This window comes from Triticum urartu, chromosome 3A (assembly GCF_056163025.1).
Source record: "Triticum urartu cultivar PI428250 chromosome 3A, HENAU_Tu73, whole genome shotgun sequence".
NCBI classification, from domain to species: domain Eukaryota; kingdom Viridiplantae; phylum Streptophyta; class Magnoliopsida; order Poales; family Poaceae; genus Triticum; species Triticum urartu.
In genome coordinates this window covers 138,874,555-139,018,733 of record NC_141875.1, presented here as the reverse complement: position 1 = coordinate 139,018,733, position 144,179 = coordinate 138,874,555, and positions in this window count along the sequence as shown.

Here is a 144,179-nt window from a genome sequence, read left to right as displayed (position 1 = left end):
TGTGAGACTATATTCTCCTTTTTGTCTTCTCCACAACCACCATTCTATTCCACCTATAGTGCTATATCCATGGCTCACACTCATGTATTGCGTGAAGATTGAAAAAGTTTTGAGAATGTCAAAAGTATGAAACAATTGCTTGGCTTGTCATCGGGGTTGTGCATGATTTAAATACTTTGTGTGGTGAAGATAGAGCATAGCCAGACTATATGATTTTGTAGGGATAACTTTCTTTGGCCATGTTATTTTGAATCTTTCGGATATGAATATTCATACCATAATTGAGAAGAATTACATTAAAATTATGCCAAGTAGCATTCCACATCAAAAATTCTGTTTTTATCATTTACCTACTCGAGGAAGAGTAGGAATTAAGCTTGGGGATGCTTGATACGTCTCCAACGTATCTATAATTTTTGATTGCTCCATACCATATTCTCTACTGTTTTGGACATTATTGGGCTTTACTATCCACTTTTATATTATTTTTGGGACTAACCTATTAACTAGAGGCCCAGCCCAGAATTGCCGTTTTTTGCCTATTTTAGGGTTTCGAAGAGAAGGAATATCAAACGGAGTCCAAACGGAATGAAACCTTCGGGAACGTGATTTTCTTACCGAACATGATCCAGGAGACTTGGACCCTACATCAAGAAACAAAGGAGGAGGCCACGAGGTAGGGGGCGCGCCTACCCTCGAGCTGCGCCCTCCACCCTCCTGGGACCCCTGTTGCTCCACTGACGTACTCCTTCCTCCTATATATAACTACGTACCCCCAAACGATCAGAGACGGAGCCAAAACCCTAATTCCACCACCGTAACTTCCTGTATCCATGAGATCCCATCTTGGGGCCTGTTCCGAAGCTCCGCCGGAGGGGGCATCCATCACGGAGGGCTTCTACATCAACACCATAGCCTCTCCGATGAAGTGTGAGTAGTTTACCTCAGACCTTCGGGTCCATAGTTATTAGCTAGATGGCTTCTTCTCTCTTTTTGGATCTCAATACACTACAAAAAAATACACTTCCGTGATGATACGTGTTTGTCACAGTAGGTCACATTTTCTGTCATGCATGTACATCCATGACGATTTTATGACAGAATCAAGATAGTCATACCTGTGCTGTCGTAGAAGTGTTCCATGACATTACCAAAATTATCATCACGGAAGTGTTCCACTTCCATGACGATAAATCACGCGTCACAGAATTGCTTTCGTGAAGGGTGACCGACACGTGGCATCCACCATAACGGAACGCCGTTAAGCTATCGGGTCGGGTTTTGGATCCGATAACCCGTTAACAGCCCCGACCAATGGGGATTTTCCACGTGTAAAATCATGATTGGCTGGAGCAAACATGTGTCGGCTCATCGCTGGGACAGATGTCATCCACTCATTGGACAGAAGGCGCCTATGATACGTCTACACGTGGCACGGCCCAACAGAGGCCCATTCCTGTGAAAAGGCCGGCCCGTTTGACTTGGTCAAAAGGTGGCGGTCTGGCCCATGGAAAGCCTGTTAACGGCATGTTCGCATATACCCCATTTACAACCCGCTAACCCAAGGCCCGTCACGCCCTATTCGAATTAGGCCTAGTAGCATTATCTGGGCCATCCAATATGATTCCAGCCCGTTTTCACTTCTGGCCCATGTATAGCCCATGACGTCTTTCGGCCCATATGAGGCCCTATGTAACTCTTGGCCTATTAACGGCCCGTGGTGAAACTGGCCCGTAATGAATAGTGTATCACTTTACACCCATTAGCGGCCCGTGGTGAAACTGGCCCGTAAAGAACAGTGTGTCACTTTATAACCTTTAATGGCCCGTTATTCCGTTGGGCCGTTTCCAGCCCAGGTTATCTTTCGGCCCTCTCGGAGCCCATTTATTCTTGGGCTATTTTCCAGCATTCGTTTACTTACAGCTCGTTATTGTCATGTTCTGCTTGTGGGCCAAATTCAGCCCGTGGTTACAGTCGGCCCATTTGTGGTCCGTTAATACGTTGGGCCGTTTTCACAGCGTCATCAAATACGGCCTATTAACGATGGCCCATTATGGTCGGCCCATGAACGGATGATTCCAACTCTAGCCCGTTTACGGCCAGAATGCGGTCTGTTTGGCCCATGTTTGGCCAATCGATCATACGGCCCGTATAAGGCCCATTGATGATACGGCTCGTAGAAGGCCCATTGTGTCTACGGCCCGTAGAAGGCCCACTGTTTCTACGGCCCATAGAAGGCCCACTGTTTATAAAGCCCATAGAAGGCCCACTGTTTCTATGGCCCGTAGGAGGCCCAATGTCACTACAGTAAATATTAGCCCATGGTTATTGTGGCCTAGTTTTAAAAAATAGGTTATTGCAGCCACTAGCAAACAGCAGAAAAAGAACTGCACTGACTACAAGAAAACAAATAAACAAGACAACAAAGAAATAAATAAGCAAGCAACTTACACCAGGCTATCACGGCTATTACACATATTACATCCACTGGGCATCAGAGTTCGCCACCAGTGCAAATATAGGGAACACATCAGCATATAAACACCGCAACAAAACAAGTCCAGAACTGAAACCACTTCAGAAGAATTCAAGAAACAATATCCTGGGTACCCATAATGCTGGCAAGATGCTTAGCAAGCTTATTAACTTTCTCTTGTTTGGCGCTTAAGTCCTCCAGCGCTTGCTGTTGCACCAGAAAGTATGCATCTGAATTCTGCAGGGACTTCCTCAGTCCTTCGACTTCCTGTCGCATAACATCTGATCGATATCTTTCAACTTGAAGTTGAGACTCAAGAAGCCGAACTGATTCAGGCAACGAGATCGAAGAGCTGGTGCCAGCAGTGGTAGCCAGTAACTCGAACACTACATCAAGATAGGACTTTGGGGTTGTCTCAGTGTCTTCAATATAGTTTTCATCAGCTTTCTTGGAGATCAACAGGGATGTCTCACTATCTTGAACCTTATCTGCATTACTTCCTTTACCATTGCATAACAGGGTACTCTTATCCAATATTTTATCCGCGTTCTAAAAGAGAAACAAACAAACACATCTCAGGTTTACAATGTAGTATATGAAACTCATTTTGGAAAACCAGTTCAGTAGTAAGGTGGACAGGATAACAGCATGAAACAAACATATATCTATTTAGTACGGTCACTGTATGGTCTATATCATTCTAGTTTTTGTTGCCAAATCAAGATAGATACAGTTCGAATCATATCTATTTAAGACAAAGCAGCATAGACAGAATATAAGTGTGGGAAACTACACAACAATAACAACACTTGTAATGTGCATGGCATGAGAACATAACTGTTTATTCAATTGAAACTGAAATCAACATAGAACATGTTACAACAGCAAACAACCAAACACATTGAAGAAACAAGTTTAAAACATACCTGTTGCGCCATTGGAGTTTCAATTGCATCCTTCAAATTTGAAATTAGTTGGTATCAGTAAATATAGTGATGCAAGAGCAAAGTAGTATGAACCATAGCTACGGAACCTGACCAGAGAACAATTCTTCTTCCGCTTTAAGCGTTGACTTCGGGTTCGGAGTGGTGGTCCTCGTGATTTGGGCACTGCAGTTGCCTTACTAACTGCTCGTGTTTGGGTGCTCTGTGGTGGAGACGGTGCTGTGTCAACGGGAACTGGGTGTCTATCAGCTGGGGTTGGGGTTAGAATGGATGTAGCTGGTTCTCTGTCCAACTGGGTAGGGGTACAATCTGCATGAGTGTGGGTTATGTGTGGTGGGGCTGGTTCTTGGGCAAGTACAACCGTGGTTCTATCTGCATCGACAGGTAGCACGATCTTTTCTGAAGACCATGTTTTTACTCCTACAGATACTGCCATCACTCCCTCCAATTGAAATGGCTGATAAAAAAGAAAAGTAATTGAATGTACAGACATTGTAAGATAGACAGGTGCAATGGATAGTAGGGAAGAAAACAGGGCATGAAATAACTCACATTTATGTTGTCTAAGCAAACAGAATAGCAGGACATAATTTCACATATATGATGGCTAATTAAACAGGATAGCATGACACAATTTCACATGTATGATGGCTAACTAAACATGATAGAATGACATACTTCAAAATATGATGACTATGTAAACATGATGACATGATATAACTATACGATGTGTCTATTAAAGTGGTTGGCATGCTATAAATCACAAACATGTCGTCGATGGAAACATGATGGCATGATATAATTCACGGATAGAATGAGATAATTTAAAATATGATGACTATGTAAAAAGGATGAGATGATATAACTATATTATGTCTTTAGAAAATGGGTTGGCATGCCATAATTCAGATACATGCTGTCTATGTAAACATCATGGCATGACATAATTCAAATATATGATTTATATACTAAGGAAGTGAGCAGAGGGCAATCGCATATATGATGTGTCAACTAAGGAGATGGCATTCAATATTGTGTATATGATGTAAAAACTAAGCATTGCAATACAACCTATGCATTATATGAGTAATATAACCCTGCCAAGTTTGAGCATAAACCTCAGGGGGATAATAGGACTGGTCATCTGCCTCTGAATCCTCCTCTGAAGAGCTATCTATAACCAGCAAGATATATGCTTCAGCAGGTAGCATTGTCTGCTCTGAAGACCGTGTTTTCACTCCATATTGCTCCATCACCAATTCAAATGGCTGATGCATAGGAAGAGCAGTTAAATATACAAACATTGTCGACAAAAGCAATGAGAAATACAAAAAAGGACAGCATCATATAATTCACATATATGACGCTTGCCTAAACAACATGGCATTGCATAATTCACATACATAATGCCTTGCAACAAGATAACATTGCATAATTCACATATATAATGTCTTGCAACAAGATGGCATTGTATAATTCACATATATGGTAATTAGACACTAAACAGGTGGCATTCACACAAAGCATGTCTAAACTAAGAAAATGACATAGCAATGCAAGATACCATACGCATGATATGATCAACATAACCCTGCCAAGTTAGGGCATGCACCTCGGGGGGGATATGACTGGTCATCTGTCTCTGAATCCTCCTCTGAGGAGCTATCGGTAACCAGCAAGACATGCGCTTCGTCAGATAGAATTGTCTGCTCTAAAGACCTTGTTTCCACTACAGAATTTTCCATGACCATGTCGAATGGCTGATGCACAGGAAGAGTAATTGAATGTACTAAAATTGTTGACAAATTTAACACATAATAAAAAAATGATGGCATGATATAATTCACATATAAGATGACTGGCTAACCAGGGTGGCATTGCAAAATTCACATATATAATGCCTGGCTAGACAAGATGGCATTGCATGATTCACATATACGATAAATAAACTAAACAGATGACATTGACACAAAGCATGTCTAAACTAAGAAGATGACATCTTTAATGTATACAGTAAGCAATGCAAGGCACCATATGCATGATATTACCAACATCAGCATGCCAAGTTAGAGCGAAGACCACATGGGGTAAACAGGAGTGGTGTTCTCCTTTTGAATCCCCCTCAGAACAGTTATCTTCCTCTTGATTACGATCCGAAATGGGTGGTGGGGGGCTGCCTTTGCGCCCACCATGGAATGACGTCTGCATGAAATTTTATTGCCACGCAAGGCTCGTCTCTTTTGCTCTACATGATCAGTTCCATTGTGTACAATAACTGGCATGCATAGGAATAAAACATAGTGAGATTATGTAAGGAGTGCATGCACAAATCCAGAGTGATGGTAGCAAACTATGGATAGATCCAAAACCAATGATAGCAGGCAGATAATATCTTTAGTTAAAAAATACAAATAATGGCTCCTTTAATGTTTGTTCGCACCCAACATGAAACTCATAGTACACACCAGAGATTAAGCAGATAGTAGATAGATAGTACTGATTGCTGCCCGAATATGTACCCCACAACCATTTAAAAACTCAAGTTTCAGCATTAGTTTGGACCTGACTCAGAGTCTAATAGGTGAACACAATTATAATGTAGCATGTCATCATATTAAGCGACGCATAATGTAAGCAGACACGGAAAAGTGCGACCTCTCTTGCGGACCCGTGTAGTCCTCAAGGTCATCTGCTCAGTTGATGATGGTAATGCAGTTGTCGTGGCTGCCGGCGGCAGGGAAGAAGATCTGAGGCGGCGAAAGACATTCTGGAGAGCGGATCCCTGCTGTGGTGAACCCTTCCATTGTTGGAGCAGCTGAGCTAGGGTGGAACACAGCGCCGCAAGAGCAGGACAAACCACATAAGGTTTTCTTTGACAAATATCTGTAAAAGAAGTAATTAAGTAACGGCTTGTTTGAATTTGAGGATTCTAACAATGCCGGGATAGGAAATAGATAGGAATAGGATAGGAATGCACGTGCAAAATTGAGAATTTAAAAACACAGGATTTCTGCCAAACTGGGTGTTCGATTCACAACAATTGGAAGATCACAGGATGCAAAAAAGCATGGTGAGATTAAGTCAAACCACAAGAAAATGTACGGTTATAATGCTAGTATGCTACTATCTCTTAGTCTTGTGCTTGATGAATAGGAATATGAAAAGGAGGAGAAGTGGAAATTAGAATTCCTACTGTTTTTCTTTCAAGGAGACACTAAAGGAACAAATCCTACAGTTTTCCTTTGCTCCATTCCTTTGCACCAAATTCATGAAAAGTAGTACCATAGGAAACTTTCCTATTCCGATGTTTTTCATTCTGTTTTCCTTTCAAGCACTAGCGATTCTAGTAGGTAGGCTTGAGAAAGGAAAATCCTACACTAAAAAAAATTTTTTGTGCTACATCTATTACTTTGGACCCAAGCCACTGCCATACTAGCTCAACTCCCAGGCCCATCGACAAATGCACAGCTCAAACGCGCAGAGATAAAATAATGATGGCGTTCAAGAGAGTCCATCACGGATAGCTAAGTTGCCTGGTACCTCACTGCTTGTCATATAGTAGGATAAAATAATTGTATTTCCCGTTACTACGAGTGCTCAGTGGACAATATATATAACATGTAGAGTAAAAAAGAGATGCAACAAGTGTACAACCTCTTTTGGCGAAGCCATGTCGATCTCAGCGTGATTAGGTTGGCCGGTGAGGATGCTTCGGCTGACTTGGCTGTCGGAGGAGGGGAACAAGATCTTAGGCGTCTGGAGATGGCGCCCGAGGTACTGCTCCGCTGTGATGAAGGGTTTCGCCATTGGAGCAGCTCCGGTGAGTTGTATGACGCCAAGGCTGAAGCAGGACAAGAGAGACAACGAACAACGTTAACCAGAGTGGAATTCTAATAGCATCTCCAATACATGACGTAAAATACATAACCACAAAGTGCTAGATGTAAAATACATCAGCCGCTCATCTCTGAACTTAACTGTCGAAACTGAATTTAACTGTCGAAACTAAACTTAACTGTCGAAACGGAACTTAACTATCGAAACTGAATTTTGCTGTCGAAACTGAATTTTCTGTCGAAACTGAACGCACTAGCAAGGTGAGGCTACACGTCGGTCGACTGACTTTTTCATCTCTGGTCAGTCGATTTTGCAGCCGTTGGATACGAAATCAAGGGCCTACAGTTCATCTTCAACCTCCACCCCCCTGAGCCGCGAGCCACCACCGGCCAAACTACAGCCCCCCGCCGCCACGGCCGGCGGTGCGCCGCCCCGCCCGCCCCGAAAACACTCCCCACCACCGGTCCGCCGCCGCCCCGGCCATCCATCTAGCCCCCCCCCCCCCCCCGTGCCGAGCTTTTTCTCCGGCGATCCCCACGCCACCGCCCCGCCACCGCCGGCGACCACCGCCCCCATTCTGAACCCTAAGATAGATAGGTAAGTACCTCTCCGGCGAGCCCCCCTCCCCGCTGCAGCTGGTTCTACCTTCACCCCTGCGAGCCCCCCACCCCCTGAAAATCGACTGACCCAAAAGTCGATTCAGTCGACTAAAGTGTAGCTAAATCGGAGCAGCATCGCAAGCAAGAGCAAGAGCGAGAGCAGCAGCGTGAGCAAGAGCAATAGAAAGAGCAGACCAGGCAGGGGACCGAGAGCAAGAGCAGAGCAGCAGCGCGAGCGAGAGCTAAAGCAGCAGCAGCTCCTACTGATGTGGATGTTGCCGCTGAGGGAGCGACGTCGTGTAGGAAGTGGCCGGCGACGCCGCTGTGGATGGAGCCGCGCCGTGACGGCTCGGAACCGAGCGCCGGCAGCACCGTGAGATCGAATCAAGAAGAAAATGCGGTGCTTAGTGTACAACCTCTTTGGTGGTGCCGATTAGGCCGCAGCTTCATGCGAGGAAACGGTGATGATGATGCTCTTCCGGTGGTGCAGGTGAAGACGGCGGTGTGGGAATGGAGGTGGCGCGAAAGACGAGGGGAACATCGGGGCAGCTACTTGGAGGTGGAGGATGGGGTGGCTGAACCGGCGGGACAATGAGATCGACGACGGATCCTCATCCGGTACGGTGGACGAGGGACGTCGAGGTGTTGTTGTGGACGACGTCGTCGGGGCAGAGGCTCCGGCTACAGGGTGTGGGGTTTTGCGGCCTCGGTGTACGAATAGGTGGGTGGATGGGATGGCAGTGGGGAACCATGGCTTAGAGACGTGCTTGTCCGAAATGTGGGGTAAGTTATGAAAGTACCCCCACCGATTTGAGGCGGTTCCTTCTGTTCAGGGGTACCACGGGCATTTCGCGTGTCGGGATTTCACAGGAGGTGGGAGTTTTCGCACGCGTTGTAATTTCAGAATAGCAAGGCGCAGGTTGAGATGGAGGGAGTTGTCAAAGCACAATGAGACAAAGATATATCTTAAATATTTCGGGCTAACAAGGCGCGGCTTGAAGAGGCGGGAGTTTCGCAGCACGATAGACAGAGACGCTAGCTTGAATTTTAGGCATAACAAGGCGCGGCTTGAAATTTCGGAAGAACAAGCTTAAAGTGTACCAAAAAAGACAATTTGCACCTCAACACGCACAACACACACACAAACACCATTTAGACTAGAGTAAGGTACACGTGCATTGCACACATGAGATTTGGCAACCAAATTATGAATAAATACCACATTATAGCATGCAAGCTTTGATTCATATATGCATGATGTAGATGTTCGTTTAATTCTTATAATTCATTTCATTCAAAATCATATAGTTTTTATAAGAAAGCTAATCTATTTTAAGATTCATGGAATTGTGCGTCGTAAGACATAAAGTAAACACAAATAATGGCAAATCATGTAGAAAAACATTTGGGCAGTTCTGATACGGAAGATTCTAGAACAAATAAGAAGTGCTTGTGTTTTGATGTTTGTGCATTATGCTTAAGTTCAATCATGGAGTCTTCTAGATTATACATGTGGTGAAATCTGGTGGAATCTAGATGATATCCAACGGCCAGTAGTGCTCAAATTTGCCATCTTTGGACCATCGGATTCGCCTCATCCAACGACCATCTTTCAATGTTAAAGTTACCCACACACAATATAAAAAATGTAAAATATAATATATATATATAGGGGTATAGATATAGATATGTGATGCGAAAGCTGCCCATCATCTCCAATTAGAATAGTGTGTCCATGCACGGATGCGACGTGGCCAAATGATGTCTGCCATCGGTATCTCAAATTCAAATCAGTCTGACCTTGTTCAATGTGTATACATTACAAAATGCTCGTTTCCAAACCACACCGCGCAGATCTCCGTTATATTCATGCATGCATGGGTTTCAAACATCAGGATCTCTTATTCAAATATTTGAATTCAACTTTATGTTGATTATGACCTCACCTATTCTTTTACACCCACATAGTAGTCTTCTCTTTATAATTGTACCACTAACTTTCCCTCGTGCATGCATGCACACACACTACCAGTCGGCATTATCCATCGCACGCATGCAATCTTTTTCTTCAGGTCGGTCTCCCATGAAGGCACACACCCACACACATCCCCCTCTCCATCATATCGGGCATTCTTTATCTCTCACGCGTGCATGCGCAACGATCGATGTTCCTCTATGTATGTGTGTATATAGCTAGGTCTTTCATAGTTTTCCACACAAACCGATCAATCGATATATCCAGTGAGGTCTCACCCTCTTTCCCACGTCCACATCGATCAATCTATTCCTTTCTAAGGGCCCTGCCCCCCTCCCCCCTAACATCACTATATATCGAGGCTAATATGAATGTGATCATTAGACAATTGCTGCTAAAAATGGTTTAAGTTCATGAATTGACCCTCCTCATAAAGGATTAGCGATGCTTGGCCCCCTAGCTCATTTATTTTTCATGGCTCCGCCACTACGCGCAACAGCGCACGTGTTCGCCCCCTCTCTCTAAATATCGATCTCGCAGTTGTGCATTCCTTCATAATCTCCCTCCTCTTGGCCCCTCGCACCATCTTCTAGCCCCCCACCGGATTTTGCCACATGTACAACCTACCAGACTCCATGGTTGAACTTAAGCATAATGCACAAACCTCAAAACAACAGTGGTTCTCTTTTGTTCTAGAATCTTCCGTATCATAACTGCCAAACTTTTTTTCTAGTTGAATTGCCATTGTTTGTTTTTACTTTATGCTTTACAACGCACAAGTCCATGAATCATAAAATAGATTAAGGGCTTCTTTGATTCAAAGGATTCTCAAAGGAATTTTGGAGGATTCTAATCATTAGGAATTTTTCCTATCTTGGTTGTTTGATTCGTATGATTGTAAACAATAGGAATTTTTCCATATGATTCATTTGCACTAGATTTCATAGGAAACATCCCATCCACTCAAACCTCTTTGAAAGAATTCTGCCTTTTCTCTATGCACAATCAAACACACGTACAATCCTGTAGGATTCAAGACGACATTCCACTATAATCCCATGTTTCTCCTATTCCCGCGTTCTTAGCTTTTTTATAAAAACTAATTGATTTTGAATGAGATGAACTATAAGAATTAAACGAAGGGCTACATCAGGCATATATGACTCAGAGCTTACATGCTATAGTGTGGTATTTATTCAAAATTTGGTTGCAAAATCTGATGTGTGCAATGCACGTGTACCTTACTAGTACTTCGAGTATGTGCAAAACACGTAAATTAGAATACCAATGGCACGCTACATAGTGTCTCTCTTACAGTTCATGAAGCCAGGTGGCACATGTGGAGGCGTTGTCGCGACCTCCTTGCGTGGATTGATCATAGTGACATGCTGCTGGTTCCAGAAGAATGTACTCGTCCTCCCTGAGCCATACTGGCGGCACATGCACAAAGCGAAGATGTGCACGCACGCCACGCACGCACTCATTCCCTCGCACGCACACGCGGGTACACGGGCGGACGCCATTTTGTACCAAGATCCATCCCATGTGATAATTTGACGTGTGTAAAGTCGTTCACTTCATTGATGGTCAATTAATACAGTGCATGAAAATTGAGTGGACGTGAGGGCGGAAGAAAGACATTATTACTCCACTGCGCGCATGCGAGTAGTTAAATTGTGGGTTGCTAGTAGTACTTCCATTGGTCTCCTTCATATTTTGTGCCAATTTTTGGCAGTAACATAATATTTACGCATTTGAGCAGTGTAGTACTTGAAATTTATGTTCCGCTAAACTCATCGGGAGCCGTTTCGGGCCTCGAAACCAAAACCATCAATTAATCTTTACCTTGTTCCCATCACATTCGAAAGCCTGCTCACACCTACAAGTACGTACCAAACTTGAATGTGTTCCCACTATGCAGGTATTAGTACTAGTGCTAGTACTCAGGTTATAAAAAAGGGGAACTACCTAACCAAAAATTACTCTACCTTTCCTCCTCATAAGTGCTTCTTCTTCGTCCATCGTTGCCATGGCCGGTGAGCAGACACTACAAGAAATATGTCAACTTATGACCTTCTGTCAGTGACCCTCGAAGAATTGGTCATAAATTTATGACCATTTTAGACCAATTGGTCAAAAGCTGTTCAGGGGGCTTCAAACCCTAAACCATTCCGACCATTTTGGTCAGAAAGGTCATAATTTCCTTACACAAAATGGTCACAAAGCAAACAGTGCTAGTCCGCTACCTTATTTCTAGTTGTTAATGACCAATATAGATGGTAATACCTTGTAGATTGTGGTGGGTTGTGATGACTAGGCGCCATCTCATCAGTTTTGCCTATGTGTCATGTCCATGTGGCAGTTTTTGTCCTAGGTTGTGAAGCAACCAATATTTCTATCATTCCCAAAATTCCCAAAAAAATCTCATAAATTCTTTGGGTCATATCTTCATCAAATATGTAAAAATCCTTCCTTGCCTAGTTCAAAACTAATTCAACAATATTCATTTTCCTATTATGTTCACAACAACACTTTATGAAGGAAGTGCTATTTATATATTCTTGATTGCCCTACGAATTTTTGGGCACTCTTTCCTATCCAAATCATTACCGCATGACAAAATTCAGCTCCATTTGCCTAGCAAATCTTCCTTGGCAAATTTCCAAAGTTTTTGTCCACCTAGAAGCATTGTGAAGGAAGTACCTCTTTTATATCTCTAAATGACATGAAATTTATACAGTTTCTTCATATGCCCAAATTATCACCCTCCTCCAAATTGCAGGTCAGTCAAATCATCTATGTGAGCCCAGGTTCAATTTATATTTTATGGCCAAATTGGCACGTTGCAAAGCAAGTGTTATATAGACCCCTCCTATTACCCTCAAACTTTTCGGGCACTCTTACATACCCAAGTCATTGCCACATGATAATATTCAGCTCAATTTTCCTAGTAAATCTTTCTCGGGAAATTTCCAAAGTTTCAACCTCGAGAGAAGCTTTGTGAAGTAAGTACTAGCTAGGCTTACCAAAATGATCTGAAAATTGACCAGCGCATGACCATACCTAAGTAACTTACCTACACCAATTTTGAGCTCATTTCATTCATCCAATCTCTCTCACTAGTTTTCCCAAGTTTCTGTCCATAGAAGAGCATTGTGAAGGAAGTACTACTTTGGCATGTCCAAATGGTATCAATTTTCTACAATGCTTTCCTATGCCCAAATAACCATCCTCCAAAAAATTTCAGCTCAATCCATTCATTATTTTGAGCCCAGCTTCAACATTCATATTTTTGTCCAACGTGGTACTTTGCAAAGCAAGTACCACCAAGGATCCTCCTTTTGAGCTAAAAATTTGTGAAGACATTCTCCTTAGTAGATGATCATCCTCAACCAAAACTCACGCCCATTCGCCATGTGCATTTCCCGTACCGCTAATCAAACACTTGGCTGCTAATTCATGTTTGAGCATCGATCGGTCTTCCCGTGAGAATCTTATGTTGTAATTTTCTTCCTAGCACCAACCTGGGGAGTGCCCAACCCACTAGACATGCCTAAGCCACCCAGAACACATGGCAACATTACGGTCACGCGGTGACCACGCGACGGGCATGCGAGTTTATGCGCTCTAGAGTTGAGGCCCTCGGCCACCGCCCAAACCTCGACGTATCGCCACCAAACCATGTATTTATGATTAAATAGGTCCTCATGTAACTATAAATGATTTTTGGAAAAAATAAATAGCAAACTATGAGGCAGCTGCAGTTCAAATTTGACCCGCTTCCAGCTGAATCGGCGGAAATTTGTCTTTTTCATGAGAGGTGGATCAAAATTTTTTACACCGAACCATTTTGTCAATTTTGCATTAAATATGGCCTAGTATTTTATAAAAATGATTCGGTCCAATTTTGCAACAATTATTTGGTAGTTCCTTCACAAAAAAACCTCCTTTCGGGCACTCGAAAAATGGAAAATGGTTTTTTCGTCCAACGAAAATGAAAACTTCCTTAGGCAACATTGTTTGACATTCCATTATGCACCCTTGTGCACAATATGAGATCATTTGAACAAACTATGCCATAAATGTGGCCACAAGATTGATCATTTGGCTTGAAAGCTATTGATCTCCACACATGATAGCTCGTTTCTGAGAACACTTTTTTAAAATAATTGCCATATTACAAGTTTGTTATTTTTCCTAGGAACTTGGCCACATATGATGACACAATGCGAAGGTTTCCCAATTTTTTAATTTTTTTTAATTTTTTATACCCGTTTCAAAATGCGGTCAAAACGGCGGGAATGACCGTTCCTAGCTAGTGGTTGAATCTTGGAATTTTTTTGGTGTTTCTCTGATTAAATAGATACTTATGTACCTAGAAATTATTTTTGAAAAAAATAAATAGCAAACTATGAGGCAGCTGCAGTTCAAATTTGACCCACTTCCAGCTGAATCGGCGGAAATTTGCCTTTTTCACGAGAGGTGGATCAAAATTTTTTACACCCAACCATTTTGTCAATTGTGCATTAAATATGTCCTAGTATTTTATAAAAATGATTCGGTCCAATTTTGCAACAATTATTTGGTACTTCCTTCACAAAAAAACCTCCTTTCAGGCACTCGAAAAATGGAAAATGGTTTTTTCGTCCAACGAAAATGAAAATTTCCTTAGGCAACATTGTTTGCCATTCCAATATGCACCCTTGTGCACAATATGAGATCATTTGAACAAACTATGCCATGAATGTGGCCATAAGATTGATCATTTGGCTTGAAAGCCATTGATCTCCACACATGATAGCTCGTTTCTGAGAACACTTTTTTAAAATGTTGCCATATTACCAGTTTGTTATTTTTCCTAGGAACTTGGCCACATATGATGACACAATGCGAAGGTTCCCCAATTTTTTGATTTTTTTTTAATTTTTTATACCCGTTTCAAAATGCGGTCAAAACGGCGGGAATGACCGTTCCTAGCTAGTGGTTGAATCTTGGAATTTTTTTGGTGTTTCTCTGATTAAATAGGTCCTTATGTAACTAGAAATGATTTTTGAAAAAAATAAATAGCAAACTATGAGGCAGCTGCAGTTCAAATTTGACCCGCTTCCACCTGAATCGGCGGAAATTTGTGTTTTTCACGAGAGGTGAATCAAAATTTTTTACTCCCAACCATTTTGTCAATTGTGCATTAAATATGGCCTAGTATTTTATAAAAATGATTTGGTCCAATTTTGCAGCAATTATTTGGTAGTTCCTTCACAAAAAAACCTCCTTTCGGGCACTCGAAAAATGGAAAATGGTTTTTTCGTCCAACGAAAATGAAAACTTCCTTAGGAAACATTGTTTGCCATTCCAAGATGCACCCTTTTGCACAATATGAGATCATTTGAACAAACTATGCCAAGAATGTGGCCATAAGATTGATCATTTGGCTTGAAAGCCACGAATCTTCACGCATGATAGCTTATTTCTGAGAACACTTTTTTAAAATAATTGCCGTATTGCAAGTTTGTTATTTTTCCTGGTAACTTGGCCACATATAATGACACAACGCGAAGGTTTCCCAATTTTTTGATTTTTTTTAATTTTTTATGCCCTTTTCAAAATGCGGTCAAAACGGCGGGAATGACCGTTCCTAGCTAGTGGTTGAATCTTGGAATTTTTTTGGTGTTTCTCTGATTAAATAGATACTTATGTACCTAGAAATGATTTTTTGAAAAAATAAAGAGCAAACTATGAGGCAGCTCCAGTTTAAATTTGACCCACTTCCTACTGAATCGGCTGGAATTTGTCTTTTCACCAGAGGTGGATCAAAACTTTTGACACCCAACCATTTTGTCAATTGTGAATAAAATATGGCCTAGTATTTTCGAAAAATGATTTGGTCCAATTTTGCAACAAATATATGGTAGGTCCTTCACAAAAAGAACTCATTTCGGGCACTCGGAAAATGGAAAATGAATTTTCCATGCAAAGAAAATGAAAACTCCCTTAGGCAACAATATTTGGAATTCCATGATGCGCCCTTGTGCACAATATGAGATCATTTAAACAGACCATGCCATTCCAAAATGCACCCTTGTGCAAAAAATAAGAGACACAAATAGAGAAAACACAATAACATAAGCTTGAAAAAGTATTTGATGTGCTCCATGTGCTATGATTGTGAATTATAAAATTGATGTGCTCCAAATTTGCAACATATATTTGCTAAGTTCTTTATAAAAAACATCATTTTGGACACTTGAAAAATGATTCTCTTACAAAAAAATCATATCTTAGAACACTTTTTTTAATGATATTAACATTATTCAAAGTTTGTTATTTTTACTGAAAAGTACTCCCTCCGTCCCATAATATAAGAATGTTTTTGACACTACACTAGTGTTAAAAACGTTCTTATATTATGAGACGGAGGGAGTAGGTCACACTTGGTGACATAATGCGAAGGTTTTTTTATTTCTATATTTTTTTAAATTTCTTAGGTGGTCAAATAGCAGACATGATTCAGAATCTTGTTTTCAATCGATTACGACCAATTTAAATGGTCTTAACATCATCAAAGGGGATACTGTGTTCTGATTGGTCTAAAATCAGCTCACGCGGATCATGGATTAAGCACCGTCGGATGCGGCCGGATCCAACGGCAGCCCACACCCCCTCCCCCCCCCCCCCCCGTCGCTCTCACCCCCTCCCGAATCACCCCGTATCCCTCTCACCCTCTGTAACATCCCAAATTTTCAATTTGGAATGTTATACACTAGATCATATGCATATCATATTTTCTTGCATTTTGGTTGATCCTAGAAATTTCACGCAACTCAAGGACCCTCGGAGAGAGTTGGAGATTTCGTTATTTTCATATTTGAGAGTTCTCTCGAATTTTGAAAATAGGATCATTTGATTTATTTATTTTATCTTCAATAATTTTTCCGGTGTCAAAATATATGAGAGAGGGAATAATATGACTTTCCCAAATTTAGGAAAAATGAAGATATAATAAATAGATCAATTTTGCTTTCCGGTGTTTATTTGCATTTTATTTGGATAGGGAAAAATGCGCGTTTTCAAAAATTGCATTTTAGGTCCGGAGAAAAGTTCATTTTGTTCGGCTCATTTTTAGGAGTCGGGGAAAATTTACTTTAGATTTTTCGGAGTTCGTTTAGATCCCTTTTTTGTTTTTTTTTCTGCGCGAGAAAACTATTTAAAAAAAATTTTGAGTGGCGCCTTGGGCCAAAGGCCCAAGCCAAGTCACCTACCGCCGCGCTCCCAGGCGCCAGGCGCCGAGCCAGGAGCCGGTCGGCCGCCGCCGCCTCTTGCTAGGACCGAATCCTTTTAGGATTCATGGGCGCCCCCTTGTCCCCTTTTCCTTATTTCGTTTTCTTTAGTCCTACTCCGTTTATTTTCTAGATCTTTCCTACTCCTATTCTAATTCCTTGTCCTTTACCCCAAGTAAACCCCTCCCCTCCCCAATATAAATACCCAAGCACCCCCCCTCTAAACACATCAAATCAAACCACTCCTACACACCGCGCCTTGCACCGCCGCCGCGCCGCATCACACCGCGCCCTGCGTCACCGCCGCCGCGCCGCATCACACCGCGCCCTGCATCACCGCCGCCGCGCCGCCGCACCCGCGTCGCCACCCCACACCCCGCGCGCCGCCACACCCGCGCCGCCACCCCACACCCGCGCCGCCGCCGCACCTTGCCCACGCCGCCGCCCTACGCCGACGCCGCCGGAGCCCCTCACCGGAGACCTCGCCAAGGTTGCCCCGCGCTACATCTATTCTTTTTCTCGGATCGTTTTCTTCTAATCGTTCCGATTCTTTTCTTCTCTAAACCGTTCCGGTTTTCTAGATCGGTTTTTCGATCGGTTTTCTTCTCCGAAACCCTAGATCGGATTCGTTTTCTTCTCCGATTTAGTTGCCTTTGACCGTTCGCCGGACCGTTCGTCCTAACGAACGTGATCACCGGATTCTTCTAGGTTAACGAACGTCCGTTCGTTTAACCGTTCTTCTTTTTCTTTTCGTCGGATTTATTCCGCAATCGCGATCTCAGATCCGATCTTCTTTCTAGTCCTTCTTTTCGCTCGTTTATTGGAATTAGGTGATTTAAGCGCCTGGAGTTTCGTCTCGAAACCGCCGTTCCGTCTAATCAACTTGAACAAGCTTTTGTTACAGTAAAATTTTGACCTAGATTCAACTTGCTAGAACCGAGTTGTTTTCTTCCGCCGTTTGTTTTTTTCGTTCTTTCTTTGCAACCGGAGTTCTTAAGTTGAACTACCTGGTTCGATCTCTTGTTCGAGTTTTACCTTTGCATTAGATGAGTACTTATTGTATGCTTGTTGTTTGTCTGCGATAGATTACCCGGATTGCGCCGCTTGTTACTTCGAAACCCTAGGACTCGCGGATCATCAGCAAGGCAAGTAACACTTTGATCATACCTTTTCTACAACCCATGTTTTATTGCATTAGATCAATCCTCACACATTGCATGATTAGGATCTAATTAAATTGTGGGATGGGAAGTAGATGAGGTAGTACCTATTACCTGTATTATTATGAAACCTTTGGGAGTTACTTCTACGTTGCTTATTATGCCATGCTATGCTAGTAGACGTGGATTGGGTGAGTGATATCCATGACAGATGTGAGTTGATAATTTTAATGGTTTATCTAAGGTGGCAACTTAAACACACATCTGGGTGGATTGAGGCACCTGATGTCTATCAGGACTTGCCTATTTTTTTTGGACCGCCACCCAGGCTCAAAGGGATCATAAGATAATTCATGCTAGAAACTTCCGTGTGCAGCCACATGCTACTATGGGCTCTGGCATAGTTGACTAAGTTGTGCGAACTCTTACGGGGTGGACTAGCAGATGTAGGGGATGTAGGTGTACCGGTCTACCCCACATGTAAGGTGCTAGTGCTTCTGAAAGACTATGTCTCGGTCATCCGTTTCTGAAACACCATGTAGTGCGAGAAAACAAAAAGAGGCGATCGAGTCATGTGGGGAAAAGTGTGCAACCTCTGCAGAGTAACAAACTAATCATGATTAGCCGTGTCCCCGGTTATGGACAACTTGAGTATCTAGTACTTGAATATCGAGTGAATCTCAACATGTTACTTCTAATTAATGTTATTGGGTTTTAATTACTTTTAATTGGGATTGAGAATGCTGTCAACCATTCTCAATGTTTCACAACCACCATGAGAGTAAATAAAATTTATTCCTTTGCAGTAGGGAAAAATTGGCTTTACGCAAAAACTGTAACCATAGAGCTTTCCACCAGCCATATATGCATATAGTATAGCTGTTTCATTCCATTACTCTCTATGTGTTACTTTGCCAGCATATTCCATGTGCTGACCCGTTTTCGGGCTGCAACTTCTCATGTTGCAGACTTTTCAGACGACGAGTAAAGAGCTTTTAGGTCGTGGTTCTATACTCAGTGATGCCGCTGGAGTTGATGGACCCATTTATCTTCCGAGTCTTCCGCTGTTATCGATATTAGATGGCCTTCAGCCATATTTATTGTAATAAGTTCTTTTTGAGCCATCGATGTAATAAGTGTGTGATTGAAACTCTGCTATAAAACCTCGATGTACTGTGTGGTGTCAGCATTACTGATCCAGGGATGACACCGTAGCACAGTAGACGTGATCCATTCGGGTCAGGTCGCTATAGAGATGGTATCAAAGCACACGCTGACTGTAGGACACGACCACTAAGTTAAAGCCATAGATCACCCTTCTCTTCTCATTTTCTAACTCCTCATCTTTTCTACTCTTTTAAGATGACGCACGCGAAGATTAAGTACGCTCAACCGGATGAAGGCACACCATTTGGATTTCACCTGAAGGAAGTCACCAAGTACCTGAACATTGGATTACCAAGCTTCACGGGAACCTTCAACGCCACTCTGCCTGAAGAGGAGCGCTGGAAGATTCAAGCTCACGTTCCGGGAAGAACATTCACGCCAATCACGAAGCCCATAGATAGTGTTTTCAATGCACCAACCTGGAGTCTAGGAAGGAGCATGGCAGCTCATATCACCATAGGACGCATTGGAGAAGTTTATCAAGAAGACCTCAAGGACACTACCTACCAGATTTGCGGACGCCGTGATGAACAATGGGAGTTAGTCAGCACCAAGAAGGATAGATCCATTGCATCTTTCATCCAGGAGTTAAACCAGCACATTCGATGCCACGAGAACCAGATGTGCAATGATATGGTAGAGTTGAAGAATGCGAAGGCAATGATCATCGAGCTAGAAGGAGAACTAAAGTCTACACGCAAGGACTACATGGACGAGATCGTAGCTCTAGCAAGGCACAATGGCGATCTTAAGCAGGAGATTGAAGAACTCAAGAGGAAGTTAGCATCCCAGGAGGAAGACGAGTACGTCGCATGTCCGGACAACTACATCATCATCGACGACACCGATTCGGATCCAAGTGAACCCGACTTTGAATACGAAGCTGGAGTAGATATCATGGAGTCTTCCACCGGTTCAAATTTCTAGATGACCACCAGATAGTAATAGTATTCCCCCATGTAAACACATTATAGTCGAGCACTTTTGCGATAGTTAGACCGTTTGTAAGCCCTTGTTTGATTGATTGAAGTGAATTGTGTGCTTTTGCCTCATGTGCATATGGGTAGTGTTTTCCCTTTAGACCCCCTCTATTCTTAATTCTCGTCTTTTCTAAACCCTCAGATGCCTCCGAGACGTGACAATGGATTTCCACCGGAGCTCACTCAGTTGATCCAGCAACAGAATCAATTGATGCAGATGTTAGTTCAGAATCAGCAGAACAACAACCCACCACCACCACCACCTGTTGACCACTTAGCCCGTTTCCTTAGGCTGAATCCGCCGGTGTTTTCCAGTAGCACCGAGCCAATAGTAGCAGACGATTGGCTCCACAAGATAGGAAGGGAGTTGACCACTGCAGGATGCACGGATGGTGAGAAAGTGAAGTTTGCCGCACACCAGCTTGACGGACCCGCGGCAGCATGGTGGGAGAATTTCACAGCCACTTACCCAGTTGACACTGTCACATGGGATCAGTTTCAACAAGCTTTCCGCACTGCCCATGTTTCACCAGGAGCTATGGCCATAAAGAAGCGTGAGTTTCGCAACTTATGCCAAGGAGGAAGGACTGTTGGCCAGTATGTGGAAGAGCTTAGTAAGCTAGCCCGTTATGCCCCAGATGACGTTGCTACGGATGCAGCCAAGCAGGAGAAGTTTCTGGAAGGATTGAATGATGAACTAAGCATGCAGTTGATGGTAGCAAATTTCAACAACTACCAGGAGTTGGTAGATCGTGCCATCATGATTGAAGGGAAGCAACAGCAGATTGAGAACCGTAAGAGGAAGTATGGACAGGGGAAGTATAACTCTGGAGCCCAACAGAAGCCCCGTTTTACCCCTAAACCGGGATTTAAGTTTCAGCACACCCATGGAGGAGGTAGCTCGCACAACCATAATGGCCACAAGAATGGTAATGGGAATGGAGGAAGCAACGGCCAGAACCGAACAACCCCATCAACCCCAACCAAGAGAGACCTGAGTCAAGTCACCTGTTTCAAGTGTTCGAAGACCGGACATTATGCCAATGAATGTCCTGAAGGCCAGAATGGAAATGGCAATGGAAGCTCTGGGAAGAAGCCGAACCCTTTCAATAGGGGACAGGTGAACCACGTTAATGTGGAGGAGATTGAAGATCAGCCCGATGCAGTAATCGGTAAGTTTTGGTTAAGTCATTTACTGCACTCGTTCTTTTTGATACTGGTGCATCGCATTCATACATATCAAGGGGATTTGTGGAAAAGTATAGCCTGCCCACTAGGATTCTTAAAACACCTATGCTAGTAAGCTCGCCAGGAGCAGAATACATGGCCAGACAAGGATGTTTTCAAGTACCATTGAGTATAGGAAGGCATGTATTCCCAACGGATTTAATTATTCTGGAATCCCAAGGTCTGGATGTGATTCTTGGTATGGATTGGCTGTCGATGTATGGAGGAAACATCGATTGCGCCAGTAAGACAATTTTGCTTACCACACCAGAAGGAAGAAGGATCAAGTATGTATCCCGGCATGTGCCAAACAGGACACAAGTGAATTGCTTATCAGGAGTTGTGCAGGAGGAAGTACCAGTGGTAAAGGATTTTCCTGATGTATTTCCTGAGGAATTACCAGGCATGCCACCGGATAGAGACATTGAGTTTTTGATTGAGTTATTGCCAGGTACAGGCCCAATATCGAAGCGACCGTACCGGATGCCAGCGAAGGATTTGGTGGAAATTAAGAATCAGATTAAGGAGTTATTAGATAAAGGTTACATTCGCCCAAGTTCTTCACCTTGGGGATCACCCGTACTTCTAGTGGAAAAGAAGGATGGATCATTAAGGATGGTTGTAGATTATCGGGGATTGAATGAAGTAACCATCAAGAATAAGTACCCACTGCCAATGATCAACGATCTGTTTGATCGATTGCAAGGAGCTAAAGTGTTTTCCAAGATCGATTTGCGATCAGGGTACCACCAGTTGAAGATTCGAGAGCAGGACATACCTAAGACAACATTCACCACAAGATATGGACTGTATGAGTATACCGTTATGTCATTTGGATTGACTAACGCACCTGCCTATTTTATGAACCTGATGAACAAAGTGTTTATGGAGTTTTTGGATAAGTTCGTCGTAGTGTTCATTGATGACATCCTAGTTTATTCAAAGAATGAAGAGGAGCATAAGGAACATTTGCGTTTGGAGAAATTAAGGGAACATCAGTTATATGCCAAATTCAGCAAATCTGAGTTTTGGTTGAAGGAAGTTGGATTCCTCGGACACGTTATATCCGGAGAAGGTATAGCAGTTGACCCCACAAAGGTTGAGACCGTAACCGAATGGGAAGCACCAACAACAGTTGGAGAGATCCGGAGTTTTCTTGGACTCGCGGGATACTACCAGAGATTTATTGAGAATTTCTCAAAAATTGTGAAGCCTATGACGGAGTTGTTGAAGAAGGATACTAAGTTCAAATGGACTGAGGAGTGTGAGGCTAGTTTCCAGGAGTTGAAGAAACGATTGGTTACCTCACCGGTATTGATTTTGCCAGATCAGACCAAGGATTATGAAGTGTATTGCGACGCTTCACGTCGAGGACTTGGAGCAGTGCTTATGCAGGAAGGGAGAGTTGTTTCGTATGCATCACGACAACTGAAGCCTCATGAGTTGAATTATGCCACGCATGATTTGGAGTTAGCAGCCGTAGTGCATGCATTGAAGACGTGGAGACATTTCCTCATTGGAAATCATTGTGAGGTGTACACCGATCATAAGAGTTTGAAGTACATTTTCACTCAGAAGGAGTTGAACCTCCGACAGAGGAGATGGTTGGAGCTCATCAAGGATTATGACATGAGATTGCATTACCATCCCGGAAAGGCTAATGTAGTAGTTGACGCATTGAGCCGTAAGAGCCATGTCAATACGATAATGACGGGAAGTATACCCAAGGAGTTAGCAGAAAACCTTCGTGAACTAAGCTTAGAGATAGTTCCGAAAGGCTATGTAGCAGCATTGGAGATTCAATCAACATTGATGGATAAGATCAGAGAAGCTCAGAAATCTGACAAAGAGATTGCTGCTATAAAAGAGAAATTGAGCGAAGTAAAGGCAAAGGGATTTCGTGAGGATGAGCACGATACCTTATGGTTTGAGGACCGTGTTTATGTGCCCAATGACCCGGAGATCAGGAAGTTGATTTTGCAGGAGGCACATAATTCACCATATTCGATTCACCCAGGGAATACCAAGATGTATTTGGATTTGAAGGAAACATTCTGGTGGACCGGAATAAAGAAGGATATTGCAGCGTATATAGCAGTTTGTGACGTATGTCAGAGAGTAAAAGCAGAACATCAAAAGCCAGCAGGATTGTTACAACCACTGCCGATACCCGAATGGAAGTGGGATAAGATAGGCATGGATTTTATCACAGGGCTACCCAGGACAAAAGCCGGATATGACTCGATATGGGTAGTAGTTGATCGTTTGACGAAGGTAGCACATTTCATTCCAGTTAAGACCACTTACACCAGTACTAAGTTGGCAAAGATATACATGACTAGAATCGTTTGTTTGCATGGAGTTCCGAGGAGTATCGTATCAGATAGAGGAACCCAATTTACCTCAAAGTTTTGGAATCAGTTGCATGAAACTTTAGGAACCAGACTAGAGTTCAGCACAGCTTTTCACCCACAGACGGATGGACAGACCGAGAGAGTCAATCAGATTTTGGAAGATATGCTGAGAGCTTGTGCACTAGATTATGGATCTAGTTGGGACGAAAACTTACCGTATGCGGAGTTTTCTTATAACAACAGTTATCAAACCAGTTTGAAGATGGCACCTTTCGAAGCTTTATACGGAAGGAGGTGCAGGACACCGTTATCATGGAACGAAGTTGGAGACCGTCAATTCTTTGGACCAGATTTGATTAAGGAGTATGAACGGAAAGTTAAGTTGATTCGCGATAGGCTCAAGGTAGCCCAGTCCAGGCAGAAGAGCTACGCAGATTCAAAACGCAAGGAGACAGTTTACGAAAATGGAGACAGAGTTTATCTCCGAGTATCCCCACTTCGAGGAGTTAAGCGCTTTGGAGTTAAGGGAAAGTTAGCACCGCGTTTCGTTGGACCGTTTAAGATCGTGAAACGTATGGGAGAAGTCGCATATAAGTTGGAATTACCAGAAGGACTGTCAGGAGTTCATGATGTATTCCATGTTTCTCAGCTGAAGAGATGTCACGCCGAGATGGCGGAGGTACCGCTAAGAGATACAGTGCCATTAGAAGCGATTCAGTTAAAGGATGACCTAACATATGAGGAGAAGCCAGTCAAGATTCTCGATGTTGCCAGCAGAGTTACTCGCAGCAAGGTTATCAAGTTTTGAAAAGTTCAGTGGAACCACCATTCAGAGGATGAAGCCACCTGGGAGAGAGAAGAAGATTTGCTCAAAGACCACCCTCACCTATTTTCTAGCCAACCCGAATCTCGAGGGCGAGATTCATCTTAAGGGGGGTAGGTTTGTAACATCCCAAATTTTCAATTTGGAATGTTATACACTAGATCATATGCATATCATATTTTCTTGCATTTTGGTTGATCCTAGAAATTTCACGCAACTCAAGGACCCTCGGAGAGAGTTGGAGATTTCGTTATTTTCATATTTGAGAGTTCTCTCGAATTTTGAAAATAGGATCATTTGATTTATTTATTTTATCTTCAATAATTTTTCCGGTGTCAAAATATATGAGGGAATAATATGACTTTCCCAAATTTAGGAAAAATGAAGATATAATAAATAGATCAATTTTGCTTTCTGGTGTTTATTTGCATTTTATTTGGATAGGGAAAAATGCGCGTTTTCAAAAATTGCATTTTAGGTCCGGAGAAAAGTTCATTTTGTTCGGCTCATTTTTAGGAGTCGGGGAAAATTTACTTTAGATTTTTCGGAGTTCGTTTAGATCCCTTTTTTGTTTTTTTTTTCTGCACGAGAAAACTATTTAAAAAAAATTTGAGCAGCGCCTTGGGCCAAAGGCCCAAGCCAAGCCACCTACCGCCGCGCTCCCAGGCGCCAGGCGCCGAGCCAGGAGCCGGTCGGCCGCCGCCGCCTCTTGCTAGGACCGAATCCTTTTAGGATTCTAGGGCGCCCCCTTGTCCCCTTTTCCTTATTTCGTTTTCTTTAGTCCTACTCCATTTATTTTCTAGATCTTTCCTACTCCTATTCTAATTCCTTGTCCTTTACCCCAAGTAAACCCCTCCCCTCCCCAATATAAATACCCAAGCACCCCCCCCTCTAAACACATCAAATCAAAGCACTCCTACACACCGCGCCTTGCACCGCCGCCGCGCCGCATCACACCGCGCCCTGCGTCACCGCCGCCGCGCCGCATCACACCGCGCCCTGCATCACCGCCGCCGCGCCGCCGCACCCGCGCCGCCACCCCACACCCGCGCCGCCGCCGCACCTTACCCACGCCGCCGCCCTACGCCGACGCCGCCGGAGCCCCTCACCGGAGACCTCGCCAAGGTTGCCCCACGCTACATCTATTCTTTTTCTCGGATCGTTTTCTTCTAATCGTTCCGATTCTTTTCTTCTCTAAACCGTTCCGGTTTTCTAGATCGGTTTTTCGATCGGTTTTCTTCTCCGAAACCCTAGATCGGATTTGTTTTCTTCTCCGATTTAGTTGCCTTTGACCGTTCGCCGGACCGTTCGTCCTAACGAACGTGATCACCGGATTCTTCTAGGTTAACGAACGTCCGTTCGTTTAACCGTTCTTCTTTTTCTTTTCGTCGGATTTATTCCGCAATCGCGATCTCAGATCCGATCTTCTTTCTAGTCCTTCTTTTCGCTCGTTTATTGGAATCAGGTGATTTAAGCGCCTGGAGTTTCGTCTCGAAACCGCCGTTCCGTCTAATCAACTTGAACAAGCTTTTGTTACAGTAAAATTTTGACCTAGATTCAACTTGCTAGAACCGAGTTGTTTTCTTCCGTCGTTTGTTTTTTTCGTTCTTTCTTTGCAACCGGAGTTCTTAAGTTGAACTACCTGGTTCGATCTCTTGTTCGAGTTTTACCTGTGCATTAGATGGGTACTTATTGTATCCTTGTTGTTTGTCTGCGATAGATTACCCGGATTGCGCCGCTTGTTACTTCGAAACCCTAGGACTCGCGGATCATCAGCAAGGCAAGTAACACTTTGATCATACCTTTTCTACAACCCATGTTTTATTGCATTAGATCAATCCTCACACATTGCATGATTAGGATCTAATTAAATTGTGGGATGGGATGTAGATGAGGTAGTACCTATTACCTGTATTATTATGAAACCTTTGGGAGTTACTTCTACGTTGCTTATTATGCCATGCTATGCTAGTAGACGTGGATTGGGTGAGTGATATCCATGACAGATGTGAGTTGATAATTTTAATGGTTTATCTAAGGTGGCAACTTAAACACACATCTGGGTGGATTGAGGCACCTGCTGTCTATCAGGACTTGCCTGTTTTTTTTTGGACCGCCACCCAGGCTCAAAGGGATCATAAGATAATTCATGCTAGAAACTTTCGTGTGCAGCCACATGCTACTATGGGCTCTGGCATAGTTGACTAAGTTGTGCGAACTCTTACGGGGTGGACTAGCAGATGTAGGGGATGTAGGTGTACCGGTCTACCCCACATGTAAGGTGCTAGTGCTTCTGAAAGACTATGTCTCGGTCATCCGTTTCTCAAACACCATGTAGTGCGAGAAAACAAACGGAGGCGATCGAGTCATGTGGGGAAAAGTGTGCAACCTCTGTAGAGTAACAAACTAATCATGATTAGCCGTGTCCCCAGTTATGGACAACATGAGTATCTAGTACTTGAATATCGAGTGAATCTCAACATGTTACTTCTAATTAATGTTATTGGGTTTTAATTACTTTTAGATGGGATTGAGAATGCTGTCAACCATTCTCAATGTTTCACAACCACCATGATAGTAAATAAAATTTATTCCTTTGCAGTAGGGAAAAATTGGCTTTACGCAAAAACTGTAACCATAGAGCTTTCCACCAGCCATATATGCATATAGTATAGCTGTTTCATTCCATTACTCTCTATGTGTTACTTTGCCAGCATATTCCATGTGCTGACCCGTTTTCGGGCTGCAACTTCTCATGTTGCAGACTTTTCAGACGACGAGTAAAGAGCTTTTACGTCGTGGTTCTATACTCAGTGATGTCGCTGGAGTTGATGGACCCATTTATCTTCCGAGTCTTCCGCTGTTATCGATATTAGATGGCCTTCAGCCATATTTATTGTAATAAGTTCTTTTTGAGCCATCGATGTAATAAGTGTGTGATTGAAACTCTGCTATAAAACCTCGATGTACTGTGTGGTGTCAGCATTACTGATCCAGGGATGACACCGTAGCACAGTAGACGTGATCCATTCGGGTCAGGTCGCTACACCCTCGTCCACCCACGAAACCCTAGCCCCCTTCTCCCAATCGCCGCTGCCGCCTTCTCCCTCCCAGATCCAATCCAAGTCAGAGCCCCGGCCTCCATCTCCATTTCTACGCGCGTCGGCCACCTCGCTCCGGCAGAGCTCGACCCCCACCCCCAAGAGAAGCTGCTCCACCCTCTCCCGCGAGGGTCTTGAGTTTACCCCATCCCCTCCGCCGGCGAGCCTCTCTGCTGCCCGCGTGCACACAACCTCTGCCCCCTGTTGCTCTCCCTGGTGGCCCTCCTCCCTCACCCCGGCCCCCTCCTCCGCCTCGACCGGCCAGCGTGCCGCCATGACCGGCCAGCCCAAGCTCGTGTCGCCCTCTTCGTTCGCCGGATCTGGCCGCCTCTCTCTCTTCCCCTACTCTCTATTTCTCATGATTTCTCTATCTGAATCTATCTCTCTGCAGGCACCCATGAAGGCAAAGATGGATCCTCACCGACGATGAGAATGCCGGTACTACTCAGGTGGTAGCTACCACGGCTTCTTCTTCTCCAAGCTTCGGCCCCGGTCATGGCAGGGACGATCCAGTCCGTGAAGTCCCGCCAGATCTTCGACAGCCGCGGCAAACCCACCGTCGAGGTACGCCGCACGCGCCCATCCCCCGTCCATCTCCCCGATCTGTACGTTGTGGTCCGGTTCGATTAGATCTGGTAGGGCGGGCGTACGCAGCAATGGCTTGTTTTCGATCTGGTGATTCGGCCGTCGCCGGGCCCGTAGGTTTCTGACACGCTAGATTCGAGGTGTTTTGGGTGGGTGGCCCGGTAGGTTGGTAGGATGCGGATTACAGCTGCCCCTCGGCCAGTCTAGGAATTCCATGGGAGCATGCTGTATTGAAGAACGGCAAATGCCAACAGCGTATGGTTTCAGTCGCTCAAGTTTTCTTCTGCATATGATTCGTTCTCTTGCCTATCAATCGGTGACCCCAGCATTCGGTCTGGGATCTCAATGCAGAAATAGGATTGATTGCTTGCCACATTTTCCCATCATCTATATTCTAGGGAGTTGAGCATGCAAATCTGGGGTAGCTCGAATGCTTGGTATCTGGGAATATGCAAGTTCTGATTTCAGGCGAAGTTACGATTCAGTGAGCGAAATAGAAACAATCAGTTTGGCCTGAAAGTATACACTTTTCCCATCAATTTTGTCACTTCTCTTACTAGAATGTGCAGACTTTAAAGACCTGCACGATTCTTTGGATACATCCAGGCACCTGTGTATTATCTTGTTGTAATAGCAAGTTCCGTAGCTCTATCATTATGTTTAGCCTCGTACGCCTCCGCTCCGTGCTTCATGTGTCAACAGTGGATTCTACTAGTTTGATTAGGCAAACCAACCATACATTTCTTGTGTTTTCTAGTCTGCTAAATCTGCAGCTTCGAGGAACTGTCGGACGCTGCCTACTTGTCATGCATTTTGTTATTATCATCGCTCTCTCCTTTTCAACCTTAAAATTTGGTTTGGTTCCTGAGTTCCTGACTAGTGAACGCACAAAATCTTGTTTAGATCATTATTTACTGAATGTTATTGTATTATTTTTGTTGAACTAATCTTGTCTGAATCATCCCTCTTCTCTAGGTCTTTATCAAGCTTTGGAACTGAGGGCCGATATATGGATCTCACTACTTGGGAAAGGGTGTTTCCAAGGCTCCATTTGAGCGAATTTTATATTAGCGTGGATAACGAATTCCTGAGCTACAGCCTTAAGTAATTCTGTTACCTAGTTAGTGTTGGTGTAGTCTACCGTCACTCACATCTTTTGGTCTAACATATCTGCAGTCTATCTATGTTGGTATGCATGATACCTTGCTGCTCTGTTGCCCTGACATTTCTGCATGGTTGTTTTGTGCTGCTGGCTTAATTAAACAAGATAAATATGTATACTTCTTTGAGATAGAAATTCCATGCATGTTTATGAGGCACAAATTCTTTGAGATAACCATAACTGTACTAAAGTGGAAAATCATTGTCTTCTTTGTTCCAGACTATAAAAATTGATGCATGTGCCCTGTTCTAAAGTGGAAAATCATTGATAGCTTGTACTACTCATCTGTTCTAATATTTCCCTTGACTGACATGTGATGTGGTTCCCTGCCATGGATGAGCTACAACCGGATTAGCTAGGGTCAATTTCTGTTGCTGCTAATGCATATTGATCCATATGTTCTTGTTTCTGTACACATGGGCAGCTTACACCTAACTGACTGACTGACTGTTGATTTGTTCGAGCTGGTTTGTGTTGTTGGTGGTCATCTAGCTACTGATTTGGTTCTAGATGTTGTCAAACCAGAACCTCATCCAGGGGCAGCTTACACCTACGGTTTTGTTCACCTTTGATTTCAGAGATGTTGTCAAACCAGAACCTCATCCAACCATCTGGAGTAATATCTTAGCGCGGTAGTTCCATAGCTGCTGCTACTACTAGGCTAATATTCTCATTCATAAACTTCCTAAAAAATGTCTTTTACGTACCTGCTACATGTGCATTGTCTCCATTGGAATTCTGCTCTTAAACTAGGCAATCATACACGATCTACAACTTTGGGGTACCAAAATGTTTATTTTCGTAGACAATACACAATTAATCTGTAAATTAGCTGAATAAAGCATGTTCTAAGGTTTCCATAGAGTACTTGTTTGCTTCTTTGGATCTACGGTTTGAGGGCAGCCATCTATTTAGTTTGTTGTCCAGAAATATATTACAATTCATGATAAGACTTGGTGTTGCTGATGCACATAGCTACTTTCAGTACCTTGTTAACAGTGTTGAGGACAAGTTAAATCCTGTTTTGGTGTCCTGTTCTTGTAAACATTATGTAAAGCTAAAATTCTTCTGTGTCTTGCTTCCTGTGTCTTGCTCATTTGATATAAACATTATGTAGAGCTCTGTTTCTTCTTCTTTTGCTTCCTGTATGTATGTATGTGTCTGACAACGAAGTTGGTTTCTTCAGAATTGATCGAGTCTGAAGAAGTTGTTCTGAACATTTCTTGAAACAGGGCGAGGCCGGTGATGTCCATGCGGTGATGTCCCTAGGGTGGCGCCACTTTGCCCGACGCTTGCCCTGGTCACCGCAGTGGTGCTTCGGCGGCTTCCAGACCCTCCCCTGGATGTGGTGATGGTCACACCACAGCCGTGGTGTGGCTGAGCCTCTGCTACGGCTACAATGTCCCTCTAGTGAGCTCCTCCCCATTCCTTCTTCTCTGATGTAGCTCCTGCATGGCCTTGGCCATGATTTGGGTTGGACGTGGGGCTGTACTAGTTGCTGCTAGATGCTGTAACCAAGCATCAACTCCTACTGGAGCTCTCTGGTGATAAATTCATGTGGTTCTAGGGTCTGTCAGTAGCTGCCCATGTGTACTTGCTTTACATATGTGCCCCTGTGATGCTCTGGTGATATGGAGTGGCTGATATCAAAATCATGGTGGTGTTGATGCTTATCTTGCGTGTCTCTGGTGGTGGTGGTGTTGACAGCAGTTACACACCTAGCTTGTAACTAATATCATTACTGCTAATTTACCTCAAGTTAGTCTAAACATGGTTGAAATGATCGCTGCTAATTTTGATGTCTAATATCAATTTTTACCCCAAGTCCTTAAGTAATTATTTTCATTACATCAAAGTTAGCTGAGAATATTGACTAGAATATTTTATGTATGACATGATGCATGTACACATACGGTTGAGAAAATATCGAGCTACAGTGGAACAACCTGGAGTTAGAGAACTTCCAGGACAAGATCAACGAGGTGACCGGCGTTATGGTGGCTGTGTACGGCGGCGACCACAAGTTCTTCGGTGAGCTGGTAGTGTCCATATTGTGTGATATATGATGCTGCTCCGTTGTGCATCTCTCTTTTCTTGTGTGTTGCATCATTGTTTCTTGATAGAGTAAATGATTTCAGTTTTGGTCGTGTCCAATATTTACTATGTACCATGCTTAGTTTTTACTAAACTGAGGCATTGGGCATTGGAATTTAGGCATTTATGTATAATTTTAGTTTTGGATGTGTCCAATGCAAACAATGCTGTCAACTGTTAAGTTGATTTTAAAATGTCTTGTTAACTTCATTATTCTGTTATTTATTGTTAAATATGCTGTTAGATTTACTTCTATTTTGTTCCTAAACATTTTGTTCTGTAACATGCAGATGCTGGGCTTTCATGTTTCTTCGTGAGCATCAGGTCAAAGAAGTCGGAGGAAGCATAGTTCTAACATTGCTGTCAAGTGTCAAGTTTTGCATTAATGAAGCCCTTTATGCTTCTCCTATTTGTATGTGTGTATGATGTAGCAGAACCTGGCTCATGTGATTGTACACTTGTGGAGCTTGTTATCTGATTGTAAACTTGATGCTGATCACATTTGTATGTGTGTTATATGATGTAGCACTTTGATGGTTGATAATATTTGAAGTATTTCGTGTGTTTTCTCTGTGCCAATTTAAATACCAGGTATTTATTTGCGTGAAATAAAAAAATGAAGAATATTGCCCTGATGGCTAGGACCCAGTACTAGAACCTGGCAATGGGGACCCACCTGACTAGTGAACCCAATTTATAAAAAAAGAAAAAAAATGAAACTGTTGAGACAAAAAGGCCATGGGCCAAAAATAAAAAGGCTGCAATGTTGGGCTTGGTCCATGAAGCTGACAAAAAATTCACAGAAAAAATTATAAATGGGCTGAATTAATGGGCTCGGCCCATATAAACACCGAATTGGACCGGGCTGAATCTTGTGCCACGTCAGATTGCCACGCTGGATGCCTACGTGGCCTGGGGAGGTTGCTAGTGACCAAAACGCCACAGTAGACGTATTTTGGTCATAAACATTTGCGACCATTCCAGAAGAAAGGTTGCTATAGTCAGTTTACGACGCCCAGCTTTTGACCTTATGTTTTTGGTCACAAAAAGGTCATAAATGGAAATTTGTGACCTTTCAGTGACCAATAGTGGTGGTCATAAGTTGACATATTTCTTGTAGTGAGAGCTCTAGGTCGAGAACTACTCGTAACAAGGGAGCGGCAACCAAGGCTGGGGAAAAAAGAGAGGGCTCGCCGCCACGCAGAGACCTCGAAAGATCTCTCACGGGCAGGCGATGGCTCCCAGGAGCGCCCTAGCCGCGGAGGCGAACATGCCGAGCCAGAGGAGCTGGAGTCATTATCCCTCGACGACATGCCCGATCAGCTCAATAAGCACCTCAATAAGCAGAAGGAGTTCATTTAAGGCTTGATGGAGTTGCTGAAGGAGAGCCTCGACGACATGCCCGATGAGCTCAATCAGCAGGGGGAGTTGACCGCCGGCTTGGTGATGCTGCTGAAGAAGAGCATTGCCTCGGAGAAGAGGGCGACCGGCGAAATCCTGCGACTTCAGGAGGACAAGGTGAAGCTCTGTCACAAGATAGACCTGTTGAAGGAGAAGAACGCCGGCTGGAAGAAGCTGCATGAGAATAGTAGTTCCTCGATGAAGATGCTGCAGGCCCTCGTCATGGAATAGAAGGAGGAGTTGGCGAAGCTCCGCATCGAGCACCCGCTTGCTGTCAAGGTACGTAATGCGGCCGTGGAACAGATGATGAAGGATCACGTCGAGAAATCCCACGTGATGGACAGAATGAAGAAGATGGCGGAGGAGACGCGCAAGGAGATGGAGGTCGTGGAGGCGATGAAGAAGCAGTTACGACTCTGCGGTGAATTAGATCATTTGGGGTGATAATCTTCCTTCTTCTTTTGCTCTTGTGTTTCATCTTTTGCTTTGGGTGTTTCGCCGCACGTGTCACATTCTCTGCGAGGCATGAATAGAACAATGGTTTTTTTGAGGGAATGAATAGAACAATGCTAACCATGAGATGACTAGCAAATTAGATCATTTTTTATCGCCATATGGCACTGGGCAGCTGTGTTTCGTGCTCCTCCGTCGCAGTACTACTCCAGTGGAAAACTTGAGTATACCACATAGTTCTTTGCTCCTCCTCGATCAGGTCGTCAGTGCATTTATACGAGCAGTCAAATCAGAAGGCCCCGCCTTCCAACATTAATGAGCTGTCAAATCACAAAGGCACTCACCTCTCGTGAAACCAACCAAGCTAGACTGCCCCACCCTCTAGCCTTTTAAAAAATGTATACTTTTGTACAGCAGTAGTATCGATGGATTGCACCATGGAGCAAAACTTAAAATTAAAACAAGGTGGTACATAAGTGCTTGTCGCCAAATTATGCGTATAGTACTATTAAAAAGGGTAGTCACAATAATGGTGTCCAGCACAACCCACCCCTCAAATAAAACTAAGAGGCTGCTTGGATATGTTTTAGTCCCATGACTAAAAGTAGTGGGACTAAAACATGCTAGCCTCACCCATGCTTGGATCCAAATACTAAAAAGGCTAAAATCAAGTTAATGAGACTTTTTTATCCTCCAAACCCTCCAATCCAGAACTCGCATGTGTTAAAGGAGAGGAGTTAAATGAGTAGAGAGAGGACTAATCCATATTTTAGTAGGGGTACCCCTGACTAAAAAAATTTAGTCTCAAGACTAGTTTTAGCCCCTCTTTAGTCAGGGGTGCTTGGAACATTAGCCTCTTGAAGAGACTATTTTTAGTCAGACTAAAATAAGTCCCTTGGATCCAAGCACCCTCTAAGCATCCTGCAATTCTTTGACAAAACTAAGCACCCTGAAATTCTTTGACAACTAAACTGCTGGCTATATGATGTTGACCATATATTTTTTACGTATATAATGTGAAGAAACAAGTGGTAGTACTATACCAACTAAAAGATGAAATGTAAGAAATACTAGTATGTACGTACTGAAGAGTTAAAGAAACGAGAAGAAACATAACATAGTTCTGCTGGGGGCTCAGCACAACACACCCTTCAAATTAAATTAAGCACACCTGAAATTAAACTTTGCAACTATTCCGGTAGACACTGCATTAGAACCACCATGAGGAACGACACTGCCACCTTACTCGGAGTCCTTGTCCATGTCCTCGACTTCGTCCTTGTCCTTCTTCCTCTTGGCCGATACTTCTTTTCTTGAACCACACACTTGGTTGTTGCTCTTCATCCAACCCTTGTAGATATTGAAGCAAAGGTAGCCATCCATTGCAGCGTAGTGGATGTGGTCTATATCTAGTACATTCTGCTGCCATGCATGACGATGAAACGTGTATGAAGGTTTCTCCAATTTACCGTACGAAGGATGAACCATGGCTCCTGCCAGGGTCAGCATTGAAGGCTGACGAGAGGACACCAGCTGATTCTTCTGGAGGTCGAAGGTGTTGCCTACAACGAGGCCTATCCGACGCAGGACTTCTTTGTCGTTACCAAAGTCTACAGTAACGAATTTGGCTAGGTTTCTCTGGAGGAAGTCCTTAAAATCCTGACACTCAACGTCGGCATGGCATATGTGGTAGTGTAGCGACCAGACCTCAAACGGTCCAATCTCTATGCTCAGGTGTCATCCCTGGATCAGTAATGCTGACACCACACAGTACTTGAAGGATTTATAACAGAGTAGCAATCACACACTTATTACATTGAGTGCCTCAAAAGAGAACTTATTACCATAAATATGGCTTAAGGCCATCTAATAACGATAACAGCGGAAGGCTTGGAAGATATGTGAGTCCATCAACTCCAACGGCATCACTGAGTATAGAACCATGACCTAAAAGCACCTTGCTTGTCGTCTGAAAAGTCTGCAACATTAACGTTGTAGCCCGAAACGGGTCAGCACATGGAATATGCTGGCAATGTAACACATAGAGAGCAATAAAAGATATAGGCTATACTATATGCATATTTGGCTGGTGGAAAGCTCTATGGTTACAGTTTTGCGTAAAGCCAATTTTTCCCTACTACAAAGAAATAAATTTTATTTAACTATCATGGTAGTTGTTAAACATTGAGAGTGTAGACACGCTCTCAATCCCAATTAAGCATCATCATTAAAACCCAACAAAATTAATTTAGAGTAACATGATGAGATTCACATGATAATCCAGGTACAAGATACCTAAGATGTCCATAACTGGGGACACGGCTAACCATGATTAGTTTATACACTCTGCAGAGGCTTGCGCACTTTTCCCCACAAGACTCCATCTCCTCCGTTGGGAATCTCGCACTACATGGTGTTTGAGAAACGGATGACCGAGACATAGTCTTTTCAGAAGCGCTGGCACCTTACGAACGGGTAGACCGTACCAACCTACATCACCTACATCTGCTAGTCTACCACTATAAGAGTTCGCATGACTTAGTCAACTATGCTAGAGCCCATAGTAGCTTGTGGCTGCACACAGAAGTTTTTAGTATGAATAGTCTCATGATCCCTTTGAGCCTGGGTGGCGGTCCAAAAGAAAAACAGGCAATCGCTGGAATACCCAGGTGCCTCAATCCACCCAGATGTGTATTTAAGTTGCCACCTTAGATAAACCATTGATTTAACAGTCTCACATATGTCATGGATTTCACTCACCCAATCCACGTCTACTAGCATAGCATAGCATAATAAGAAAACATAGAAGTAACTCCCAAAGGTTTGATAATAACAGGTAATAGGTACTACCTCATCTACTTCCCAAACCCACAATTTAATTAGATCCTAATCATGCAATGTGTGAGGATTGATCTAATGCAATAAAACTGGGTAATAGGAAGGTATGATCAAAGTCTTACTTGCCTTGGTGATGATTCGTGAAACCTAGCGATTCGAAGTAGCAAGCGGCGCACTCCGGGTACTCTATCGCAAACAAACAAGCGTACAATAAGTACCCAACTAATGTACAGGTAAAACTCGAATAAAAGATCTAACCAGAAAGTTCAACTTAAGAACTCCGGTTGGCAAAATAATCAAACCGAACGAAACAACGAAAGACAAACGGCAAAAGAACTAAGCTTCGTTTACTAATCTGAAACTAGGGCAAAGTTTACTGAGGCAAAAACTTGTTTGAGTTGGTTAAACGGAAAGAGGGTTTCGAGACGAAACTCTAGGCGCTTGAATCGCCTGATTCCGACAAACGAGCTAAAAGTTAAACTAAAACGAACATCCGATCAGAAATCGCGATCAGAAAATCCGTGGATTTAATCCGAGAAAAAGAAATACGACGAACAGGTTAATGAACGAACGTTCGTTAACAGGAACTAAACGATGAACGCATTCGTTAAAACGAACGGATGAGCGAACGCTCCCTAAATAAATAAACCGGAGAAAAACCGATCTACTTAAAAAAACAAAAACTAGGGTTTTCAAAAAAAACTGAAACAACTTTTTTTTCTCAAAAACCGGGCAGTAGCTACCTCGGCTCGGGGCTCCAGCGGGCGGCGGGTGGTGCGAGGCGGCGGCTCCGACGCGGCAGCGGGGCGGCGCGGCGGCGGCAGGCGGCGTGCGGCGGCCTCGCTGGAGGCGTGGTGTGGGCTACAGGGGGGCGATGGCGGTCAGAAAGGGGGCGGGGAGAAGCGACTTGGGGGAGGGGTCGGCCTCGGGAGGCGGAGTCCTCCTCGGACTCGGGCGACGGCGGCGCTGGTCGGGACTCCTGTCTTGACCCGGCGAGAGGCAGCGGCGCGGGGTCTCGTTTTTTTAACAATATCGCTGCAACTAAAAAAAATTCTAGAAAAAATAAAATAAAAAAATCTAAAAAATGCCAAAACAAATTTTCTCCGTCTAAATAAAATATTAAGAACAGGATGAACATTTTCTTGGCTCTAAATGCAATTTTTGAACATGTGCAACTTTTCCTAAATTCAAAAAAATAGCAAATAAAACCAAAATAAAATCTTATTTGATTTTTTTGTTTAAACCCTCAATATTTCTTTATTTTGGGAAAGTCATTTTATTCCCTCTCTCATAATTTTTATAATAGAAATAATTGAAGATGAAATAAATAAAATCAAATGATCCTATTTTCAAAATTTGAGAAAACTCAAATATGAAAATAACGAAATCCCCAACTCTCTCCGAGGGTCCTTGAGTTGCGTAGAATTTCTAGGATCAATCAAAATGCGATGAAATATGATATGCAACTAGATCATTGATGGCACGCGTTGCCGCGCCCGTCCATTTCATCAATAGAGTGGTAGGGGTTTCAATAATATATATGGCACAACTAAACATGATACTCCCTCCAATCCAAATTAATTGACACTGATTTAAACCAGCATCGATAAACACTATCCAAATCATGAACCCCTCGAACTAAAAGAAGGTACCCAACTGATTATTGTACATGTTCATTCATTATTTATGATATTGAGTAAGCATGATTTTGATCTCCTCACAAGTTAATTAGTGGATACTTCTAAACATAGCTTTACTATGTTAGAAAAGGTAATATATATTTCATCAAAAATCATTGATAATATAAGACATAAATTTAATTCATCAAACAATCATTGATAATAATATAAATTGCAATATAAGACTAACATTTAATTAGGAAATGTATACCAAATTCTTTGTCATCTCCTTTTTAAGGTCTTGCAAGGTGAGCACAAGAAACACACAAAATATTTCAATTAAGTGTGGTGTTAGCATTGTTTACTAAATTATAAAGTCGCCCAAAACCATTCAGGTATTGAATTACACAACGATGTTTGCTGATCCCAAAGAACGAAAAAATAAAGGCCTTCCAGTCAAAATGATGCCAGCATTCAGGTTCGTGCACTTTGAATCAAAGTCAAGCTGCATAGGATGTTAAACAACATGTAAAGATGACAAGATCAAAAGCTATAATTTAAATGGAAGAAGTAAAGTGGGCGCTACACTTTATTTCCAAATTTATAACCTTCTACAAAAATGTGCCATTGGTTGTACATTTCTTCTAGGTCCATCTAATCACTCTAAGCAAAAATTCATACTACAAATTATCATATGGGAGATGCAAGGTATAAGTGACGCTGTATGGTGCAGACTTTTCTATTATGTGTCATTTTCATAGTAGAATTTTTGTAATCTACTGCCATATTTAAAGGTAAACTATCCATGCAAATACCATGATTGTTTTCTAAATGTACAGTTAATTTTCTTGCCAGGAGATGCAAGGGAAGTTTCTTCAAATCCAAGAATGCCATTCTATTTTGTGTGAGCAAAGACCAGTAATAACAGGGAAAATGTTGAGGGAAATGCACTATCGTATCAACAGAGATCATATTGTGTACCAAGTATCAACATCATTCCCATATCAATGATTCGCCTATGCACACATATTTATATATCCAATAAAAGGGTAATACCGGTCTAAGTAATCAGTCCTAGGCTCAGGTGGAGGTTGTATATAAGAGGTAACTAGATGCCAATGGTTTGGATGTGAGTCGACGTAGGTGGGGATCAATAAGATTGTTTTTCATAAGAAACTGGTAGCATGTGGAGTCCTATGACCTTAGTATATACGATCAAGACTTTTAACAAGACAGATAATGTCCCTTCCAGTCCCGGCTATCAAAGCCGGCACATTCTATGGGCAATTAAATGTCCCAAGAAAGTGGTGGGTACATTTGCTCAAGTAGATCTGGCTTGTTAAATCATCTGTTTGTTAGTATTACATATTACGATATATGTACGTGTGTGCCCAAAAAGTGTGCATGATTCTACAATTAGGAAGATGTCTTTGCCATATATTTCTTATGGTTCCTACAGAATGGTAAACAATGTGTTTTATATCTCCAGGGTCCCAGTAATATGCCAAAAAAAAGAGCGGGAGTGACTCCATTGTAATTACATTAGAACGAAAAAAACAAAAAGACATTTTCATTGTACAATACAAACAGAAAATTCATGTACACACGTGCATTATAGACTTAATGGATCAGCAAACAAACACTCCGTCTTATTGATCTTGAAAAGCACCGGCTAAAACTCCTGATCCATGCTAATGCACAAGCATGACAACTCAGATTTTTCATCTCTCATCATATACACAAATATGTACCAACAGAACATTATGTTACTTTTAACAAGATGGGTGTTTATCCGCTGACCCTGTTAATCAGCCTGTCATGTACGACAACACTGTTGATTTCTTGAACACATCGGACGAATCGGGATGGGTTCCCTTGCTTTCATCCAGGCAGCGATGAATCCAGTTGGTGGTCTATGGAGCGGGAACGACGACAACGGTGCCCTGATGCTAGAGGATCCACCGCCACTGTCCTGGTTCTCCTGTGCTGACTGCTAGCGGAATTCTGGCCAACCCTCCATCCAACAACTCGTACATATTTGTATTTTTTATATGTTTCAACCAAGAATTAATCCCAAACTTCTATATTGTCTTTATGGCATCTTGGATTGAAGGATTCACCATAATACATAGATCTATATGGGGAAAAAACCGTAAAAAAAGATGCAGGAATCTGAATAGCTGACTGAGCATTTGACAACTGAAGAATGATATGGCAAGGATGCAAGGCTCTGGGCATGTCTACATTGTCGATACTACTGTGATAAATATATATGCAACACAAGCACAAAACGCCGTGACACAAACCCATGAACCTGAGAAACTTGATTAACTAACAGAAGGACTGCCCTTACCATGCAAAACAAAGACTGCCCCTAAACAAAACAAAAAAGGGGAAATTAGCAGGTGACAGTCAGTTGGCAGTTCTCACCGAAAACAGTGCCGACGGGGTTCATGGCGGCCTGGTTCATGTTCGCGTCGCTGATCAGCCACGACATTGGTGACGGTGACGCAGGACGGACTGGTCGTTGGTCGCGATCTCCGTGGTGGCTAAGATCCCGATCCTTGGCGAGGTGGTTGCGGCTGTGGCGGATCTGGCCGCCGCCATGGTCGGCGCCTGACCTGGTCGATCTCCCTCTTCTTTTCTCTTCTCTTCTGATGAGGTAGGAGGAGAGGGTGGGAGACGAGATCGGTGGCTTTGGGAGAGAGGATAGGAGGGGCGGAGGCCGGCGGCAAGGTGGCGTGAGGGCGCGTGACGGGAGGGGTAGCATGGGTGGTAGCGGCGGCGGCGTACCTAGGTTTCTCGAGAGTAGTCGCTCGCCCTTTTCTGTCGTGTAAATTTCTTCGTGGGCTTTGTGGGGAGGCTAGGCCCAATGAACCAGAGTGCTCAGAAATTGCCACCGGAGTAGCTGCCTAGCCCACTTAGCGAGAAACGTGGAATAAAACAGTGAATCCGACGGCCAAAAACGATTAAAAGTGGCGATCTAACACTTAGAAATGTTGATGGCCTGAGAGGGCTGGGAGGGTGCTCAGTTTTAATATATCTAAATGATTGATCTAGTGTATAACATTCCAAATTGAAAATTTGGGATGTTACAAACCTACCCCCCTTAATATGAATCTCTCCCTCGAGATTCGGGTTGGCTAGAAAATAGGTGAGGGTGGTTCTTCAGCAAATCTTCCTCGCATTCCCAGGTGGCTTCATCTTCCATGTGGTGGCTCCACTGATCCCTGCAAAACTTGATAACTTTGCTGCGGGTGACTTGGCTGGCATACTCAAGAATCTTGACTGGTTTCTCCTCATAGGTCAAATCATTGTCCAACTGAATCACTTCAAGTGGCATTGTATCTCTCAGCGGTATATCAGCCATCTCTGCGTGGCACTTCTTCAACTGGGAAACATGGAACGCGTCATGAACTCCTGACAATACTTCGGGCAATTCCAACTTGTAGGCTACTTCTCCCATACGCTCCAAAACTTTGTATGGTCCTACAAAAGGTGGCGCTAATTTTCCCTTAACTCCAAAGTGCTTAACTCCTCGAAGGGGAGATACTAGAAGGTAAACTCAGTCTCCAACTTCTTAAACTGTCTCCTTGCATTTTGAATCAGCATAGCTCTTTTGTATGGACTGGGCTACCTTGAGTCTATCGCGAATCAATTTTACTTTCTGTTCAGACTCCTTAATCAGATCCGGTCCAAACAACTGACGGTCTCCAACTTCATCCCATGACAACGGGGTCCTGCACCTCCTTCCGTACAAAGCTTTGAAAGGGGCCATCTTCAAACTGGATTGATAGCTGTTGTTATAGGAGAACTCTGCGTATGGCAAATTCTCGTCCCAACTAGATTCGTAATCTAGCGCACAAGCTCCCAGCATATCCTCCAAAATCTGATTGACTCTCTCGGTCTGTCCATCTATCTGCGGATGAAAAGCTATACTGAACTCCAGCCTAGTACCCAATGTTTCGTGCAACTGATTCCAGAACTTTGAGGTAAACTAGGTTCCTCTATCTGTCACAATGCTCCTTGGAACTCCATGCAGACATACAATCCTGGTCATGTATATCTTTGCCAACTTTGCACTGGTATAGGTAGTCTTTACTGGAATGAAATGAGCTACCTTTGTCAAACGATTGACTACAACCCAAATCGAGTCATAGCCTGAACGAGTTCTGGGTAAACCCATAATAAAATCCATGTCTAACTTATCCCACTTCCATTCGGGTATCGGCAATGGCTGTAGCAATCCTGCTGGCTTCTGATGCTCTGCCTTTACTCTCTGACATACATCGCAAACTGCTACATACTCCGCAATATCCTTCTTCATTCCGGTCCACCAGAAAACATCCTTCTGATCCAGATACATCTTAGTATTTCCTGGGTGAATCGAATAGGGTGAATCATGGGCCTCTTGCAGAATTAACTTCCTGGTCTCCGAATCATTAGGCACATAAACACGGTCTTCAAACCATAAGGTATCGTGCTCATCCTCACGAAATCCTTTAGCTTTTCCTTTGCTCATTTTCTCCTTAATAGAGGCAATCTCCTTGTCAGTCTTCTGGGCTTCTCTGATCTTATCCATCAAAGTAGACTGAATCTCCAATGCGGCTACATAGCCTCTTGGAACTATTTCCAAACATAGCTCACGAAGATTTTCGGCTAACTCCCTTGGTAAATCTCCCGTCATTAAGGTGTTGACATCACTTTTACGGCTCAACGCGTCAGCTACTACATTAGCCTTTCCGGGGTGATAATGCAATCTCATGTCATAATCCTTGATGAGCTCCAACCATCTCCTTTGCCTGAGATTCAACTCCTTCTATGTGAAAATATACTTCAAACTCTTGTGATCCGTGTACACCTCAGAATGGTTTCCAATGAGAAAGTGTCTCCAAGTCTTCAATGCATGCACTACGGCTGCTAACTCCAAATCGTGCGTAGCATAATTCAACTCATGAGGCTTAAGTTCTCGTGAGGCATAGGAAACAAATCTTCCTTCCAGCATAAGCATTGCTCCAAGTCCTCGACGTGAAGCGTCGCAATACACCTCATAATCCTTGGTCTGATCTGGCAAAATCAACACTGGTGATGTAACCAAACATTTCTTCAACTCCTGGAAACTGGCCTCACATTCCTTGGTCCATATGAACTTTGTATCCTTCTTCAACAACTCTGTCATAGGTTTTGCAATCTTCGAGAAATTTTCAACGAATCTCTGGTAGTATCCTGTAAGTCCAAGAAAACTCCGGATCTCTCCAACTGTTGTTGGCGCTTCCCAATTTGTAACAGTGTCAACCTTGGTGGGATCTACTGCTATACCTTCTCCAGATATAACGTGTCCAAGGAATCCAACTTCCTTCAACCAAAACTCACATTTGCTAAACTTGGCATATAACTGATGTTCTCTGAGCTTTCCAAGTACCAAACGCAAATTCTCCTTATGCTCCTCTTCATTCTTCGAGTAAACCAGGATATCATCAATGAACACTACGACGAACTTATCCAGAAACTCCATAAACACTTTGTTCATCATGTTCATAAAATAAGCAGGTGCTATAGTCAGACCAAATGACATAACATTATACTCGTACAGCCCATACCCGGTGGTAAAAGTTGTCTTGGGTATATCCTGTTCTCGAATCTTCAACTGATGGTACCCTGATTGCAGATCGATCTTGGAAAATACCTTAGCTCCTTGCAATCGATCAAACAGATCATTGATCATCGGTAGTGGGTACTTGTTCTTGATGGTTACTTCATTCAATCCTCGATAATCAACAACCATCCTTAAAGATCCATCCTTCTTCTCCACTAGAAGTACTGGCGATCCCCAAGGTGAAGAACTTGGGCGGATATATCCCTTATCTAGTAACTCCTTGATCTGCTTCTTAATCTCCACCAAATGCTTTGCGTGCATCCTATATGGTCTCTTAGAGATTGACCTTGTGCCTGGCAAAAGTTCAATCAAAAACTCAATACCTCTATCCGGTGGCATGCCTGGCAATTCTTCTGGAAATACATCAGGGAAATCTTTCACCACTGGTACTTCCTCCTGCACAACTCCTGTTTAGCAATTTACTTGAGTCCTTTTCGGCACATGCTGGCATACATACTTGATCCTTCTCCCTTCTGGCATTGTAAGCAAAATTGACTTACTAGCGCATTCAGTATTCCCTTCATACTTCGATAACCAATCCATGCCTAATATCACATCCAATCCTTGAGATTCCAATACAATTAGATCCGAGGGAAAAACATAGTTACCAATCCTTAATGGTAACCGATCACACCATAGGTTGGCCATATATTCTGCTCCAGGCGAGGTTACTAACATGGGTGACCTAAGGGCTTGGGTTGGCAGTTTATACTTATCCACAAATCCCCTTGATATGTATGAAGGTGATGCACCAGTATCAAAAAGAATGAGTGCAGTAAATGACTTAACCAAAAACTTACCTATTACTGCATCGGGCTGGGCTTCAACTTCCTCCACATTTACGTGGTTCACCTGTCCCCTATTGAAAGGGTTCGGCTTCTTCCCAGAGCTTCCATTGCCATTTCCATTCTGGGCTTCAGGACATTCATTAGCGTAATGTCTGGTCTTCTGGCACTTGAAACAAGTGACTTGGCTCAGGTCTCTCTTGGCTGGGGTTGATGGGTTGGTGCGATTCTGGCTGTTACTTCCTCCATTCCCATTCCCATTCTTGGTGCCATTGTGATTGTGCGAGCTACCTCCTCCATGGGTATGCTGAAAATGTCCTCCCGGCCTAGAGGTAAATTGTGGCTTCTACAGAGCACAAGAAAACGGGCGGATTCAGCCTAAGAAAACGGGCTAAGTGGCGGATTTAGCCTAAGAAAACGGGCTAAGTGGTCAATAGGTGGTGGTCGTGGGTTGTTGTTGTTGTTGTTCCCCTGATTCTGATTCTGGACTAGCAACTACATCAATGTGTTCTGCTGCTGGATGAACTGGGTGAGCTCTGGTGGGAAGGTAAATCCGGGGTCACGTCTCGGAGGCATCTGAGGGTTTAGAAAATATGAGATTTAAGAATAGAGAGGGGTCTAGAGAGAAAACACTACCCATATGCATATGAGGAAAAAACAAATAATTCACTTCATTCAATCAAGCAAGGGCATACAATCGATCTAACTATCGCAAAAGTGCTCGGACTACTATATTTACATGGTGGACTACTACTAATGTTGGGGTGGTCTACTAGAAATATTCTTCGGTTCCAGACTCCATGATATCTGCTCCAGCTTCATCAACATAGTCATCATCGCTATCATATGGATCCGAGTCGGTGTCGTCGATGTTGATGTAGTATTCCGGGCGAATCTCCTTGGGTTCTTCGTCTTCTTCTACTGGTGTTGGGTCTCCCATGAATATTCCAATCTTCATGATCAGATCGTCATTCTTCTCCACTAATACTTCAATTTCTTCTTCATAATATTCACATGTAGCCTTGAGTTCTTCCTCTAGTTCCTTGATTCTTGTGCTTGCCTTCTTTAGATCTATCATGTCGGTGCACATCTGGTTCTCCTGACGTCCAATGTGCTGGTTTAACTCCTGGATAAAAGCTGCAATTGATCTATCCTTCTTGGTGATGATCATCTCGCATTGCTCATCTCGGCGTCCACAAATCTGTTAGATAGTATCCTTGAGATAATTGCGGTAAACGTCCCCAATGCGTCACATGGCGATGTGAGCTGCCATGCTCTTTCCTAGACTCCAGGTTGGTGCATCAAAAGAAAACTCTATGGGCTGAGTGACTGGCATGAACGTCCTTCCTGGAACTTGAACTTGAATCATCCAACGCTCTTCCTCGTGTAAAGTGGTGTTGTAAGTCCCAGTGAAGCTTGGTACTCCTATGTTCAGGTATCTTGTGACTTCCTTCAAATGACGTCCAAAGGGTGTATCTTCATCCGGTTGCGTGAACTTGTTCCTTGCATCCGCCATCTTAAAAGAGTAGAAAAGATGAGGAGTCAGAATGAGAAGAGTGAGTAGTGACCTAGGGATTTAGCTTAGTGGTCGTGTCCTACAGTCAGCGTGTGCTCTGATACCATCTTGTAGCGACTAGACCTCAAACGGTCCAATCTCTGTGCTCAGGTGTCATCCCTCGATCAGTAACGCTGACACCACACAGTGCTTGAAGGATTTATAACAGAGTAGCAATCACACACTTATTACATCGAGTGTCTCAAAAGAGAACTTATTACCATAAATATGGCTTAAGGCCATCTAATAACGATAAAAATGGAAGGCTTGGAAGATAAGTGAGTCCATCAACTCCAACGGCATCACTGAGTATAGAACCACGACCTAAAAGCACCTTACTCGTCGTCTGAAAAGTCTGCAACATTAATGTTGCAGCCCGGAATGGGTCAGCACATGGAATATGCTGGCAATGTAGCACATAGAGAGCAATAAAAGATATAGGCTATACTATATGCATATTTGGCTGGTGGAAAGCTCTATGGTTACAGTTTTCTGTAAAGCCAATTTTTCCCTACTACAAAGAAATAAATTTTTTTAACTATCATGGTAGATGTTAAACATTGAGAGTATAGACACGCTCTCAATCCCAATTAAGCATCATCATTAAGACCCAACAAAATTAATTTAGGGTAACATGATGAGATTCACATGATAATCCAGGTACTAGATACTCAAGATGTCCATAACCGGGGACACGACTAACCATGATTAGTTTATACACTCTGCAGAGGTTTGCGCACTTTTCCCCACAAGACTTGATCTCCTCCGTTGGGAATCTCGCACTACATGGTGTTTGAGAAACGGATGACCGAGACATAGTCTTTCAGAAGCGCTAGCACCTTACGAACGGGTAGACCGTACAAACCTACATCCCCTACAGCTGCTAGTCTACCACTATAAGAGTTAGCACAACTTAATCAACTATGCAATAGCCCATAGTAGCTTGTGGCTGCACACGGAAGTTTCCAGTATGAATAATCTCATGATCCCTTTGAGCCTGGGTGGCGGTCCAAAAGAAAAACAGGCAATCGCTGGAATACCCAGGTGCCTCAATCCACCCAGATGTGTATTTAAGTTGCCACCTTAGACAAACCATTGATTTAACAATCTCACATCTGTCATGGATTTGACTCACCCAATCCACGTCTACTAGCATAGCATAGCATAATAAGAAAACGTAGAAGTAACTCCCAAAGGTTTGATAATAACAGGTAATAGGTACTACCTCATCTACTTCCCAAACCCACAATTTAATTAGATCCTAATCATGCAATGTGTGAGGATTGATCTAATGGAATAAAACTGGGTAATAGGAAGGTATGATCAAAGTGTTACTTGCCTTGCTGATGATCCATGAAACCTAGCGATTCAAAGTAGCAAGCGGCGCACTCCGGGTACTCTATCGCAAACAAAGAAGCATACAATAAGTACTCAACTAATGCACAGGTAAAACTCGAATAAAAGATCTAACCAGAAAGTTCATCTTAATAACTCCGGTTGGCAAAAAGAATCAAACCGAACAACGAAAGACAAACGGCAAAAGAACTAAGCTTCGTTTACTAATCTGAAACTAGGGCAAAGTTTACTGAGGCAAAAACTTGTTTGAGTTGGTTAAACGTAAAGAGGGTTTCGAGACGAAACTCCAGGCGCTTGAATCTCCTGATTCCGACAAACGAGCGAAAAGTTAAACTAAAATGAACATCGGATCAGAAATCGCGATAAGAAAAACCGCGGATTTAATCCGAGAAAAAGAAATACGATGAACAGGTTAACGAACGAATGTTCGTTAACAGGAACTAAACGATGAACGCGTTCGTGAAAACGAACGGACGAGCGAACGCTCACTAAATAAATAAACCGGAGAAAATCCGATCTATTTAAAAAACGAAAACTAGGGTTTTCAAAGAAAAACCGAAACTGTTTTTTTCTCAAAAACCGGGGCGGCGGCTACCTCGGCTCGGGGCTCCGACGGGCGGCGGGTGGTGCGGAGCGGCGGGGCGGCGGTCCGACGGGGCAGTGGGGTGGCGCTGCGGCGCGGCGGCGGCGCTGGAGGCGTGGGGTGGCGGCGGTGTGGGCTGCAGGGGGGCGGCGGTTATAAAGGGGGCGGGGAGAGGCGACTTGGGGAGGGGTCGGCCTCGGGAGGCGGAGTCCTCCCCGGACTCAGGCGGCGGCGGCGCTGCTCGGGACTCCTATCCCGACCCGGCGAGAGGCGGCGGCTGGGCCGGCCTGCTCGGCTAGGCCCTTGGCCCAGTCGGGCCCGGGGTCTCGTTTTTTTAAACAATATTACTACAACTAAAAAAATCTAGAAAAAATATAATAAAAAAAATCTAAAAAATGCCAAAACTAATTTTCTCCGTCTAACTAATATTTAGAACAGGATGAACATTTTCTTGGCTCTAAATGCAATTTTTGAAAATGTGCAATTTTTCCTAAATTCAAAAAAAGCAAATAAAACCAAAATAAAATCTTATTTGATTTTTTTATTTAATCCCTCAATATTTATTTATTTTGGGAAAGTCTTTTTATTCCCTCTCTCATAATTTTTATAATAGAAATAATTGAAGATGAAATAAATAAAATCAAATGATCCTATTTTCAAAATTTGAGAAAACTCAATTATGAAAATAACGAAATCCCCAACTCTCTCCGAGGGTCCTTGAGTTGCTTAGAATTTCTAGGATCAACCAAAATGTGATGAAATATGATATGCAATGATGATCTAGTGTATAGCATTCCAAATTGAAAATTTGGGATGTTACAGGTAGACCAAGCATAAGGCATGCACGCAAACCTGGATCACGGCGAGCTTCTTCCTCTCTTCATCCTTTAGATCCTTCTCTGGTCCCAGGACTGTGGTGTACTCAATATCTAGCCCAATGACCAACTCATTATCTGAGTCTTCGAACATGCGTCTGAAGCAAGAAAGGCATCCTTTCACCGTCGCGGAAGAACGGGTGTAGATGGCGTCGAACTCATCGCCGGTGATGGTTATAACCTTGTACTCACCGCCGATTGTGGAGATTTGGGACGCCATGGATTTGGGAGGAGGTTTAGGATTAGTGGAACTACCATAATGTGAATGGACGGGACGACTAGGAGCGAACCGCCGTAGTATTGAAGGACGTGCGGGGACGAGTAGGAGCGAACTGCCAGCGTGCGAATGGCAGGGTAGTGGCTTTCCATTCTCCCATGATCACGGGGCCCCACCTGTCCAGCAGTAACTCGCTGTCAAATCACACAACCCTACGTTTGCAGCAGCCTACTCCCTCGTCTTCTCGCGTCTCAGTCGAACCGACTAGGCGGAACTGCCCCGCCGCCTACCGCGCAGGAAAATCCCCGCCCTCAACTTTTAAATAGTATACATTATACTAATTTTGTATCCATGGATTGCGCCCGCGCCATGGAGCAAAGCGTCTAGAAAACGGCGGTACACATGTACGGAGTATACAGCACGCCCTCGCGTTCGCGTCGCACCACAGACGGTCGGTCGGTCTGGCACACTGCTCTCCAAATGGAACGCGCGTCATATTGCGTTTGCACACACATGTGGGACGACAATTGAGAACCGACCATAGGCACACTCCCCGGCCCAGCAAGTCGGATGACTAAATATAAGAGGGAGACGAGCGATAGTACTAGAGAAGTGTTGTACTACGTTGGTGCCTCGACGATCCCTGCAAGACATGGAAGATCAGTTCGTCCGTGCATGTGACCAGACTCCAGCAGACACGCCTGGATTGTCTATCGTCTACATATCGTGCAGGCTGTGTTGAACATGGCTGTAGTTGTGGTGAGAAATCAAAAAAAGGTTTCTTGTCATCTCGCAAAATTAGGTGTCATGTGCTTCGGATCACTGCGAGGGTTAAACAGCGACAACTGAGTTGCGCTAGTCATTGGGGGCACATGCACGAAGAGTGACTACTTGGCTGCCATCTAGGTCAAGACGGCTATGCTAATTAGGACATCTATCGACGGACCCCTTTTCTATGAGTTTATCTTTAATTTGAGCTTTGTTCCTCGAATAGTTTGTTCGTCGGGATTCATGTTGTCTCCTTTGGGCAGTGAGGTTATGATTTCTTGTCATGTGGCATTTTTTCATGTTATATGTTATAATCCAGCACTTCAGATCAAAATGACGATAACTGCGCCTCCGGGCCACGTGCATGAGGAGGTGGTTTTGCAATGGAGACGATCAGAAGAGGGAGAGGCGAGACGGTGGTTTTGGAATGGAGATGATGGAGAGGAGAGGCGGTGGTTTTGCAATGGAGAAGATCAGAAGAGGAAGAGGTGAGACGGTGGTTTTGGAATGGAGATGATGGAGAGGAGAGGAGGTGGTTTTGCAATGGAGAAGAGGGAGAGGAGCGTGCGGCAGCGATTTAGGATTGGACGAGAGGGCCGGCGCGTTGTGACTGGATCAAAATCAAAATCAATTTACCCTTCAATTAAGAAAGCGACCCCACATTAACTAGTCTCCCTTTTATTCTGGGTCATAATTGACCATGATTTCCGCACATAAAATATATGTTATACATTGCAAAAATAATATAATTTGCAAGTACATTCAGATACGAACCAAACGATACAATTTTTGGTGACATGCATTCACATTTTGCTTGTGAAATACAGTTCGTGGTCAAATTTTGACCCAAAATACGCAGAACAACAAAAAAATACTTCCAAGACCAGCGCCGCTCTTCCGCTCTTCTCCTCTTAAACCACCGCCGCTCCTCTCCTATTCCAATCTAAATGCATCTCCGCTCCTCTCCTCTTCCATTTCAAAACCACCGCCCCTCCTCTCCTGTTCCAGTCCAAAACCAACGTCCCTCCTCTCCCGTTCTAATCCAAAACCGGCGCTACTCCTCTCGTCTTCCATTCAAAAACCACGGCCGGTGAGTGAAGGTGCTGTGGAGAAGTAGATCGATGGAGGAGTACAACCGATACGTGAGGATCGCAGACGGTGACCCTGTGATGCTAGCTAGGATGTTGGAGATACAGTCTTGGTTTGACAGCCAACTAGCAGCGACGGCGACATCCATGGCCAAATATCTGCAACAGAGTGAAAAGGCGGCGATACTCCCAGAGGGAGTCGTGCCGGATTACATAGAGCTGCTCCTCTGGGCCATGGAGCAAACAGATTCACCGAATCCGATCGTGAGGGAGCGGTGGTGGGAGTATCAATCCCAGATGGAGCATCCACCAGAGATTGAAGGATCAAGCATCTACAGGGTGCCGTTTGTGAGGGTGTCCTGCCAGAGCGAGCCGGTGGAGTCTTCGTCGACCGAACCCAACTGCAAGAGGAGAAAAGCAGTTGGCCCAACGACGCTTCCCCGCCATCGTCTCCCTCACCGTTCACATCATCTCACGGGGCGGCTGTCTGCCGCCGAGGAATAGGAGGGGGCTGCCCCCCAGCCCAATAGTCGGGCAGGTTGTGAATTGTCAGGATGAGCTTAGGGTTGTCAGTATTTGCATGTTGTGAATTGTGTTTTGTGTTGTGTATTTTGAGAGTACTTTCAGATATGAATGTCTTTTGAATTTCAGATTTGCAGTATTGAGCATATGAAGTATTTTATGAATTCTAGAGATCTATTTTTAGCACTTAAAAAATGTAGTTTCATAGGAGTATAAAAGTGTAGACAATGTGATCCTCAGAGAAGAAACTGCAAGTTTCAGTTTCAGATAAGAAACTGCAAGTTCAGTTTCGGATAAGGAACTGCAACTTTCAGAGGCAGAGCATTTATATTAACATGGCCTTTTCAAACAGGGTGAACATCATGTTGGAAGTTTTATTCATGGTCGAAAATGGAACTACCAGCCAGTTAACATCATGATGATCAACATTCATGCATAGCATATCTTCATATGATGCACAGTCAAAATGCCGACACAATGTTGAGTGTGCGAAACACAGAGAAAATGAGGGACGAAGTTTTGGCAAGCGTTGGACGTGGTTTTGGGCTGCCCCGACTAGGCTTTCATTTTTAACATGTGCAGCCCACGACCTCGGATGGGAGGTCCATAGGCCTATTTGTATTTTCTTAGGGCCGTCATGTATCAACCAGACTATGGACCTCCCATCCGAGGTTTTATTTTTGGCAGCCCAATTTATGTATTTTTTTAAGAAAATGCAGAGGTTTGTTCTATTTTTCTATATAAGTATAGGAATGCCAGGTCCAACTTATGTTTCCCTTCTAACTATATTATATATATTTAAATTATTTTATATGTTATTATATATTATTTTTATTGTCATCATGTATTTAACAGATACTTACATATGTAAGAAAACAATATCCCACATCTTATTAACTTATAAAAATAATTTCTTTACAAATAAAATCCTGGATTGTTTTGGCAAGAAAATCCTAGTGATTGTGTACAAAAGCTTGGTAAGATTTAAGGACGAATGTAATAATATCACTTATTATTTAAATATATTTATAACAAAATGCTCAACCACTTTTTATTTTTTGATAACATTGCTAGCTCAATTCAACATTATAATTAGAATCAACCCAGCAAAATCGTGTATTTCGAGAAAGTGCAAATGGCCTGTAATTTTTTAGGAAATAAAATAAATGAGCCGCATGGACGCTACATTATTTGTTCACCCAACCAGCTAATGGCTGTAATTCAAAAAAAATATCAAATTGACTGTAAATTCTACCGCGCAAAAAAAGACTGTAAATTCTGAAAAAATGGGTTGAATACGTGCCACATTTTTTGAGGCTGAAATGTGGGCCAATAGGTCGAAGCCAACGCAAGTGGTTGTCAATTTAGTCCACAAATGATTCTGACATGTTAGCCGTTGGATTTACATCCAACGACCGGCATCCATCTTCAATCTCTCATCTTCTTCCTCCAGCGCCGTCGGGACCACCTCCCGCCTCCTACTGCTAGCAACTCTGCTTCGCACGCTTCGCTATGAAGCGCTACTCCACCATTGGCTAGGCCATCCCTCCACCCCTCCACACCTCCTGTTCTTCTCCACCAACTGCCGAACCACACCGCACTAGAACCAGTTAACCCCCGTACACCTCTCCGTCTGCGACTCTACTCCCACGTCTTCCCATCTCCGGCTCGTTGCTATCCGGGGCCTCGCCGTCGTCCACCACCTTGGATGCGCTCGGCGCGGCGTGGTCAACGTGGTCAACGAATGACAACATCGGAAGTAGACTATGCGTGGAGAGGCTGATAGCTGGGTCCACGGCCGCACACAAGGAAATGCCTCCTTATTACGCGCAAAATAATGATTCCTCCACCTGACATATGGGACCCACCGGAAGGGCCTCTGTATTTCGCGAAAATAACATGCCCCCCGCTGACATGTCGGACCCACCAGCTATCTTCGCATGCAAGGAAGTGCCTCCTTATTACGCACAAAAAAAATGAATATTCCCCCTGCCAGCTAGAACCCAGCATAGTGGAGGCTGACTTGTGGGCCTACCAAGTTGGCTGGGACGGAGGGCTTTGTGAACTTATTCAATATGAACGATTCTAGCTCCTGTTACCGTACGATGTTCATCCAACGACCGTAGTGCTTCTTCAACCTCTGGTCTTCTTGCTCCAGCCGCCCAAACCAGCGTTGGTCGTGCCGCGTCCTCCTGCCTCCCGTGGCCGGCTGTGATGCCACGGAGGCCTCACCACCCCCTACTACTCCCACCGCTGGCCAGGTCATCCCTCTACTCACCCACACCCCCTGTTATTCTGCGGCGACATCAGCCTCACACCGCAGACAAACCAGTGAACCCTCGTACTCCTCTTTCCGTGGGCATCCACTGCCGCGTCTTCCCCGGCTCCGAGTCATCCCCTTCCTAGTCCTCGCCATCGTCCATCGCCGTGGTGCTCTCGGTGCGGCGTGGTCAACGTGGTCAAGGAACAACTTCCATCGGACGTGGACTGTACGTGGAGAGGCTGCCAGCTGGGTCCACGGCCGCAACAAGGAAATGCCTCCTTATTACATGCAAAATAATGATTCCTCCACCTGACAGCGGGGACCCACCTAACGGGCCACCGTATTTTGCGAAAAAATGTTTCCCCCTGACTGCTGGGACCCACCAGCTACATCTTCGCACGCAAGGAAGTGCGTTCGAGCAAAAAAGAAACGGATTCGCCCCCCTGACTGTTGGGACCCACCAGCTACATCTTCGCACGCAAGGAAGTGCGTCCGGGCAAAAAAAATGATTCGCCCCCCTGACTGCTGGGACCCACCAGCTACATCTTCGCACGCAAGGAAGTGCCTGACAGTCGGGACCCACCTGGTCGAAGCGTATGTAGCGTTGTCATTCTGGTCGCGAACGTGTACGTACATATATACTGGTGGATGTAGAGGCGCGCATGTGTCGTAGTAGAGGCGCATACGTGTCGTAGTAGAGACGCGCACGTAGCATGTACATGTACGTATAGCGGCGAGGGTGCAAGAAAGAAAATACGACCACGTATGTGTACATACGGGCGGGGTCTCGAATGCCTACTCGCGCATATGTATGGCCAAGGCTCATGTACATGGCTGGGTCGGAACAGAGATACAGCGCCGTCGTCCTGTTCATGGGGAGGCAACGGAATGCGTCGTGTTCATGGGGAGGCAATGGTACGCGTCGTGTTCATGGGGAGGCAACGGAATGCGTCATGTTCATCGGGAGGCAACGGAACGCGTGGGAGCCAACCGGCTGGGTCGGAATGGAATGCGTGGTCGTGTTCATCGGGAGGGCTTGGATGGAATAGGCGATGGAAACGAGGCCTGGCGTACCGCAGAACGGAGCAAACGGCCTTGTGTTCGACCGGCCACGTTTGAAACAGGATCCTATTCATCGGGAGGTGTCTAGCGTACCGCAAAACGGACGAAACGGACCTCCTACGGTCGAAACGGGTGTCCTGTTGATCGGGAGGGGTGTGGCGTACCGTAAAACGGACGAAACGGACCTCCTACCGTCGAAACGGGGGTCCTGTTGATCGGGAGGGGTGTGGCGTACCGCAAAATGGACGAAACGGACCTCCTACGGTCGAAACGGGGGTCCTGTTCATCGGGAGGGGTGTGGCATACAGCAAAATAGGACTCCACGGGATACTGTTGATCCCCACCGTCGACCTCCTCCAGCCTCCACGGGCTACCGTCGACCTCCTCCAGCCTCCATGGGCTCCTGTTCAACCAGTCTCCACCGCGCGCTACTCCACCGGCTACTGTTCAACCACCCCTCCACAGGCACCCCTCCACCCTCTACTGTTCATCCAGCCCTCCACACCACGGGGTCCTGTTCAACCACCCCTCCATGGGCACCCCTCCACCGTCTACTCTTCATCCAGCCCTCCACACCACGGGGTCCTGTTCATCCAAAGGCAACGCCACCGCTCACTGTTCATCCAACCACCCCCCCTCCCGCAACGCTCACTGTTCATCCAATCGATCGGCTTCAGTTAGCAGCAGTAGCGAAGGAATGCTCGATCAAGTTCAGTTAACAGCCATCGATCGATCGCTCGGGTTCAGTAACGCGTAGCCTACAGTGCAATCGCTCGGGTTCAGTTAGAGCCCAACGCCTCGCTCGGGCTCAGTTAGAGCCAACGCCTCGCACACACGTGCGTACGTGTACGAGAGAAACATGGATCGCTCGGCCCCCGACCTCCCACCGTAACCGGGAACTCCCCAAAATTTTCCTCCCCCTCGCTTCTACCACGGTTTTTTCCGTCATGTACGGCCCAAAGAATGTCATGCAGCCACATCTCCGGCCCGCCCAGGACGAAAAGCCCATTTTTTGTCATGATTTTTTGTCATAGAAGTAGGAAGCCACCACATCTATGGTGATACCAGGTTTTGTCACAATTATCGTCATAGAAGTGTCATATGTATGACAGAAATTTTTTTCGTTCGTCCCAAAAATGTCACAGATGTGTCTTTTTTTGTAGTGATACAATGTTCTCCCCGCTCTTGTGGAGATCTATTCGATATAATCTTCTTTTTGCGGTGTGTTTGTTGAGACCGATGAATTGTGGGTTTATGATCAAGATTATCTATGAACAATAGTTGAATCTTCTCTGAATTCTTTTATGTATGATTGGTTACCTTTGCAAGTCTGTTCGAATTATCAGTTTGGTTTGGCCTACTAGATTGATCTTTCTTGCAATGGGAGAAGTGCTTAGCTTTGGGTTCAATCTTGCGGTGTCCTTCCCAGTGACAGTAGGGGCAGCAAGGCACATATTGTATTGTTGCCATCGAGGATAACAAGATGGTTTTTTTATCATATTGCATGAATTTATCCCTCTACATCATGTCATCTTGTTTAAGGCGTTACTCTATTTCCATGAACTTAATACTCTAGATGCATGCTGGATAGCGGTCGATGAGTGGAGTAATAGTAGTAGATGCAGGCAGGAGTCAGTCTACTTGTCTCAGACGTGATGCCTATATACATGATCATACCTAGATATTCTCATAACTATGCTCAATTTTGTCAATTGCTCAACAGTAATTCGTTCACCCACCGTAAAATACTTATGCTCTTGAGAGAAGCCACTAGTGAAACCTATGGCCCCCGGGTCTATCTTCATCATATTAATCTTCCAATACTTAGTTATTTCCTTTGCTTTTTACTTTGCCTTTATTTTACTTTTCATCTTTATCATAAAAATACCAAAAATATTATCTTATCATATCTATCAGATCTCACTCTCGGTAAGTAACCGTGAAGGGATTGACAACCCCTTATCGCGTTGGTTGCGAGGAGTTATTTGTTTTGTGCAGGTACTAGGGACGTGCGCACAACCTCCTATTGGATTGATACATTGGTTCTCAAAAACTGAGGGAAATACTTACGCTACTTTACTGCATCATCCTTTCCTCTTCAAGGAAATCCAACGCAGTGCTCAAGAGGTAGCAAGGGGTAGCAAGGAACGTATTGTATTGTTGCCATCAAGGATAAAAAGATGGGGTTTATATCATATTGCTTGAGTTTATCCCTCTACATCATGTCATCTTGCTTAAAGCGTTACTCTTTTCTTATGAACTTAATACTCTCGATGCATGCTGGATAGAGGTCGATGTGTGGAGTAATAGTAGTAGATGCAGAATCGTTTCGGTCTACTTAACACGGACATGATGCCTATATTCATAATCATTGCATAGATATTCTCATAACTATGCGCTCTTCTATCAATTGCTCGGCAGTAATTTGTTCACCCACCGTAGTACATGCTATCATGAGAGAAGCCACTAGTGAAACCTATGGCCCCCGGTTCTCTTTCTTATTATATTGCATCTCTTTTTATTTACATCGCATCTCGTTTACTATTTTGCAATCTTTACTTTCCAATCTATACAACAAAAATATCAAAAATATTTATCTTACTATCTTTATCAGGTCTTACTTTCGCAAGTGAACATGAAGGGATTGGCAACCCCTTTATCATGTTGGTTGTGTGGTTCTTGATTGTTTGTGCAGGTACTAGGTGACTTGCATGTTATCTCCTACTAGATTTATACCTTGGTTCTCAAAAACTAAGGGAAATACTTACGCTACTTTGCTGCATCACCCTTCCTCTTCAAGGGAAAACCAACGCATGCTCATGAGGTAGAAAAAAGGATTTCTGGCACCGTTGCCGGGGAGATCTATGCTCAAGTCAAGACATACAAAGTACCCATCATAAACTCTTCTCCCTCGCATTACATTATTTGCTATTTGCCTCTCGTTTTTCTCTCCCCCACTACACCTTTGCCGTTTTATTCGCCCCTTTTTCGTTCGTCTCTTTTCACTTGCCTCTTGTGTGTCTGTGTGTTAGATCGTTTGTTTCACTGTCATGGCTAGCCCTTTCTCTCTTCCTTTGTCTCCCGATTTTGAAGTTCTTCACTTCAAACAAAGACAAGGAGAAAACTTAAAACATGCTTGGTATAGGATGATAGAACCCTACCGTAGTTGCACTATAGGGGGAGATTTTGATATTTTACTTCGTAATTTATCTAGCCTCTGTTATGATTGTGTTTTTATGTTTTAATTAGTGTTTGTGCCAAGTAAAGCCTTTAGGATCTTCTTGGGTGACTATTGTTTGATCTTGCTGATAAAAACAGAAAGTATGCGCTCACGAAAATAATTTTCATTTTTTTACCAGTGAGCTATAAAATACCAATTCCAACTGCAGTAGATCAATATACAAATTTACCTGGTCTTCCTAATATTTCGGAATTTTTGGAGTTACAGAAGTGTTCGAAACCTCCAGATTGCTACAGACTGTTCTGTTTTGACAGATTCTGTTTTTCGTATGTTGTTTGCTTATTTCGATGAATCTATGGCTAGTATCGGGGGGTATGAACCATACAGAAGTTGGAATACAGTAGGATTAAGACAAATATAAATAAAGAATGAGTTAATTAGAGTACATTAAAGTGGTGGTTTATTTTCTTATACTAACAGAGCTCATGATATTTTCTGTTGAGTTTTGTGTTGTGAAGTTTTCAAGTTTTTGGGTAAAGATTTGATGGATTTTGGAATAATGAGTGGAAAGAGCCTAAGATTTGGGATTCCCAAGGCACCCCAAGGTAAAATTCAAGGACAACCAAAAGCCTAAGCATGGGGATGCCCCGGAAAGCATCCCCTCTTTCATCTTCGTCTATCGGTAACTTTACTTGAGGCTATATTTTTATTCACCACATGATATGTGTTTTGCTTGGAGCATCTTGTATGATTTGAGTCTTTGATTTTTAGTTTACCACAATTATCCTAGCTGTACACCCCTTTTGGGAGAGATACGCATGAATCAGAATTTATTAGAATACTCTATGTGCTTCACTTATATTTTTTGAGCTAGATAATTTTTCTCTAGTGCTTCGCTTATATCTTTTTAGAGCACGGTAGTGGTTTTATTTGATAGAAATGATTGATCTTTCATGCTTCACTTATATTATTTTTCACAGCATGGTAATTTGCTTTGGTTATAAAATTAGTCCTAATATGATGGGCATTCAAGATAGGTATAATAAAAAAAATCTCATTTAGGGTGTACTGAATAGTTTAATACTTGATAATTGTTTTGAGATATAAAGATGGAAATATTAGAGTCATGCTATTTAAGTAATTGTGAAATTGAGAAATACTTGTGTTGAGGTTTGCAAGTCCCGTAGCATGCACGTATGGTAACCGTTGTGTGACAAATTTGAAGCATGAGGTGTTCTTTGAGTGCCTTCCTTATGAGTGGCGGTCGGGGACGAGCGATGGTATTTTCCTACCAATCTATCCCCCTAGGAGCATGCGAGTAGTGCTTGGTTTTGATGAATTGTAGAATTTTGCAATAAGTATGTGACTTCTTTATGACTAACATTGAGTTCATGGATTATACACACTCTCACCCTTCCACCATTGCTAGCCTATCTTGTGTCGCACAACTTTCGTCGGTACCATAAACCCATCATTTACCTTCCTCAAAACAGCCACCATACCTACCTATTATGGCATTTCCATAGCCATTCCGAGATATATTGCCATGCAACTTTCCACCGTTCCATTTATTATGACATGCTTCGTCATAGTCATATTGCTTTGCATGATCATGTAGTTGACATTGTATTTGTGCCATGGCCACCATTCATAATTTTTATACATATCACTCTTGATTCATTGCACATCCCGGTACACCGCCGGAGGCATTCACATAGAGTCATATTTTGTTCTAAGTATCGAGTTGTAATTCTTGAGTTGTAAGTAAATAAAAGTGTGATGATCTTCATTATTAGAGCATTGCCCCATGTGAGGGAAGGATGATGGAGACTATGATTCCCCCACAAGTCGGCATGAGACTCCGGACGAAAAATAAAAAAAAGGCCATAAAAAAGGAGAAGGCCCAAAAAATGAGAGAAAAAGAGAGAAGGGACAATGTTACTATCCTTTTTCAACACTTGTGCTTCAAAGTAGCACAATGATCTTCATGATAGAGAGTGTCTTATGTTGTCACTTTCATATACTAGTGGGAATTTTTCATTATAGAACTTGGCTTGTATATTCCAGTGATGGGCTTCCTCAAATTGCCCTAGGTCTTCGTGAGTAAGCAAGTTGGATGCACACCCACTTAGTTACTTTTGTTGAGCTTTCATACACTTATATCTCTAGTGCATCCGTTGGATGGCAATCCCTACGCACTCACATTGATATCTATCAATGGGCATCTCCATAGCCCATTCATACGCCTAGTTGATGTGAGATTATATTCCTCCTTTTTGTCGTCTCCACAACCACCATTCTATTCCACATATAGTTCTATGTCCATGGCTCGCGCTCATATATTGCGTGAAAGTTGAAAAAGTTTGAGAATGCTAAAGTATGAAACAGATGCTTGGCTTGTCATTGGGGTTGTGCATGATGGGAGCATTTTGTGTGACGAAAATGAAGCATGGCCAAACTATATGATTTTGTAGGGATGAGCTTTCTTTGGCTATGTTATTTTGAGAAGACATAATTTCTTGGTTAGTATGCTTGAAGTATTACTATTTTTATGTCAATATTAAACTTTTGTCTTGAATATTTTGGATCTGAACATTCATGCCACAATAAAGAAAATTACATTGAAATTATGTTAGGTAGCATTCCACATAAAAAATTCTGTTTTTACCATTTACCTACTCGCGGACGAGCAGGAATTAAGCTTGGGGATGCTTGATACATCTCGAACGTATCTATAATATTTGATTGTACCATGCTATTATATTATCTATTTTCGATGTTTAATGGGCTTTAATATGCTATTTTATATTATTTTTGGAACTAACCTATCAACCGAAGGCCCAGTGCCAGTTTCTATTTTTTGCCTATTTCAGTGTTTCGCAGAAAAGGAATATCAAATGGAATCCAAACGGAATGAAACCTTCGCGAGGATCTTTCTTGGAACAAACGCAAACCAGGAGAGTTGGAGTGGAAGTCTAGAACTCCGCGAGGCTTCCACGAGATAGGAGGGCACGCCCAAGGGGGTAGGCGCCCCAACCCTCGTGTGCCCCATGGAGCTCCACCGACGTAAATCTTTCGCCTATATATACTCTTATACCCTAAAAATATTAGGGCGAGCCACGAAAGCACTTTTCCACCACCGCAACCTTCTGTACCCGTGAGATCCCATCTGGGGCCTTTTCCGGCGATCTGCCGGAGGAGGATTCGATCACGAAGGGCTTCTACATCAACACCATAGCCTCTTTGATGATGTGTGAGTAGTTTAACACAGACCTTCAGGTCCATAGTTATTAGCTAGATGGCTTCTTCTCTCTCTTTGGTTCTCAATACAAAGTTCTCCTCGATGTTCTTGGATATCTATTCGATGTAATAATTTTTGCGGCGTGTTTGCTGAGATCCGATGAATTATGGATTTATGATCAAGTTTATCTATGAATAATATTTGGTTCTTCTCTGAATTCTTATATGCATGATTTGATATCTTTGCAAGTCTCTTCAAATTATCGGTTTAGTTTGGCCTACTAGATTGATCTTTCTTGCAATGGGAGAAGTGCTTAGCTTTGGGTTCAATCTTGCGCTGTCCTTTCCAAGTGACTATAGGGGCAGCAAGGCACCTATTGTATTGTTGCCATCGAGGATAAAAAGATGGGGTTTATATCATATTGCTTGAGTTTATCCCTCTACATCATGTCATCTTGCTTAAAGCGTTACTCTGTTCTTATGAACTTAATACTCTAGATGCATGCTGGATAGCGGTCGATGTGTGGAGTAATAGTAGTAGATGTAGAATCGTTTCGGTCTACTTAACATGGATGTGATGCCTATATTCATAATCATTGCCTAGATATTCTCATAACTATGCGCTCTTCTATCAATTGCTTGGCAGTACTTTGTTCACCCACCGTAATACATGCTATCATGAGAGAAGCCACTAGTGAAACCTATGCCCCTCGGTTCTCTTTCTTATTATATTGCATATATTTTTATTTACATCGCATCTTGTTTACTATTTGCAATCTTTACTTTCCAATCTATACAACAAAAATACCAAAAATATTTATCTTACTATCTTTATCATATCTCACTTTCGCAAGTGACCATGAAGGGATTGACAACCCCTTTATCACGTTGGTTACGAGGTTCTTGATTGTTTGTGCACGTACTAGTTGACTTGCATGTTATCTCCTACTAGATTGATACCTTGGTTTTCAAAAACTGAGGGAAATACTTACGCTACTTTGTTGCATCACCCTGTCCTCTTCAAAGGAAAACCAACGCATGCTCATGAGGTAGCAAGAAGGATTTCTGGCTCCGTTGCCGGGGAGATCTACACTCAAGTCAAGACATACCAAGTACCCATAATAAACTCTTCTCCCTCGCATTACATCATTTGCCATTTGCCTCTCATTTTCCTCTCCCCCACTTCACCTTTGCCGTTTTATTCGCCCCTTTCCCATTCGTCTCTTTTCGCTTGCCTCTTGTGTGTCCGTGTGTTAGATCGTTTGTTTCGCCGTCATAGCTAGCCCGTTCTCTCTTCCTTTATCTCTCGATTTTGAAGTTCTTCACTTCAAAGAAAGACAAGGAGAAAACTTAAAAGATGCTTGGTATAGGATGATAGAATCCTATCATAGTTGCACTATAGGGGGAGATTTCGAGATTTTACTTCGTAATTTTTATGTTGGGCTAACCATATTCCATAGACAAATCTTGGATTTTGCCGGTAAAGGGATTTTTATTGAAATTGATCCCAAATGAAATTATAGAGGGAATAGTAGGAGTACTTCCCCCACAAACGGAACTACATCTTACTCAATAAGGAATCCAAATTTTAGAGAAATTATGCGAATTGCAAAAATCTATTGAGCCTCTTAAAAGGTTGGTGGGAACCTTCACCATATGATGTAACATCCCAAATTTTCAATTTGGAATGTTATACATTAGTTCATCATGCATATCATATTTTATTTTGCTTTTTGTTTTTGATCCTAGAAAATCCTAAGCAACTCAAGGACCCACGGAGAGAGTTGGGGATTTCGTTATTTACATATTTGAGTTTTCTCAAATTATGTAAACAGGATCATTTGATTTTATTTATTTTATCATCAATTATTTCTATTACAAAAATATAAGAGAGGGAATAAAATGACTTTCCCAAAATATAGAAATATTGAGGATTTAATAAAAAAATCAAATAAGTTTTATTTCGGAGTTTTTCGGTATTTTTATTTGAATTTAGGAAAAATGCGCGTTTTTCAAAGTTGTAGTTTGGGCCCAGATAAATGTTCACTTTATCGGACTTGATTTTAGGAACCCGGCAAAATTTATTTCGTGATTTTTGGAGTCCGTTTAGTATTTCTTTTTATTTTTCGTCCGAGTGGATTTAGAAAAAAACTAGAACCGACTCCGGGCCGTAACCGGCCAGGAAACCTCTGCCCGGGGCCTTTATATAGCGCCCGAACCGGCTCGAGAGAGAGAGAGAGAGGCCCGAAGCCAGCTAACCCTAACCCTAGCTAAGCCGCCGCCGCCGCCCGCCGCCGCTGCCGGAGTGCGCGCCTTTCGAGGTTCGCCGCCGCCTCGTTTTCCATGCAGTTTTAAAAAAAATAAAAAATTCTGTTCGTCGTTTTTCTTTTTCGTCGGATTTTCCGCGGTTATCTTCTGATCGCGATTTCTGATCCAATTTTCGTTTTAATATAACTTTTCGCTCGTTTATCGGAATCAGGCGATTCAAGCGCCTGGAGTTTCGTCTCGAAACCCTCTTTCCGAATAATCAACTTAAATAAGTTTTTGCTACTGTAAAATTTTCCCTAGATCCAGATTACTAGAACGAAGTTGTTTTCTTTTGCTGTTTGATTTCTTTCGCTTCGTTCGATTTGATTCTTTTGCCAACCAGGGTTCTTAAGTTGAACTTTCTGGTTAGATCTTCTATTTGAGTTTTACCTGTGCATTAGATGAGTACTTATTGTATGCTTGATGTTTGTCTGCGATAGAATACCCGGAGTGCGCCGCCTGTTACTTCGAATCTCTAGGTTACGCGGGTCATCAACAAGGCAAGTAACACTTTGATCATACCTTTTCTACAACCCAGTTTTATTGCATTAGATCAATCCTCACACATTGCATGATTAGGATCTAATTAAATTGTGGGATGGGAAGTAGATGAGGTAGTACCTATTACCTGTTTATTATCAAACCTTTGGGAGTTACTTCTACGTTTGCTTATTATGCCATGCTATGCTAGTAGACGTGGATTCGGTGAGTGATATCCATGACAGATGTGAGATTGATAATTAAGGGTTTATCTAAGGTGGCAACCTAACACACATCTGGGGTTACCAGGACTTGCCTGTTTTCTTTTGGACCGCCACCCAGGCCCAAAGGGATCATGAGATTTTTCATACTAGAAACTTCCGTGTGCAGCCACAAGCCATTATGGGCTCTGGCATAGTTGACTAAGTTGTGCGAACTCTTACAATGGTAGACTAGAAGATGTAGGGGAAAGTAGGTGTACCGGTCTACCCGTCGTAAGGTGCTAGCGCTTCTGAAAGACTGTGTCTCGGTCATCCGTTTCTCAAACACCTTGTAGTGCGAGAAACCAAACGGAGGCGATCGAGTCTTGTGGGGAAAAGTGCGCAAACCTCTACAGAGTGTAACAAACTAATCATGGTTAGCCGTGTCCCCGGTTATGGACATCTTGAGTATCTAGTACCTGGATTATCATGTGAATCTCAACATGTTACTCTAAAATTAATTTTGTGGGATTTTAATGATGTTACTTAATTGGGATTGAGGATGCTGTCAACCATTCTCAATGTTTAAACAACCACCATGATAGTAATTAATTTTATTCCTTTGAAGTAGGGAAAAATTGGCTTTACGCAAAAACTGTAACCATAGAGCTTTCCACCAGCCAAATATGCATATAGTATAGTTGTTGCATTCCATTACTCTCTATGTATTACCTTGCCAGCATATTCCATGTGCTGACCCGTTTCGGGCTGCAACATTAATGTTGCAGACTTTTCAGACGATGATTGAGGAATTTTAGGCCGTGGTTCTATACTCAGTGATGCCGTTGGAGTTGATGGACTCACTTATCTTCCAAGCCTTCCGCTGTTATCGTTATTAGATGGCCTTAAGCCATATTTATTGTAATAAGTTCTCTTTTGAGACACTCGATGTAATAAGTGTGTGATTGCTACTCTGCTATAAATCCTCCGAGTACTGTGTGGTGTCAGCATTACTGATCCAGGGATGACACCGGAGCACAGAGATCAGACTGTTTGAGGTCTGGTCACTACAGAGATGGTATCAGAGCACACGCTGACTGTAGGACACGACCACTAAGCTAAAGACCTAGATCACTACTCACTCTCTTCTCTTCTGACCTCTCATCTTTTCTACTCTTTAGGATGGCGGATGCAAGGAACAAGTTCACACAACCAGATGAAGACACACCCTTTGGACGCCACTTGAAGGAAGTCACTAGATACCTGAACATAGGAATACCAAGCTTCACGGGAACCTACAACGCCACTTTACCTGAAGAAGAGCGCTGGATGATTCAAGTTCAAGTTCCAGGAAGGACGTTCATGCCAGTCACTGAGCCCATAGAGTTTTCTTTTGATGCCCCAACTTGGAGTCTAGGAAAGAGCATGGCAGCTCACATCGCCATGGGACGCATTGGGGAAGTCTACCGCAAGGATCTTAAGGATACTATCTACCAGATTTGTGGGCACCGAGATGAACACTGTGAGATGATCAGCACCAGGAAAGATAGATCAATTGCAGCTTTTATTCAGGAGTTAAATCAGCACATTCGACGCCAGGAGAATCAGATGTGCACTGACATGATAGATCTGAAGAAGGCTAGGACTAGAATTAAGGAACTAGAGGAAGAACGCAAGGCTACACGCGAAGGTTATGAAGAAGAAATTGAAGTACTGGTGGACAAGAATGACGATCTGATCAAGAAGATTGGAATATTTATGGGAGGCCCGACACCAGTAGATGAAGACGAGGAACCCAAGGAGATTAGCTCGGAGGACTACATCATCATTGACACCACCGACTCGGAACAAGATAGTAGCGATGATGACTATGTTGATGAAGCAGGAGCAGATATCATGGAGTCTCCAACCATAGAATATTTCTAGTAGACCACCTCATCAGTAGTAGTAGTCCACCATGTAAATATAGTAGTCCGAGCACTTTTTGCGATAGTTAGATCGATTGTATGTCTTGTTTGATTGATTGAAGTGAATTGTGTGCTTTTGCCTCATGTGCATATGGGTAGTGTTTTCCCTTTAGACCCCCTCTATTCTTATACCTCATCTTTTCTAAACCCTCAGATGCCTCCGAGACGTGACCCCGGATTTGCCTTTCCGCCGGAGCTCACCCAGTTGATCCAGCAGCAAAACACCCTGAGGCAGTTGCTAGTTCAGAATCAGAATCAGGGGAACAACAACAACAACCCACCACCACCACCACCTGTTGACCACTTAGGCCGTTTTCTTAGGCTGAATCCGCCGGTGTTTTCCAGTAGCACCGAGCCGATAGTAGCAGATGATTGGCTCCGCAAAATAGCTAGGGAGTTGACCACAGCAGGATGCACAGATGTGGAGAAGGTTAAGTTTGCCGCACATCAGTTAGAAGGACCCGCAGCATCTTGGTGGGAGAATTTCACAGCCACCTTCCCAGTCGACACTGTCACATGGGACCAGTTTCAGCAGGCTTTTCGTACTGCCCATGTTTCAGCAGGAGCAATGGCCATGAAGAAGCGTGAGTTTCGTAACTTGCGCCAAGGAGGACGGACAGTTAGCCAGTATGTGGAGGAGTTTAGTAAGCTAGCACGTTATGCCCCAGATGACGTTGCTACGGATGCAGCTAAGCAGGAGAAATTCCTGGAAGGACTGAATGATGAGTTGAGTATGCAGTTGATGGTAGCCACCTTCAACAACTACCAGGAGTTGGTAGATCGTGCTCTTATGATTGAAGGGAAGCAGCAGCAAATTGAGAACCGCAAGAGGAAGTATGGACAAGGAAAGTATAATTCAGGAGCTCAGCAGAAGCCTCGTTTTACCCCTAGGCCAGGAGGACATTTTCAGCATACCCATGGAGTAGGTAGCTCGCACAATCACAATGGCACCAAGAATGGTAATGGGAATGGAGGAAGCAATGGACAGAACCGCAGCTCCCTATCAACCCCAGCCAAGAAGGATTTGAGCCACGTCACTTGCTATAAGTGTTCGAAGCCAGGACATTATGCAAATGACTGTCCTGAAGGACAAAATGGCAATGGAAGCTGTGGAAAGAAGCCGAACCCTTTCAACAGGGGACAGATGAACCACGTTATTGTGGAGGAGGTTGAAGCTCAGCCCGATGCAGTAATAGGTAAGTTTTTGGTTAAGTCATTTACTGCACTCGTTCTTTTTGATACTGGTGCATCGCATTCATACATATCAAGGGGATTTGTGGAAAAGTATAGTCTGCCCACTAGGATTCTTAAAACACCTATGCTAGTAAGCTCACCAGGAGCGGAGTACATGGCCAGTCAAGGATGTTTTCAAGTGCCATTAAGTATAGGAAGGCATGTTTTCCCAACGGATTTAATTATTTTGGAATCCCAAGGTCTGGATGTGATTCTTGGTATGGATTGGCTGTCGATGTATGGGGGAAACATCGATTGGGCCAGTAAGACAATTTTGCTCACAACGCCAGAAGGAAGAAGGATCAAGTATGTATCCCGACATGCGCCAAACAGGACACAAGTAAATTCATTATCAGGAGTTGTTCCGTATGCTTCACGACAACTGAAGCCCCATGAGTTGAATTATGCTACACATGATTTGGAGTTAGCAGTCGTAGTGTGCCGGGGTTTCTGATCCACGGACACCTATGGGACCGGCGGACCGGGTCCCTTTCGGTTTGGCAGGGGCGGAGGTCGCGCAAAGAGCAGATCAAGGCGAAGCACGCGGGCGGTTGGTCGTGCGAAGAGTAAATCGAGGCGAAGCACGCGAGCGATTTACCCAGGTTCGGGCCGCACGGATGCGTAAAACCCTACTCCTGCTTTGTGGTTTTGGATTGATTCCTAGCTCGAGAGCACCGAGTGCTACAGTACACACCGGCGACTAGCAAGACCTAGCGTGAGTGTTGGAACTGGCCGTCCCCCCCCCCCCCCCGCTCGTTGCACCCGGGCCTCCTTTTATATGCTCAAGGGGTTACCGACATAGGGCAACGGAGGTAAAGGGCAAAAACGGAAAGGCGCCGTAGTAGGGGCAACTAGGTGCTGTAGCAGGCACAGCTACCTGCTATAGTGCTATCATACCTAACCCTGACGGCAGGGGACAAGGGCATTAAATGCCCGTTTGTGTCGCCTAAACAGTACCGAAGGGGCTTGCTAGGGACGCCACCATTTGCCTCGATGGTTATCTTGTCAGCGCCTGCTTGCCACCTCGCACCCCTAGCTGCACGGCCTCCCGCCACGTGTGCCTGGGAGGGGCCCCAGAGCGACACGTGGGCGGGTGTGCTGGAGCGTGGGCACGAAGTGGTGGCTCGTCGCGGCAAGCGTCTTGCCGCGGTTGTTGTCTTGTCGCGCCCGGGAGCTTGTCGCTCACCGGGCCTTGCCGGGGCGCGTAGCGCGTCGCGGCGAGTTTTCTTGGTATGCCTTGGATGGCCTTCCCGGCAAGCTCCTCTCGCCGGGGTCTTGTGATGCTTTCGATAGCCTCCCCGGTAAGCTCCTCTTGCCAGGGTCTTGTCTTCTTCCCGGCAAGCTCCTCTTGCCGGGGTCTTGTCTTGAGTACTTTGTTCTTGAATGGTCTTCAAAGTAGCCGCGGAGGGTCTTGGCGGTCACCCGGCAAGCCTTGCCGCGGGGATGCTGCGACTGCCCGTGCACGAGTTCGGGGTACTAGGGTACCCCTACTCTAGTACACCGACAGGAGCCCCCGGGCCTGGGCCAGACACGGTGCCGAGCGCTATTGGGCCAGGCCCAAAACAGTGCACGAGCACGCGCGGCCTAGGTCACGCCGCATATCTCTCCGCTTCCGCCGCGCGTGTCCAGAACGGCACGCGTCAAACGCGGCGCCGTGGGTGACGTGGGCGGCGTGCGCGGGGCTAAGCCCCGCGAGCATGCGTCGGGCCATGATGAAGGGAACGGTTCACGCCCTCCTCCCTAAACGGAGGTAGGTGTGGAGGCATGGTGCATTTACTGAACGGGGCCGGTGCGCGGTTTCCGAGGCGCCCATTCCCCGCGATCACGGGGTGGGGCGAGGCCGCCTCATTCATCGCCCCGGTTCCGCATCCTCGCCACGCGGCTTCCATGCGCCTGGAGTCGCGGACGGTGGAAGTGGGAAGCTGGGCCGTCGCGAGCAGAGGCAGCGGGTCGGGGCCGACTCCGTGCCCTTCCCGTGCCTTGATTCGCTGAGCGGGGCGGCTGAGCCCCCACCTCGCTCCTTTATAAAGAGCGGGAAGGGAGCACGGAAGCCCGCACTCTCCCATCTCCTCCTTCCTTCAGCTTCAGCTTCCCTTTCTCCCACCCGCCATGGAGAAAGGGAACCCTGGCCCCTCATCGGTGGCGGCAAGGGTCGCCGCCAGACAGCGCACCTCTCACTCTCCCATGCCCGTGGTGGCAGAGCCAGCCATCAGGGGAAGAGGGAGGGGGCAAGGTCGTGGACGAGGTCGAGGACGAGGTCGAGGCGCTTGGGGAAGAGGCGGACGAGGCGGCGCTCCAGCTTCACCTCCGCCAGTGGTTCCTCTCCCCGCGGCGGTCCATATAGGGGACAACCCTTGCGAGTTCTTCGTCAGGCTGCGCCGGGCGCCTCGTCGTCGCCTCCGGCTCCCAGCTCCGTTCGCGAGCGCGATGGAGTTGGACCCACCCGAGACACTGAGGCTGCACATGAGGGGCTGTGGGATCAGCGGCACGCGAGTCCGCGTTGTATTCCCAGCCCCTAATGTGATGTGTCTTGACCGAGGGTGGAAGACGTTCGCCCAGATCCACAGCCTGATGGAGGGGTTTACCCTCCATTTTAAGCTGACGGAGGGCGATCTCCTCTCCGTCAAGGCCTTCGGGTGCTTCGGCACTCGGGCGAAGTGCTGCGTGGACAGCTCCTCCGATAGCGAAGGCTCCCCCTCGAGCGAGAGTGACGAGGAGGTGAGCGACAGCGACGGTGAGGGTAGCGGGCGGCGGGATGGTGGGTCCGACTAGGTGTCGGACGCCGCTCCGCGTGGCACCGGCGACCCCATCCGCGTCGCCGGATCCTTGAACTCCCCGGGGGCGTCTCCTTGGGCGGCTGGTGTAGGGAGGCCGCGGAAGGGGAAGAGGGCAGGCGACAAGGCCGTCAGGTCGGAGTACGGGGGCGTGGTGCCCTCGACAGCGTGCTGACGTCCTGCCGCCTCGTCTTCGTGCCCTTCTCCCAGCGCCGCCACCACCGTCAAGCCCTCGGTCGGCCCCCCGGGGTGTTCTCTTGGTGTCTTCTGGCACCTGTAGCTCGCCTAGGCGCCCCTCTTCCCCTTTTCGCCTCCTTGACCTACCTCCTGAAGAGAGGTACAGGAAAGGGATTACGGGCACCTTATTATAATTTTTTTTAATCTGTAAGCCCTTGGGCCTTAGCAGCGTTTAAGACTTGTAATCCTCTCTTTCATGTTTTTCATCCTCTTTGGACTGTACCTGAGTGGGATGTTTTTCAATGAAAAGGGGATGTTTGCCGGGTTATTTGTATCGCGGGTTGAACCCACGCCAAGGAGCGAATCCTTGGTGTCCCTCGGACAGACATTCCGTCTCCCGGCAACAGGCCCTGCCGCCTTCCCACGCCGCTCGACCTTTCTCACGCCTTTGACGGAGGCGGGAACGAGGTGGGCGCGGCCTCCTTGCTTCATCCCTTTGCTGCCGCGACTACGACCAAACTTGGCCCCGGGAACGCGCTCCAGGGCCTAGAGTCGGGGGAGCACGACAGTTTTTGGGAAGAAACGCGGTTTCACATTCCCCAGTCCATAAGAGGATGCATGATGAGGGACGAAAGACTTATCTGATATCGCAGCCCCAGGCAACTCTGGCTTGCCGGGAATGAATCTTGGTACCCGTAGCCCCCGGCGACACTGGCTTGTCGGGGTTCAGGTGCCGGCGCGCCCTTCTTCTCCTTTTTGTCCTTAAGCGGTCTGGCTAGGATCTACGAGCCCTGCGAACGAAGGAAAAGCAAAGGGACGGACACTCGACCTCTAAGCTAGGGGTTAGCCGCTGTTAGGGACTATCAACCCTAACCAAGGACGAGACTCGACCTAGCATGCATGCTATAACCCCGGGGTGGCAGCGCTTCATTTACTGGTGCTCAGGGTCTGCGCCTGGCTCTATACAAAGGATTACATGCAACAGCGGCAAGACTTGTACAGAAGGGTGGTTGCCGGACAGGGTCCGACAACCGCGCCTTACGGGTAAAACTTACGAAGATGCTCGATGTTCCAGGAGTTGCTCACTGGTACGGCATCTTCGGTCTCAAGGCGGACAACGCCAAGCCTTGTGACTCGCTTCACCCGGTAAAGGCCTTCCCACTTCGGCGTCAACTTGTTGGAATTCTTGGCCGACGGAACGCGCCGAAGAACAAGGTCGCCTTCCTCGAGAATCCTGGCATTGACTCTGCGGCTGTGGTAGCGACGCAGAGCTTGCTGGTAGCGAGCAGCTCGCACAGCAGCCTAGAGACGATCTTCCTCAAGGAGCAGCGCGTCATCTTGCCGCAGCCGCTCTTGCTCAAGCTCATCGTAAGCGAGCACTCGAGGTCACCCGTATACGAGTTCCGTGGGGGTAACTGCCTCTGCTCCATAGACTAGAGCAAAGGGTGTCTGTCCAGTGGCTCGATTTGGCGTCGTTCTGATCGACCAAAGAACCACCGGTAGCTCCTCGATCCAGTTTCTTCCGCACTTGTGCAGCCTGTCGAAAGTTCTGGTCTTGAGCCCGCGCAGCACCTCGGCGTTTGCCCTCTCCGCTTGACCGTTGCTTTTCGGGTGAGCAACAGAAGCGAAGCAGACCTTGGCGCCGAGATCTTGGACGTACTGCATGAAGGTGTGGCTCGTAAATTGTGTGCCGTTGTCGGTGATTATCCGGTTAGGGATCCCGAAGCGGCAAACAATCGACCTGAAGAACTTGACGGCTGACTGTGCGGTCACCTTCGTCACTGGTTCCACTTCCGGCCACTTTGTGAACTTGTCGATTGCGACGTACAAGTACTCAAAGCCCCCGACAGCTCGGGGGAAGGGGCCGAGGATGTCGAGCCCCCAGACCGAAAATGGCCAGGATAAAGGGATCGTCTGGAGAGCTTGAGCTAGCTGGTGTATCTGCTTGGAATGGAACTGGCACGCTTCACACTTGGTTACTTGTGCAGTTGCATCCTGGAGGGCTGTTGGCCAGAAGAATCCTTGCCGGAATGCTGTGCCGACAAGTGCTCTCGCGCCAATGTGGTGACCACATATGCCTCCGTGTATCTCTGCCAACAGCTTTTGTCCGTCTTCCCGGGGGACACACCTCAATTTCACACCGTTGAGTCTTCTTCTGTATAGTGTCTTGTCGACGAACTGGTACATGCTTGACTGCCGGGCTACTCTTTCAGCTTCCTCTTGTTCTTCGGGGAGTTCTCCTTTCTGAAGGAAACGGACAATCTGCTGCGCCCACATTGGAGCCTGTGGCTCGACAACAAGGACTAAAGGCAACTCTGCTGCCGCGGGAACATCCGCTTCTACGGCGAGAAGGTGTGTCTCTGCCGGAGCTTGACGTTCCCCGACAAGCTTGCCGGGAGCTTCAGCTTCAACGGAACAAACCCTAGGGCTTGCCGGAGCATCTTGCTCCCCAGCGCTCTTGGCGTTGATCTTGGAGATTGCTGCGGGAATATCCGCTTCTACGGCGAGAAGCTGTGTCTCAGCCGAAGCGTGACATTCCGCGACGAGCTTGCCGGGAGCTTCTGCTTCAACGGAACAAGCCCTAGGGCTTGCCGGAGCAGACTGCTCCTCAGCGCCTTCGGTGTTGATCTTGGGGACCTTGTTGGCGGCGGCTTCGGGAAGCTCTGCCGGCAGGTAGTCACCAGGAATCAACTTCCTCTTCTTGCTTTGTCCAGTTGATGGTGTTACGGACGGTTGGGTCAGCTTGAGCACAAAGGTCCCTGGTTCCACAGGTAGCTTAAGTGCGGCGCACTTTGACAGGCCATCAGCAAGGGCATTCTGAGATCTCGGAACGTGCTCCATTTGTAGGCCGTCAAAGCGCTCTTCTAGCTTTCTCACTTCGTCGACGTAAGCTTCCATCAACGGACTCTGATAATTCTTGTTTACTTGGCGGATGACAAGCTGTGAGTCACCCCTGACAAGGAGCTTCTTGATCCCAAGGTCTGCCGTGATCCGGAGACCGGCAAGCAAGCCTTCATACTCTGTAGTATTATTTGTTGCTTGCTCCTTGGGAAAGTGCATTTGGACTACGTACTTGAGGTGCTCTCCGGTGGGTGTGATAAGCAGCACACCAGCGCCGGCGCCTTGCAGCGAAAAGGCACCATCAAAGTACATCAGCCACTCTTTGCTCGCTTCTTTGTCGGGGATGCTCGTTTCTGGAATTTCTTCATCCGGAGTTGGCGTCCACTCCGCTATGAATTCTGCTAATGCTCTGCTCTGGATAGTTGAAGTGCTTTCAAACTTGAGGCCAAAGCTTGACAGCTCCAGTGCCCACTCAACAATCCTGCCCGTCGCATCTGAATTCTGGAGTATCCTCTTCAGCGGAAAGCGAGTGACAACTGTGATCTCATGTGCTTGGAAGTAATGGTGCTGCTTTCTCGAGGCCATGAGAAGGCCGAAAAGCAATTTCTGCACACCAGAATACCTTGACCTAGCCCCCTGCAAGAGGGAACTGACAAAGTAAACCGGGCGCTGCACCATTTTCTTCCGTGCCTCCTCGTGCACCCGCGCAGATCCATCATCGCCGGGACCAGAGCTTGCCGGGGAAGCCCCCTGCTTGTCGCTGGATGCGCTTGCCGCGGTTGCTGGCTCATCATCTGCCTCCCTCTCTGCTACCAACGCAGCACTAACCACTTGAATTGTTGCCGCTATGTACAGCAGCAACTTCTCTTGTGGCTTAGGTGCGACAAGTATTGGAGGGGAGGACAGGTATCTCTTCAGGTCTTGCAGTGCAGCCTCCGCTTCCGGAGTCCATTTCATTGGACCTGCCTTTTTCAATAGTTTGAAAAACGGCAGGGCGCGCTCAGCCGACCGAGAGATGAACCTGCTGAGAGCAGCCACGCAACCGGCGAGTTTCTGTACATCCTTGACGCGCTTTGGTGCTTCAATCTGCTCAATGGCCTTGATTTTGTCGGGATTGGCTTCAATCCCCCGCTGAGACACGAAGAACCCGAGAAGCTTGCCGGAGGGGACCCCAAACACACACTTCTCTGGGTTGAGCTTGAGGCTGATCCTGCGCAGATTTGCAAAGGTCTCGTCTAAGTCTTGGATCAGGGTTGCTCTGTCCTTGGTCTTGAATACTATATCATCCATGTAGGCTTCCACATTTCTGTGTATTTGTGGCTCAAGAGCAATATGGACTACTCTCGCAAATGTCGAACCAGCATTCTTTAATCCGAAAGGCATCCGTACGAAGCAGTACGTGCCACATGGAGTAATAAATGCGGTCTTCTCCTCATCCTCTTCTGCCATGAAGATATGATGATACCCTGAGTATGCGTCAAGAAATGAAAGCAAATCACATCCGGCTGTGGAGTCGACAATCTGGTCAATGCGCGGCAAAGGAAATGGGTCTTTGGGATAAGCTTTGTTAACATCGGTAAAATCGATACAAAGCCTCCATTTCCCGTTTGCCTTGCACACGACTACAGGATTGGCCAACCACGTGGGATGGAGCACTCCTCTGACGAGGCCTGCTGCTTCCAGTTTCTTGATCTCTTCTGCAATGAATTCTTGGCGCTCCATTGCCTGCTTCCTGACTTTCTGCTTGACGGGCCGCGCATGGGGACAAACGGCAAGGTGGTGCTCAATCACTTTCCTGGGAACGCCGGGGATGTCAGACGGTTGCCATGCAAACACGTTGACATTCGCCCGCAGGAAAGTAACGAGCGCGCTTTCCTATTTAGGGTCAAGCGTGGCACTGATGGTGAAGGTACCACCAGCGCCGTCCACCTTGGCGGATACCCTCTTTGTCTCTGGCGGAGCCGCCATCGCCTTCTTGCACTTTCCGGTGGAGCTCGACGGTGCGTCCTCGACGGCAGCGCAGCACTCCGAAGAGGTGCGCTTGCCGGAGCGGGCACCAGAACTCTTGCCGGACTTGGTCTTGCCGGTTGAGCTCGATGGTGCGTCCTCGACGGCAGCGCAGCACTCCGAAGAGGTGCGCTTGCCGGAGTGGGTACCAGAACTCTTGCCGGACTCGGTCTTCTTCCCCCCGGGAGCTTCAGCGGCAAGCTGATGGCGATCTGCCGTGGCTGCTGCTTCCCGGTAGATCTTGTCGGCACAGATAAGAGCATCCTTCTTGTCACCAGGGACAGAAATGACGCTTATCGGGCCTGGCATCTTCAGTATGTTATAGGCGTAGTGAGAGGCCGCCATAAACTTGGCGAGCGCTGGACGGCCAAGTATCGCATTGTAGGGCAATGAGATATCGGCAATGTCGAATGTGAACTTCTCAGTCCTGAAGTTGACTTCGCTGCCAAATGTGACCGGCAGCGTGACTTTCCCCTTCGGCTTGCTCCTTCCCGGATTGATTCCTTGGAATGTGCCGGTCTCTTCGAGCTCGCTGTCAGGGATCTGGAGTTTTCGGAGTACAGCGGAGGAGATCAGGTTTAAGCCGGCCCCGCCGTCAACTAGCATCTTGGTGACCTTGAGGTTGCGGATAGTTGGTGAAACCAACATCGGCAGACACCCGACCACAGTTGTGCGGTCAGGGTGGTCCTCAATGTCAAAGATGATAGGCGTGCTGGACCACTCCAGAAGCTTGCGCGATTCGATGGGTGGTTCTGCTGCATTGACTTCCTGCACCCACTGTTTGAGTTGGCGGTGCGAGGTATGCAGAGAAGCACCACCGTCAACGCACAAAACCTCTGTGGCTTTCTGAAACTCCTGCTCACTAGTCTCAACGTCATCCATGTCTTCGTCGTCATCGTCGTCTTCATCCTTGTCGCGACCGCTGGGAGGTCTGTCTCCTTGCCGCTGCTTGGCCTTGCCGCGGCGTCCTTCCTGGCCGGTGCGCTTCTGGCCAGATTTCTCGGCACCCCCTTGGGCTCTCTCCTTGTCGCGCCGCTCGTACTCAGCCCTCTATTGCTGGACAAGCTGCTCGACCTTCTTGCAGCTCTGGAGGTCATGGCCCTTGGTGCGGTGAATCTTACAGTATTGCTTGCGGGAGCCGTCCCGCTTGTCGGCGACCGCCACAGCCTGACAGTTGGTGCACGCGGCAACTTCCTTGCCAGAGCTACCAACTGTAGCCTTCGTGGCGTCACCTTCATTGCCGGACTGCTCAACGACCAGCACCTCTTTGCCCCTCTTCTTCCTGCTGCGCCGCCGGCTTTTCTTTGCCGGGGCAGCATCCTCACTGTCAGATCCTTCCGCTCCAGTGCTTTCTTCGGGGAATTTCCTCCCCTCCTCAGCGCGTGCACACTTGTCGGCCAGGGCATATAGCTCGCTGATGCCCCGAATCTTGCACATCGCCATCTCCTCCCGCATCCTGCGGTTACGCACGTTCTGATGGAACGCGCTGATTACTGCGGCAGGGTGGATATTTGGGATGTTGTGGTGTACACGGCTGAACCTCTAGATGTACTGGCGCAGGGGCTCTCCTTCCTTCTGGACGAGCAGATGAAGATCGCTCTCTTGGCCATGAGGTTTGTGGCCGCCTGTGAAGGCGCCAACAAACTGATGGCACAGGTCTGCCCAGGAGGATACGGAGTTGTCCGGCAAGTGCATGAGCCAGGACCTGACGTTGGGCTTAAGCACTAGCGGGAAGTAGTTGGCAAGGATCTTGTCGTCCCGTCCCCCAGCAGCCTGCACCGCGATGGTGTAGATGCTGAGGAACTCCGACGGATGCAACTTGCCGTCGTACTTCTCTGGTACGTCGGGCTTGAAGTTCTTCGTACTGGGCCACTGGACTTGCCGCAGCTCACGAGTGAACGCAGGGCAACCTACCGTGTACGGCAAGTCGCCTGGTTCCCCTGGCGCATGCATGTCAACAGAGGGCCCAGCGCGCTGGCCTGATTGACGTCGCACTTCTCTCTGGCGTTCGATGCGAGTACGAGCGTCTTCCCGCTGCCGTTCTTGAAGAACTTGGCGCTGATCGCGACGAGCTCGGGGATCTGACGACGCGGTGGAGTCGCTGTCGAGGTGGATCCGGCGATTCGGTGATCTTGGCCTTCGGGGTGGGGAGTGCACAGTAGTTGCACCCCCACCAGTCTTGTCACCACCGGTTCGTGCCTGGCTGACTCGCTGCGGCTGCAACGTGCTCGGCTGCCGAGGAGTGTCGCCGTTGGCGAAGCCGATGAGACTCTGGATAGTGGCCCTCCAGTCGTCGACCTTGTCCGCCGCTGGAGGGTAGTCTAGGAGCAGCTGAGCTCGCGCCAGAGCTTCTGCTGCGGTGGCGGGGGGCGGTAGCAAATGGTGCGAGGAGCGGGATATGCTCGGACTCCTAACCACGTTAGAAGGAGCAGTATCCCGTCCAGGCGACCGTGTCTCGCTCACGCTAGCAGGTTGACGTGCATGGTGGTCCGGAGCGCTCCGAGATCCACCAGCGCGATCCGGATCCAGCGAACGCATGGTACCGTGAGTACCATGACGCTGCTGGTCCCGCGCCTCCTGAGATGGGCACGGTGCATGCACGGACGCCGAGGTCTTGGAGTGCGCCCGGTCGTTGTGGGAGCCGGCTACGCCGCCGATGGGCAGCGCAGCCTTGTCCTTGGACCTGGCAGCACCGCGAGTTCCCTCGTCGACGCGTGTTCCTCCGCCGGCGCCTGCCCCACCGGTCGTTTGCTCCGGCGGTGGCTGGCTCGGCGCGGACGGAGCAGCTGCCTCCGAAACTTTCTTCTTCGGCGGCATGTTGATGAAGGTGATGAAGATCTGGCGCGCCGGAGAACGCCGCATCTGATGTTGATGAAGATGAAAAAGATCTGGCTCGCAAGAACGCCGGATCTGGTTCACACAACTTCGACGCCCCCTACCTGGCGCGCCAGAGATGCCGGGGTTTCTGATCCACGGACACCTATGGGACCGGCGGACCGGGTCCCTTTCGGTTCGGCAGGGGCGGAGGTCGCGCAAAGAGCAGATCGAGGCGAAGCACGCGGGCGGTTGGTCGTGCGAAGAGTAAATCGAGGCGAAGCACGCGAGCGATTTACCCAGGTTCGGGCCGCACGGATGCATAAAACCCTACTCCTGCTTTGTGGTTTTGGATTGATTCCAAGCTCGAGAGCGCCGAGTGCTATAGTACACACCGGCGACTAGCAAGACCTAGCGTGAGTGCTGGAACTGGCCGCCCCCCCCCCCCCCCGCTCGTTGCACCCGGGCCTCCTTTTATATGCTCAAGGGGTTACCGACATAGGGCAATGGAGGTAAAGGGCAAAAATGGAAAGGCGCCGTAGTAGGGGCAGCTAGGTGCTGTAGCAGGCACAGCTACCTGCTACAGTGCTATCATACCTAACCCTGACGGCAGGGGACAAGGGCATTAAATGCCCGTCTGTGTCGCCTAAACAGTACCGAAAGGGGCTTGCTAGGGACGCCACCGTTTGCCTCGATGGTTATCTTGTCAGCGCCTGCTTGCCACCTCCCACCCCTAGCTGCACGGCCTCCCGCCACGTGTGCCTAGGAGGGGCCCCAGAGCGACACGTGGGCGGGTGTGCTGGAGCACGGGCACGAAGTGGTGGCTCGTCGCGGCAAGCGTCTTGCCGTGGTTGTTGTCTTGTCGCGCCCGGGAGCTTGTCGCTCACCGGGCCTTGCCGGGGCGCGTAGCGCGTCGCGGCGAGTTTTCTTGGTATGCCTTGGATGGCCTTCCCGGCAAGCTCCTCTCGCCGGGGTCTTGTGATGCTTTCGATAGCCTCCCCGGTAAGCTCCTCTTGCCGGGGTCTTGTCTTCTTCCCGGCAAGCTCCTCTTGCCGGGGTCTTGTCTTGAGTACTTTGTTCTTGAATGGTCTTCAAAGTAGCCGCGGAGGGTCTTGGCGGTCACCCGGCAAGCCTTGCCGCGGGGATGCTGCGACTGCCCGTGCACGAGTTCAGGGTACTAGGGTACCCCTACTCTAGTACACCGACATAGTGCATGCATTGAAGACATGGAGACATTTCCTCATCGGAAATCATTGTGAGGTGTACACGGATCATAAGAGTTTGAAGTACATTTTCACGCAGAAGGAGTTGAATCTCAGACAAAGGAGATGGTTGGAGCTCATCAAGGATTATGATATGAGATTGCATTATCATCCCGGGAAGGCTAATGTAGTAGCTGATGCATTGAGGCGTAAGAGTCATGTCAATACACTAATGATGGGAGAAATACCCAAGGAGTTAGCAGGAAATCTTCGTGAACTATGTATGGAAATAGTTCCGAGAGGCTATGTAGCAGCATTGGAAATTCAGTCAACCCTGATGGATAGAATCAGAGAAGCTCAGAAAACTGACAAAGAGATTGCCGCTATAAAGGAGAAACTGAGCAAAGGAAAAGCTAAAGGATTTCGTGAGGATGAGCACGACACCCTATGGTTTGAAGACCGTGTTTACGTGCCCAACAACCCGGAGATCAGGAAGTTGATTTTGCAAGAGGCACATGATTCACCGTATTTGATTCACCCAAGAAATACCAAGATGTATTTGGATTTGAAGGATATTTTCTAGTGGACCGGAATGAAGAAGGATATTGCGGAGTATGTAGCAGTTTGTGATGTATGTCAGAGAGTAAAGGCAGAGCATCAGAAGCCAGTAGGATTGTTGCAACCATTGCCGATACCCGAATGGAAGTGGGATAAGCTAGGCATGGATTTTATCACGGGATTACCAAGGACTCGTTCAGGCTATGACTCGATTTGGGTTGTAGTTGATCGATTGACGAAGGTAGCACATTTCATCCCAGTAAAGACCACTTACACAAGTGCTAAGTTGGCAAAGATATACATGACCAGAATCGTATGTTTGCATGGAGTTCCGAGGAGCATCGTATCAGATAGAGGAACCCAGTTTACCTCAAAGTTCTAGAAGCAGTTGCATGAAACGTTGGGTACCAGGTTAGAATTTAGTACAACTTTTCATCCTCAGACAGATGGACAGACTGAGAGAGTCAATCAGATTTTGGAGGATATGCTGAGAGCTTGTGCGCTAGATTATGGATCTAGTTGGGACGATAATTTGTCATATGCGGAGTTTTCTTACAATAATAGCTATTAGACCAGTTTGAAGATGGCCCCTTTCGAAGCTTTGTACGGAAGGAGGTGCAGGACACCGTTGTCATGGGACGAAGTTGGAGACCGCCAATTGTTTGGACCAGATTTGATTAAGGAGTCTGAATGGAAGGTGAAGTTGATTCGCGATAGGCTCAAGGTAGCCCAGTTCAGGCAAAAGAGCTACGCAGATTCTAAATGCAAGGAGACAGTTTACGAAGTCGGAGATAGAGCTTATCTTTGAGTATCCCCACTTCGAGGGATTAAGTGTTTCGGAGTTAAGGGGAAGTTAGCGCCACGATTTGTAGGACCATATCGAGTTTTGGAGCGTATGGGAGAAGTGGCCTACAAGTTGGAATTGCCAGAAGGATTGGCCAGAGTGCATGATGTGTTTCACATTTCTCAGTTGAAGAAGTGTCACGCGGAGATGACTGACATACCTTTGAGAGACACAGTGCCATTAGAAGCAATTCAGTTGGATAACAATTTGACCTATGAGGAGAAACCAGTCAAGATCCTCGAGTTTGCCAGCCGAGTTACTCGCAGCAAGGTTATCAAGTTTTGCAAAGTTCAGTGGAGCCACCACACAGAGGATGAAGCCACTTGGGAGCGAGAGGAAGATTTTCTCAAAGACCACCCTCACCTATATTCTAGCCAACCCGAATCTCGAGGGCGAGATTCATCTTAAGGGGGGTAGGTTTGTAACATCCCAAATTTTCAATTTGGAATGTTATACATTAGGTCATCATGCATATCATATTTATTTTCCTATAAAACCCTAAGCAACTCAAGGACCCACGGAGAGAGTTGGGGATTTCGTTATTTACATATTTGAGTTTTTTCAAATTATGTAAACAGCATCATTTGATTTTATTTATTTTATCATCAATTATTTCTATTACGAAAATATGAGAGAGGGAATAAAATGACTTTCCCAAAATATAGAAATATTGAGGATTTAATAAAAAAATCAAATAAGTTTTATTTTGGAGTTTTTCGGTATTTTTATTTGAATTTAGGAAAAATGCGCGTTTTTCAAAGTTGTAGTTTGGGCCCAGATAAATGTTCACTTTATCGGGCTTGATTTTAGGAACCCGGCAAAATTTATTTCGTGATTTTTGGAGTCCGTTTAGTATTTCTTTTTATTTTTCTTCCGAGCGGATTTAAAAAAAAAAAACTGGAACCGACTCCGGGCCGTAACCGGCCAGGAAACCTCCGCCCGGGGCCTTTATATAGCGCCCGAACCGGCCCGAGAGAGAGAGAGAGAGAGAGGCCCGAAGCCAGCTAACCCTAACCCTAGCTAAGCCGCCGCCGCCGCCGACCGCCGCCGCCGCCGGAGTGCGCGCCTTTCGAGCTTCGCCGCCGCCTCGTTTTCCGTGCATTTTTTTTAAAAAAAATTCTGTTCGTCGTTTTTCTTTTTCGTCGGATTTTCCGCGGTTATCTTCTGATCGCGATTTATGATCCGATTTTCATTTTAGTATAACTTTTCGCTCGTTTATCGGAATCAGGCGATTCAAGCGCCTGGAGTTTCGTCTCAAAACCCTCTTTCCGAATAATCAACTTAAATAAGTTTTTTCTATTGTAAAATTTGCCCTAGATCCAGATTACTAGAACGAAGTTGTTTTCTTTCGCTGTTTGATTTCTTTCGCTACGTTCGATTTGATTCTTTTGCCAACTAGGGTTCTTAAGTTGAAATTTCTGGTTAGATCTTCTATTTGAGTTTTACCTGTGCATTAGATGAGTACTTATTGTATGCTTGATGTTTGTCTGCGATAGAATACCCGGAGTGCGCCGCCTGTTACTTCGAATCTCTAGGTTACGCGGGTCATCAGCAAGGCAAGTAACACTTTGATCATACCTTTTCTACAACCTAGTTTTATTGCATTAGATCAATCCTCACACATTGCATGATTAGGATCTAATTAAATTGTGGGATGGGAAGTAGATGAGGTAGTACCTATTACCTATTTATTATCAAACCTTTGGGAGTTACTTCTACGTTTGCTTATTATGCCATGCTATGCTAGTAGACGTGGATTGGGTGAGTGATATCCATGACAGATGTGAGATTGATAATTAAGGGTTTATCTAAGGTGGCAACCTAACACACATCTTGGTGGATTGAGGCACCTGGGGTTACCAGGACTTGCCTGTTTTCTTTTGGACCGCCACCCATGCCCAAAGGGATCATGAGATTTTTCATACTAGAAACTTCCGTGTGCAGCCACAAGCCATTATGGGCTCTGGCATAGTTGACTAAGTTGTGCGAATTCTTACAGTGGTAGACTAGCAGATGTAGGGGAAAGTAGGTGTACCTGTCTACCCGTCGTAAGGTGCTAGCGATTTTGAAAGACTGTGTCTCAGTCATCCGTTTCTCAAACACCTTGTAGTGCGAGAAACCAAACGGAGGCGATCAAGTCTTGTGGGGAAAAGTGCGCAAACCTCTGCAGAGTGTAACAAACTAATCATGGTTAGCCGTGTCCCCGGTTATGGACATCTTGAGTATCTAGTACCTGGATTATCATGTCAATCTCAACATGTTACTCTAAAATTAATTTTGTGGGATTTTAGTGATGTTACTTAATTGGGATTGAGGATTCTGTCAACAATTCTCAATGTTTAACAACCACCATGATAGTAATTAATTTTATTCCTTTGAAGTAGGGAAAAATTGGCTTTACGCAAAAACTGTAACCATAGAGCTTTCCACCAGCCAAATATGCATATAGTATAGTTGTTGCATTCCATTACTCTCTATGTGTTACCTTGCCAGCATATTCCATGTGCTGACCCGTTTCGGGCTGCAACGTTAATGTTGCAGACTTTTTAGACGATGATTGAGGAATTTTAGGTCGTGGTTCTATACTCAGTGATGCCGTTGGAGTTGATGGACTCACTCATCTTCCAAGCCTTCCGCTGTTATCGTTATTAGATGGCCTTAAGCCATATTTATTGTAATAAGTTCTCTTTTGAGACACTCGATGTAATAAGTGTGTGATTGATACTCTGCTATAAATCCTCCGAGTACTGTGTGGTGTCAGCATTACTGATCCAGGGATGACACCGGAGCACAGAGATCAAACTGTTTGAGGTCTGGTCGCTACATATGAATACGTTGATCACTTTTTGCAATAAGCGGTTGCATGCTCTAGATCTAAAAATCTTTGAGCATGAAGGGAAATGTAAGGAACCTCCTAGATCCGAGCATAACGCCATTAAAAAGATAAATAAAGATGCAATACCTAGATCTGTTCTTGCTTTTATGCCTAGGTAGGGGCGTTAAACGATAGCGATTGTTGGGAGGCAACCCAATTTTATTTTTGTTTTTACTTTTTGTTCCTCTTTAGTAATAAATAATTTATCTAGCCTCTATTATGATTGTGTTTTTTATGTTCTAATTAGTGTTTGTGCCAAGTAAAGCCTTTAGGATCTTCTTGGGTGATTATTGTTTCATCTTGTTGATAAAAACAGAAAGTATGCGCTTACGAAAATAATTTTCGTTTTTCACCAGAGAGCGATAAAATACCAATTCCAACTGCAGTACATCAATATACAAATTTTCCTGGTCGTCCTAATTCTTCAGAATTTTTGGAGTTACATAAGTATTCGAAACCTCCAGATTGCAACAGACTGTTCTGTTTTGACAGATTCTGTTTTTCGTGTGTTGTTTGCTTATTTTGATGAATCTGTGGCTAGTATCGGGGGGTATGAACCATAGAGAAGTAGGAATAAAGTAGGTTTAACACCAATATTAATAAAGAATGGGTTAATTAGAGTACATTAAAGTGGTGGTTTGTTTTCTTATACTAACGGAGCTCATGAGATTTTCTGTTGAGTTTTGTGTTGTGAAGTTTTTCAAGTTTTTGGGTAAAGATTTGATGGATTTTGAAACAAGGAGTGGAAAGAGCCTAAGCTTGGGGATGCCCAAGGCACCACGAGGTCAAATTCAGGGACAACCAAAAGTCTAAGATTAGTATGCCACGGAAGGCATCCCCTCTTTTGTCTTCATCTATTGGTAACTTTACTTGAAGCTATATTTTTATTCACCACATGATATGTGTTTTGCTTGGAGCGTATTGTATTATTTGAGTCTTTGCTTTTTAGTTTACCACAATCATCCTTGATGTACACACATCTTGGGAGACACACATGAATCGGAATTTATTAGAATACTCTATGTGCTTCACTTATATTTTTTGAGCTAGATAATTTTGCTCTAGTGCTTCTCTTATATCTTTTTAGAGCACGGTCGTGGCTTTATTTGATAGAAATTATTGATCTCTCATGCTTCACTTATATTATTTTGTGGGTCTTCTAGAACAGCATGGTAATTTGCTTTGGTTATAAAATTAGTCCTAATATGATGGGCATTCAAGATAGGTATAATAAAAACTCTCATATAGAGTGCATTGAATACTTTAATACATGATAATTTTTTTGAGATATAAAGATGGTAATATTTGAGTCGTGCTACTTGAGTAATTGTGAAATTGAGAAATACTTGTGTTGAGGTTTGCAAGTCCCGTAGCATGCACGTATGGTAACCGTTGTGTGACAAATTTGAAGCATGAGTGTAGGTCGGGGACGAGCGATGGTCTTTTCCTACCAATCTATCCCCTAGGAGCATGCACCTAGTGCTTGGTTTTGATGACATGTTGATTTTCGCAATAAGTATGTGAGTTCTTTATGACTAATGTTGAATTCATGGATTATACGCACTCTCACCCTTCCACCATTGCTAGCCTCTCTTGTGCCGCACAACTTTCGTCGGTACCATAAACCCATCATTTACCTTCCTCAAAACAGCCACCATATCGACCTATTATGGCATTTCCATAGCCATTCCGAGATATATTGCCATGCAGCTTTCCACCGTTCCGTTTATTTTGACACGCTTCATCATTGTCATATTGCTTTGCATGATCATGTAGTTGACATCGTATTTGTGGCATGGCCACCATTCATAATTTTTATACATGTCACTCTTGATTCATTGCACATCCCGATACACCGCCGGAGGCATTCACATAGAGTCATATTTTGTTCTAAGTATCGAGTTGTAATTGTTGAGTTGTAAGTAAATAAAAGTGTGATGATCTTCATTATTGGAGCATTGTCCCATGTGAGGAAAGGATGATGGAGACTATGATTCCCCCACAAGTCTAGATGAGACTCTGGACGAAAAAAGAGAGGCCATAAAATAAAAGGAGAAGGCCCAAAAAATGAGAGAAAAAGAGTGAAGGGGTAATGTTACTATCCTTTTTCCACACTTGTGCTTCCAGGTAGCACCATGATCTTCATGATAGAGAGTCTCTTATGTTGTCCCTTTCATATACTAGTGGGAATTTTTCATTATAGAACTTGGTTGTATATTCCAATGATGGGCTTCCTCAAATTTCCCTAGGTCTTCGTGAGCAAGCAAGTTAGATGCACACCCAGTTAGTTACTTTTGTTGAGCTTTCATACACTTATAGCTCTAGTGCATCCGTTGCATGGTAATCCCTACTCACTCACATTGATATCTATCGATGGGCATCTCCATAGCCCATTGATACGCCTAGTGGATGTGAGACTATCTTCCTCCTTTTTGTCTCCTCCACAACCACCATTCTATTCCACTTATAGTGCTATGTCCATGGCTCGTGCTCATATATTGTGTGAAACTTGAAGAAGTTTGAGAATGCTAAAGAATGAAACAATTGCTTGGCTTGTCATCGGGTTTGTGCATGATGGGAGCATTTTGTGTGACGAAAATGAAGAATGGCTAAACTATATGATTTTGTAGGGATGAGCTTTCTTTGGCAATGTTATTTTGAGAAGACATAATTAATTCGTTAGTATGCTTGAAGTATTATTATTTTTATGTCAATTTTAAACTCTTGTCTCGAATCTTTCGGATATGAATATTCATTCCACAATAAAGAAAATTAAATTGAAAATTATGTTAGGTAGCATTCCAAATCAAAAATTCTGTTTTTATCATTTACCTACTCGAGGACGAGGAGGAATTAAGCTTGGGGATGCTTGATACGTCTCGAATGTATCTATATATTTTTATTATTCCATGCTATTCTATTATCTGTTTTGGATGTTTAATGGGCTTTAAGATGCTCTTTTATATTATTTTTGGGACTAACCTATTAACAGGAGGACCGGTGCCAGTTTCTGTTTTTTTTGCCTATTTCAGCGTTTCGCAGAAAAGGAATATCAAACGGAATCCAAATGGAACGAAACCATCGCGAGGATCTTTCTTTGAACAAACGCAAACCTGGAGACTTGGAGTGGAAGTCTGGAACTCCGAGGCTTCCACGAGATAGGAGAGCGCGCCCAGGGGGTAGGCATGCCCCCACCCTCGTGGGCCCCACAGAGCTTCACCGACGTACTTCTTTTGCCTATATATACTCTTATACCCTAAAAACATCAGGGGGAGCCATGAAAACACTTTTCCACCACCGCAACCTTCTGTACCCGTGAGATCCCATCTGGGCCTTTTCCGGCGATCTGCCGGAGCGGGATTCGATCACGAAGGGCTTCTATATCAACACCATAGCCTCTTCGATGATGTGTGAGTAGTTTACCACAAACCTTCAGTTCGATGGTTATTAGCTAGATGGCTTTTTCTCTCTCTTTGGTTCTCAATACAAAGTTCTCCTCGATGTTCTTGGAGATCTATTTGATGTAATACATTTTGCGGTGTGTTTGCTGAGATCCGATGAATTATGGATTTATGATCAAGTTTATCTATGAATAATATTTGGTTCTTCGCTGAATTATTATATGCATGATTTGATATCTTTGCAAGTCTCTTCGAATTATCGGTTCAGTTTGGCCTACTAGATTGATCTTTCTTGGAATGGGAGAAGTGCTTAGCTTTGCGTTCAATCTTGCGGTGTCCTTTCCCAGTGACAGTAGGGGCAGCAAGGCACATATTGTATTGTTGCCATCAAGGATAAAAAGATGGGGTTTATATCATATTTCTTGAGTTTATCCCTCTACATCATGCCATCTTGCTTAAGGCGTTACTCTGTTCTTATGAACTTAATACTCTAGATGCATGTTGGATAACGGTCGATGTTTGGAGTAGATGCAGAATCATTCCAGTCTACTTAACACGGACATGATGACTATATTTGTAATCATTGCCTAGATATTCTCATAACTATGCGCTCTTCTATCAATTGCTTGGCAGTAATTTGTTCACCCACCGTAATACATGCCATCATGAGAGAAGCCACTAGTGAAACCTTTGGCCCCCGGGTCTCTTTCTTATTATATTGCAACTCTTTTTATTTACATAGCATCTAGTTTACTATTTCGCAATCTCTAATTTCCAATCTATACAACAAAAATACCAAAATTTATCTTACTATCTTTATTAGATCTCACTTTCGCAAGTGACTGTGAAGGGATTGACAACCCCTCTATCACGTTGGTTGCGAGGTTCTTGATTGTTTGTGCAGGTACTAGGTGACTTGCGTGTTATCTCCTACTGGATTGATACCTTGGTTCTCAAAAACTGAGGGAAATACTTACGCTACTTTGCTGCATCACCCTTTCCTCTTCAAGGGAAAACCAACGCATGCTCAAGAGGTAGCAGCCCCACAACCCATCAGGGTGCGCCTAGGCCTCCTGGCGTACCGTGGTGTCTTGTGGTCCCCATAGGACTCCCCTCTCACTACATAAAAATACACTTCCGTGATGATACATGTTTGTCACAGTAGGTCACATTTTCTGTCATGCATGTACATCCATGACAAATTTATGACAGAATCAAGATAGTCATACATGTGTTGTCGTAGAAGTGTTCCTTGACATTACCAAAATTATCATCACGGAATTGTCCACTTCCATGACGATAAATCGCGCGTCACAGAAGTGCTTTCGTCAAGGGTGACCGACATGTGGCATCCACCGTAACGGAACGTCGTTAAGCTATCGGGTCCGGTTTTGGATCCGATAACTCGTTAACAGCCCCAACCAATGGGGATTTTCCACATGTAAAATCATCATTGGCTGGAGGAAACACATGTCGACTCACCATTGGGACAGATGTCATCCACTCATTGGACCCAAAGCACCTATGATACGTCGACACGTGGCATGACCCAACAGAGGCCCATTCCTATGAAAAGACCGCCCCGTTTGACTGGGTCAATAGGTGTTCGGGCCGGCCCACGGCAAGCCTGTTAACGGCCTAATCGCATATAGCCCATTTACAGCCCGCTAACCCAAGGCCTGTTTACGTCCTATCCGAATTAGTCCCAGTAGCATCGTCTGGGCCGTCGAATATAATTCCAGCCCATTTTAACTTCCGGCCCATGTATGGCCCATGACGTCTTTCGGCCCAAATGAGGCCCTTAGTAACCCTCGGCTCATTAATGGCCCTTGGTAAAACTGGCCCGTAATGAACAGTGTATCACTTTATACCTATTAACGGCTCATTATTCCGTTGGGCCGTTTCCGGCCCATGTTATCTTTCGGCCTTCTCAGAGCCCATTTATTCTTGGGCTCATTTTCAGCATTCGTTTACTTTCGGCCTGTTACGGTCATTTTCTGCTAGTGGGCCAAATTCAGCCCGTGTTTACAGTCGGCCCGTTTGTGACCCATTAATATGTTGGGCCATTTTCATAGCGTCATGAAATATGGCCCATTAACGACGGCCCATTATGGTCGGCCCATGAACGGACGATTTCAACTCTAGCCCATTTACGGCCATAATGTGGTCTATTATTGGCCCAGGTTTGGCCAAGCGATCATACGGCCCATAGAAGTACCATTGTGTCTACGGCCCGTATAAGGCCCATTGTTTCTATGCCACGTAGAAGGCCCATTGTTTCTACAGCCCTTAGAAGGCCCATTGTTTCTACGACCCATAGGAGGCCCATGTTAACTACAGTAAATATGTAGCCCATTATTAATGTGGCCTAATTTTAAAAATTGGTTATTGCGGCCACGAGCAAACCTTGGAAAAACAACTGCACTGAGTACAAGAAAACAAATAAACAAGAAAATAAGGAAATAAATAAGCAAGCAACTTACGCTAGGCTATTATAGCTATTACACATATTACATCCACTGGGCATCAAAGTTCACCACCAGTGCAAATATAGGGAACACCCTACACTATAAAAAAATGGCTTGCTGTTTTCTTTAGGCGATGGCTGCACATTAAGAACAAATTTTGTATCGCACCAAAACAAATTACAACTATAAAACAAAAGGAAGGTTGGCATAAAAGTTATCAGTCTAGCAGATAAACGCACCACCAGAAGTTCAAAAGCTCAGTTCATTTGACCTAACTGTTACGTTTTCATGTTGTATTGTCTGATGGAGCACCATAACCTTCGCCTTCAGTTCTCCTCGGCTCTTGAACAACATAGCAAATGTCTGATAGTCTAGTTTCAAAACCATGCATATCTTGACAACATCGAACAATGTCTCTCCTTGTTTCACAAAGGGTCTCTGTTAGGGAATGGACTTGTGTCTGTAGCGCAGATACAACATTGTTTTGAACATGCATATCTTGATCATGAGGTAGTTTGGAAGAGATTTCCTTAACAACCAACCCAGTATTACGCAGGAACGTGCTTTTGGCACTGCTAGTGGACAAGTAATGACCCACTGCAGCAAGAGCTGACATTGCGGTTATAGTTGCCTCGCCACCTTCAAAAGGTGGCGGTTCCACCATTTTTTCCATAGCTCTCTGAAAAGTTGAGGTTTTACATTAGTAGTACCAGAACAGAAGATATTAAGGAGGCAGCAAAACCAAACAAAATAGCTTTGGTCTATATACAGAACTTATTCTGGTGAACCCATGTAAAATATTAGTTGTATTTTATTGCAAAGTACACAATAAAACCAGGTTCCAAGCATATGACCATGTACCATCGCTAATGTATTGTCTATTTCTTCACATTGTATTGAGGGCTAAGGATAAAGAGACGAAGTTTATAATACGGTGAGCATATTATGACATCATTCATATCACAAAACAACTGAGAACAGACAAAACAGGCAATTGTAATGTTGTGTGGGCAAGTCCGGCACGGAACTACATTATAGGTCAAGATCAAAGGAACATCTCTCCTCTATTTTAAACCTTGTAAGGTGCAATGATACGCTAAGACAATTGTGTATAAAATTGAAAATATTAATAGACATTGGCTGCAAACCATGCACTTCAAGGCACAAGTCAGAGTAAGTAGTAGTTAAAAGGCATGAGGATTAAGGACTTACAACAGTGGCCTTAACTGGTGTAGTCATGCCCTTCTTCTTGCTGGTGTGACAGTCCTTGAAGATTTCCATAGCATTTGGTTCAGGTACTTTTTGGTCCTTGCGGGCTTTCCTCTGCATTTGGGACAAGTCAATATAGATCTGATAATATGATATAGTGAAAAGAGTGAAACATCAGCTAATTACAAGAGCCTCGCAGTGTGTAATATAGCAACGAGATCCTATCGTCTGTTGGAATTTCACTTTTGTATGGTTGGCCTTGTTCTTTGAACAGTTCACCTACAAGAAGAAATATTTGTGTGGCACATGCGTAAAATAGGACTTCAACATGTGATCCGATCACATATATATAATGTACCTGATACTTCGGATCAGACCAGTGTTTAACGAGGCCCCTCTAGTCTTCATCCAATATATTTTCCACTAGAGATGTTTGGGAAAGTTCACCGTTAGCCTTGACTTCAAAGTGAGTTTTCCTCAAGTTATACCGATACTGTCGCAGAGCAGACTTGAAAACATGGGTGCAAGCTTGTCTGGTTGCAACATCTTGGCTATCCAACTTGAACCTCATCTATTGAAAATTATGGGAGTCTCAATATCAGCAACCTAGAAAGTATGGGATAGAGCAAGACGATGTTACTAGTTTCCATACATAACCATACTTACAGCTACAAGGTTGAGGAAGGTGTTGAACTGGGTTTCGTCTTTGTCATTCCTGTACTGAATCCATGTTGGGAGGATGTGTACATGACACCTGACGGCAACCGCTGCCTCTGATATTAGCTTGGCTGACTCTGTAGCATCACGTGGCCTTTTTAAACCTGCCTCAAAACAGATCTCCATTCTTCCTCCTATAGATTTAGTTAACCTATCGAGCATTATCCCTGATGTTTGTTTCCTCTTGCGCCTAGGTGCTAGTCCAACAATGAACATAGGAAGTGTTAGTGTACATCAAACTGTGAGACTACGTATAAAGAAGCATGCAACTGTAACTTTACTCCAGCAACTACCTTTTTGCTGTTGAAGCTCACAAGGTTCATCTGATCTTGCCAACTCGTCTTGTGTCAAGAGTGCTTGGGAAGTAGTGTCAGGTGCCAAGGAAGCTTGGGAACGTGCTGCTAGCTCAGTTGACGCACGAGTAACTCGTGCAACTGGTAGTACTGTGGAAGGTGTTGCAAGAACTAGGGCTGTCTCTGCTTGTTTGGTGGCAACTATTTGTTTCTGCTTGGCTTTTTCTGCATCTCGTGTAGCATGGGATACCCTGTTTGTAGAATTTTCTGCTGGACTTTGACCTTCTATTGCACCATCAGTACCAACAGAATCTGCAGGATTCTTCCGGTTCCCATTCCCTGCCATTCTGTGTTTCTTGCTCTTTCTCTGTGCCATGTTAAGTCAAGCCGACAAGAAAAGCGAATAACAATTTAGTTCTTTAGAAAAAATTGATGCGTGATACGGACGATCTGAACTTTGACGTTAGACAACCACATGATAGGAGGATGTAATATGTACGAAAAACAGGACGGAAGAGATAACCAGAACTATGATGTGTAAACTAAGCAGAAGACATTTCACTAAATTAGAAGCAACGCTGGACCGTCCACTCCCCTCACCGAATGTAACGCGCTTCGTCTTGTGTTTTCGCTCACTTGTGGGACCGTAGTTGAGAGCAAACCGACATCCCTCCCCCTCCCCCACCCATGTCATTTATACTACCACTCCCTCCGTTTTATGCGGATTAAATAAAAACAGAGGTTGTATACTACGGATGAGGATCCCCTGACGTGGCTGAACCCATTGAGTAACTGACATGCGGGGCCTATCAAGCATGGGGTCCGTCAGTATGTGACCAAAAAGGAGGGTAAGGCAGGGATACCTACGTCAGAGGATCCACTTCCACTACTACTCCCTCCTTCCATTTACTATACAGGGCCTAATGCGTTTTTTGAGGCTAAATTTGACCAAATGTTAGAGTAATAATATATGACATGCAACTTACACAAAGCATACGGTCAAATTCGTATGTGAAAGGAGCTTCCAATGATATAATTTTCACATTATATATCTGATGTACTATTAATCTTGTCAATAGTCAAATGTGGTTTTGAAAAACGCATTAGAGCATGGTTAATAATATAACCAATCGATGGCTATAAGGAACTGCCATGTCATCTATAACCATCATCTGTTATATGCACTCATACAGTAGTGTGGGCTATAAGGTTGGCTATTTCCCGCAAAAAAATTATAAGGTTGGCTATTGTATTAATACTTTTTTCCATATCCTCGCCATCTCTTTCTTCATATTTATTGTATTTAACTAGGAATGCGTATATAGCTAGGCTCTTGCATGAGAGCTCACTCCACTTACTTTTTCACATCTCTCTCCTCCACATAAGCCCTATATAAATGGAAGGAGGGAGTACTACTATGAGCACTGCATACTCTAGTACAGATGTTGTCAGTACTCCACTAGTACTATTGGACATGGAGCATAAAAAAGTTACTATTGGACTGGCTATATGTGGCGAAATCCTAGTAGGAAGAGCATGCGCGAGAACAAGCACATCCACGTGGTTGAAAACAAATTGGAAACCATCTCGAGTACAAATCTAGGAGTACGTACGAATCTAACAATATTAACTGGGCGTTGTTGAATGTTGATACTTTTTTGATCAAAGTAGAGATACTTTGACTACACATAAAACTTATATGTAAACTAGAAATGATAGGAGGGAGTATATTGTACGTTCAGAAACGAAACAAACATTGAATACCCTTTATATATGATTTGCATATGCTATGATCTCCAGTTCAAAATTTTGAATCCGCCTTAGGTATCACACATGCCCCCACTCGTTCTCTCTCGATTTCATCTCGGGGTCCGGAGATCGATTGAAAGAGGACTAGGGTGGGTACAATATGTTTGTTTCGCTTAAGAACATACAAGATACTCCCTCCAATCCCCACAGACCCCCACGGGTCATTTCTATCATAGAAACAGACCAAACCTTTATCTCCTTGCACAACACGCAATTGATCTCTGAACATCAATCGATCTCGTCAACATGTGTCGGGGCATGAACCAAATGGGATGTCAAAACTAAGACGCGAAGCGACACGTAGTGGAGGCAAAGTGAAACTTTAAACGAACCGTTTATTTGTATGCATGTTGGACAAATTACAAAACATTGGAAATACAAGCATGGTCTAGGCCCACATGCGAATGATACTCGGCGGAATGTTCAAATGAGGCATGCGAGAGGATGGGCTCAACCGGAGGGCGACATGATCGATGGAGAAGAGGGTTGGAGAGGAATGAGAAATGAGCAAATGCCACATGATTATACTTGAACGGCTCAAATAAACAATAAGTTGTCTCGCTTGGCCTACATAGTGAAAGGCCTAATGCGCAACACGGAGCACTGACGCTCGAATATGGCCGGGAAAACAGGGAAACCGACATGTGGGGCACACCTGTCGGGACGATGTAGCGCAAACTAGTCCAATGGAGGAGCTGGCCCACGACCTCCTCACCACCGACAACCGTTCATGTGGGCCGTGGGGGCCAACAACTTTGCGCAGCTCCAGCACCGCCTCTGGACACGGCGACTGCGGTGAGCGACACGCTCATCATCACTAGACACGGTCGGTTTTAGTGTGCCGAGGGTGGCGTTAGTGATGTGGCATGAACAATAGTATGTTTGGTTTGTGCCCAAGGTTGCCCCATCAAAGCATTGGGTATCCAAAATTTTGGTTGAAGTTTTGGTTGCCCATGATTTGGCCGACATTGGCAAGAAAAATGAACTAGAGTTGGCTAGAGTTCATTGGCATGACAAAAAAATGGCAATCATCCAAACAAAGACCAATCTTTGGGTCATGACCAAAATTTTCGTAAGGTGCACTTTGGCCACAATCCAAACACAACCCAACACCCGGCTCGTCGAGGATGCACGGGGCGCCGGGACGCGTCCGCGGAGTGGTGTAGCGCAGCCAACTGCATCCTCAGGACCTAACACCATGCCGGGTCGTCTTGCTTTTTAATGAATGCGTCGATCGCATGTGAGTAAAGGGCATCTCCAACGTTGCCACGACCGCAGCTGACTACCCTGGCACACCGAAAACCCTCGTCCCTCGCGCTGTCGCACGGTGCGTTCCCAGCCAGCGCTAGCTGCCCACATTCAGGCCGTCCGTCCTTATGCTGTCGTTAAGAGGCTCGGTGCCTGAGGAACTAACTCCGGCGACTTAATGATGCACCAGGACGCTTCGCCTCACCAGAATGCGCTACTTAAAGCGGCAATGCCCAGCTAACCTCCACACCATAGCACATCGTCCTCCTACCTGGCACCACATCCGCCATGACCGCAAGCGCGAACGCTCTGCGGGAGAGCTTGTCTTCGGGGCTGAAGCTCGAGGTCGCCGCCCTTGCTCAAGTCGCCTCTCATGACGCAATAGCGGCGTAGCCAGACGCGGACGCAACCGCACAAGCGGTGGCCACGCTGGCGGTCGACGATAAGAGCACCGTCAGCCAGGCATCCTACTTGCCACCGTCCAATGTCCGGCACCGCCGAGGACGGGGACTCCTCCGAGGATGAGTAGGGCATGGGAGGCTGCAGGGCATGGTGTGCCTACTAGCCGGTCCATATCCCGTGCTCTACTCTTCCTCGCCGGAGAACGCACCTTCACGTCACGGGTCTTGAACCCCGCCCCCGTACATAGAGATCGCAGATGGAGGACGTCGGTCGCCACCGTAGAATAGGTTTAGGGTCGAGTTTCTTTTATTTTTCTGTCCTATAAAAGCTCAAAGTGTAATGAAAATCTGCCGTGTTTGCATTAATCTCGGCCGGTGTATATAAACTTTCACAATAATATAGTATATTGTAGGAGTACTAGCCAGATGCCCGTGCGTTGCACAGAAGATCAAGATCTTGTGGGAGAAAAGGATGAACGAGGGAAGGCCTTATCTGCAAATGTGGAGAGGAGTGTAGGTAAATTGTCATAGTTTCCTCCTATCCGTTAGATATAGATCGTACGGCGTATATTGCAGGATGACAGGCACACCATCATCACCAACTCTGCTTTTTTTTGAACCAAGACAAAGCTAACATGCGAAGTAAAATGAACACATAGGGTCTATACATACACAATTTATCTTAGGCACTCCAATAGTACGTCCACTACACATACACGCATTTCACATCTTTCTACATCTACGGGAACCTACGAAAGGGTTAACATAAATTGCTTCTCTCTCTCTCCTCCCCTAATTTTCATGGTGGTGGGCCCCTCCCTCCCCCCAATCTACAATCAACAACTCACATGTTTCACATTACGTTAATTACGTAACTGGGATTATGTAGGTGTAGCATTACTCATCCTAAAAAAATCAACTAAGACAACCTCCCAGCATATCATGCGGGAAAAGACCCAGCCGCGCCGTTTTAGTCAGTATTACCGGATTACTATTAGTAGTATCAATGGATCGCGCGAAGCAACAAGTTTTTTTTGAGGAGGCGAAGCACCTAGTTTAAAAGAAAAAAAGGCGGTACACTCACAGCACCCCTGTCGCGGGCGCATTGCACCCCACACACGTTTGGTCCTGCACACGGCTCACACAAATGGAACGTGCTTCGGCTTGCCTCTTCACTGACACGAGGGACTGCACTTGGATAAACTGACCATGCACCAAACTCCCCCGCCCACCGCACGAAAATCCTCCTCCCCACCCAAAAATCCCCCCCCCCCCAAATCCTAGATTCAACCGCCCTTCGGCTAACTAGCCAATAATATTCCCCAAACCCCCCTCCACCCGTCCCCCTCCACTCCATTCGCTCCGCCAAAGCCGCCCTCCCCGTCGCGCCGACACGTCAGCGCCGTGGTTAGTTGAGGGGGACGCACAGCGATCCTCTCGCTCCCACAGTACGCTCTCATAGACTACTGTCCTCTATCCGCGCCGCCACCGCTGGTGATGTTCTTTTGGAGGCGCACGACGGTCAGCGCCGCCACCACTGGCGACGTTCGTGTGGAGACGCACGGCGGTCAGCTTCTCCCACGGTACGCGCATTCTAGACTGGGCCCCCTTGCATGTCGGTGTAGTGTTGAAAGTTAACTGGTAGACGCTATTAATCTCACTATTTGCCGAAGTACTAGTTTACAGTCAATATGCTCTACTTAAGAAGCTTCCTTGCCCTGTTCTGCACTCAATCTGCTTAGCTGAGATGGCATGCCAAGGCCGATTAGTTGCTAAAATATCCTGCCATATATTTATTGTGACGTAGATTGCCATGGTCTAGTAGCCAATATGTTAGGTGAAATAGCTCTACACCGTATTATACTCGATCTTTATTGCTGCGATGGCCTTCGATAGTTCGACGGCTGTGCGCTCGGCCTCATTGACTGTTGAAACAGCCTGCCATAATTTAGCACTCAAATTTGTTTGCTGAATTAGCTTTACATATATTTCGTTACTTAGATCCGCTCGTCCAAATATCTTGACATAGCTTTAGACATCGACCTAGGTATTTTTTCTAGACTTCATAAAAAAGCATATATTTTTTCCTGTAATATCTAGTAGAACAAATAATTTGTATGTCTAATAGATGGACAAGACTTGGATAACTTCTGCTCGAAGATTCTCCGCTGCATATGTGGAGGGGATTGAAAACTTCATGAACTTTATCAGAGCTGAGTACGGTGGTCCGAAATCAGATGTGCTCAGCTTGTGTAGCAGTTGTATGAATTCAGTTACAAGAACCCATTCGACTGTGCAAAAATATCTACACTTGTATGGGATGTCGGCGACATATACTAGGTGGGCTCATCATGGTGAAGCTGTGAACGTCAATGTTATTGACTACGTGGAAGCAGCAGATCACCATCTTGATCAGCCTGATGCTCAGGTGGAAGAGGAGGAGGAAGAGGTGGTGGCGCAGCCAGTGAATTTGACCAACATTGAAACAATGCTTTGAAATGCTTGTGCATTCCGTGAACTTTCACTTGCAGAAGAAAAACGATGGGCCCGCATGTTGGAACGATGCAACGTGGCTGTCACCCCAGGAAATAAGCTGTCAGTATTCTCAGCTATGGTCACCTTTCTTCAGGTGAAGACATCTGAGCGGATGACCAACAAATCATTCGATGCGATGTTGGCTAGTTTCCGCAAAGGTTTCCCAGATGCGTCTGAGCTGCCACACACCTACAGTAAAATGAAGAATTTCCTTTGTGCAGCTAGAATTGGATATGATATGATCAAGTTTGTAAGAATAATTGTGTTCTATTCCGGAAGGATTATGCCAACTTACGTGAATGCCCGAAATGCAAATCATCAAGATGGAAAGATGGTGATGCTGTGAAGAGGATTCCTCATAATGTTCTAAGACATTTTCCAATTACACCAAGATTGAAGAGGTTGTTTCATCATGCTGAAACAAGAGAGGGTGTACTGTGGCATTCTAGGAACCAGGAGTACAGAGATCAGAATGTAATGAGCCATCCATCACATGGTAGTGAGTGGAAAAGCTTCAATCAGAAACACGAAAAGTTTGCTGCTGACCTGAGAAAGATTAGACTTGGCTTAGCTTCAGATGGATTTAGCCCATTTGGCCACTCGAGCGCCACATATAGCTTGTGGCCAGTGCTTGTTATCCCTTACAACATGCCTCCAAATGTCTGCACCAAAGAATCAAACTACATGATGGCCTTGCTCATCCCAGGTCCAAAAAGTCCAGCAAAGGATTTTGATTTGTTCATGGAGTCTCTTGTGGAGGAACTTCAACAGCTATGGAGGGGTGTTCTCACTCAAGACCTATATAGCAGCCCACTAGCTGATTTCTTTCTGCATGCTGTTATAATTTGATGCATCCATGATTATCCGGCTTTAGGCACTATGTCAGGGCGAATGACACATGGTTACAATGCATGTGTTCGCTGTGACAGGAATCCGCTATCATACGCAATACATAGCAAGATCTGTTACATTGGACACCGCCGTTTCCTAACCAAGGACAAGCCGCATCCTAGAAAATACTGAAGACATGTGTTCAATGCAAAGCATGAAAACCGTGATGCACCAAAGAGGCTCACCGTCGATGAGTTGCAAGTGGAATTAGAGATGGTCAGGCATATTACACTAGGAAACCATCCTGGTAATGGTAGCGGGAAAAGGAAGCGTGGCAGGGCAGAAGAGAGATTATTGTTTACCCGCAGGTCCACTTTGTGGGACGTGGAGTATTGGAAAGATTTGGATCTGCGGCATAATCTTGATGTGATGCACATCGAGAAAAATATATGTGACAGCATTATCGGCACACTTAATATTGAAGGCAAGACGAAAGATACCTTAAAATCTAGGATTGATTTTACACACCTGGGTATCAGACACGATTTGCAGGTGCAAGATGAACGTAAACCACGGGATATGGCACCAGCTATGTACGTCTTGGACAAGGTAAAAAGAAAGGAATTCTGCGAGGTCCTGTCACGTGTGAGATTCCCACATGGATTTGCTTCCAACCCTGAAAGGAGAGTCAGTGCAGATGGAAACAAGGTACAAGGGTTGAAAACTCATGACTGCACGTCCTACTTAAAGAGTTTTACCTGTTGTCCTTAGAGGATTGGGCCGCCCTGACTTATACAGAGCAGTTGCAGAGTTGGGACAATTCTTCCAGGGACTCTGCAGGAGAAATATCAGGATAGATGCTTTGGAGCGTCTAAGAGACAAGATACCAACTATCCTATGCGACCTTGAGAAGAGATATCCTCCAGCCTTCTTTGATGTGATGGTGCATTTGGTTGTTCATCTACCTGATGAGGCACTACTTAGAGGTCCAATACAGTATGGCTGGATGTACCCTATTGAAAGGCGGCTAGGCACTTTCAAGGGCTATGTTAGGAACAGAGCTAGACCCAAGGGTTCCATTGCAGAGGCCTACACTGCTACAGAAGTGTTGACATTCTGCTCAAAATACATTGAAACAGCTGATCAGCTTAGCAAAGAGGTGGATGAAGACAATCCCAGGCTCAATGTTTTTATTTATTCTGTCGAGTTACAGGGAAGAGTCGACAAGAGGACAAACATAAAGATTTGGACAAAATGGTTTGGTATGTGTTGAATAACTGTCCTGAGATACTACCTTATATCAAGTAAGTGCCAAGTACTACAGCTTATACATCGTAATCTACTAAACTTGCAACACATTCTTATATATTTAGATGTTTGACACGATCACTATGTTGTGCAGCATCTACAAAAAGGAGTTACTGCCGCAAAATCCAAGAAACATTGACAAACTGGTTATGGCAGGATTTGCGAAATGGTTCAAGAGCCATGTAAGCTTTTGAATTGCACTGACAGTTTTTTTAATATATTGAGTACATAAGATGATCGGCTTGTCTATTTTCTAACCATAGGTTTAGAAGATGCGGGAGGATGGGGAGGCAGTTGATGATGCCCTTTACTCACTAGCAATGGGTCCTAATAATCCGGTAAAACACTATGAATCTTGAGTTGTTGGAGATGTACGCTACAACACCCTTGCACGAGACGAAGGCAGGAATACACAAAACAGTGCCATCATGAGCACGAATACATAAGACAAAGAGACAACTAAAATGTATGCTAACATAACAGACATTGTTCAGTTGAAGTATATCTCCAGTTTCGAGGATCATTGGTGTGTGGTTCTGTTGTGCTGTCGTTGGTATAACCTATTTTCCAGGATCGCAAAACCCAGAACTAATGATTATTTCAAATCCATCAATGTCAAGGCGGCGTACCAGACCAACGAGCCTTTTATTTTGGCAAATCAAGCAACACAGATATTTTTCTTGGAAGACACATTTGCACATAGCAATGACTGGAGAGTATTGCAAAGGTTTGAGCAGAGGAATTCATTTAATGAAGTTGCACAACAAGATGATGCTTACACTGCTCCTAATGTACAAGATAACACAGATGTTCATAATATCTTTGAGAACCATCACGTCAATGACACCGGCGAAAAGATTGCCTGTCGTGCTGTGGACATACAAGAGTTGATCAAGAAGAAGCCAACGTTCGAGGACGTTGAGGGCGATGAAGAAGATGACACCGTGGGGAATTACGATTCAGACTGATACACATTGCGAAGATGTTGACGTTGCTGCTGCGGATGATGATTACATTGCTTTTGTCGTATTTGCGTGTCAGAAGATGTTTTTTATCTACTATGTGAAATTGTGTTTGCTATGACAATTGAAACCTGATGAACATGTTGTTTAGTATTTTCCTGTGAGAACATCACTTGTTATGTATGTTGATTTGTGTTTGGTGATTGTATGACAACTAAAACATGATGACATTGTTGTTTAGTTGTACTCATATTTGGCTGTGAAACTTGAATTTGATGACATAGTTTGCTGTTGGACTGCAATTTGCTCGGCGTCTTCGAATGAGAACAAAGCTGGCCCGACAGGGCCTCTGCCAATTTATTTTTTATTGCCAAAAGGGCCTCTACTATTTATTTAGGAGAAAAATGGGATACCCCCTGATTTCCGTTAATAGGAATCATTAGATGTTCACAACACTACGCCCAGCCTGCTACACAGGTTTCATTCATTACTAGTTTCAGCAAAGAGCTCATGCCATAGCCACTGAATACATCACGAGTGCTACATACACTGCAAATAAAGAGACAATCATCCTACAGAGCACATCAATTTTGCCCATTATCTTCACATGCTCTTTCATCTCCTCATTGCTATCAACGCTGTTCAGCAGCTGTTGCTTGGCCATGATCAGAGGAACTGCATCTTTAACCTTCTTCTCTGCATCTTCCTCTTCTACCATTCCTTCAGTTACTTGACCAACACCCCAACTTGCACTCCCCCACATCAGCAACTTCCCATAAATACAAATCACACGAATCTTCCCTTTTCTACACGAATCAAATTGGAAGATCATCAACCAAACTATTAAAAAAATAGCAACTGAAAGCAGCAGAACAACACTTAAACATATTATTACCCCATGATTTGGGCATTTGTAGAAGACTCGGCCCGGGTTGAGGATTGTGGTTGAGACACGATGGATGACTTTGTGCGATTTGTAGTAGTGGCACCACACCAACGGCAGCGGGTTGCGATGAGCAACCAACCGCGGTGCGCGTGCCGGCGGGGGTGTGATGAGACCCACAAGCGATGGTACGGGTAGCGACTTGGCGCATATTTGGTTGTTGCCTGCTGAAGAGCAGGTGGACGAGCAGCCATCGGACATGGTTGCTGCGGCCAGAGCTTCTGATGCTAGGCAGAGTAAGTAGAGAAGAGCAGAAGCGAATGTTAGATATGTCAGTTTCATTACTTGCAGAGTAGCATAGCACCATATATAGTCATAGTCTAGGTTTGGGTTCGAACCAGCTACACGAGCACGTCTCTCTTTTTTCTAAAACTCAGCAACGTCTTTTTACTGGTACACTAGCTTGTTATGTACGCCTTCTCAAGTCTTTGATTCCTCCACCTGACATCTGGGACCCACCGAAAGGGCCTCTGTATTTTTTGCGAAAAAACGTGCCCCCGCTGACAGGTCGGACCCACCAGCTATCTTTGCACGCAAGTGCCTCCTTATTACGCACAAAAAAATGAATACACCCCTGCCAGCTGGAACCCAGCATAGTGGGAGGCTGACTTTTGGGCCTACCAAGTTGGCGGGGATGCAGGGCTTTGTCAACTTAGTCAATATGAACGATTCTAGCTCCAGTTACTGTATGGTGTTCATCCAACGGCCGCAGTGCTTCTTCAACCTCTGACCTTCTTGCTCCAGCCGCCAAAACCAATGCCGGTCGTGCCGCATGCTCCTGCCTCCCGTGGCCGGCTGTGATGCCGCAGAAGCCTCACTGCCCCCTACTACTCCCACTGCTGGCCGGGGCATCCCTCTACTCACCCACATCCCCTGTTATTCTACGGCGATGGCAGCCTCACACCGCAGCCGAACCAGTGAACCCTCATACTCCTCTCCGCGTGGGCATCCACCTCCGCGTCTTCCCAGGCTCCGCTTCATCCCCTTCCTAGGCCTCACCGTCGTCCACCGCCTTGGTGCTATCAGCGCGGCGTGGTCAATGTGGTCAACGACCGACTTCCATCGGAAGAGTACTGTACGTGGAGAGGCTGACAACTGGGTCCATGGCCACAACCCAGTTTTTTTGTGATTTGCCAAGTAAGTTGCTTTGTCAGGCCTATTGTGCTGCAAATCTTTCAAGACGAGGAGAGCTTCATTCGGCTGGCCGAGAAAATGGTCTATCAGTAATGAGAAATGGCTTGTACATATTTAAAACACATCAACCCAACAATTAGTTTCAAATTTCTTTTTTTCATCTCGAGATTTTAAATTGCATTGATTTTTATGCGTGGACAATTTGTTGGATTTTATATTGATATACATTTATTTTTAAAATCAGTTTGAATGTGACTCAAAATTTCAGGATTAAAAACAGTTCGGACCGCACTGAAAATATGCAAAATTTCGTACAATTTTTAAACCGTGGCCACAATATGGACTATAATGCTAACAAAAAGAATATAAGCTCCAAAAAAACCTTAAGAATTAGCAAATGGGCTGTAAATTATTAGAAATAATGGCAGATGGGTTGTATGCTGTTTTCCACAGATTTGAGGCTTTCCTAAAAAAAGGTTGACGCACAAGCAATGACTGTTGGATGTCCATCCAACGGCCGTCGTGCTTCTTCAATCTCTGTTCTTTCTGCTCCAGCTGCTCAAACAAGCACCGGTGGGGCTACCTGCTCCCTCCTTCCCGTAGCCACCTGTGCTACCGCGCAGGCCTCACAGCCCCACCGTACTCCCATCGCTGGCCTAGCCATCCCTCTACTCACCCACACCTGCTGTTATTCTCCGGCGACGGCAGACGAACCAGTAAACGCTCGTATAGTCGTACTCCCCTCCACATGGGAAACAACTACCAAGTCTTCCCTGCCTCCGTGTCATTCCCTTCCTAGGCCTCGCCGTCGTCCACCGCCCTGGTGCTCTCGGTGCGGCCTGGTCAACATGGTTAACGGCCGACATGCATCTGAATGGAGAGGCTGACAACTGGGTCCACGGCCGCACGCAACGAAATGCCTCCTTATTACGCGCAAAATAATGATTCCTCCACCTGACATCTGGGACCCACCGAAAGGGCCTCTGTATTTCATGAAAACAACGTTACCGCCGCTGACAGCTCGGACCTACCAGCTATATCTTCGCATGCAAGGAAGTGCCTCCTTATTACGCACAAAAAAAATTAATACTCCCCTGCTAGCTGGGACCCACAATAGTGGGAGGCTGACTTGTGGGCCAACTAAGTTGACGGGGATGGAGGGCTTTGTCAACTTTGTCAATATAAACGATTCTAGCTCCAGTAACCGTACGATGTCCATCCAACGGCCATAGTGCTTCTTCAACCTCTGGTCTTCTTGCTCCAGCCGCCCAAACCAGCGCCGATCGTGCCTCGTGCTCCTGCCTCCCGTGGCCGGCTACGATGCCGCGGAGGCCTCACCACCCCCTACTACTACCCCTGCTGACCAGGCCATCCCTCTACTCACCCACACCCCCTGTTATTCTGCGGCGACGACAGCCTCACACCGCAGCGAACCAGTGAACCCTCATACTCCTCTACGCGTGGGCATCCACTGGCACGTCGTCCCCTTCCTAGGCCTCGCTGTCGTCCACCGCCGTGGTGCTCTCGGCGCGGAGTGGTCAACATGGTCAAGGAACGGCTTCCATCGGACATGGACTGTACGTGGAGAGGCTGACAACTGGGTCCACGGCCGCAGTAAGGAAGTGCCTCCTTATTACGGGCAAAATAATTATTCCTCCACCTGACAGCGCGGACCCACCAGACAGGCCACCGTATTTCACAAAAAACATTTCCCCCTGACTGCTGGGACCCACTAGCTACATCTTCGCACACAAGGAAGTCCGTCCGGGCAAAAAAATGATTCGCCCCCCTGACTGCTAGGACCCACCAGCTACATCTTCGCACACAAGGAAGTGCCTGACAGTCGGGACCCACCTGGTCGAAGTGTACGTAGCGTTTTCATTCTGGTTGTGAACGTGTACATACATACTGGTCGATCCACAGGCACGCACGTGTCGTAGTAGAGGCGCACACATAGCATGTACACGTACATATAGTGGCCAGTGTGCAAGAAAGAAAATACGGCTATGTACGTACATACGGGCGGGGTCTCGAACGCCTACTCACGCATATGTACGGGCAGGGCTCGTGTACATGGCTGGGTCGGAACGGAGAAACTACGTTGTCGTCGTGTTCATGGGGAGCCAACCGCCTGCGTCGGAACGGAATGCGTCATCGTGTTCATCAGGAGGGCATGGATGGAACAGCCGATGGAAACGAGGCCTGGCATACCTCAGAACGGAGGAAACGACCTTGTGTTCGACCGGCCACGTTCGAAACGGGATCCTGTTCATAGGGAGGGGTCTGGCGTACCGCAAAACGGAGGAAACGGGCCTCCTACGGTCGAAACAAGGTCCTGTTGATCGGGAGGGGTGTGGCGTACCGCAGAACGGAGGAAACAGACTTGTGTTGGAGCGCGACGGTCGAAACGGGGGTCCTGTTCATCGGGAGGGGTGTGGCGTACCGCAAAACGGGACTCCACGGGATACTGTTCATCTCCACCGTCGACCCCCTCCAGCCTCCATGGGCTACTATTCATCCACCGTTGACCTCCTCTAGCCTCCACCTACGACTGTTCATCCACAGGCTCCTGTTCATCTAGCCTCCACCGCGCGCTACTCCACCGGCTACTGTTCAACAAGCCCTCTCCACGGGCTCCTGTTCAACCACCCCTCCACGGGCTACTGTTCATCCAGCCCTCCACCGTCTACTGTTCATCCAGCCCTCCACGGGGTGGTCCTGTTCATCCAGCCCTCCACGGGGTCCTGTTCATCCAGCCCCAACCGGCTCAATCTATCGGGGTCCTGTTCATCTAGAGGCAACACCACGAGGTCCTGTTCATCCACCCCCACCGGGAACTGTTCATCCACACCCCCCAGCAGCGCTCATGTTCATCCAGAGGCAGCATCGATCGACTTCAGTTAGCAGCAGTAGCGAAGGAATCGCTCGATCGGGTTCAGTTAACAGCCATCGATCGATCACTTGGGTTCAGTAATGCGTAGCCTGCAGTGCAATCGCTCGGGTTCAGTAGGCGAACGCCTCGCTCAGGTTCAGTTAGAGCCCAACGCCTCGCACACACGCATGTGCGTGTATGAGAGAAATGCGCATCGCTTGGCCCGACCACTCATCGTAACCGGGAACACCCCAATATTTTCCTAGCCCCTGCTTCTACCATGATTTTTTCCGTCATGGACAGCCCAAAGAATGTCATGCAGCTGCTTCTCCGGCCCGCCCAGGACGAAAAGCCCATTTTCTGTCATGATTTTTTGTCATAGAAGTAGGAGCCCACAACATCTATGATGATACCGGGTTTTGTCACAATTATCATCATAGAAGTGTCATAAGTATGACAAAAAAATTTCGTTCGGCCCAAAATGTCACGGATGTGTCTTTTTTTGTAGTGTCTGGTGCTTCTTGGCTCCCAAGTTGTCTTCTGGTCCAAAAAAATCTCACAAAAGTTTCGCTGCGTTTGGACTCCGTTTGGTACTGATATTCCGCAAACTAAAAAACAAGCAAAAAAACAGCAACTGGCACTAGGCACTATGTCAATAGGTTAGTCCCAAAAATGATACAAGGTTGCTATAAAATGATTGTAAAACATCCAAGAATGATAATGTAACAGCATGGAATAATCAAAAATTATAGATACGTTGGAGATGTATCAGCATCCCAAAGTTTAATTCTTGCCCGTCCTCGAGTAGGTAAATGATAAAAACAGAATTTCTGATGTGGAATGCTGCCTAACATGTTCATCACATATTATTTTCTTTTGTAGCAAGGATATTTGGACTTTTAGATGGTTCAAAGCAATAGTCTATATTTGACATGACGACTTCAATACTCAAGCATTTCAACAAGCAACCATGTCTTTCAAAAATATGAACGCTAAAGAAAGCTATCCCTAGCCCATCATGCTCAATCATTGATCCATCCACGAAACACACTCGAATATTAGCTACATCCAGTGCACAAGTTGTTGGAAATATGCCCTAGAGGCAATAATATAGTATTATTATATTTCCATTATTCATAATTAAGAGTTTATATTTCATGCTATAACTGCTATGATCATGGAATATGTGATTCAGTGGAAAACTCATATGGACATGTGAAATGATAAACAGTAAACAATAGGTTCCCGGTCTCACCTCTAAGACCAGCTCAAGTGTTGTTAGTGATCACGTTTTCGGATCTTAGGATATTGTTAAGTGTAATGATAGTCCTAAAACAACATTGAGGGTATGAAGTTAGAAGAACGATCATATTGAATCGACTTAATACTTGTCTGTTATACTATGTGATCATATCGTCTGAAATAATCTTTTATAACACGAAGTGTTAGCATCTATTTTAGTTCCTCAAACCATGAGAGTGTCTCGGTCACTTCCTACTGGATCGTTGGCTTTGGGGTTGCTCAAACGTCATCTATAACAAGCTGATCATAACGAGAACTTTCAGGCTCACTAGAAAGTTTGACAACTGACCAGATAGCTCAAGAGTGGGATTTTCTCCTCCAATGATGGACAGATATTCTTAGGTCCCTCTTGGTGTGAAGGCATCCATCATCTTCTAGCCATACATAGGTGACTACATCACAGGGATGCCGGAACATGTCAATGAGAAAGAAGAACAAAACCGGTAATGGGAGCAAAGGTATAGTGAGCATGGTGATGACTCAAGAGGCTACCGATGCACAACGGGTTTTGTAAAGTATCGCGAAGCAAAAGGAACATCACATGATAACCAAAGGTTGACTCGAATATCATTCGTGCCATCATAGGGACCGATATGGATGTCCACGGTTCCGCTATGAGTCATTGAACGAAGGGGTTTCATTCATGTCTATGGTTACCGAACCTACGGGGTCACAAGCTTAAGGTAATCATGATCTGACGAGTGTTAGTAGGATGGGAGTGCTGAGAATATATTTGTGGAATTTTTTCATTAATATCCGGAATAGTCCCGAGAGGTTCCAGAAGCGTTTCGGGGTCCCCGAAAGGGTTTCGATGAATATCGGATTATACCGTGTATTACCCATTAATTATATATAGGTGGAAAATGTTTCTGGGGATGTTAAATTATATATAATGCTCGAAAAATGTTTAGAACATTTTATATATAATTTAAATATCAACGGGTCTAAAAAGGCCAGGAGGTGGAAGGCAACTTGGGTCACAAGGGCCCAAGTGGACTAGGCGCCTCCCTTCCCTATGGAAGGGGCCGAATCCTACTAGGGGAGGAGTTGGACTCCTCCCTCTCTTTTGTGGCGCCCCAAGGAGGCTTTCCTTCCTTTGTGGCAGCCCTCCTCCTCCCCTCCAAACTATATATACTAGAGGGTTTCCACCTTTTGAATACATAACTTTTGGAGCCTTCTCTAGTTCATCTAGTACTAGTTCTACTTGGTCCTAGTTGACTAATTAGAGCTAGCCCAAGCCACCTCTAATCATCATAATTAGAAGCCCAATGTGGTTCTAATCTCCTCCCTCTAATTCTCCGGTGACGATTAGCTCTGGATGGCGAAGCGCTGCCGGATCGTGAATACCGTACGCTTGCACCCAAGTAGAGAGGTTGTGCTTTCGGTCTTCTGTTCGAGGGATCGTTCGAGGCGGTTCGGGGGATCATCATCGACGTTCGAGGGACTCCAAGTACAATCTACACCGACTCGTCTACTTCTGCTACACTCACGGAGTCGGTAACGATCATTGATCACAACTCGTTATACATCTTCATATTGTTCCTGTGTTGATGTTCTTGCTATGCTTCCCACGAGTGTTGCTTTGGTTTAGTTCATCAGTAGAATGCTGTAGTTTTGCTACAAGGTTCTGACAACGATCGGCTCTAGCTATTGACGATTTGCTAACAGTTCCTTGGGCAACATCATAGTCGAGAATAGTGAACTGTCGCATACACAAGAGGGTGCCTAAGATGGATGATCTTCTAGGGGGCACACATATTGTCGAACTTTAATGTGGGGGACGAAACTTTTAATTAAGTCTCTCCTTCACACAACCCGAAACTTAATCATCAAGAACATCACCTTGTTGTGCTTGTGTAGGTAGCTAGTCTTGATTGCTAAAACTGGTTAACCATGTAACTAAAATTTTATTAAAACCGATTAGAGGACGTCTCACTTGGTTTTGTAAGGTTTGCATAAGATGTGGTATAGCCTTCGTCATGGTAATGAGTTTATGTATGAGATGGTTATATGTTGCTAAGGGGCATGCGCGTCATGGCATGATGGCTGGAGCCACAGGATTGCCATTTTAAGGTAAATATCATAGAGATAGGTTACACGTGATGGTGGCAAAACGTACACAAAGGAGCCAGACGAGGAGAATGTGTACTGATATGTCTCCAATGTATCTATAATTTATGAAGTATTGATGCTATTTTATTATCATTCTAGGATGTTTTATAATCATTTTATCGCAACTTTATTTAATTTTTTGGGACTAACCTATTCACCCAATGCCCAGTGCCAGTTGCTATTTTTTGCTTGTTTTTTACATCGCGGGAAACCAATATCAAAAAGAGTCCACACACCGCAAAACTTTTTGTGGATTTTTTTATGGACCAGAAGACTCCCGATGGGCCAGAGCAGCACCTAGGTGGTGCCCCGAGGGGGCACAACCCACCAGGGCACGCCTGGGGGCCTAAGCACGCCCAGGTTGGTTGTGCCCACCTCGCTAGCCTCCCGCACCCCCTCTTTGCCCTATAAAATCCAAAATATTCCAAAAACCCTCGGTGTAAACCTAGATCAGAAGTTCCGTCGTCCTGCTGAGCTTGCTCTTCTGATGCTGTTGCTGCGGCGGCCCTTGTGGTGTCCTCCTGGTCTCGCGTCGTCTCTGCTGGGGGTGTAGCTCGGCATGACGCGCCCTTGGCTTGGTGTTCTTCCCGAACCGCCACTAGAGCCGCGCTGGCAGAGTAGGGAGTGGCGGCAAGATAGAGCACTAGGGGCTCGAGAGGCCGCAGCGCCACCATCACTGGGGGGCTAGTTAGGTATCTCTTGAGGTCTTGAAATGCTCAGTCCGCCTCCGGGGTCCACTCGAACGGGCCCTTCTTCTTCATCAGCTTGAAGAAGGGCAAGTCTCGCTATCCCAGCTTGGAAATAAAGCGTCCCGACGCAGTCACCCGTCCAGCAAGGTTATGCATCTCCTTGAGGGTTTGCGGTGGACTCATGTCTTCAATGGCCTTGACCTTCTCTAGGTTGGCCTCTATCCCCCTGTGGGACACAAGGAAGCCCAGCAACTTGCCGGAAGGGACGCCAAACACGCACTTCTCCAGGTTGAGCCGCAAGTCCACCTGGCAGAGGCTTTGAAAGGTCTCCTCCAGGTCTCGGATCAAGGTCCTCGCCTCCCGAGACTTAACCATGATGTCGTCGATGTAGGCTTCAGCGTTCCTCCCGAGCTGCTAACCCAAGGCGATGTGCATGAGCCACTGGAAGGCTGCACATGCGTTGCGCAGTCCGAAAGGCATGCAAGTGTAGCAGTACACCCCACACGGGGTTAGGAAGGTCGTCTTATCGACATCTCGTACCGCCATCTTGATCTGGTGATATCCTGAGAATGCATCCAGGAAGCACAGCAAGTCGCACTCGACAGTGGAGTCGACGATCTGGTCAATGCGCGGAAGCGGGAACGGATCTTGGGGGCACGCCTTGTTGAGGTTGCTGAACTCGATGCACATCCGCTCCTTCCTGCCTTTGTTGGGGACGACGACGGGGTTCGCCAGCCACTCTGGGTACCGAACCTCGCGAATGTGAAAGTGCAACTATCCCTAGGTGGTTTTGGTAATTCATAACAACATATAGCTCATTGAGCTAATGCTATTCCAATATGACTATTTCAGGAAAGCTCAATGATCGGCATGGCATGGATGTGAAAGTGGAACCCTCAAAATGCTGAGGACAAAGGATTGGCTCAAGCTCAAAAGCTCAAGACTCTTCATTTTATATTTTAGTGATCCAAGATCACATTGAGTCTTTAGGAAAAGCCAATACTATCAAGGAGGGATGAGGTGTTGCTTAATGAGCCTCTTGCTTCATGTGCTTAGTGATATGCTCCAAAACCCTCAACTACTTTCCCATATCCACATATGACCTAAACCCTAAGCCAAACTCGGTCCTACCGATTCTTTCTATCCGGTGCCACCGAGTTTCACTTGTCATAAGCCACTGCCAAACCCTAGCAATTCGGTTCTACCGATAGGGATCTCGGTCTCACCGAGATGGGATTGCAAACTCTCTGTTTCCCTTCCGTAACTTTTCGGTCTCACCGAAAGAGCGAATCGGTCCCACCGAGATTGCAGTGTAAACTCTTTGTTTCCCTTTTGTAACTTTTCGGTCTCACCGAAAGAGCAAATCATTCCCACCGAGTTTGCCTGACCAACTCTCTAGTTAGCTTATTACCAAACTCGGTCTCACCGAGTTTGTGTAATCGGTCTCACCGAGATTACGTTATGCCCAAACCCTAACCATATCGGTCCTACCGAGTTGCATGTCAGTCCCACCGAAAATCTCTAACGGTCACTAGGTTTACCATTTCGGTCCGACCGAGTTTGTTGATTCGGTCCCACCGAGATTGGAAAACTGTGTGTAACGGTTGGATTTTGTGTGGAGGCTATATATACCCCTCCACCTCCTCTTCATTCGTGGAGAGAGCCATCAGAACCATACACAATTCCAACTCATATGTTCTGAGAGAGAACCACCTACTCATGTGTTGAGACCAAGATATTCCATTCCTACCATATGAATCTTGATCTCTAGCCTTCCCCAAGGTTCTTTCCACTCAAGTCTTCTTTCCACAAAATCCAAATCCTATGAGAGAGAGTTGAGTGTTGGGGAGACTATCATTTGAAGCACAAGAGCAAGGAGTTCATTACCTACACACCATTTGTTACTTCTTGAAGAGTGATGTCTCCTAGATTGGCTAGGTGTCACTTGGGAGCCTCCGACAAGATTGTGGAGTTGAACCAAGGAGTTTGTAAGGGCAAGGAGATCGCCTACTTTGTGAAGATCTACCGCTAGTGAGGCAAGTCCTTCGTGGGTGATGGCAATGGTGGGATAGACAAGGTTGCTTCTTCGTGGACCCTTCGTGGGTGGTTGCTTCTTCGTGGACCTTCGTGGGTGGAGCCCTCCGTGGACTCGCGCAACCATTACCCTTCGTGGGTGGAGCCCTCCGTGGACTCGCGCAACCGTTACCCTTCGTGGGTTGAAGTCTCCATCAACGTGGATGTAGGATAGCACCACCTATCCGAACCACGGGAAAAACATCCGTGTCTCCAATTGTGTTTGAATTCTCCAAACCCTTCCCTTTACATTCTTGCAAGTTGCATGCTTTACTTTCCGCTGCCAATATACTCTTTGCATGCTTGCTTGAATTGTGTGATGATTGCTTGACTTGTCCTACCATAGCTAAAATCTCCCAAGAACTAAAATTGGGAAAAGGTTAAGTTTTTATTTGGTCAAGTAGTCTAATCACCCCCCTGTAGACATACTTTAGATCCTACAGAATGACACCCGCAGCCTCCAGCTTGCGGGTTTCTTGGATGATGAAAGCTTGCTTCTCCGTGGATTTCTGCCTCACCTTCTGCTTCACGGGGCGTACGTTGGGGCACACCTTCAGGTGGTGCTCTATCACCTCTCTTGGGACCCCCACCAGCTGATCGGGCTCCCAAGCGAACACTTCCTTGTTTGCGTGCAAGAACTTCACCAACGCCTCCTCCTAATCAGGCTCAAGGTTGGCGCCTATGGTAAAGGTCGCCCCTGAGGACCCATCCTCCTCGACTGGCACCCGCTTGGTTTCTTCCTTGTCCTGAGTGAAAAACTGCTTCTTGTTGGTTGGTGCGGCTCCCTTGGCCTTGGAGGTGTCCAAGTCGGAGGGTTGCGCTGCTGCGGCGGTCTTGAGGGCGAGCTTGAGCGTCATCAAGGCTTCCTTGGCGTCCCCCTTGATTGTGAGGACACCCTCGCTCCCTGGCATCTTCAAGAGGTTGTATGTCGGATGGGTTGCTGACATGAACTGGGCTAGAGTTGGGTACCCGAGGATGGCGTGGTACGAGAGGCCGATGCGGGCGATGTCAAAGTCGATGAGTTCGCTGTGGTAGTTGTCGCGCGTGGGGCAGATCCGCCTTAAGAACTCATCGACTTTGACATCGCCCGCATCTGCCCCCGGCCTTAAGAACGACTACCTCATACGCCAGCAGGAAAGCCGATGGGTCCGATGCTACCTCTTGAACACTGCGTTGGTTTCCTTGAAGAGGAAAGGGTGATGCAGTAGAGCAGCGTATGTATTTCCGTCAGTTTTTGAGAACCAAGGTATCAATCCAGTAGGAGGCCACGCACGAGTCCCTCGCACCTACACAAACAAATAAACTCCTTGCAACCAACACAATAAAGGGGCTGTTAATCCCTTCACGGTCACCTATAAGAGTGAGATCTGATAGATATGATAAGATAATATGTTTGGTATTTTTATGATAGAGAAATAAAGATGCAAGTAAAATAAATGGCAAAGGAAATAACTAAATATTGGAAGATTATTATGACGGAAAATAGACCCGGGGCCATAGGTTTCACTAGAGGATTCTCTCGAGAGCATAAGTATTATGGTGGGTGAACAAATTACCATTGAGCAATTGACAGAATTGAGCATAGTTATGAGAATATCTAGGTATGATCATGTATATAGGCATCACGTACGAGAGAAGTAGACCAACTTCTGCCTACATCTACTACTCTTACTCCACACATCGACCGCTATCCAGCATGCATCTAGAGTATTAAGTTCAAGAGAACAGAGTAATGCTTTAGGCAAGATGACATGATGTAGAGGGATAAACTCATGCAATATGATATAAATCCCCATCTTGTTATCCTCGATGGCAACAATACAATACATGCCTTGATGCCCCTACTGTCACTAGGAAAGGACACCACAAGATTGAACCCAAAGCTAAGCACTTCTCCCATTGCAGGAAAGATCAATCTAGTAGGCCAAACCAAACTAATAATTTGAAGAGACTTGCAAAGATAACCAATCATACATAAAATAATTCAGAGAATATTTAAATATTGTTCATAGATAAACTTGATGATAAACACACAATTCATCAGTCTCACCAAACACACCGCAAAAGAAGATTACATTGAATAGATCTCCACAAGAGAGGGGGAGAACTTTGTATTGAGATCCAAAAAGAGAGAAGAAGCCATCTAGCTAATAACTATGGACCCGTAGGTCTGAAGTAAACTACTCACACTTCATTGGAGAGGCTATGGTGTTGATGTAGAAGCCCTCCATGATCGATACCCCCTCCGGCGGAGCTCCGGAAAAGGCCCCAAGATGGGATCTCGTGGATACAGAAAGTTACGGCGGTGGAATTAGGGTTTTTGCTCCGTATCTGGTAGTTTGGGGGTATGTAGGTATATATAGGAGGAAGGAGTACGTCGGTGGAGCAACATGGGCCCCAGGATGGTGGAGGGCGCGCCTGGGGGGGGGGGGTAGGCGTGCCCCCTATCTCGTGCCTTCCTCATTCATTGCTTGACGTAGGGTCCAAGTCCTCTGGATCATGTTCGTTCCGAAAATCATGTTCCCGAAGGTTTCATTTCGTTTGGACTCCGTTTGATATTCTTTTTCCGCGAAACCCTAAAATAGGAAAAAAAACAATTCTGGGCTGGGCCTCCGGTTAATAGGTTAGTCCCAAAAATAATAAAAAAGTGTACAATAAAGCCCAATAATGTCCAAAACAGGATATAATATAGCATGGAACAATAAAAAAAATTATAGATACGTTGGAGATGTATCATCCGCCGCGCCGTCGTAGCGCGGCGGCATCTCCGGCTTGAACTTGGGTGGTGTCGGTGTACAAAACTAGGGGAATGTTTTTGTACCCCTTTACCTGTGCACGGGCAGTCAGAGCTGCGCCCGCGACCACACCAAGCAGAGCAAGGGAGGTAAGCCAAGGTAAAACCGAAGCCCAAGATGAAGCAAAGCAACGACAAGGACCAAGGCCACAAAGATCAGATGAGCAAAGCAGGTTTCCCCGGCAAGGACCCTTGCCGGGGCAGCCTCAGCGGCCCCGGCAAGACCCTTGCCGGGGCAGCTCGCCCACGCCAGCCGAGCGAGCCACCTTCGAGCCCACCAACGCTCGACAAATGCATTGGACAGGGCTCGGGAGGCACCTCTGTCATGGCATGCAGATCTTTGTGAAAACAAAGAATAGTCAAGATCGAATGAGGATAGGAAGGCAGCCATCCTCACCGAAGAAACCCACAAGACCCCCGGCAAGATCCTTGCCAGGGATGCCTGTGCGCCGTGGCAAGACCCTTGCCGGGCCACCCGGCAAGTCCCTCCCCAAGCGCATCAGCAGGGTCACCATTAGGCCTGTACCAGCCAAGTCTCCACCGCCATTCGCATGCAGCTGCCGACCCAACCAGCTGGGCAGGCACTTACGTGGCGACATGTAGCCCTTCTTGCAGGCTCCACCATCGTGCCACCTCAGTTGCCTGCCTACCTACATGGCACCGCATGCATCGCTGGCCAGTGCGCGTGTCGAAGCTTGAAGGAGCGGCGACGGATGGGACGGGCCTTGCCCCCGTCCCCGACAAAGTGGAGGGACACTTAAGCCTCGCATTTAATGCACTTCGTCTTGTAATACCAGGATAACCTCGCAACACTGTTGCCTTTCCACCTCCTGTGTGCCACTGTGGCAACCCCTTTTTCTATAAAAGGAGGCCCAAGGCGACGAGGGGAGGGGATTCAGCTTTTGGGTGCTTGTGATACCCCATAGCTAGTTCAAGAACTCAGAATACACCCACCAAAGCAGGACTAGGCTTTACGCATCCTCGCGGCACGAAGCTGGATAAACGAACCACGTGCTCTCTGTTAGACCCACTCTTCTCTCAACCCCGCGCCACGCAACCGCAGTAGGGATTCTTGTGATCCCATAGGTGTCGTTTCCCACCGACATCTTTGGCGCGCCAAGTAGGGGGTGCACAATTGTGAGAATCTGGTCTAGTAGTTAGCCTAGCGGTTCTTCGTCGCCATGGACCCAAAGAAGAAGACGACCACGACGATCGGCTCGTTGGGAGCCGAACGGCCCGTGCCGGAGCGGAAGAGCAGCGGACCGGTCGCGGATAGGACTTGGGCCGCGGCCCGCGAACACCAGCACTACCCAGCCAATCGGAGCCTGGCGAGCGGCATCGTTCGTGCACTAGATGATTGGCCCCATGCCGCCGGATCCAAAGAGGGAGCTGGGCGCCCTGCCGGCGGCGCGGGGCCCTCCGGGGGTGTCGTTGCGCCAACTCCGGGCGGCACGACGACCTCTAGGACTCATACACCGGCGACCACCGCACGTTCTTCCCACGGTGTGCGTGCCGAACAGCGTCACCATGTTGGTGACCCTGGGCACCGCCCTGGGAAGAGCCATGTGCGTCGTCAGGAAGGCGAAGGAGTTCAACACGCTCGCCGAAGCACTGGTGAAAATGGCACGCAACCGCTGGGTCGTGACAGAGCTCCTTCTAACATAGTTAGAAGTCGAAGCGCGCCACAATCCACTTAGCTGTCACCGCCACCCATGCCAGCAGAAGCCTTGGCGCGTGCGCAGCTGCTCCTTGACTTCCCTCCTGCTGCGGAGAAGCTCGATGAGTGGAGGGCCACCATCCGGAGCCTCGTCGCCGTCGCGAACAAAGACGATCCATGACCGGCGGGGCCCTCGGGTCGGCACTCCACGGAACCACCACATGCTGGCGCTGGGAGGACCGGGGGAGCTGCAGCCACGGTGCACTCTCCTCCTCCTCGCCAGCCGCCGCGGGCGTCGGCCCCTCGCAGCGACGCTGGTAATAACATCTCCATAGTGTCGTCCGACCCACGGACCCTCCGCGACCAGAGCCAGGTCCTTCGGGAGCGGGCTCACGAAGACGCTCGAACCACCGTCGAGCGCCAGCGCAAGGCACGCCGCCAGTCAGACAATTGGGCGAGACCCACTACGGACCACCCGACACCGGGGGGCCCCGGCGGCCTACCTTACGAGGTGGGCTGCCCGGCTTTTACCCGTGAGCTGAGGCAGTTCCAGTGGCCGTCCCACCGCACATTCAGGCCTAGCGTCGGCGAGAAGTACACCGGCAAGACCCATCCGCCCGAGTTCCTCAGCATCTACACCATCGTGATGCAGGCCGCTGGGGCTCGCGACGGCAAGGTGCTTGCCAACTACTTCCCGCTGACGCTCAAGCCCAATGTAATGTCTTGGTTGATGCACTTGCCGGCAGACTCCATCTCTTCCTTGTCAGATCTGTGCCATGAGTTCGTTGGCGCCTTCACAGGGGGCCACCAAGCTCATGGCCAGGCCGGTGATCTGCATATCATTCCCCAGAAGGAAGGGGAGACCCTGTGCAAGTACATCTAGAGATTCAGCCGGGTGCAGTACAACATCCCCGACGTTCATCCCTCCGTTGTGATTAGCGTGTTCCATCAGAATGTGTGCAATCGCAAGATGCGCGAGGAGCTGGCGATGATCAAGGTTAAGGATGTGGCCGCGCTCTACGTTCTGGCCGACAGGTGCACCCGGGCTGAAGAGGGAAGGAAGTACCCCGGCGAAAACGCCGGCGTGGAAACCGACTGTACTGATGAGGACACCGCCGCCCCGATGAAGAAGGGCCGGTGTCGCAACAGGAAACGCAAAGGCAAGGCTGTGCTTGCCATTAAGGGATCTGGCGATACCGGTGCCAGCAAGAAGGTCAAGGCAGACACCCCCGGCAAGGAGATTGCCGGTGCGCCGCCTGCCGGGCCTTGGCGGCAACCGACAAGCCAGGAAGCTCCAGCAAGCAATACTGCAAGATCCACCGCACCAAGGGCCATGATCTCCAGAACTGCCGGCAAGTCGAGCTGCTTGCTGAGAAGCAAAAGGCTAAGTATGGCGAGATAAGGAGAAGGACCAGGATGGTGCTGAGGGATCCGACAAGAAGCGCGGCGGCAAAGGAGGCCGCCCCGGCAAGGACAAACAGCAAGAAAGACCCGCCCGGGGCCATGACAGGAAACAAGAAGACGATGATGGCGACAAGCATGACGAGTCTGGTAAGCAAGGGTTCCAGAAGGCTACGGAAGCCATGTGCGGTGATGGCGGCGCCTGGCTGCACCTCTCACCGCCAGCTCAAGCAGTGGGCGTGAGAGGTTACAGCAACAGAGCTGTCGTTTGACGCTCAGAAGCCACTAAATTGGTCCAGCACGCCCCTCATCTTTGACGCCGAGGACCACCCTGATGGCACTACCGCGGTCGGGTGTTTGCCGTTGTTGGTTTCGCCAACAACATGCAACCTCAGGGTGAACAAGATATTGATTGACGGGCGGGGCCGGCCTAAACCTGATCTCGCCTGTCGTGGTCAAAAGGTTGCAAATCCCTGACGGAGACCTCGAGGAAACGGGCATGTTTCAGGGGGTCAATCCAGGGAGAAGCCAGCCAAAGGGAAAGGTCACACTGCCCGTGACATTTGGAGGAGAGTTGAACTACCGGACGAAGAGGACCATCTTCTACGTGGCCGAGATCCCCTTGCCCTACAACGGGATCCTCGGCCGCCCGGCACTAGCTAAGTTCCTGGTGGCATCACATTATGCCTACAACATGCTAAAGATGCCCGGGCTATTGACCATCATCTCCATCCCCTCCAACAAGAAGGACGCGCTGATTTGCGCCGACCAACTCTACCGGGAAGTAGTTGCAGCAGGTGCCGTCAAGGCACCTGCTCCTGCCGCCGAAGGCTCGGGAGGAAAGAAGGAGCCTAGAAAGACCTCTCACACCCACTCTGGCAAGTGCACCTCCTCGGGGTGTTGTGCTACCGTTGAACATGTGCGAGAGAGCTCTGTCGACAAGAACAAGAGATCCAGGGCCGAACCGCCGCAGACCAAGAAGTTGCCCGTCGCGGAAGACGGCACAGGAGGGGCCTTCATAGTAGGCTACTCCCCCAGCAGCAAATAGGAAGGCGAGCTCATCACCTTCCTGCGGGCAAATGTGAGTGAGCACCACCTAGTTGTCTGCCCCCACGCACGGCCCGTCAAGCAGAAGGTCAGAAAGCAGGCTCTAGAGAGGCAGGAATTCATCACAAAGGAGATCAGGAAGTTAGAAGCGGCAGGATTGGTGAGAGGGGTGCTCCACCCGACGTGGTTGGCCAATCCGGTAGTGGTGCGCAAGGAGAATGGGAAGTGGAGGCTGTGTATTGATTACACAGATATCAATAAGGCTTGTCCTAAAGACCCTTTCCCATTGTCGCGCATCGACCAGATTGTTGACTCCACGGCCAGGTGTGATCTTTTATCATTCCTTGATGTCTACTCCAGCTACCACCAAATCTTCATGACAAGAGAGGATGAAGAGAGGATAGCGTTCATCACCCCATGTGGTACGTATTGCTTTTTACGGATGCCTTTCGGGTTGAAGAGTGCTGGCTCAATGTTTGCAAGAGCGGTCCAAATTGGTTTTGAACCTCAGCTCCATAGAAATATGTAGGCCTACATGGATGACATAGTGGTCAAAACCAAGGACGGACCGACTCTTGTGCAAGATCTAGAAGAGACATTTGCCAACCTGCGCAAGATCAACCTCAAGTTTAACCCTGAGAAGTGCGTCTTCGACGTCCCGTCCGGCAAGCTTCTTGGGTTCTTCGTGTCATAGCGCGGGATTGAGGCAAACCCAGACAAGATCAAGGCTATTGAGAAGATCAAGGCGCCCAAGCGGATCAAGGATGTGCGTGGGCTCACCGGCTGCGTTGCCGCCATGAGCCGGTTCATCTCCAGGTCCGCCGAGCACGCCCTTCCCTTTTTCAAGATCTTGAAAAAGGCGGGCCCAATAGAGTGGACCCCAGAAGCCGAGGCCGCACTGCAGGACCTGAAGAAATAACTGTCCTCCACGCCAATACTAGTTGCGTCTAAACCACAAGAGTCGTTGTTGTTGTATTTGGCGGCGACTAATCAAGTGGTCATTGCCGCACTAGTGGCGGAAAGGGAGGTTGACGAGGAGGCAACAATGGCGGCAGAACCAGCGGATGGCGAGCTAAAGATTCCCCTGGCAGGGCCTGGTGTCGACCAGGCACGGCCCCTGGTGGAGTCTGGTGCCACCAAGGCGATGCCCCCGAGGTCGAGTGAAGTGGTGCCCAAGAAAAAGATGATGCAGCACCCGGTTTACTTTGTCAGCTCCCTCTTGTAGGGGGCTAGGTCAAGGTATTCCGGTGTGCAAAAATTGCTCTTCGGCCTCCTCATGGCCTCAAGGAAGCTGCATCACTACTTCCAGGCCCACGAGATCACTGTTGTCACTCGCCTCCCGTTGCAACGGATACTTCACAACCCGGACGCAACCGGAAGGATTGTGGAATGGGCCTTGGAGTTGTCAAGCTTCGGCTTAAATTTTGAGAGTACCTCGACAATTCAGAGCAGAGTCTTGGCGGAGTTTATCACGGAATGGACCTCGACGCCTGACAAAGAAATCCAGGAGACTACTCTCCCCGGCAAGGAAGTAGACCGCAACTGGATCATGTACTTTGATGGAGCCTTCTCGCTGCAAGGCGCTGGTGCCAGCGTGCTGCTCGTCACACCCACCGGAGAGCACCTCAAGTACGTGATCCAGATGCACTTCCCCAGGGAGATGTCCACCAATAACACCGCCGAATACGAGGGATTGCTTGCCGGTCTCAGGATCGCGGCGGACCTCAGGGTTAAGAAGCTCATCGTCAGGGGTGACTCGCAGCTCGTTGTCAGGCAGGTCAACAAAGATTATCAGAGCCCACTGATGGAAGCATACGTATATGAGGTGAGGAAGCTGGAGGAACGCTTTGACGGTATCCAGGCGGAGCACGTCCGCCGAGCGGAGAACGACATCACCGATTACATGTCAAAGCGTGCGGCATTCAAGCTATCTGTGGAACCAGGTACCTTTTTGCTCCGGTTAACTCAACCATCCGTCGATCCATCAGCAGGGCAGAGCAAGCGGAGGAAATCAGGTCCCGACAAGTACTTTCCTACCAAGCCCCCCTGGGGCTGCCGGCAAGGGTGCTGCCGTGGACGCTGAGCCTGCCCAAGAGCAGCTGGCTCCGGCGGGGCGTCAGGCCCTGGCCATAGAGAAAGCCACTCCCATGGCGGAAGATATGCCTTTGGTCCTTGCCGTCGAGCCTCAGGCTCCGGCATGGGCGCAACACACCGTCCAATTCCTCCAAACAAGGGAGCTTCCTGAGGAGCAGGAAGAAGCGCAGGGAGTAGCCCGTCGGTCCGCCCTGTACCAGTTCGTCGATGACGTCCTCTACCGAAGGAGGCCGAGCGGTGTGAAACTCAAGTGCATCCCCCGGGAGGAAGGACTAGAGTTGTTGGCAGAGATACATGGGGGCATATGTGGCTCCCACATAGGGTTGAGGAACCTTGCCAGGAATGCATTCCGGCAAGGTTTCTTCTGGCCCACCGCCCTCCAGGATGCGACGACACTAGTCACCAAGTGTGAAGCGTGCCAGTTCCATTCAAAGAAGCTTCATCAACCAGCTCAAGCCCTTCAGACAATCCCTCTCTCCTAGCCATTCTCGGTCTGGGGGCTCGATATACTGGGCCCTTTCCCCCGCGCTGTCGGGGGCTTTGAGTACTTGTACGTCGCAATCGACAAGTTCACAAAGTGGCCAAAGGTGGAAGCAGTGAGGAAGGTGACTACTCAGTCAGCCGTCAAATTCTTCAAAGGACTGGTTTGCCGTTTTGGTGTGCCAAACAGAGTCATCACCGACAATGGCATGCAGTTCACAAGCCACACCTTCATGTAGTACTTCCGAGACCTCGGTAGCAAGGTCTGTTTTGCTTCTGTGGCACATCCACGGAGCAACGGCCAAGCAGAGAGGGCAAAATGCTGAAGTGTTGCGAGGCTTGAGAACGAAGACCATAGACAGGCTGCACAAGAGTGGAAGGCGCTGGATTGATGAGTTGCTGGCGGTTCCTTGGTCGATCAGGACGATGCCAAAATCGAGCCACTGGCCAGACACCTTTCGCCCTAGTATACGGGGCGGAAGCAATTCTCCCCATGGAACTCATACACGGGTCACCTCGAGTGCTCGCTTATGATGAGCTTGAGCAAGAGTCGTTGCACCAAGATGACGCGACGCTCCTTGAGGAAGATCGTCTTCGGGCGGCTGTGAGAGCGGCACGCTACCAGCAAGCCTTGCGCCGCTACCATAGCCGCAAGGTTCATGCCTGAAGCCTTGAGGAAGGCGACCATGTTCTTCGGCGCGTTTAGTCGGCCAAGAATTCCACCAAGTTGACACCAAAGTGGGAAGGCCCTTATAGGGTAATACGAGTCACCAGGCCGCACGCAGTCCACCTGGAGACCGACGATGCCATACCAGTGAGCAACTCCTGGAACATCGAGCATCTTCGCAAGTTTTACCCATAAGGCGCGGCTTGCCGGGCCTCCCGGCAAGCCACCTTTTGTACGAGCTTTGCCGACAAGGCATGTGACCCTCTGTAAAAAGCCAGGCACAGACCCTGAGCATAAATAAATGAAGCGCTGGCGCCCTAAGTTATAGCATGCATGCTAGGTCGAGTCTCGTCCTTGGTTAGGGTTGATAGTGCTTAGAGGCGGCTAACCCCTAGCTTAGAGGTCGAGTGCGTGTCTCTCTATTCTTATCTGTCTTCTTTGGTTCACAGGACACATGAATATCCTTGTCGAGCTGCTTTGGAAGAAAGGGGACGGACCGACACCCGGACCACGGCAAGCCAGTATTGCCGGGGGCTACAAGAGCAAAGATCCACCCGCGGCAAGCCAAGGTTGCCGGGGGCTGCAGATTTAGATAAGTTGTCTATCCCTTATCATGCATTTTGTTATGGACTGAGGTATGTGAAACCTCATTTTATCCTTCTGCTAGCGTGCTCCCCTCATTCCGGACCCTAGGACTCGTTTCCTGGGACCGAGTTTGGTCGTAGTCGCGACAGCAAGGAAATGAAACGAGGAGCCTAAGCCCACCTCATCCCTGCCACCGCCAAGGCCGTGAGAAAGGTCGAGCGAAGTGGGGGGACGGCAAGGCCTGTTGTCGGGCGAGTAAACATTTATCTTAAAGGTAACAAGCATTTACTCCTTGTCGTGGGAATTACCTGCGAATGAAAAACCTGGCAAACATCCCTTTTTCATTAAAAAAACATCCCGTACAGGTATAGTTCATATGAAATGAAAATCATGAACAAGGGGGTTACAAGTTCTAAAGTTAACAAAGGCCTGAAGGCTTACGAGACTAAAAAGAGATAAGGTGCCCGTAATCCCTTTCTTGTCCCTCTCCCCAGGAAATGGAACCAGAAAACAGAAGGGCAAAAGGGGGCCTAGGCGGGCTACGAGTGGCAGAAGACACCAAGAGAACTTCTTGGTGGCCGTCCAAGGGCTGGATGGTGATGGCGGTGCCAGAGGCAGAGCTCGAAGACGAGGCGGTAGGACGTCGGTACGCGACGAAGGCGTCGGTGCACGTGTACTCCGACTTGACGGCCTTGCCGCCCGCCCTCTTTCTCTTCCGCAGCCTCCCAACACCAGCCACCCAAGGAGACGACACCGAGAAGTTCAGGGAGCCGGCGACGCGGATGATGGGGTCGCCGGTGCCGCTCGCAATGGCGCCCGACGCCTAATCGGACCCGTCATCCTGCCGCCCGCTAACCTCATCATCGCTGCCGCTGTCTTCCTCGCCACTCTCGCTGGAGGAGGAATCTTCGTCGTCAGAAGAGCTCTCCACGCAACAACTTACACGAGTCCTGAAGTGCCCGAAGATCTTGACGGAGAGGAGGCCACCCTCCATTAGTTTGAAATGGAGAGTGAGCCCATCCGTCAAGCTGTCGAGGCGAGCGAAGGATTTCCACCCTCGGTGGAGATACATGACGTGAGGGGCGGGGAACTCGACGTCGGCCTATGTGTCGCCGTTCCCGCAGCCCCACATATGCAACCGCAACGCCTGCGGCGGGTCCAGCTCCATCTCCCGTGCGAACGCAGTCGGGAGGCGAAGGCGACGGTGCAGTGGCTGGCGCAGCCTGACGAAGAATTCACACGGGTTGTCCCCGGCATGGCCCTCCATCGGAGGAGGACTACAAGAAATATGTCAACTTATGACCTTCTGTAAGTGACCCTTGAAGAATTGGTCATAAATTTATGACCATTTTAGACCAATTGGTCAAAAGCTGTCTGGGGGCCTCTCAACCCTAAACCATAACGACCATTTTGGTCAGAAAGGTCATAATTTCATTAGAGGAAATGGTCATAAAGCAAACAGCGCTAGTCCGCTGCCTTATTTCTAGTTGTTAACGACCAATATAGATGGTCATAGCCTTGTAAATTGTGGTGGGTTGCTATGACTAGGCGCCACCTCATCAGTTTTGCCTATGTGTCATGTCCATGTGGCAGTTTTTGCCCTAGGTTGTGAAGCAACCTATATTTCTGTCATTCCCAAAATTCCCAAAAAAATCTCATAAATTCTTTGGGTCATACCTTCGTCAAATATGTAAAAACATTCCTTGCCTAGTTCAAAAATAATTCAACAATATTCATTTTCCTATTCTGTTCACAACAACAGTTTGTGAAGGAAGTACCACTTTGACATGTCCAAATAGTATCCATTTTCTACAGTGCTTTCCTATGCCCAAATAACCATCCTCCACCAAATGCCAGCTCAATCCATTCAATATTTTGAGCCGAGCTTCAACATTCGTAGTTATGTCCAGTGTGGTAGTTTGCAAAGCAAGTACCACCTAGGCTCCTCCTTTTGAGCTGAAAATTTGTGAAGACGGTCTTCTTAGTAAATGATCATACTCAGCCAAAACACACGCCCATTAGCCATGTACATTTCCTGTACCGCTAATCAAACACTTGGCTGCTAACTCATGTTTGAGCATCGATCAGTCTCCTCGTGAGAATCTTATGTTGTAATTTTCTTCCTAGCACCATCCTGGGGAGTGCCCAACCCACTAGACATGCCTATGCCGCCCAGAACACATGGCAACGCCACGGTCACGCGGTGACCACGCGGCGGGCATGCGAGTTTACGCGCTCTAGAGTTGGGGCCCTCGGCCACCGCCCGAACCTCGACGTACCGCCACCAAACCATGTATTTATGATTAAATAGGTCCTTATGTACCTAGAAATGATTTTTGGAAAAAATAAATAGCAAACTATGAGGCAGCTGCAGTTCAAATTTGACCCGCTTCCTGCTGAATCGGCGGAAATTTGTCTTTTTCATGAGAGGTGGATCAAAAAAATTTACACCCAACCATTTTGTCAATTGTGCATTAAATATGGCCTAGTATTTTATAAAAATGATTTGGTCCAATTTTGCAACAATTATTTGGTAGTTCCTTCACAAAAAACCTCCTTTCGGGCACTCGAAAAATGGAAAATGGTTTTTTCGTCCAACGAAAATGAAAACTTCCTTAGGCAACATTGTTTGCCATTCCAATATGCACCCTTTTGCACTATATGAGATCATTTGAACAAACTATGCCATGAATGTGGCCATAAGATTGATCATTTGGCTTGAAAGCCATTGACCTTCACACATGATAGCTCGTTTCTGAGAACACTTTTTTAAAATAATTATCGTATTACAAGTTTATTATTTTTCCTGGAAACTTAATCACATATAATGAGACAATGCGAAGGTTTTCCATTTTTTTGATTTTTTTTTAATTTTGTATGCCCGTTTCAAAATGTGGTCAAAACGGCGGGCTTGACCGTTCCTAGGTAGCGGTTGAATCTTGGAATTTTTTTTGTTGTTTCTCTGATTAAATAGATTCTTATGTACCTATAAATGATTTTTGGAAAAAATAAAGAGCAAACTACGAGGTAGCTACAGTTCAAATTTAACCCGCTTCCAGCTGAATCAGCGGGAATTTGTCTTTTTCACCAGAGGTGGATAAAAACTTTTTACAACCAAACATTTTTTTAATTGTGCATTAAATATGGCCTAGTATTTTATAAAAATGATTTTGTCCAATTTTGCAACAAATATTTGGGAGGTCCTTCACAAAAAAACCTCCTTTTGGGCACTCGTAAAATGGAAAATGGTTTTTTCGTCCGAAGAAAATGAAAACTCCCCAAATCAACATTGATTGCCATTCCAATATGCACCCTTGTGCACAATATGAGATCATTTGAACAAACTATGTCATGAATGTGGCCATAAGATTGACCATTTGGCTTGAAAGCCATTGATCTCCACACGTGATAGCTCGTTTCTGAGAACACTTTTTAAAAATAATTGCCGTATTACAAGTTTATTATTTTTTTCTGGGAACTTGGCCACATATATTGACACAATGCGAAGGTTTCCCAATTTTTTGATTTTTTGAATTTTTTATGCCCGTTTCAAAATGCGGTCAAAACGGCGGGAATGACCGTTCCTAGACAGTGTTTAAATCATGGAATTTTTTTGGTGTTTCTCTGATTAAATAGATACTTATGTACCTAGAAATGATTTTTGAAAAAAATAAAGAGCAAACTATGAGGGAGCTGCAGTTCAAATTTGACCCTCTTCCTACTAGATCGGCAGAAATTTGTCTTTTTCACCAGAGGTGGGTAAAAACTTTTGACACCCAACCATTTGGTCAATTGTGCATTAAATATGTCCTAGTATTTTAGGAAAATGATTTGGTCCAATTTTGCAACAAATATATGGTAGGTCCTTCACAAAAAAACCTCATTTCGGGCACTCGAAAAATGGAAAATGAATTTTCCGTGCAAAGAAAATGAAAACTCCCTTACGCAACATTGTTTGGAATTCCAATATGCACCTTTGTGCACAATATGAGATCATTTGAACAAACTATGCCATGAATGTGGCCATAAGATTGATCATTTGGCTTGAAAGCCATGAATCTTCACGCATGATAGCTCATTTTTTAGAACACTTTTTTAAAATAATTGCTGTATTACAAGTTTATTATTTTTTCTAGAACTTGGTCACATATAATGACACAATGCGAAGGTTTTCCAATTTTTTAATTTTTTTTAATTTTTTATGTCCGTTTCAAAATGCGGTCAAAACGGCGGGCATGACCGTTCCTAGCTAGTTGTTGAATCTTGAATTTTTTTTGGTGTTTATGTGATTAAATAGATACTTCTTTACCTAAAAATGATTTTTGGAAAAAATAAAGAGCAAACTATGAGGTAGCTACAGTTCAAATTTGACCCGCTTCCTGCTAAATCGGCGGAAATTTGTCGTTTTCACCAGAGGTGGATAAAAGCTTTTGACACCCAACCATTTGATCAATTGTGAATTAAATATGGCCTAGTATTTTAGAAAATTGATTTGGTCCAATTTTACAACAAATATATGGTAGATCCTTGAGAAAAAACTCATTTTGGGCACTAGATAAATGATAAAAAATAGCTAGAAAGATCAGAAATGCATAAAAATTGGTGCGCATCCATATAATGTGGTCTAACTCAAGTGAAAATTTGTGTGGTGCCCTTTTGCAAAATATTTTTGGTAGCTGCTTCACAAAATCCCTCTATTTTTAGTACTTGGAAACTCATTCATAAATCACTGATTTTCTGAGCCAATCAGAACTCTTCACACGGATCACCGCACTATAGCTAATCTGAACCGTCTGTATCCAGTGGATCCAACGCCTCTCACTCACCGTTCAGATCTCAGTAGCCCATCCCAAACCCTAGCAGGCCGCCTCTCTCTCCCCCTCTCCCGAGAACACACCCACCGACGCCTCTCTCTCCCCTCTCCCCATCCCGCCGCTGCCTCTCTCTCCCCCTCTCCCCAGAACACACCCGCCGCCACCTCGATCCATCCCCTCTCACATCGCCTCCGCACCCATCCCCTCCCCCGCCGAGGCGGTGCTTCCGGACCCGCGACGGCGGCAGTGGGCTCGCAGCCAAGCCCACACAGATCTAGGCCTTGATCTGGAGGGATTTGCCCCCTTCTCCATCGGTGAGGCGGGGCTTGGGCAGCCGCGGCTCCCCGTCAACCTGCCCGGCGTCCACTGCTCCCGCGCCATGGAGCTCTGCACCCTCAGCAACATCTGCCCCGACACCGCCAACGAGGCCAAGGCCCTCGTGCCCTCCCTCATCCTCGTCCTCGTCCCCGTCGGCTGCGGCGGGGGCCGACGGGCTGAAGCTGCACAAGGGCGACATCACCCTCTGGTCCGTCGATGGCGCCACCGACGCCATCGTAACTTACTCCTCTCCATCCCATCATCCAATCCCACCCTGTCTCCTCCACGCAATACTGGTTGCGTATCTAGATATGCTTGGATAGGTGAGATTGGTCGAGTTGTATTTTACCAAATATGGAGTAGTTGAATAGGATCTGAGCATGGGATCAGAACTGAACCCAGTTTTAGAACCATCACATGGCGTTGTAGTTAGGCTGGCTTCTCAGATGGAACAGTCCTTTGCCTAGGTCTGGGTTGTTGAATAGGGTCTTCTTAGCTATGCTTATTTTCTGTTTTAATGTCCGTATTGGTTCCCCCTGCCATTAAGGGCATCACCAAGAAGTCTGAATCAAGTTCCCCAATGACTGTCAGCTTATTTACCATGGAGTGGAATTTGAGTTCTGAGCCTCAAATTATCAGGAAAGTTGCAGTCCCTTCTACAACAACTTTATAAATCCAATATCTTATTGCGAATCCATTCAGCCAGTTAGATCTTAAGCCTTTGCAAGCTTGGATGATATGATCTATTATGTGAGCATTTTACTAAATCCTTCTGTTACTTCCATCTGTAAAATTTTGCATAGAAGCAATTATCTTTCTCTGTATTCAACAGTGAATTATATAACTGAGATTTATTTTGGTAGGTTAGTGCTGCTAATGAATGAATGCTAGGAGGGGGAGGTGTTGATGGAGGCCTGGGCGAGTGGACCGGTCCGATCGGTCAGGGTGGCGACCAAGGAGCTGAGGATGTCGAGGAGGGCGGCGAACCCCGGCGGTCATGGAAGGGCAGCTGGACATGTGTAGGTGCCTCGTCAACCCATGAACTCTCACAGGGTAATTAATCTGGTTCCCTTTTGATCTCTTCGCATCAATTCTGCTACACATCCCGGTAATTCTAGATTAATTTGGTTCTTTTGTTTTACTTATTGCAGGTGACACTGCTCTAGCCATTTCTGTGGCTTATGGGATGCCTGCTATCACAAGATATCTCCTGGGTCTGTATTGCTGCTCTGCATCTGTATTGCTGCTGCAGTTTTTGTAGTTATATTCTATGTAGAGTCCTGAAACATTCTGGGTTGCATATCTTGTCAAACTCTTTTAGAGTTATCTTGATGAGTGTCCACGTCCCAATATTATGACTATCTCTAATGAGTATAAATATAAATTAATATAGCTGTCAATTTTAAGACAGAGCAAAGTGTCAATGCATTTCACACCTATTGATTCATCAGGCTCGGTCAGTCGGTCTGATCCTGTAGTGTTTAAAACTGATAATTATGATGCATTGGTCCATATGGCCTTGTTTTTTGATGCATATATATGATGTACTTGATAGGCCTTGATCTCAACCTCTCAAGTTTATGTTTCCTTGTGTGTAGGTAACTTGTTATTTTTATTGGCAAGCCTGTAATGAATTTATTAGATTTTTGCTCCTATTGCCGTGTACAGTATGTCACAGGCTTGCGGAGCCTATCATTGTTCTTAGTGTGCTGTTGTGATTCTTCAACGGTGTCAATGGTCGTGTACAGGTGTATTTTGTAGTATAAAAAGGGCCACTATCAGCCGTAGGATTTGGATTCATGCTGTGAAGATCAGGAATATATATCTTATTTTGCTACTCTATGCCTCATTCGTGTACAGATTCCCAAGCAGTATTTTTTTCGTCTGCCACTTGCGACTGCCGGGTTCCTGATGTGCTTCTCATGCCCCGCAGACCATTGTCCTGTACGTGGTTTTCGACGTGGCCACTGCCCTACTTCAGGTAAAATTTCACACTTTTGATGAGGATTCATGAGCCCTGATTTGGGATAGACAAGCGTAGCATACTGAGTTCAAGAAATCAATTATGTGGAACGGCACCTATTAGGTGATTCATGAACACACAACCAGGATGATTCCTATCCTATCTATGCTCTGCTTATTGCTTCCAAGCGAGTGATGGCGGTCGCAGGTGTAGTACCTGCTGGTTGTTACTATCGCTGGCGGTTAGTGTTCAACATATATCGCTTTAGCACCAAGAAACTAAACAATGTTTTGGTAAAGCTTTCAGAAATCAGTTTGTAGTGTTGAATCAGTACACATCTTTTACCTTCAATTTGGTAGTATGAAGAACACATTAGTAAATCTGAGTAACTTTGACATATTTTCTCTATTAACTTGCACTGGATTGGTACCCGTGATTGCCTTGTACTTAATTCTGCTAACACTAATCTTGTTACTGTTAATTTGTTATTGCCATGGTGTTTATGTTGTTTAGAATAAGATCCATGCATCAATTCTAAGTTCTCGTTTCTCTGAAGGGACAGTTCTAGCTTCTATGACTCAGACTTGTTAACTATTGTTTCTTACTTTGTTAGCTACGACATATATTTGTTGGAAATATGCCCTAGAGGCAATAATAAAAGCATTATTATTATATTTCCTTGTTCATGATAATTGTCTTTATTCATGCTATAATTGTGTTATCCGGAAATCGTAATACATGTGTGAATAATAGACACCAACATGTCCCTAGTAAGCCTCTAGTTTACTAGCTCGTTGATTAACAGATAGTCATGGTTTCCTGACTATGGACATTGGATGTCATTGATAACGAGATCACATCATTAGGAGAATGATGTGATGGACAAGACCCAATCCTAAACATAGCACAAGATCGTATAGTTCGTTTGCTAGAGTTTTCCAATGTCAAGTATCTTTTCCTTAGACCATGAGATCGTGTAACTCCCGGATACCGTAGGAGTGCTTTGGGTGTACCAAACGTCACAACGTAACTGGGTGACTATAAAGGTATACTACGGGTATCTCCGAAAGTGTCTGTTGGGTTGACACGGATCAAGACTTGGATTTGTCACTCCGCATTACGGAGAGGTATCACTAGGCCCACTCGGTAATGCATCATCATAATGAGCTCAAAGTGACCAAGTGTCTGGTCACGGGATCATGCATTACGGTATGAGTAAAGTGACTTACCGGTAACGAGATTGAACAAGGTATTGGGATACTGACGATCGAATCTCGGGCAACTAACATACCGATTGACAAAGGGAATTGTATACGGGATTGATTGAATCCTCGACATCGTGGTTCATCTGATGAGATCATCGAGGAGCATGTGGGAGCCAACATGGGTATCCAGATCCCGCTGTTGGTTATTGACCGGAGAGCGATCTCGGTCATCTCTACATGTCTCCCGAACCCGTAGGGTCTACACACTTAAGGTTCGGTGCCACTAGGGTTGTAGGGATATGTATATGCAGTAACCCGAATGTTGTACTGAGTCCCGGATGAGATCCCGGACGTCACGAGGAGTTCCGGAATGGTCCAGAGGTAAAGAATTATATATAGGAAGTGCTATTTCGGGCATCGGGACAAGTTTCAGGGTCACCGGTATTGTACCGAGACCACCGGAAGGGTCTCGGGGGTCCACCGGGTGGGGCCACCTGCCCCGGGGGGCCACATGGGCTGTAGGGGTGTGCGCCTTGGCCTACATGGGACAATGGCACCAGCCCCAAGAGGCCCATGCGCCTAGGGTTCAAGAAGGGAAGAGTCCCAAAAGGGGAAGGCACCTCCTAGGTGCCTTGGGGAGGAGGGATTCCTCCCTTGGCCGCCGCCCCCTAGGAGATTGGATCTCCTAGGGCTGGCGCCCCCCCTTGGCCCTACTATATATAGTGGGGAGATGGAGGACTTCTCACCCCACGCCTTTGGTGCCTCCCTCTCCCTCTCCAACACATCCTCCTCCTCCATAGTGCTTGGCGAAGCCCTGCCTGAGTACTGTAGCTCCACCACCACCACGCCGTCGTGCTGCTGCTGGAGCCATCTTCCTCAACCTCTCCTTCCTCCTTGCTGGATCAAGAAGAAGGAGACGTCACGCTGACCGTACGTGTGTTGAACGCGGAGGTGCCGTCCGTTCGGCGCTAGGATCTCCGGTGATTTGGATCACATCGAGTACGCCTTCCTCATCCCCGTTCTTTGAACGCTTCCGCGCGTGATCTACAAAGTTATGTAGATGTAATCCGATCACTCGTTGCTAGATGAACTCATAGATGGATCTTGGTGAAACCGTAGGAATTTTTTTTGTTTTCGGCAACGTTCCCCAACAGTGGTATCAGAGCTAGGTCTATGCGTAGTTCTCTTGCACGAGTAGAACACAATTTGTTGTGGGCGTAGATGTTGTCAACTTTCTTGCCGCTACTAGTCTTATCTTGCTTCAGCGGTATTGTGGGATGAAGCGGCCCGGACCAACCTTACACGTACGCTTACGTGAGACCGGTTCCACCGACTAACATGCACAAGTTGCATAAGGTGGCTGGCGGGTGTCTGTCTCTCCCACTTTAGTTGGAGCGGATTCGATGAAAAGGGTCCTTATGCAGGGTAAATAGAAGTTGACAAATCACGTTGTGGCTTTCACGTAGGTAAGAAAACGTTCTTGCTAGAACCCTATTTCAGCCACGTAAAACTTGCAACAACAATTAGAAGACGTCTAACTTGTTTTTGCAGCAAGTGCTTTGTGATATGATATGGCCAAAGTTGTGATGAATGATGAATGATATATATGAGATGTATGAGATGTTCATGCTATTGTAATAGGAATCACGACTTGCATGTCGATGAGTATGACAACCGGCAGGAGCCATAGGAGTTGTCTTTATTTTTTTGTATGACCTGCGTGTCATTGAGAAACGCCATGTAAATTACTTTACTTTATTGCTAAATGCGTTAGCCATAGTAGTAGAAGTAATAGTTGGCGAGCAACTTCATGGAGACACGATGATGGAGATCATGATGATGGAGATCATAGTGTCATGCCGGTGACAAGATGATCATGGAGCCCCAAGATGGAGATCAAAGGAGCTATGTGATATTGGCCATATCATGTCACTATTATTATTTGATTGCATGTGATGTTTATCATGTTTTGCATCTTGTTTACTTAGAACGACGGTAGTAAATAAGATGATCCCTCATGATAATTTCAAGAAAGTGTTCCCCCTAACTGTGCACCGTTGCGACAGTACATTGTTTCGAAGCACCATGTGATGATCGGGTGTTAGATTCTAACATTCACATACAACGGGTGTAAGACAGATTTACACATGCAAACACTTAGGTTGACTTGACGAGCCTAGCATGTACAGACATGGCCTCAGAACATAGAAGACCGAAAGGTCGAGCATGAGTCGTACAGAAGACCGATGTTGACTAGTCCGTCTCACGTGATGATCGGACACGGCCTAGTTAACTCGGATCATGTTATAATTAGATTACTAGAGGGATGTCTATCTAAGTGGGAGTTCATTGTATAATTTGATTAGATGAACTTAATTATCATGAACTTAGTCTGAAATCTTTAAAATATGTCTTGTAGATCAAATGGCCAACGTAGTCCTCAACTTCAACGCGTTCCTAGAGAAAACCAAGCTGAAAGACGATGGCAGCAACTATACGGACTGGGTCCAGAACCTGAGGATCATCCTCATAGATGCCAAGAAAGATTATGTCCTACAAGCACCGCTAGGTGACACACCCATCCAACAGAACCAAGACGTTATGAACGCTTGGCAGACACGTGTTGATGACTACTCCCTCGTTCAGTGCGGCATGCTTTACAGCTTAGTCTCGGGGCTCCAAAAGCGTTTTGAGAGACATGGAGCATACGAGATGTTCGAAGAGCTGAAAATGGTTTTTCAAGCTCATGCCCGGGTCGAGAGATATAAAGTCTCCGACAAATTCTTCAGCTATAAGATGGAGGAAAACAGTTCTGTCAGTGAGCACATACTCACTATGTCTGGGTTACATAACCGCTTGACTCAGCTGGGAGTTAATCTCCCGGATGACGCGGTCATTGACAGAATCCTCCAGTCGCTTCCACCGAGCTACAAGAGCTTTGTGATGAAGTTCAATATGCAGGGGATGGAAAAGACCATTCCCGAATTATTTGCAATGCTGAAATCAGCAGAGGTAGAAGTCAAAAAGGAACATCAAGTGTTGATGGTGAATAAAACCACTAAGTTCAAGAAAGGCAAGGGTAAGAAGAACTTCAAGAAGGACGGCAAGGGAGTTGTCGCGCCCGGTAAGCAAGCTGCCGAGAAGAAGCCAAAGAATGGACCCAAGCCCGAGACTGAGTGCTTTTATTGCAAGGGAAGTGGTCACTGGAAGCGGAACTGCCCCAAGTACTTAGCGGACAAGAAGGCCGGCAAAACGAAAGGTATATGTGATATACATGTAATTGATGTGTACCTTACCAGTATTCGTAGTAGCTGCTGGGTATTTGATACCGGTGCGGTTGCTCACATTTGTAACTCAAAACAGGAGCTGCGGAATAAGCGGAGACTAGCGAAGGACGAGGTGACGATGCGAGTCGGGAATGGTTCCAAGGTCAATGTGATCACCGTCGGCACGCTACCTCTACATTTACCTTCGAGATTAGTTTTAAACCTTAATAATTGTTATTTAGTGCCAGCTTTGAGCATGAACATTGTATCAGGATCTCGTTTAATTCGAGATGGCTACTCATTTTAATCCGAGAATAATGGTTGTTCTATTTATATGAGAGATATGTTTTATGGTCATGCTCCGATGGTGAATGCTTTATTCTTAATGAATCTCGAGCGTAATACTACACATGTTCATAGTGTGAGTACCAAAAGATGTAAGATTGATAATGATAGTCCCACATATTTGTGGCACTGCCGCCTTGGTCACATAGGTGTCAAACGCATGAAGAAGCTCCATGCTGATGGACTTTTAGAGTCTCTTGATTACGAATCATTTGACACGTGCGAACCATGCCTCATGGGTAAAATGACCAAGACTCCGTTCTCAGGAACAATGGAGCGAGCAACCAACTTATTGGAAATCATACATACTGATGTGTGCAGTCCAATGAGTGTTGAGGCTCGCGGTGGCTATCGTTATGTTCTCACCCTCACTGATGACTTGAGTAGATATGGGTATGTCTACTTAATGAAACACAAGTCTGAAACCTTTGAAAAGTTCAAGGAATTTCAAAGTGAGGTTTAGAATCAACGTGACAGGAAAATCAAGTTCCTGCGATCAGATCGCGGAGGAGAATACTTGAGTCACGAGTTTGGCACGCACTTAAGAAAATGTGGAATAGTTTCACAACTCACGCCGCCTGGAACACCTCAGCATAATGGTGTGTCCGAACGTCATAATCGCACTCTATTAGATATGGTGCGATCTATGATGTCTCTTGCCGATTTACCGCTTTCTTTTTGGGGCTATGCTTTAGAGACTGCCGCATTCACTTTAAATAGGGCTCCGTCAAAATCCGTTGAGACGACACCGTATGAATTATGGTTTGGGAAGAAACCTAAGCTGTCGTTTCTAAAAGTTTGGGGATGCGATGCTTATGTCAGGAAACTTCAACCTGAAAAGCTCGAACCCAAGTCGGAAAAATGCGTCTTCATAGGATACCCTAAAGAAACTATTGGGTATACCTTCTACCTCAGATCCGAAGGCAAGATCTTTGTTGCCAAGAATGGATCCTTTCTAGAGAAGGAGTTTCTCTCGAAAGAAGTAAGTGGGAGGAAAGTAGACCTTGATGAAGTATTACCTCTTGAACCGGAAAATGGCGCAACTCAAGAAAATGTTCATGAGGTGCCTGCACCGACTAGAGAGGAAGTTAATGATAATGATCAAGATACTTCTGATCAAGCTCCTACTGAAATTCGAAGGTCCACAAGGACACGTTCCGCACCAGAGTGGTACGGCAAGCCTGTCTTGGAAATCATGTTCTTGGACAACAGTGAACCTTCGAACTATGAAGAAGCGATGGCGGGCCCGGATTCCGACAAATGGCTGGAAGCCATGAAATCCGAGATAGGATCCATGTATGAAAACAAAGTATGGACTTTGACTGACTTTCCTGTTGAGCGGCGAGCCATAGAAAATAAATGGATCTTTAAGAAGAAGAGAGACGCGGATGGTAATCTGACCATCTATAAAGCTCGGCTTGTCGCTAAGGGTCATCGACAAGTTCAAGGGGTTGACTACGATGAGACTTTCTCACCGGTAGCGAAGCTAAAGTCCGTCCGAATCATGTTAGCTATTGCCGCATTCTACGACTATGAGATATGGCAAATGGACGTCAAAACGGCATTCCTTAGTGGTTTCCTTAAGGAAGAATTGTATATGTTGCAGCCGGAAGGTTTTGTCGATCCTAAGAATGCTGACAAGGTGTGCAAGCTCCAACGCTCGAATTATGGGCTGGTGCAAGCATCTCGGAGTTGGAACATTCGCTTTGATGAGATTATCAAAGCGTTTGGGTTTACGCAAACTTATGGAGAAGCCTGTGTTTACAAGAAAGTGAGTGGGAGCTCTGTAGCATTTCTCATATTATATGTAGATGACATACTTTTGATGGGAAATGATATAGAACTCTTGGACAACATTAAGGCCTACTTGAATAAGAGTTTTTCAATGAAGGACCTTGGAGAAGCTGCATATATATTAGGCATCAAGATCTATAGAGATAGATCAAGACGCCTCATAGGTCTTTCACACAAAGCACCTACCTTGATAAGATATTGAAGAAGTTCAATATGGATCAGTCTAAGAAGGGGTTCTTGCCTGTGTTGCAAGGTGTGCAATTGAGCTCGGCTCAATGTCCGACCACGGCAGAAGATATAGAAGAGATGAGTGTCATCCCCTATGCCTCAGCCATAGGTTCTATTATGCATGCCATGCTGTGTACCAGACCTGATGTAAACCTTGATGTAAGTTTGGTAGGAAGGCACCAAAGTAATCCCGGCAAGGAACACTGGACGGCGGTCAAGAATATCCTGAAGTACCTGAAAAGGACTAAGGAAATGTTTCTCGTTTATGGAGGTGACGAAGAGCTCGTCGTAAAAGGTTACGTCGACGCTAGCTTCGACACTGATCTGGATGACTCTGAGTCACAAATCGGATTCGTGTATATATTAAATGGTGGGGCAGTAAGCTGGTTCAGTTGCAAGCAGAGCGTCGTGGCGGGATCTACATATGAAGCGGAGTACATGGCAGCCTCGAAGGCAGCGCATGAAGCAATTTGGGTGAAGGAGTTCATCACCGACCTAGGAGTCATACCCAATGCGTCGGGGCCGATCAAGCTTTTCTGTGACAACACTGGAGCTATTGCTCTTGCCAAGGAGCCCAGGTTTCACAAGAAGACAAGGCACATCAAGCGTCGCTTCAACTCCATTCGTGAAAATGTTCAAGATGGAGACATAGAAATTTGTAAAGTCCATACAGATCTGAATGTAGCAGATCCGTTGACTAAACCTCTCCCTAGAGCAAAACATGATCAACAACAGAATTCCATGGGTGTTCGATTCATCACAATGTAACTAGATTATTGACTCTAGTGCAAGTGGGAGACTGTTGGAAATATGCCCTAGAGGCAATAATAAAAGCATTATTATTATATTTCCTTGTTCATGATAATTGTCTTTATTCATGCTATAATTGTGTTATCCAGAAATCGTAATACATGTGTGAATAATAGACACCAACATGTCCCTAGTAAGCCTCTAGTTGACTACCTCGTTGATTAACAGATAGTCATGGTTTCCTGACTATGGACATTGGATGTCATTGATAACGAGATCACATCATTAGGAGAATGATGTGATGGACAAGACCCAATCCTAAACATAGCACAAGATCATATAGTTCGTTTGCTAGAGTTTTCCAATATCAAGTATCTTTTCCTTAGACCATGAGATCGTGTAACTCCCGGATACCGTAGGAGTGCTTTCGGTGTACCAAACATCACAACGTAACTGGGTGACTATAAAGGTATACTACGGGTATCTCCGAAAGTGTCTGTTGGTTTAACACGGATCAAGACTGGGATTTGTCACTCCGCATGACGGAGAGGTATCACTGGGCCCACTCGGTAATGCATCATCATATTGAGCTCAAAGTGACCAAGTGTCTGGTCACGGGATCATGCATTACGGTACGAGTAAAGTGACTTGCCGGTAACGAGATTGAATGAGGTATTGGGATACCGACGATCGAATCTCGGGCAAGTAACATACCGATTGACAAAGGGAATTGTATACGGGATTGATTGAATCCTCGACATCGTGGTTCATCCGATGAGATCATCGAGGAACATGTGGGAGCCAACATGGGTATCCAGATCCCGCTGTTGGTTATTGACCGGAGAGCGATCTCGGTCATGTCTACATGTCTCCCGAACCCGTAGGGTCTACACACTTAAGGTTCGGTGACACTAGGGTTGTAGGGATATGTATATGCAGTAACCCGAATGTTGTTCGGAGTCCCGGATGAGATCCCGGACGTCACGAGGAGTTCCGGAATAGTCCGGAGGTAAAGAATTATATATAGGAAGTGCTATTTCGGGCATCGGGACAAGTTTCGGGGTCACCGGTATTGTACCAGGACCACCGGAAGGGTCCCGGCGGTCCACCGGGTGGGGCCACCTGCCTCGGGGGGCCACATGGGCTGTAGGGGTGTGCGCCTTGGCCTACATGGGCCAAGGGCACCAGCCCCAAGAGGCCCATGCGCCTAGGGTTCAAGAAGGGAAGACTCCCAAAAGGGGAAGGCACCTCCTAGGTGCCTTGGGGAGGAGGGATTCCTCCCTTGGCCGCCGCCCCCCTAGGAGATTGGATCTCCTAGGGCCAGCGCCCCCCCCCCTTGGCCCTCCTATATATAGTTGGGAGATGGAGGACTTCTCACCCCACGTCTTTGGTGCCTCCCTCTCCCTCTCCAACACATCCTCCTCCATAGTGCTTGGCGAAGCCCTGCCGGAGTACTGCAGCTCCACCACCACCACGCCGTCGTGCTGCTGCTGGAGCCATCTTCCTCAACCTCTCCTTTCTCCTTGCTGGATCAAGAAGAAGGAGACGTCACGCTGACCGTACGTGTGTTGAACGCGGAGGTGCCGTCCGTTCGGCGCTAGGATCTCCGGTGATTTGGATCACATCGAGTACGCCTTCCTCATCCCCGTTCTTTGAACGCTTCCGCGCGTGATCTACAAAGGTATGTAGATGTAATCCGATCACTCGTTGCTAGATGAACTCATAGATGGATCTTGGTGAAACCATATGAAATTTTTTTGTTTTCTGCAACGTTCCCCAACAATATTTTCCCCAGTTATTCTAATTCTTCACTAATTCATGTAACAGGATGACAGTGGAAGCCATGTTGTTGTTTTGTTTGTTCCTAGCCCTGACTATGGTCGTCGAGCGAGTCCGGCATGTTGTTCATCTAGTAGAGCTTGTTAGGAGTCTGAATCTAAGAACTTGTAGAGCTTGTTAGTATTACAATTGTAGAGCTTGTTACACTTGTAGAGCTTGTAAAGCAGTATGGTCTTCTGTATTGGAATGGATAGAGCTTGTATTATGTGATTTGGTTGCTCTTATTTAAGTATCATGTGTGTTTTTTTCTCCGAAAATCTAAATAATGCTTGAAATATGAAGAATATGAGTCTGAATTGATGGGACCCACTTACCACAACATGACAAATGGGAACCTGTTACTAGAACCTGACAACTGGGACCCATCTGACTAGTGGACCCTTCTTTTGGAAAAAAAGAAAAACAAAATTCGTTTAGACAAAAATACCACAACCCAACAATAAAAAGGCTGCAATATTGGGCTTGGCCCATGAACCCAACCAAAAATTGACACACAGAAAAAAACACAAATGGGCTGAATTGTTGGGCTAGGCCCATGTAGAAAATCAAATTGGACCGGGCTGAATCTTGTGCCACATCAGATTGCCACGCTGGATGCCTACGTGGCCTGGGGAGATTGCTAGTGACCAAAACGCCACAATAGACGTATTTTGGTCATAAACATCTACGACCATTCTAGAAGAAAGGTCGCTATAGTCAGTTTATGACCGCCAGCTTTTGACCTTATGTTTTTTGTCACAAAAAGGTCACAAATTGAAAACAGTGACCATTCAGTGACCAATAGTGCTGGTCACAAGTTGACATATTTCTTGTAGTGGGAGCTGCTGGCAGAGGAGGGGCTGATCTGCCGCCCCGTCCTCCTCTTCCCCGGGCACTGCGACCTCTGCCCCGACCTCGACCACGGCCTCGCCCCCTCCCCCTTCCCCTCGTGGCCGGCTCTGCCAACACGGGCTCAGGGGGAGGAGGAATGCGCTGTCGAGCGGCGACCCTCGCCGCCACCGTCGATGGACCGGGATTCCCTTTCTCCATGGTGAATGAAAGGAAGGAGCGGAAGCAAAGGGAGGTAGAAGATGGAAAAATGCGGGATTCCATCCCCCTTCCCCTCTTTATAAATGAACGGGGTGGGGGCTCGGCCGCCTCGCTCGGCCAATCAAGACACGGGAGGCGCAGGGAACCAAGACTGACCCGCTGCCCCAACCAGCGACGGCCCGGTTTCCCGCCTCCACTGTTTGCCACACCGAGCGCATGAAAGACGTGTGGCAGACATGCAGAACCGAGGGGACGGGTGAGGCAACCACTCCCCACCCCGTGATCGAGGGAGTGGACGCCTTGAAGACCCACTCAGTAAATGAGCCACGCCTCCACGCCCCCCCTTACGGGGAAGGCGCGAGCCGCCTCTTTACTGTGATGTGATGCATGCGTGTAAAAACTGCCCCACGCATGCCGTCCACGTCACGCACGCCACTCCACCCCGCGCCGCGCACGCGCGGGTCATGGGAAGCACAGCGCGCGAAAAATCTTACCGCGGTAAAAACCGCCCCGCCTCCCCGCGCACCATTTTAGGCCCGACCCAACAACGTGCCGCGCTTATGTGTGGCCCAGGCCTGGGTGCTCCTGTCGGCGTACAAAACTAGGGGCATGTTTTTGTACCCCTTTACCTGTGCACGGGCAGTCAGAGCCGCGCCCGCGACCACACCAAGCAGAGCAAGGGAGGTAAGCCAAGGTAAAACTGATGCCCAAGACGAAGAAAATCAACGACAAGGACCAAGGCCACAAAGATCAGATGGGCAAAGCTGGTTTCCTCGGCAAGGACCCTTGTCGGGGCAGCTCGCCTACGCCAGCTGAGCAAGCCACCCTCGAGCCCACCAACGCTCGACAAATGCATTGGACATGGCTCGGGAGGCACCTCTGTGGTGGCATGCAAATCTTTGTGAAAACAAAGAATAGTCAAGAACGAATGAGGAGAGGAAGGCAGCCATCCTCACCGAAGAAAGCCACAAGACCCCCGGCAAGATCCTTGCTGGGGACGCCTGCGTGCCACGGCAAGACCCTTGCCGGGCCACCCGGCAAGGCCCTCGCTAAGCGCATCAGCAGGGCCACCATCAGGCCCGCACCAGCCAAGGCTCCACCGCCGTTCGCATGCAGCTGCCGACCCAACCAGCTAGGCAGGTACCTGCATGGCAACATGCAGCCCTTCGTGGAGGCTCCGCCACCGCGCCACCTCAGCTGCCTGCCTACCTACATGGCACCGCATGCATTGTTGGCCACGGCGCGTGTCGAAGCTTGAAGGAGCGGTGACGGATGGGACGGGCCTCGCCCCCGTCCCCGATAAAGTGGAGGGACACCTAAGCCTCGCATTTAATGCGCTTCGTCATCTAATACCAGGATAACCTCGCAACACTATTGCCTTTCCACCTCCTGTGTGCCAATGTGGCAACCCCTTTTTCTATAAAAGGAGGCCCAAGGCGACGAGGGGAGGGGATTCGGCTTTTTGGTTCTCGTGAGACCCCATAGGTAGTTCAAGAACTCAGAATACACCCACCAAAGCAGGACTAGGGTTTTACGCATCCTCGCGGCCCGAACCTGGATAAACGAACCGCGTGCTCTCTGTTAGACCCTCTCTTCTCTCAACCCCGTGCCCGCAACCGCAGTAGGGATTCTTGTGATCCCATAGGTGTCGTTTCCCACCGATAGGTGGCCACTTCCCCTGTCGCAGGGCGGGAGCAAGGGCCCGGGGCCCCCGAGCGCCACTGTGAGCACCCGTAGATCCAGCCGGCGGGGCGGCGCCAGCCATGAAGAATGGGCACGAAGATGGTGGAGCGCGAATCGACGGAAGAAAAACTCCGGCGCACCCCTACCTGGTGCGCCAAATGTCGGATCACGGGTTCCGGCAAAACCCACAAGGTTCAAACTCTGGGGTGCGCGCGAATGTCTCCCCCTACCGATCCATGCCCCAGCTTAGCTAAGATCTTACGAGCCAACTCGACAAACTTGCAACACAAAGGACACAAGACTTATACTGGTTCGGGCCACCGCGGTGGAGTAATACGCTACTCCAGTGTGTGGTGGTGGATTGCCTCTTGGGCTGAGGATGGACAGTACAAGGGGAAGAACAGCCTCCTGAGGAGAGGTGTTCTTGTGCCGGGTGAACTTGTGGTTGTTCTGGTCTCTGTCAATCTGACCTCCCTCCAGCTATGGTGGTGGCTAGTTCTATTTATAGAGGCCCTGGTCCTCTCCCCAAATATTGAGCGGGAAGGGAGCCAACAATGACCAATTCGAAAGGGGACAGCTAGTACAGCTTATCCTGACAAAAGCAGTCTTCGCGTACAAAAGGCTCTGGTGGTGACGCCGTCTTGGGCTCCACGGTGACCTCCGTCTTTCCATTCTTCTGGTCTTGGTCTTGTTGCACTGATATGGAAACCTTTGCTTGACGCCTCGATACTCCGCGCCTGCGCCTGCTTCCTTAGCACCAAAGAGGAAACAAGGACACTGTGCGCGCCAGCGCTCGCCTCGCACCCACCTGACCTCGATCGTCATGGCTCACGTCATCGGAACCTCGCGAGGTTCGTGTGGCCTTGAGCTCTCCGCCCCTCATGATCCAGCCTGGTGAGTCCGCTCCTGAGGAGGTCTTGTGTCATTCGCCTCGCGAGGGTCTTGAGTCCTTGCTGGTGAAGATGGGCCGTACGGGCCCGCTCGCAGAGCCATGTCGTGGGCCGCAGGCAGGCAAGTCTGGGGACCCCCATTCCCAGAATGCCAACAATGAACTCCTGAGCGCCTGGCACCTTGTGCCTAGCACCCTTGCGGGGGAAGCATGTGGTGAAGCATGCCTCCATGTGGAGCCCGAGCACCTCCCTCGTGACATTGGCTAGGTCAGAGACCCTCCAGAAGAGAGCCCCTGAGCCCAGCCTGAGGAGGGCGTCGGGCACGCATTCCTATGTGAGAGAGGGACATGCTCTATCCTTAGGCGTTGGTCCTGAGGTGGTGCCGTTGGAGACACCGCTCTCTTGAGGCCCCTGGCGGAGTAGCTGCTTCTTCTTCTTGGGGACTGCCTCGGGAGGGTAGATGGCACCTTCGTTGTCTAGGTCTTCAACCGCAGCAGCCTAGTAGGCGCGCTCAAGGGAGCACACTGTGTCCTTATCCTCACAGGCGCCCGTGATGACACTGTAGCTCCCTGGCATCTTGAGGACATTGTAGCCGTGGTGGTTCACCGCCATGAGCTTGGCTAGGGCCGGATACCCAAGGATGGCATTGTACGGCAGGTGGATGTGAGCGACGTCGAAGTCGATGAGCTCGGTGCGGTAGTTGTTGCGCTGGACAAAGGTGACAGGGAGGCGGATCTGCCCTATTGGGGTGGTGGAGCCGTTGGTCACCCCCGAGAAGGGCTTGGTGTGCTGCAGCTGATCATATGGCACTTGGAGGCGGTCGAACGTCTTGATGGAAAAAACATTGAGTCCCGCACCGCCATCGGTGAGGGTCTTGGTGACAAGGACTTTGCTGATGACGGGCGAGCAGAGCATCGGAGAGCACCAGCAGTTGCCGTGCACTTGAGCTGGTCAGACGAGCTGAAGGTGATGGTGCACTTGGACCACCTGAGCGGGCGCGTGGCCTCGAGCCTGGGAAGGGACGCGTTCACCTCACGCGCGAACTGCTTGAAGATGCGGTGGGAGGCTAGGTCCTGAGGGCCACCCAAGATGCAGGCGATGGCGCGAGGCTCCTGGAAGCCCCCAGCCCCCTCGTCCTGGTGGTGGTCGTCGTTCCTTCTTGGTGGTGGTGGCAGCGGAGGGAGGCTGGCGTTGCCCTGAGGGTGGTCCTCATGAGGCTGGTCTCTCCAGGCACCCTCGCGAGGCTGGCCTTGCCAACGATCCTCACGAGCCTGGTTGCGCCACTCCTGTCGGGGCCCGCGATCGTCCCAACGTCCTCCACTTCTGCCTCCTCCTCGACCGTAGCCTCGGTCGTTGCGCTCGGGGCGTCGGCCGATGCGCCCATCACGGATGGCCCTCAGCTCCTCATAGTCTTTTGTGTTGTGGCTGTGTACGTTGTCGAAGATGCAGAATGGATGGTTGCCCTTGGACGACTCTGGGTGGTCGCAGCCGCACTTCATCTCTAGTTCGGCTGCGAGGACG